The 144179-nt window shown below is 35.8% G+C and overlaps 1 protein-coding gene across 1 annotated transcript; it reads left to right on the top strand.

The window, feature by feature from the left end:
* The first annotated feature begins 31425 nt into the window (after nucleotides 1-31425).
* Nucleotides 31426-92217, top strand: LOC113551480 (protein tiptop-like). The gene is made up of 3 exons (XM_026953746.1): nucleotides 31426-31991; nucleotides 85242-85443; nucleotides 88088-92217. Exons 1-3 carry the CDS (start codon nucleotides 31952-31954, stop codon nucleotides 91170-91172), a joined length of 3327 nt encoding a protein of 1108 aa, XP_026809547.1. The 5' UTR covers nucleotides 31426-31951; the 3' UTR covers nucleotides 91173-92217.
* Nucleotides 92218-144179: the final 51962 nt, after the last annotated feature.

Raw genomic sequence — 144179 nt, 5'->3', positions numbered from 1 at the left:
TATTAGTAATATATTAGTTAATTTTTATGGTACTCGTCAAATCTTCATGATTATCTAACCTTTTTATAAATATTTCATCATAACTATAATATCTCCAAGCAATACATATTATATTATTATTACTTAATTTTTCGTTAATGTAGAGTATATAGTCTACGCAAAGACGAATTAATATTTTATTTGTCTTACACGTTCTATACTTTAACCTAACCATATTTACTACATTTATAGAGGTTTTTTTTTTGTTTCCTTAGAATTGTGGTGTTATATTACTTATGGCTTTTTAGCTTTTGCCGTAGTTAAACACGCATCGATCGAATGAAGAAACCCATCTCGGAACCGGAAGCCGTTGCTTAGTACATTTTATCAGGTTTTAGACGTTTTATTGTATTTATACTATATTCACAATTCACAATAGTCGAACTACATGGAGTATCAATATACTGCTATCATTCTAGACCGCCTTCTTGTATGGAGAAGTTTATCAACGCTTGTGCTACGAAAACAAGGTAAAAAAACTTTTAAATACGTATCATAGTTCAATAGTACATAATATAATTATTAATATACACGATATACCTATGTATTAAAAGTTAATTTTATTTATAGACTAATTTTTATAATTTAGTATAGATGGTACACTATATAATTTAGTGTAGACACTATAGTATAGATTCCATACTATTGTGCAGTGTAAAAAGATTAGGTTGTTTTTTTTAATTTGTTTTATTTACCGTCATAAATACTATCATTTAGATTGTTAACTAAATGTCTTATTTTCACCCAGAAATATTACATTATAATAGCTAATCTTAACGTGAACTGTATTAATCGCTCATTATTTTAAGATCTTTTAAATACATTATATATTATAAGTGCTATCTTTTTAGTTAGGATTATAGAAATATTTTTCTATTAATTCTATTTTTATTGTTTTAAAAAAACCTATAAAGTATAAGAAAAAATCTGGGTAATATTTATTATTATCGTGTATTAACTATATGGGCATTTGTTTTTGTGCACAACTGTTTACCAATCGGATATTCATATGAAAAACGTTGAACATTGTAGTTTATTGTAAATATTATAGATTGTTGCAGTAATAATTTTTTTTTTTGGTTATAATATTATGTTCGTAATTTGTCATGTGCACATGATTTCTCCATGTGTAAGCAAAACACAAATTACCAATTTCGAAAACTTCTCGCCCCTATAATATAATATGCAATATATCAAACGCACGGTTTTAATGAGGACGGAACGCGATTTATCGATATAGCTCTATAATATGTACTTACACTGCTGTAAAGTTTAAATATCGAAATAATTCCATACGAAAAAAAAAGAGATGGTGGACTGAAAAGAGCGCCACATAACAATACTTCACATTGGGTGTTCTGTGTATATTGCAAATATAAGGCTAACGATGATTTTTGCCCGGTAAAAAATGATAATTAAGATATAACATGTAACGTATATGCAGTTATGCGTATCGGCGTATCGCATATCATATAATATCCATGAGTTGATCCGAGTCTTGCGCACACCGTCAAAAATCTGTATCGTTCGGGTCCACTTGTCCACTTCGCTAAACAATATATACCTAATATATGTGGGCATCATATATAGATTTAAAAACTCACTGCGGCACGGTATAATAACATGTTATACTATTATAATAGGCGTATACATAAATAATAAACGATCGCAAGCTCTCCGCTCGCTGTAAATAACAACCGAGTATAGTGGCGGCAGTGGCTGCTTGGACCTACGTCGCGCCACACGTGTTCGGGTATCCCACGCGCGTGCCACCATTCGTCACTGTCCATCAGCCGCGGTATTAGATGTATCTAATAAACAAAGGGATGATGACACCGTCACCGCCGCCACCGCCCATCACTGAGACGTTTTTCCAATAACAACAACGGCGACGAAGATGACGGCCGTAACATGTGTGTGTGTGTGTGTATGTGTGTGTGTATACTGTATATATATAAATATATGGCGTGTACGATTATTATTACTATTATCATTATTATAAGAGACAAGAGTATATCATTTTTCAAAACGAAATATCCGCGTCGAAAACGTATTATTATTTATTATATATTACTCGCTATATGCGAGAAACACCGCGTGAAGTACCTACTACATATTATATACTATATACACATTACATATTATATCACATACGTATTACGTCACACGTTGCGAATGCGTCGTGGGAAACGATATAATAATAATTCGTGTTGACGCGAGATCGATATCCGGTGCGTCGTCGATCGGTACACGGAACGGCGAGGGAACATTATTGTCGTAGATGCGCGGTTTAATGATAAATATTTTGTTTGCGGTACGCGAGTTCTCGGGTGCAGTGATTCTAAAGCGGAACACTGTAGTATTATATTATTATAGTGATTCGAGTAACCATATAGGTATAATAATAACCACGACGACAGTAATAAAAATAATCCTCTCCTCGAAATCACTATCACAAACGTGCCGTATTTATGTATATAAACACGCGTAAACGTCGCTGCAACGCGCGTGTAATAATATAACAAAACTACAGATTTGGTAATAAAATTATTATTATTATAATATGTATAGGTACACACGTCGTCGGCGGCAGCGGCGACGGGTGCCTTTGCAGCCAGCGTGTGGTGTGTCGGATTTTTCGAACGGTATATAGAGAGCATTAACTCAACACGCCTATGGCGATTTATAATAATATTCGCTTATTGTATAATGTGTAGCGGCTGCTGCTGCTGTTTATACTTGGCCTCCTCTCGCTGTATCAAAACGCCCGTGTAAAATACGGCGAAAACGTCGTGTATACATATGTATGTAGTACGTGCATGTATGTAATATAATATTATACGCTCTGCAAAACGGCGGCCAATTAATCAATGTTTTTCGTCGTCGTCGTCGTCATCGTCGTCGTGTACACATAGTACATACCGATATACAATAAAGTATACATATATCATACATTATATACCTTCGATATGTGTACACTAGCGTAGGTATACTATTGGTTTTTTTTCAGCGTGTCGCAGTTTCAATCAAATACGAGCCCGGACCCTTTTCTCGTGTGTAATGCGAGTACCGTATGTCGGTATACAGAGTGCAACTGCAATAACTGCCAGATATAATTAATCGTCTATATTATGTTTTATATTCTCATAAATTATTTAAAATTTGTTTTTAAACAAATGATTAGATAATCACTATTTACTTTTTTAAATTAATATAACGCTTTATTGATAATAACAATTATTACATAGTAAGAGTTAATTACATTTATCAGCTATTTCTGTTACACTCTGTAGGTTATATAATCAGTGATTCACCAATAACTAATAAGCATGCTAACCTCTATTATTTCCTTTAATGCCTGGTGAATTTATTCAAATACTGATTTTTTAAACATTTAACTAGTATAGTTAAGGATCATATTTTCAGTTATTTAGATTTTTAAAGATTTTAGACTTTTTTCTGTAAATTATTACTCAGATACAAATATAATTTATATAATATGCGTAAAATTCTCAAGTTCCTACGAATAATGTTTTAAAATTGTAACGAAATAATTATCAACGTTGTTTATCGTTTAAATAAGTAGTTTGAATTTCAAATTTATATAAAAAAAATTGCGTCAAGATATTTTTTAGGTTTTATGATTTCAAAATCTTGTATTAAATTTTTTAAAAACTTAAAAATGTTTATGAATTTCTATCTACAAAATAATTTGTTTTTTTGCGATTTTGAAGGAATTCCAACTACAAATACATATATATAAAAAAAAATTAAAACTACTATGTATTTTTAATATTTTTATACAGATATAAGAAATATTATTTGAGTTCTTGTATTGTATAAAAACTAAAAATTCCTGTTTTTGAAAATCAAAACAATTTTATTGTTCTAAAAGGTGATGACAGACAGAAAAAATACATCATTGAAAAATATATGTATTAATAATGAATGCATTGCTCCGTTTAGAATCTAAATGATAAAAGTAAATATCACCATCGATATTATCCTTAAAATTTAAAACACCTAACGAGTATCCACTCTGCATGCAGATACATCGGTACATGTATATGTCTTATAGCTACTGATTAATTTACCACAAGGTTATCCGTATTTGGATGTTATTTTTTTTTTTTTTTGGGCGAAGAGTGGAGCCGATTTCATTCATAACGTCTTAGTAACGTTTTTCGTGTCTTAAAAATTCAAAAAATCCCCAAGTTTGAATAAATTCATTATCAAAGAAAAAATATGCGTGAAAATGGTGTCATACTGTAGTATACCTGCTTTAAGATATATATTATACAATAATATAGGCGCGAGCGATCTCGTCGTCTACTTTTTACCGATTTCACTGTACACATCAGTGTATGTGTGCGTCGGGTTGCAATAACCGATTGTTTTCCTCATCCCCTTCTCCTTAGGACCATTAATACGCATTTAAACAAACAACATGTATCGATGACAAATAACAAATGCGTCTGATAAGACGGAATACGTACAATAATATAAGTAATTTATTATAACACGAGTGCGTGCTAACGCCAAAAACCGTCCAGGCCCGCTGCGGTCTGTTTTATGGATTGCATACTTTATATTATATTATAAGGTACCTAAACGGATTTTTCAAGCGAATTTAAGATAGAATTTTAATGTCTTGAAGTTTGAAATTGAGTCAATATGGTTATTGTGGTATTAAGCGAAACCTTAATTTGAAGAATCCAGGTATATGAACCTTAACTTTTTATACTGACGAAACGAAACAAGATTGTACTAATTGGATTGATATTACTCTATATTATATTCATATAATATACGCGTAAGTACTACACAAAAATATAATATTACAATCTGGGGGCAATAAATCATATTTTGCGTGACTGTATACATCGAAAACACTCAGATTAAAACTTGGACGCATAGCGAGTTTATTAAATACGTCACCGTGCTGTCAGTTAGATATAAGTGGTGAGGCGGCGGAGTAGGATGTGGTGACTACCGCGACGGAAGGGGTAGACGTACGGATTACGCAAACGAGTGAACGTTAAAATAATATTATTAAATCAGGGTATGACGATGATGACGTAAACCAGGGAACTTTTAAGTATTACATTATTATTATTGTTGATGTTTTTGCTGTTGTTCTTCTTCTTATTATATTAATATTTATATATATATGAATGGTCGGTGCAGGTTGGCTGTAATTACATGAGTTTGTCTATACGCACTGCTGTACATAATATTATGTAATACGCACCATAGTAAATCGCAGTAATTGTTTTTGGATGTGTCAAAATGCAAAATCACTGTTCAACAAATCGCCCGCCATTTAACATATGATAATTCCCACATATATCCAAGTACAACGGTATACTTAAGATTTTACAGCTATTATAAGGGTTACTAAAAGTTGTTCCACCTGTTCCTCCCACTCACACAAAATAAAAATATTAATATTGATATTTTCCTATGTAATATTTTTTTCGATTATTTTTACTTCATGGGTTTAATGTGCTAAAATTGATATTTTTTTGACATAATGATGTGAGTCTAAAGTGGTGTTCACTGTAATAGAGTAGGATCCAAGATAAAAAAAATTGTTTGGACTTAAATCTTTTATCAATAATACTGAAAACTTATATAATCTGGACTTAGATTATTTTAAACTTAATAATCCTGTAAAAGAATAAAAATAATATTGGATCCAAATTAAAGCATTAATCATTTTTGAATATCATAATAACAATAATAATATATTTATGTAACATATACCTATGTGCAGCTAATTTAATGTTTTGGTAAAAATAAAATACAAAATAATATATTATTTAATTAAATAAATAGTTGATACTAAACTTATTGTAATACATACAAAAAACATAGAGATAATGCAATTAACATAAATAAAAATTATATGAAAACTAACTTGGACCCTTCTGTTTCTTGGGATAGTCCTACAATTATAATATATTTTTGTAATTATGATCATTTTTAAGTATCAATATTTTACATATTCATAACTCGCTTAAAAATTAAAATACTGTTAAAAGTCGACGTAAAATCCCAGATAATTTTTTTATACTTTTAAGTTTGATAAATGATAATAGGTCATTTCAATCTAATATTTTAAGATAAACACACGGCATAGAAACTATTGAGCTTGTATTTACTATTTTGGTATGGTATGCGTTAATAAGACGGAGACAAGACATACGGGTATGATGTCTTTTTAAGGGTAAAAGTTCCAGCTAATACCAGATAACTATCTTAAACATATTAAATAACGATATTATCTTTAGTCAATATGAGTTTAATTTAAATAATCAACACTCAAAAATGTAAGAAAAACTTTTAAATCAAAGAATATGAACATTTTTAATTTTTAATGTTTCACTTATTTAAAAATAAGGTAACTGATTCTTTACGGTTTAGTCCAGTGCTTGCGATTTGATTTTAAGCACACCTAATGTCAATGCGTGATACAATAGTTTATGAACTGGTAAACATCAGTTATTTAATGTTTACATATTGTGCAAAAGTAAATAATATAACTTATATTATTTCAATGTTTGAAATAAAGCGATTTATGTATTTTTATTAAATTGTAAGTCGTTTGTAGTAATGAAATGTATTATTGAAAACGATACACAAATCTTAACTGCTGAGTAGAAGATAGCGTGGTGATCAAATAAGAATCAACACGATTCATTTAAAAAAAATATACTTAAAATGTTTACCTCGTCCGGGCTATAAACCTATTATAACGTGCACACTGCAATGTGATACTCGTGTCTCATACTATAATACTTGTGTAGTCTTAAAGGAACGTATAATATACACTATGCAGGATCACAAAATAGTAAAATATTGTGTTTTAAAATCGAAAGGGATCTCGTTCAGCTTAAATTTTAATATTATCCCCGCCACTCATTTGTACACCTCGCATTCCATAAATACTAAATATTATTTACGTTCAGCACTAGTATGACATTTATACACCAGCGGTCAACGGCCACTCAGATGAATTGAAACAATAATAACAGCAGCCATATTATTATTGTCGTTATAATAATTATTATTAGTAGTAGTAGTGTGGTAGACGGTACTAGTAGTGGAGGAGTAGCTGCTGTCGGGTGGACGGGCGGACGGACGGGCGGATGGACGGTCCTTTTTCCTTCCGATTCGCGTCGAAAACGAGCGGGCTCGCGGATGTAAAGATTAGTTTTACCGAAGAATTATTGGATTATCGGCTGCGTGATTGAGCACAAGTGTTCCGGATTTTCGGTAATTAACGTACACCGAACTGACAAAACTGCAGCGACTGCCCTCACGTTATATAATATATATGACAGATAGACGGTAATAGATTTGTTCGGGGCCGTCTGTCAAATTGTTTCCGAAACTCTCCGCCGCGCGGGATTAAACACATCGATCGGCGGCGGCACTGCAACTATAATATACAATAACACAACTATTTACGCGGACTACTGTGTATAACATATTACATACATATATATATATATATTTATAAGCGACGACTTCAGCAGCTATGTATATATATATATATATAGCTGGTCCAAGCGCACACGTATGTATAGATGGACGGTGGCGCTTTGGCTTGGCGGTGAGTGGATGGTGGTTGGGAGAGGGCTATTTCGATGAAATATTATTTTTCTTGCCGCAACGATTGATCGGCCTTTGGAATTATAGCTAATCATTCTTTTCCTCCGGTTTTTATTACAAGGGGACGAAACAAATGTCATTCATCTCTCAACTTAATCCATTAGATATATATATATACACCATCATGAAGAGAGAATCTTTATGGGTCCCACGCGCGCGTTGAGAGAGAGATATAGACAGAGAGAGGCCATCCCGATTTTCTATTAGTTTATTGAATAACTCAAACTTGACGTTTTTATATCAACGCATCTTCCGTCCTCTACAGTCGCCGCCTCGTGCCCCATACATACGACCTAATGTGCGCACTAAAACACGCACACCGCGTATGTGTGTATGTGTGTATACAATATTATGTGTGCCATTGCTAGTTGGTATTATATAATGTATGTATACACTTTATATAATATACACACCACGGCTGTCCCGCGGGGCCAGCGTTTATGCAGTATATATACGCAGCGGTTGCGGCGGTGGCGGCTGCGGACCGAAGTGTTTTATACGAGGGCGTCGTCGAATTGTTCGTCGTAATTAATTTATATTCTATTATTTTATCGTCATTATTGCCGTAAAGTTCCTCCCGCGGCTATTCAATACACCATGCACAGTGTATGCTATACGTGCACTTATTAAAGTTCAAAAAATATAAAACTGACGCATAAGAGTTTAAGACGCTGCAGCACACATTAACCTTTAAACGTACAACGAGCACCTAGGTATATACATTATAATATATATATCGTTTATATAAATAATTCATTTCCATTGTTATTGTACATGCGTCTCTCTTAAGTAAACAAAATATTATGTACCTACCTATGTGGCTATATATCGTATACAAGTCCATACAGTTGCTTCTCAATTATAAACGTTCGAGAGTGTTATATACACGTATATAAAATTTACTTGTACGTGAACCAATTAATATTTTTTTAAATATTATATAATATCATATTCCTTATAAGTCGCGCGTTACTAGTTTGACTCATCTTCGCACAGAGGGATCTAAACATGATTGGTTTTATGGGAATGCGTGCAGGTGAGCCAGCGGAACACGTTACGGGGGCACTAATTTTAATAAATTATTAGGATGCACATTCCTCTACTCTTAAGTAGATAATATTTAATGTTCTCTTGACTATCCCTAATTGATTGCAGTACATTATGAATTGTGAAAATAAAAATTAATATTACATAAAATGTTATGATTATTAAAATAACATTTTTAAGTACATAAGTTATAACTTATAGTAACCTTAAATATCAATAATTAATGAACACTAATAAAAAAAACTGTAATAAAAAATAAAATTACATTTCTGTATAATATTATTATTATATGCAGTTTAATTATTTTTTTTTAGTTATGTTTATGTTTTTCAGTTAAATAGTTATAAAATTGTGATCAATGATCACTGATCAGTTTTGTATATATAGGTTCTTAGAGCCAAATAATTAAAAATCTGCCTTAGATACTTCTCAGAATCTAAAGTGTGATCACTGATTAATATTAAAAAAAATATGTTTTCGTGTCGTTAAAAACATTTTATTTTTTTATACTTTCCTCAGTTCGTTTTTATGTGATAAGAATTATTCTGTAAACTGATTAATATAATAATATATCTCTAACGTGTTGGTTTATTAAAAAAAAAATAAAAAATATTTTATAATTATGTAGACTTTGTTATATCTTTTCCCCCATGTAATATACTCATACATACATCGGCGTTGTAATGTTATACTTGCAGAATTTATTATAAATTACATTTCAATTTTTTTAACAACTCAAAAGTATCAGGCACCCAAAATAAAAAAAGCGTTATATTATTATTATTATATTATAACTCTCAATGGTGACCGTCTTATAACATACATTTGGGAAAGTAGTGATTGAATGAGAGTGATCCCTAAACTCGCCACAGCCGTATATCATATAAGTCAGCTGCCCACAATAGGTCAGAGGTCTTCTCTTTTGTCTGTTCAAAGGGTCTTATATATTCGCCAATCGCAATAAGCCCTGCACCCGTGGTATATTATGTTACACAGTAGTCATGTCTTTGGAATTTAGGTACGGTACTACAAACGGTGTGAAGTATACACGTCGTAAAAGAATCGAAATCCATACGGTCGTTAATCATCGTCCTTCAGACAACACCTCATGGCTTGATGTTCGATCGTTTCACAAGAACCATTAAACGTATTCACAGTGAGTGAATATAATGTATAATTTACTTATTATTATGTTATGCCTTATGCAGGTATTATCTACTAAATTATTTTAAATAAAGATTCCATATACTTGTACAAATTAATTAATTATATTCTATACAAATCATTGATATTAACCTAATACTATAATATCATATTAATAATAATAAAAATGTATTTAGGTATCTAATTTAGTTTTGGTAGATAAAAGCATTTATTAAAATTAATAATTTATCAATAGCTTATTTATTGGATATTGAAATTCATGTTGTAATAAATATACAGCAAAAGCTACTTTTTTGATTTTATTTTCATTGTGTTTAAATTAAAAAAATATGACTAGAAATTTTTTTAGGTTTATGATTTATACATTTTAAAAGAATATTATTTTTTTATTTTGGAATTCTAATTTTAAAAGAACTAACCTTAGCATTTTGTACAAATAAATAGTAATTGGATAGTATAGTAATTAAAAAAATCTTTTAAAATATTCGTCGTCCATGCATATCAATAGTATTTGAATAATATATATTTAATTGAATAAAAAATCCAAACGATAAAGGCATTACTGCAGTAACTTAAACAAATGTATTTTAAATACAACAATAATGTAGGAACATTTACAAGAATAACAAGGGTCAATAATGGAATAAAATATTCCAGAATATTATGATCTTATATAAACTAGCTCAACTTAACTTATATTCTATGCAATTTTTATATTTAATCTAATTTTTTAAGTTAAAATTTATTGATAATGTGATATTTTAATTTACAGTGAATACATAAAGTGAAAACTTATGAAATCCATAACGGTGCTTGTTCGATATAAATTTTGTGTTTTCAATAAGTTTTGTAAAATATTATAATATAGGAGCACTGTTAAACGAACTTTGTAGTAGCTGTAAAAGTGTATAACAAATATACAATACATCGTAAATTTGTATACATAATGTACACTGTACACACTATTTTCACGTATAGTTAAAAAAACGCATAACCGATCAATTTCAAATTATTACGATATGCGTATACGTACACATACATGATACAGCAGGTGTTCAAGAAAATTAGGAAAATCGATAATATTACAGCAATAATAATTTAAGTGCGTTATCGACTGTTGGCACGTTCGATGAAAACACCTGATTTAATCGATAGATGTGTCAAAACGGATGCCGTGTAGGTACACAATATTTAAATAAGAATGAAATAAAACGTGTCTGCGATAAACGTAGGTATTATACGGGTATATATACGTTATAAATCGCATAAAAATCAACGGCGTTTCAAAATTCAAGTACCATCAGATTAAAAAAATATATATAATATCCGCACGCGTTATGATATTATGCACAATAATATATGCGGGGTATAATATTATTATAATGTTATATGTATTATGTCGTCTGTGTGCGAGACGGAATAAAAAAAAATGTCGACTTACCGACAGTTTATATCCTACGCGCTGCTGCAAGAGCTTATATCGATCGAATAATATACGAGTTAACTTATAATATTACATATATATATTACACATACGTATACCGAACATCTTAATGAGATACTATATTATAAAATATGCATACCTACATCATACGTCTATACATCATATTTATGTTCGATGATACGACGTATATACGTTCACGGGAATACCCATTAGAAAATATTATATTTACCCTATGCGTGCATTGACGACCACTCCTTTCCGCCATACCTACGAAATCAGCATCAAATTTAACACACAATCATAATAATCGATTTTATATTCACCGAATGTCGAAAGATATTGTGCTTATTCATTAATCATTTAGCTTCCTAACTATGGTACATGAATATTAGTGCAAAAAACATAGAATAAAAAAATATTGCCGCGTTCAATCTGACGAATAATTACACGGGAATTGTATGCCCCGTCCTTCTATAAGTCACAATATTATATCATATATCCCTACCTTCAAATCACATTTTTCATCAATGGTTTGAAGTTTAAATTTTTCATTTTTTTAATAATTTTTTACATTTTATTAATAAGTAATTGATTTAAGTAAAAATACCTAGTATTATGTTTATATTGTTATTATTCACTGCAGGTTCGTTAAATGCCTCTACTGCTGATATTAATAATCTACTGTAATATTTACTATTTAGATATATAATTATTAATTTCACGTCTGCTGTGTGTATATAATATTATAAATAGGTTTGTAAAATTCAAATAAAAACTTGGTAAAATAGTCGTGTAAAAAAAATAACGTAATCTATCATTTTTTATAACATACTAGTTTTGTAGCAAATGATGTCGTGTTACTTATTAAACATTTAGATTATGCCAACGTAAAAGCCGTTCACGATAAAGACCTGGTGTGGTGTTATTTGTATTAAGTACTAACAACGCGCGCTTGACGCTAAAATTTCGACTACAATGATAGTGGTCACACAGACGTTATAACCACGGAATTTGAATGGGGAACAAGTAAATACGTATCTACCATATTAATATATTATGCTATTTATTACTGCCGATTTCTATTTTACGTCGGTTCGACAAGTTGCGTTTTACAATTAATATAGTATATTATATAATATTCAATTACTAAATAATATCTTGTATGATTATGGTTGTTACTATACTCTTAAGTTCTTATTATATCCCTTCTATATCAATGTCTAATTGTGAATTTTTTCTTTTTAAATTGTATTCTTTACTTTAAATTCACTTTCTAGTTTATTTATTATATATTTCTTCCTTATATTTAAAATAACATCTAGATATAGTATTCTTACTCTACGATAAGAAGTTTACCTCAGTGTAGAACAAAGCTTACTAACTTCGTATATTCATCCATTATACTTTGTACACATTTCTTCTATTAGCAATAAATAAATATTATATTATTATATTATATAGCAATTTTAATAATAATATTCATAATCGTTTAAATAATAATTAAGTATTAAATACTTCAATATCGAGGAGAGTGCAATAAACCCGAGTGTGTCGGATATTATATACGTTGATATGCGTACTACGTATTGTTCCGATGGTGAAAACGAAACGAAACGCTCTAGTCGCGTATATGCGTTACGAACAAACACACGCTCGCATTCGCGGCGGCGGATTTCGATCCCTTTTTACTCGCGCAGTGGCGGTGGCGGCGGCGGCGGGCTGCCGGCTATTAAGGTGCGTAATGGGCTCTCGACTGCGATCCGTGTGGCGCAAACACATTGATTCACCGGCAGCGGCGGCGGCGGACCTCGTGTTATTATACCGCCGCCACCGCCGCTGTTCCCCGTTCTGCCGGGTTTGCCACCGCAGTCTCTTTAGCTCTTTTCCTCATCCTCTCACCCCGCAGAGACCCTTTTATATAGAGATCCGCCACTCGTCGTATAGTCGTCTTTCGATCGGCCGACGAAAAAAAATAAAATAAAAACCCTCCAATTCGATGTACCGCGCCGGCATCATCACGCATCTACTGTACATTCGCGCGCGATCCTGTCGTACAGTATGCGCAATAATATATTTCGTCGTCGTTGGAAGGTAGATAGGTGCACGAGAGCACTTTTGTAAAACGGATATAATATGTCCGTGAAATCCGTTACAGTGGGCGCGCGCTACATGGATAAACTCGCGGGAGGGATATGATGCGAGGTAGACGACCGTTTGAAGTTAAAAGGCACTGCAAATAATATACATATACATTGTATCGTTCCGGACGACTATGTATCGGAACCGGTGGACCGTGTACCGCGAACCGATGCCAAAACGGCAATCGGAAGACGAGTTCGTTTCTGTATACACGCCGCTGCCACTGGTAGACGGACGGACAGGCTCGCGTAAAAGGGCGCGTCGTGGCGATTTAACAACGATCCACTACCGCGACGGGTGCCCGGAAACGGTGCAATCTCTATATTATTCTCTGTGGATCGCACCCAGTTTCCGCCTTCCGGTTCATGTCTACGTGCGTACCTATATAGTGTACACGATCAGCAAAAACGCACACACGCGATTCAGCGTTGAAACTTCCGTTATACGCACCCGCGATCAGCAGCAGTTGTTGTAGGTATATACAATTACGATATGGGCCGAGACAAAATTACGATGGCGTGATGTAGTTCGTACGGGAATATTAAATATTATTATATACGCGTAATGTTTGTTTTTAATTGTAGCCAAATCCTCCAAAATATACACCCTGTCTATAGCTATAAGTAAGTAGTATCAAACTACAATGATATATGTATTCCATGTATACCTATTATTCATTTTGTTTGTACATATTATTATAGGCGCAATTATAAGCCTTTACAATTTTGGGATTATTAACAATTAAAGACACTCTTACCAAAAGTAGTTTGTATTACACAAAGTCAGCAAACTATTGATACATTTATTATTTTAATAATACATCAGACGCAGTATATTTTTCAACTATCCATAAATAATGTGGTTGTTTTATGTAGTGATATTGATAAAATTGTGAATATAGTGATAAGGAGTAGTAGGAAATCATAAAAAATAACCCGTCGTATTAAACGCTATGAATTGGACCCTAATTAAATATTTTTTGACTCTATTCCTAACTCAACAAATGTTATACAACAATAAAATTATTATTTAAACTTAATAATTTCCCTATAACTAAATTAAAAATGTTAATTCAAGAATTTTAACGCTATGTTTATAGTTAATACAACAACAGATTCCAAAATTACATTTCAACCACCAAATTGTAACAATTCAGGTTTGAATTTTCGGGTGCCGGAAATCCTTAACACCTACCTAACACATCATTCAACACAGTATAATATGACGACAAATTTATGATATGTGCATATGTGATTCATTTTCTGCCATCTGGTATTGTATTTTTATTGGCTCTTACAACTTTAAAGACAAAGAGTTATGTACACATATATATTATTACATCGGTAGCGGCAACACGTATTTTTTAATAATATTGTATTGGACACAGATTTTAATTTATTTTTTTATTTTTTGTTAAATAAAAATATAATCAAGTTTGCTCCAATTACGCCGTGAAATCTAAACGAATGTTTATGTCAGTATACCGTCGATTTAAATTTGAAAAACAAGCAAAAATTATATATATTATACACTATACAAAATTATTTTCCTTTCTCGTTTATACTCGTTAGTCGTTAGTAATACATTGGCTTCCGTCCATATTTTTAAACCATTCGTTTCGTCTTTACTCTTTATTAAATGTAACGTCACTGCAGTTTATTTATTAACTATTACATATTATACGCGCGCATATACGTATATATTTATTATATTTGTTGTATATTTGACAGATCAAAGGGAATATTTCATGAAGTTTAGGTATTATAATACGTAACATTTCATTCTTCCCGGATAATGGAGTTTTTGTAAAGCAATGATTTGTGTATTACGTGACTTAAAATAATCACCGACGACAATAATAAAATATAATATTTTTTTTTTTAGAATATTTGTAGTAGTACACACACCGGACGATTCGGTAATGCAATCTAAACGCTGTCGGTTATATGTATAGCGTTATATCAAGCCCATGATTAATACTGTTTACGGGCCGACCGGTATTGTATAATAGTGAACAAATCAAATTCACGGGAACGTTTAGTTTACGATACGTGTGATTCAGTCTCTCGAATTTCTCTTGACATTATGCGCACATGACTGCCATTGTGTCAGAGAAGAGGCATTGTATGCCGTCCGTATAATAAACGGCGTTTAAATTCTGTCCGAAGTATTTATGTTAAATATGTTGGCACGAGCATCTCATATATATGTGTATTTCTTTTTCTTCTATTAGCTATTTAAAATCAACAACAACGAACAATTGTGTTTCTCGAGTTTTAGTCCAAGATCATAGGTTGCCACAATGTCGTGTAATTTATATACATGCATCATATATATATATATAGACGTTAAAATTTAAAATGAGCTTAGGAATGCGCTGTTCTGAAGGGAAAAAATCAAAATCTGTGCGCACGTGTGTGAGTTTGTACCATACGGTACGTATAATTTATGTATATTAACCCAATGGTCTTCAATCGGTAGGTCGTGACCTAATTTTAAATCATGTGATCTTTAGAACTGAATTACGATATACTTTTAATAATTAAAAATAAATAAATACAATTAAAATAAAAATCGCACTCAATTGCACGAAGCCAATCAAACTAACGTAATAATTATAATAGTAACTAATTTATTAAAAATTGGCCCATTTTTACAATCAGGATGAAGACCACTAAAATTTAACTGATATTATTTATATGCTGATTTAATTCAATCCAATACACTAATATTGACATAAACTTAACTACCTATATGGAGTCTCAAAACCATACATCTATAAGAATCTATATTTATTAAAATGTAATCTGGTCATAGGTACTTATAAAAATCTAAAATAGTATAAAATCTACAAAACTCAAACTTCATAAACTATAAGCAGGTAATTAACTCCTCCTTTCTAAAATTTCTATTCTTTTTTAAATCACCTATGACATTCAACTTTGGAGGTTTACCAAAACATCTAAATTAAAATTATTTCAATCAAAAAGTATAACCTAACCTGTAATATTGATTCCCAACTAGCAAGCTATTGCGTGTAGTACGTGGTTTATCATTATTATTGTAATTAATGTTAAAAATAATTATAAATTTATATTTTCGTGTTTATTAAGTCTACAATGTAAGACTTTGCATCCTCAAACCCTCCGAAAATCATAGTATCTATACATAATATCGTCGTTTACAAAGGTTGATGTAGAGAAGTATTATAATAATAATTGATGTAATATCAAATTTTAATATGTCTATATAGTGTACACACATCTTTGTTTCAAACGGTACTTATATTATTAATAGATATCAAAATGATCGACAACGGCAAACGCGTACAAATGGTAAAACTTCAGTGTTTTTGCGCCCCACTGTTATTATTATCAGGATGTATTCTAGTGCGCACCGTGTCCGATTTTAATCGCATTTATTTAGGAATGAGTATTTTTTTAATATAAGTTAATACCATAAAAAGTTATTATTATTAATTATTAATAAGTGATTTCGGTCACATCACGATATTACACAAATGGTATATACATACGTAAGTCACAAAAATTCTCGATCACTTAAGACATTTTTCTTGAATTATTTTTATTTTATTTTTTGGAAGACTCAACACTTAGGTACCATTTATTTATGATATCAGAATACGATTTGTTATGGTCTCGAATGCGTCTCGGGTGTGAATAATAATAATATTATAAACACTCGTCACTCGTGTATATAATAATGTACCTACACGAATACATATATATATGATACATAACGGATATATAGTGTAAAAAAGAAAACACTAACGTCTAGTGGTATGCATAACGACGAATAATCTGCGTAGTCGGTAAAGGATTAGACGTTCAAATGCGAATGGATGTGATTCTGCTGACAGGTTCGCTCATTATACTTTATTATTATTATAAAACGCGGACACGTCGAGCACATATAATATTATAATCTGTCCGCATAAGGCAACGTACGCAAAACGTCTTAAGCTAAATTATTATTATAATTACGAATAAATATATCAGTTGTGCAGTATGTATACATACTGTGTTTTTTATTGGATCATTACTTATGCCAACATGTAAAACTGAATTTAATGGACTTAAGACAACGAGTTATTTATTTCCTAAAGACGAAACCTCATCGATGGCTTATTTATATATATATGAAATCAAACACATTTTTTATAATGTAGTTTTATATTTATGTCGAATACATGTTTTATTATATATTTGTACCATAACAGAAGAGTATAGATATAACGTTTTAATCAATGTTATACAGATACTATATCTCTTGAATCCGCACACACACAAATAACGTACAACCACAATAATTGATTGCGTATAATTGAAAATCCTTGTTTTAAGGATTATCAAAGTAACTGCCATACGTTAATGTGTATAAAGATAGTATATTATACAATAAAAAATGTATTAGCAATAATATTTTTATCTCGATTTTATAAATTTTAATATAATTATTAGATAATATGATATATTGATATGTACCTGCAGCGAAAAAGTATATATTATAGGCACAATTAAAACAATATTTTAATGTATCGTACATAAACACACTCAAAAGTTGTGATTAAATACTGAAATTAATTTATAAATAACGTATTATACTTTTACATATAACTATCTTAAGTAAATTATTCCATAATTTATGTTCTGAAATCGTTGTATAGCAATTTTATTTTCAAATCACACGATAATTATACAAATATAATAAATGTCTATTTACTATATACTATAACGTTATTTAGTATACATGTTAAATAAGTGATGGAGAACTGAGGAACGATGAAATCCAAAGAATTGAAATTTATTGATCTTATGGTATAATGTACTAGTATAACGATACTTATAATATATATAATATATATTATAAAATATAATTATTATACTATGCGCATTGCGCGTGGGATGTGAAAGAAGACATTCCACATGGCGCATATTGATTAGTTCAAGAGACTTTTTAAAGGTAGAATATACAATAAACATGAAACTTAAAATATTTAAATATTACTATATTATAATATATCATTGGCATTAAGACTATTTATACTACTAACACTATAGATTAAACTGTTAGCTTCAAACATGACACATTAAAACATAAAAATGTACAATATGTCGAAGAGACTTGTTTTCAAAAATTTCACATTTATTATTTTTATGTACGTATTAACATAAAAATGAACTAACCATATAATTAAACTGACAATTCAGGCATTTAATTGCATTAGATGTTAGTGATTGGTGTGTTAAAATTTATTCTGCAGAAATTCCAAACTCGAGTGATGTCAGTCGACCTCGACGAGTATATGAAAAAAAAGAAGATCTACACATTTGTAATAGACCGGACATTGCAGGACAGTATTTAATAATAATATGTCATATTATAAATGATATTATACGACGGAAACGTTCGAATATTTTGTGGACTTCTTCACTCATAGTATTCAATAATGTTATGTATATATGTATATATATATATATATATATATATATGTGTGTGTGTGTGTGTGTTTACGATTATAGTTCATATGCACGCGTATTACGGTGCGCGCATATTATATAATATTATTATATATCGTTGGGTTGGCGCCACAGCCACTGTCCTGCGGGGAAGAACGAACGGCCATTACTATTGCGGTTAGTGCACTAACTGCATTTCATACACATGCACACAATAATAAGTCCCGTCCTTGGAACTGTATTATATATAATATTGTAATATTGCACCGACTGCAGCACCATCGTCTGCGACTGCTGCAGTAGTGGCTGTTGGGACATTACAATAATAATAATTTTTTTTCACATTATAATTCATACATTTTTCCATTCCGCCGACTATAGTCCGACAACAATATAGTATTGTTAGAAATCCGAACTATCGACGATTTTGAGATTTTTTTCATCAACAATCGATTGTGTTGTCCAATCGGTTCGTACATAAAAAACTAGCACTCTCTTTAGCGCTTCCAACATAACGCAGATATAGTATTTTTTAATTATAGCCGAACCTTGTCCGCGTGCGACCGATAAATCTTTGTTATTTATGAAAAATAATAAGCCTATACATATATTATTATTATATAACAACAACGACGACGTCGACGAAGATCGCGTGGGAGTATAAATTATAACGGGAGGAGAGATAGAGAGCGGGTGAAAGAGAATGAGAGAAAGATAGGGAGAGAGACAGTGAGTGAGAGAGAATGAGAGAGAGTGAGTGGCAAGTCGTCGCCGTATCGTCGTAGCAGCAGCAGCAAAAACGGGGATTCGTCGTGTTATATTCCTACTATGGAAGCGATACGGTGTTATGTTGGGCCCCGTTTGATTTATAATATTCGGCGAGTTTTTGACGATTCTCGACGGTCGGCTGGAGTGGTAGAGAAAGAGGCGGCGGTAGATCCCTCGCGCGCGCATAACAACGACCCGTGTAGATATTTTGAAAGAGACCCAAGGCCCGCGTAACTCAGTCAGTTTTTGACAGATTTATAACCGGACCCGGGGAGCCCATAAATGCGCGCATCGCGGGACGCTGTTAAACCGGCGGCGAGGTCGGCTGAGGGGGTGCAGTGGAGAAGAAAGTCATCGCCACCGCCGCTGCCTCCTCTGTATATACGTATAATAATAATATACGTGTCCGTGTATATATTTGTGTATGGGGAGAAGGACTGAGCAAATGCCGCCGCTACACGAGTGAGGGGTATACGGAATTGATTGTGAAATCAGCTTGGACCGGGCTGTGCATACGGTAAGAGAAAGGGCGGCGACGGGGTAATAAGGATTTCAGGACGAGATGTTACTGTTCGATATCACAATGTACATGTTTACGTGTATATGCATGTGTTTTTGTTACTTTTTTCCTCTCTTTTTTCTTAATCTTTCTCGTGTATCACTCATCAAGCATGTTCATTCCCCATTTCTCCGTTTAATAATGATGAGTAGTTTATTCTAATTTTGGTATTTGGTATTTTTAAGTATACTTATAGGGATTAATAGTAAGGTTTAAATTATTTCAATTTTTATTTAATTCAAAGAGTGTTATCTGGTGATATAAAATATTTTTAATATGTGAAACAATACCCTTTTTTACTACAAATTGTCAAACAGGTAATATTTTTGAAAATGTTGATGTATCTAAATTAACAAAATTCGAATGAATATAGTTCACGAGTTAATAAAATAAATATATTAAGTATAATACAATAAGTCCTTAATGATGGTGTTATGAATATATAAAATTTATTTAATATCGAATTTAGACGCTTAGTATTTAATATTAATTATACTACGAAAATGTTTACAAATTATGAGATATTGATAGATTAATATTAATTACTATAATTTTCAAATAACCATAACTTTCATATCTATACCAAATATATTATTATAGACTTATTCTTGGTACACAAATTTAAACAACTCAAAAAATTACTCTTTCGAATTTTAATTTATGTACATCAACATTTAAAAAAAAGTTATTTACAATTTAATAGAAAATGCATTTGTGTTTCTCATAAAAAAAAAAATTGGTTATAAAAATCTGAATAATTATAAATTATTAATGATCTATAAATACATTTAAAAATGTAAAAAGTTATAATATGAGTAAATGGGGGTGAACATGTTTTCCGTGAGTCTTTCCCTTTTCCAATTCCTTTGTATAATATGAAATAAAATAATAATATAACATACGTGTGAGATCCTTCCTATATTATTTTTTTTCTCCGTTATGCACGTCCGCCCACCCTAAATATCATCGTGTGCTATATGTACACCCAATTATTCTGGTATCGTATGTATGTTGCACAAGTAATAATATATACATGTATATATATATATATATATATATATATTGTTGTATTTAGCTCGGTAGCAGCTACCCCGCTACCTCCGCACCATACTCCATACATACTCTACAGGTAAAGGTACACTTGCACCTACACATACGCAATAATTGTGTAAGGTGTATTATAATATAATACGTGATATATATATGCGTGTACATTATATGCTTTTCACGGTTCGTTTAAACATAGATACTCGGACGGGTGCCTAAGAGTCGAAATCGTACTTACACGTATAATACCTTCACGGGTGTGTTGTCGTGGGTAGGTTAAAATCCTGCGTATAACAACTGCGGTGGTTGCCATGCAAGTATAACAATAAGACGCAACAATATAATAGTAATAATATTTACCGTATACATAGGTGCTGTGCGTTTTCAAAAATGTTATAATGAAGTAAGTAAAGTAAGTACAAACGTACAGCCGAATTCGAATTAGCGACACGTTTTTTTTTTTGGTTAAATTCATTATTTACGCTACCTATCAATAACATAATATATAATTTACGCGGAAAATTATACGAATTATAGATTATATTTTGCAATTTATGTACCTATATATAATATAAATAATATATTATATTACTAGCTTGTGATGCGTATCCGTTCCAACAAGTCACCCTAAAAGGTGTCAATTTTTTGTATTTCCGTGAAAATATTAACCAAAAAGAATAGCAAACAATTTTCGTTTTAACGTCAAGTTATAAAATATGTATATATAGTTGTAAAAAAAAAATAAAATTTGAAATATTGTAGAATCTTAAGTTTTAAGATTAGGTACATTAAGCCATAGAAAAAATACTAATGAGTAAATTTAAGTCTTATAGATATTAGCCTATATAAATTACGCAAATTAAAAGTTATAATACATAAGTAAAAACTGTAAAGTTAAAAACTATTTAAGCTCCTAAAACTCTCATTATGTAATGTGTATATTATGACTAAATGTTTTCTATATATTAGTTTAAAATGAGTGGGTTTGTTTTCAAAACATGTAATAAATTATTGATCATAACATGGTTAACTAGTCTGTTTAGGTTTTTTGTTAATTTTAGTAGTATTAAGCGATTTATCGAGATTTTTATAGTAATAATAGTAATATTAATTCAATCTTTTGATTTCGATTAGAAAAATAAATATAAAACGATCTTTATTATAAAATACCATTTTCTATGAGTCGTGATCGATTTTTAAATAATACTCTATAATAAACCAACCGACATAAGGTAAAAGGTAAACAAACACTTTTTAAGAGTAATTATTGATAATTATTTACCTACATTATATACCTGTCCCATATAATATTAATTATTAAATACGTGGATACGTATAAAAAAAAAATTGCGTCGTGTATTATTACGTATTTATGTTTATAATTAAAACGAAGAAATTAAATCATATACACATCGGTAACCATGCAACGTGGTGATAACTACTTTATTGATATTAATCTTATTTTCGTGAATAGGAAACATTATAGGGATAATAATATAATACGAGTATGTAATTATACATTTTATATTATAATAATTTATATACTTATTAAAATTATTATTATCGATTTAAATTTAAACTTCCGCAGCGCAGGACATTAGTTACATTATAATTTATAATATATACATTTTGTAAACTTACATGGTATTTTAATTTGTATGTATATTTTTTTACTATATATACTTGTCTGTTAGATTATTATTTTGTCTTTGAATTAAAACTTAAAGAATAAACTTATTATTTAAAAATAAGGTTATAAAAATTAGGTGAAAATTGATTAAGTCTAGGTTTTGTTGGTTATTAGGTCTAAGACCGACGTCAAGTTTGTGGGGTACCTGTATTCGATCTGATCTTGAGTGTATTTTAAACAGTCAGCAATGATGGGGAAAATCAATTCTATAGGTTGGGGAGAATCCTCGTTAGTTATCATAAATCCATGAACGATTTTGGTGTGTCATACGCGTAGCCTGTTTAGTATAGTTTATTCTTGAGTTAATTCCTTTTGTTTGAGGATTGGGTTTTCGCTATCGATAAGTATCTTAATAAATTTCATAAATTTCGGTACTTAAGTACTTTATATACTTTGAATGTTTTGCCATATTTTTAATGGTTTCTAGAGTTTATTTGTTTGGGCCATCATAAAACATTTGCTTAATTAAAGTAGTTTTAGTATAATTTGTGGCGATTGAGGTTTATTTGTCTACTATACTCGTATGATTTAATAATATACTTAGCCCGTAACATATATATTATATACGTATAGGTATCTGTAATAAATGTACTTAATTACGTCTCTTTGTATAATAATATAGTTGTTATATTTTCATAGCATGCTTATTACAAAGTAGTAGTTGGAATTTGTTGTATATACCTTTACGTGAATATTGCAGTGTAGATTAAATAGAAAAACATAGTTTATTTTTTTAAATGTTTTTTTGTGGAATCCATAAAATCATCATAAAAACTTTAATATCGTTGTAATAGGTGTATAATACAGCGTACGGAACGAATAGTTAGCTATAGGATACAGGTTAAATTTTGATATGCATTTTAAAGGATATATCACTATTAAAATAATGTGTTTACGCGTGTATATTATAATATATTATATTGCATATACATGTATAATATAATATCTAATGTACCTACATTTACATTTTTTCCACTGTACGTACATATTATACCTATTACATTAGTATATCTGATTTCAAATCAAGTTTCGAAAAACCAGGTGGTCATTTATACTGTTTAGGAAGATTTCAATTTGGAATTTTGATATGCAGTGTAATACCCATAATATAATAAGTATACGTAAATGGTTTGAACCGCGACGCATATTAGCAGTAGATGTATATCACAATATACATAGGTACACTAAGTATACTACTTTTACACTAAATCGAATCGTTTTAGGCTAGTTAGTTGGAAAACAGAGCTGTGTGTGCATCTAATTTCTATTCGGATGGTATAGAGTTAAAGTTATTTTATAATATTTATGCCGTACGTTATAAGTACCTAATATTACACGTTGGACGATCATAATAATTTAACGCTACACGACAACAGTGGTAAACGGTATTAAGTATATTTATAATATTTAGATTAAAGGCGTATAGCTGTAATAATATTATATAATATAATAAGTATTGCACAGGCCCCTCTAAAAAAATACCACCTGTGTAATTTCTGCAGGTCACCGCGTGTGTTAATTTCTACACATTTCTATATAAATACTTGGATAAATAGGTACTTATAATATACTATATTACTGTAGTTTTGATATAGATTTACAATTTAATTTGAAATATTATTATAAGTAGGGAATATTATTTGTATGCAAATTTTAATTTTACAATAAAAACGTAAATTAAATCTGATGATGGTATACAGGATATCTATTATTCATCTTCAAACAACTCATGTTATTGATGAAAAATAATTTTAGATGATCAAGTTCTTGATGTGTTAAATACGTTACATGCGCATTAGAATACAACAGTCCACAATGAACCGTATATATTTTATAACTGTATATAATTCACCTATGTAAATAGGTTGCTCGTCAAATCAAATTGCAGTAAGTCCGGTAAGGTAATAAAAATAAAATATTTAAAGCAAACGTGTACATGAATATTGGCGAACCAGACAGGATGTTTATGTGTAGACAATGTATACCTACTTCATATCAAAATACTTAATATATATCTATATATTTATAAATATACCAATATTGTTATTGTCCGACTTGTAATATAAAATATCAATGTACTATAGTGTTTTATTGAGTGTAACAGAAAGAACAGACAAATATAATAAATTATATAATGATTCGTTTTTATTAATTTTTCTAAGAAAATTGTTTTAAAATTTTAAAATTTTAATATTTATACCGATTTTAAATCAAAATATTGCATAATAGCTGAACAATAAGTTATTAGTAAAGCTGTAGGACGAATCTTATTAACGTAAGCACAACTTTGACGAAAAACAATAATTTATTATTCGAGTTTACAAATTAAATTTACAATAAAAGTGTACAGCTGCTATATAGTACCCATAAGCTAGTACCACAATGATATGACAGAATATAGACTATTATTGCTATTTGGCCGCGATACAGATTATACTAAATAAAATTATCGTTGCCGGTTATAATATATTTCAAAGAAATTTCCATTTTTCACAATTAAAATATTCAAAATTAAAATTTGATAAATATCCAAGAAATGTTGGGGTTGAAAGTGTTTAAATCTCATAGGGGGTATCCTCTGAAATATGTAGAACGTGCGATAGCTACAAATTACGCGCTATATAGTCAATATTCAACCACTATAATAATATTATATTATAAATTATAGATTTGTATAAAAAGTATACTTTTTTAAATTTTCGTATTGTATACATTATTCATAGGCTATATAGATTATAATATAGGTATCAATATATTTCAAAATTGTGTACAATATGCACGTTTTTAAACACGTTTTCGACGTTGAAAATTGAGAAAAACCAGACCGCATCATAAATTAATTGAACTGTCTATTGATATTAAATAATAATATAGTTGATAGACATACAATATATACAAAAATTAATTTAAGATAATATGATTATATAAATAAGAAGATTGAAGTACATTTAACGGATCGCCCAGAACGCGTACGCCATCACGTTATTTATAAAATACTATACAGGTATATAATGCTAATCTATACAGTATACACTATACACAATACAGTGATGTGTTACTTAAAATATTCGTTGGTGAATTGTTCACATAGGTATGTAATTATTAGTCTAAACCAAATTTCCTTACCATAAGTCAAACAAAAATTGTTCTCACTTGGCTCGAAATAATTATTTTCTTGCATTTTTTTTTAAGATTGTCGACTATAAACGGCAATTAATACATTAAGTATATATAATACGTTTGATGATAATCTTTTGTGATTATTTATTGTAATATGTACCTTATTTTTAAACAAACTACAAACATTATAAAAAAAAGGAGCCACACATTAATGTCACTTTCTATTTTTGAAACTTGAATTCAGAAAAAGTACATAATATTTATTATAAATATAAACGATTTAAAAGGTAGATACAAGGACATTGGTTCTCAAAATATTTTTTTTAATCACCATCTGCCATCTGAGAATTTAAAATTACAAATAACCGTAAAATACTTTGTTTTCGTCATTTAAAAATTTAAAAGGGAACCGGCGAGTGATTATGCCGCGGTCCATGAAGTGCAGCACCCTGCCATAGTGATCGCGGATTCACGATCGTATACTATGTGTCACACGGGGATGCGCAGAATTAACACGTTGAACTCTCGTTGTAATAGGTATAGAGAGTATACTCTAAAAAAATTAGAAAAGTGAATATACGCCATTTAGGTACCCTTAAGTATTAAGTTGTTTAGCACCAATATATATACCACTATACCTTAATAACTGGTTATTAAATAATTTTTACAGGGTCCAATGCTCGATGTTAAGAACACAAGAAACCGACACCATATTGATAGATATAAACAGTTTGGTACCTATATACCTATATATACCTATATAGATACCTATTGCCGGGCCAGCAGATCGCAGTGCACCGCGCAATAATATAGTTGATGTGTCACGCGCGTCACGCGTGCCAAGTCCCACAAGAATTATATTATTATTACGGTGCACCGATTTATTTACTATTTTAGTGGCTATTTTTATCACGCACATACGTCATATTATCGGTACATAAAATAACAGTAATATAATATTGCTCTACCTGCAAGTCGACGCGATAAGAAACGCGTGTAAATACCTAGCTATTTCAAACGCGAATAGACTCATACAAAAGCGCGGTGATATTATTTATACAAATAATACGATATGATAATATTGTACAGTCGAGCTACTCAGCAGCAAGTATATTGTTATATAATAATATATAATAACACAATAATTTGAACATACGGACGTAACAATAATATTATAATAATATACCCAAAATGGTATTCGGAAATCGTGTTACGACACACGAGGTTTTTGTACTACGGGTACGTAGGATTTTATTTGGCTCGTTTTCGGTTACGTTTAGGCTGTGCGGGTCTGTCGTAATTTACCTGCGCTTTTCGTATTGTTATATACGATTTACAACTGTAGTTTTACGGATTATATAGGGTATTTGGGTATACGAAGAACAAAGTGAAAAGAGACGACGATGAAGGTCATTCGACGGGGCGTCACACTCGTCATATAGCGTCGTGCCATCGTCAATGCTTTCGAATTGACATCAAATACTGTTTTATTTTTTAGATTCCTCGACGACCGTATGTCACTTACTAAAACATTACACACACACACACACACACAGTGCATCAATGTCCGTCTATTTTGAAACGCCGTAGTTTTTACGGCGTATTCGATTTCTGAGAAATCTGACCGAATAGGACCTATTGATACAGTTCATTTATAGTAGGTGCATTATATTCTTTTGGGTATACACATTAAATGAGCACATAATATTACCTATTATTTAATATTATTTGTACATTATTTCCATACAATACCTTATGAATTCAGTCAATTATTTTCACACAAACACGATGTACCTACACATAAATGTTTTATACATTTATTTATTTATACTTAACGTTTGTATACACATTATATAATGTAAGTAAATTGAATGTTCTATCAGTAAACTATAAATTTGCTTAATAACTAAAAACACTCTACATTTTGAATATAAATAGCTAGGACATGAGTATAATATAATATTATTATTTCCGCCATAGAAATGGTTAATTAAATTTTTAAAAGCCGTAAGCCGTGTACTGTGTAAGTAGCATACAGTATACTGGCATTTACCTACAGTGTAATGTTTTTTTACCGATATATTATGTTTGTTTAAATGTTGGACTTAACAGTAAAATAACTTATAAGTTATAATACGTTTTATCTGAAAATGTACCTGTATATTACATTCTACATAGCAACAGATAATATAAATGTGACATTTATTTAAATTTAAACCAAAGTGTGTGTTTATCTTATTTTGTGTTGTCTGTCGAATGTCGATGACGTTGTGCCCGGAATGCAAGGACGTGCAGGACGTTGTAACGGACAGAATCGTTTTTGTTTAATTAAGAGTTACCTACGTAAATCAGGACCATTATTTTTAATGTATTATTTTAAACATATACTCCTCGTCATCCACATCATTAACCGTCTAATTCTGACTTAGAGAACAATTTAACGAACAACTTAACTATTATTAGAGTATTACACAAACTTTAAACACATTTTGTAAATAAATATAAATATGTATTATTATATAGTTTTGATCTGTACATCAAATATCAGATAATACTTCATAATAGATTCATATGCATGTCAAATTTTATATTTTTTTTTTTTTGAAATCACCTCGATTTTAAGTGATTAACACAATTATTATGTTGTTTGAAAAATATTTGTTAAAATATTAAAGTATCTATATACCTAGAACAACTTTAATTTAGTTTTTGTAGACTGTACTATATATAATATATTATCTCAATAATCATATGACATATAAAATCATAATTACACTTTAAAACTATAAGATTTGAACTTCCATCATTATTATTTTATATGACTTCATGGTGTATAATTATATAATTTCAATAAAAACATAACTACAATTGTGTCTTTAATACCGGTATAATATTGAATTGAATTGAATTATTAAAATAATTAAAATATTTTAAAATAAACCTTATCATAAAGGTACGTTCTATATTTATTATTGTATATACATTATACATATACGTATATGTTGTTATATTGATTTATAATAGATTAATTTACACATATATACTTTATATAGTGACACTCGAATTGCCTCTTAAATTTATTTAGACCTTATATATCTTAATATGATGAATATGAAATTAATAAATTGAGTAAACATTTATAAGCCATAATAAGGAATTCTTTTTTTGGATCATAGCTTTTAAACATTATTCAAGTATACCTAATGACCGGCACCCTTAATTAATCAAAAAATCCCTCATCCTCCATAAACGCAATTTGTGGGGGCTTGGACGGGCTACGCCCCTCCAAAATCAATCGTAGCCCCCCAAAATGGTTTGTATACATCTCCTTCCACAGTTCCACCTTTATATATATCAGGGAGCATACACACATGCAAATTATAATAGCCCCCCAATTTTAAAACTCAAATTGCGTCTATGCATACCTCGCTTAAATTGCTGTGTGATTTTTTCTGAATAAAAGTTGTAAGCCATTATAGATTTAAAACTTGGTTGACTGGCACAGTTTGAAAATTGCAGGGGCAGCCCAGGCACCTAGGAACGCCTATAGTAGGTATATTATAAATATTTATCAACAATTTAACCTGGAAAAATCAGTCTTTAAAACTAAGTATGCGACGTAAAATATAATATATAGGTGCTTATACCTACATTTTTATAAATAAATATGTATTTTTTACTCGTTTTATATACTTAATATATTATATTAAGTATATTAATGTGCATAATAAAAAATAACTACTTGTTTAATATAATTAATATTAAGATTATTATAAATTTAAATCGAGACATTTTTGTTATAACTATATATTTATCATTTATATATATATCTATGTATAAAACATTTTGTAAAATTATGATTAGATATATTATATATTGCAAGTTATAACTTTTTATGTATTCAGTTGTCAATATTTTTTGACAAAATATTTTAAAATAAGTTTAATCAGATTTAATGATTTGCTATAAACTATTTGTTGAATACTATAATATGACCTTTACATGTTCGTGTACAAAAAAAAGACACCGTTTGAAAATAAAATTACACTCCCCGCAAGACTAGTCGCATAAAAATAATATCTCTGGCGTATATCTCGTGTGCGACTAGAATATTTGCGATTACAATCGATTTAAAACAGATTTTTTTTTATCGACACACATTTTCGCAGTTGTTTTGTCAACGTTTGCAATGTATATATTTCAATTGGCCCCCAAACAATGTCGTTCACGTTAATCGCACGCACGAACACACGTTTAATATAATATATATATATAAAATGTATACGCATATTATATACGCTGCTGCAGCACAGCTAACGTCCGCGCGCGCGTTATTCTATTTATTGCCGCCGATGGGAGCGCGCGCGCACACGCTTGTGAGAAAGACAGAGAACTGGACAAAATTTACGAGTTTGAGTTTTCTCGAGGCCCTTTAATTCACACACACTCACACACATGCTGCACGGCGCGAGCTATAAATCGTTTTGGCGCATTTCTGTGTATGTATATAATATATATATATATATAATTCTTTACTCTGCGATATATACTGCCGCTTCTACTGCACAGTGCATAGGCATCATAGTGCTCGAAGCCGTCAGCGGGTTAACGTTTGTTTGAGCGTCTCGCAGACAACCAGCGTGTTCAGCTAGTGTTGTATACATAGACGGTAGGTATGTACAATACATAATAAGAGAGGCCGAAAACACTGTTTTTAAGAGCTAAAAGACAAAAAGTTTAATGCCTAAATAGTATAACATGCATTAATATTATACAGTATATTATGCGGCCCGTGGGGTGGCGACTATAATGTTGAGACATCATAAACGAAACAGCTAAAAATCAAAAAAAAAAAAATCGTTAATTGAATTTTAATAATATTATAATATCAATAATCATACCTATTATAATAATTATTGTCTCGTGCAGCGTGCGGCAGCAACGACTCGCGTCCGAAAGATTTCCGCGTGATACAGCGGCGTCATTTGCCGCCGACTCGGAGGAAAATCGGCGGCCGCCGGCCGAAAAAGTGATCCGGAGCGGTACTGGCTCCGGCCGGTGGCGGGCGGGGATGAGTTATGTGCCCGTACCCCGGGGTGGGCGTCACCGAATGCCGCCCAGACCACGCCCGGGCCGCCCGTGACGTCACAATCGGGCCCGATCGGCAACCATCGGACCGTGCGCGCCGACCGGCGTTATCGTCGTCGTCGTCGGCCCGCGTTGTTGACACCCGTCAGTCAGTGATGGCCGTGTCCGCGTCCGTGGTCTTTGTGCTTTTCAAGGGTTCCGTCGCCACTAACGCCGCCGCCGCCGACGCCGCCTCCGACATACACTGCGTCGCTGTTGTTGTCGGTTGACGATTTTTATTGTTTTGTCAGTCGTCTACTCGTCTATATAAAATATATTATACGCGATCGCAATTTTTATAATATCGTACCCGCAGCCATTACTGTTTTTTGTTGTAATTTTTTTTATCATTATTCTTGTCGTTTCGTGTAATAAATAGTGTTTATTTTTCGAGACTGTTTACGCGCCCGTCTAATTATAATATTGTTACTAGTACGTTGTTACGAATTTATTATATTTAGTAAGTTTCTGATACCCGCGAAACGAGTTATGTCTAACGAAGATCAGTGTTGTTCGTGATTGTTACACGCGAATTTCTGTCATCCACGCGCACTCGGAAGTCGCGTACTTCGCGCTCCATCGTGTCTTGCTCGGAGGAAGTATTCCGTACGTCGCACAAGTTGCCGCACCGAAGTAACGTCACCACGATCATGACCAGAAGGAAGCAACACTGCCCCAAAAGAATGAAATGTATGTACTTGAAAAATTATTATTTTTTACATAGTTGATTTATTTTTAAGTATATAAACATTTTCATTATCTCCCCGTAACTGCGTAAAAGCTCATAAATTATATAGTCACCTGGGCCAAAAATAGCTTTTTTCATATTTAACAGACAACAGAGGACGCTCTGTAATACTACTCCTCAACCAAAAATAGCTTAGATAGGTACGACATGTATTTTAGTATATTATTTTAATGTTTTTATCGTTCAAATCAAATATTAGAAAATCTGTCCTGTGTATAGGAGTATTGTAGAGGTAGGTATAAACAGAATTTTTTTATTTTTATAAATAATCAATTTACGATAGGGAGTTTATGATTTTTGTTATAAAATCACAGTTTTTGTTAACGTCTTTCCCAGAAAAAACTCAAGTCTTTCATATCACGTGTATGATCGTAAAACATATATAGGTAGATCCCTGCAGCTATTGTTCGCAATATTGTTCGTATAATATTATACCCACATAATTTATGATTACGAGATTGGGGATTATTCGTCAAAGGCCGCCGCTACAATATAAGGACACCCACTGTTCGTCTAAATATAGGTGTATTTAGATAAAGCCGCGATTTTTTTTCGTGTGATTCGTGGTGTTTGAATATTATGTTTAGTTGTTCGTCATTGTTTATGATTTCTGGGCACTATAACATCTAGGTATTTTTTTTTCTTCAGACGATGACGCGAGTTCGGTTCTTATTCCAATTCCACCTGGTGCACTATTTATATAGATATTTTCGCGGCTTCGTTGGGTTCTAAGGGTGATACTATATGTACAGTGTAATATATAATATTATAGGAAAACTATATAATAGTATAAAAAGGCGTCGTAAATTTTGGGCACAGGTTGCTGTACATACACACACATACATATAAATATTATATATATTAATAAAGGTATTGATACACGCAATGACTTGCAGGGATCGTTGCGGCGGCGTCATGTTATTAATGATGACCGCGACCACGTTTAACACTTTTCCCCCGTAAACACGCACGTTTTTCGGCGCCTTCTTTTGATCTCTTATTTTTGTCCCCTCCCCAGGGTGACAAATATAAAACGCGTTCTTCTTCGTGACTACAATCATAATAGTCGTTATACAACAACACATATTTGCCGGTGTAGCTATACGATACGACCACGACTTATTATAATATTTTATTGTATATATATTCCAATGTTCGTACGTATAATACGTGTAGTATATTATGGTGTATGTATTATATATTTTCATGTATGAGATTTCGTTGTGGGACCTGTTGATGGGTGAGCCGGTGTTTTGCAGCCGGCAGCGTGTTTCGGCGGGTCGGCCGTCAGATATACCGTGGGGGAAGACTGCCGTGCAGGCGGCAGCAACAGAGCGGCGTCGCGGGAAGAGCAGGGGGCGAAACGCCGCCACCGCTGCCGCTTTCGACGCCGCGTGTGCGGCTAGCCGGGGGTAAAGCGCATCTCTCTCCTTGTCACTGATAAATGAAACGGGCACGCCACCATACATACATATATATATATAGAGAAAATACGTGTATACACCACTCTCGTACACACACACACACATATATATATATATATATATATATATATATATATATATGTATATATTTAATATATAATGCACGTATATAAACACGATGAAGCTTGATTATTGCTCCTTTCCGGGTGCCTAAATCAACAAGTGCGCGTGTAACTTGTATATAACATATATTTGTATCGCTTTTTTGGTAAAATTCATATTTTTATATACGTAGGAAAACGTGGTTGTTTTACTGTTGTGTGTTTTAAGCATTTTTTGACGCTTGAAGATGAGATTAGGTACGGCGTGAATGTGACACGAAATTCCATTGAAGACCAAAAGTTGACAAAAATAGGTAATAACACGTTCAAAAAAATTGAATGCGAAAAAGGTTTGTGTTCAGATAGTGTTAAGAGTTCAGAATTGGACATCAAATACTTGTTTCAAATAATAATGAATTGCTATAGTGAATATAAAATTAGAAAATTCGTTATGAAATATCACAGTCCGGTGTTGGTAGTTAACCATGTGTGTTATCTGATAGTTTTTAATTGTTGTATTTCGTTTCGAGTACGATTTTGTTGTTTTTGTTCCATAATACGTCCCGATAAAATATTAGTGTCCACCGCTGTGACGACTTGCCACGGAAATTACATCATTTCACGTTACATTTATATTTAATCTCGAGCGTGTAGATAGGTTATTGGACGTATCCCAAAATTGTTTTAATCGTCCGAAATAAAGAAAATGTTGCATACAGAAATGCGTAAAAATATGTATGGTTTGCGCATAGACCAAGATTGTAATTACTCTAATAGAACAATTTATAGGTTATTATGGGCTTAGAAATCGTTTCGTAAATCGTCAATGTTTCCTTTCAACCATAATATAATATGCCATGGTATAGTAAGTTTAAAAATATTGTAATATTAAAATAACAACCCTAGTATAAATGGTGATTATCTTTAAATGTAAAAATTATTTGATTATTAATTAAATTTTGAATTTATGTTAGTAGGTACATTTTAATGTACAAGTATTAATCGTTATTAACAAATGTAAACAATCGTGGTTCGGTGTTTGGACATTATCGTCTCTATACAGTGTCGACTCAATGTAATATGATTTCTATATTCAAATTGTTTTTGGTTCACAATTTCTCTTATTATTACCTGTACCCTTGGCTTGGTTTGTTGCACCTGTCTGTCGTTTATTATCAATTCTATGTTTACAGTTAACATTATCGTCACTGTATAGAAAATAGTAACGTGACTTGGTATTGTATTACATTGGAAATTTATTTTGGTTTCATTATTATATCAACAATTTATAATCATTATAAATTATTTAATTAAGCCTTCATACACTGAAAATATTTTATATTTATATTCTATATATATTATTAACAATATTAAATTAATTATAAATTGCCGTCCATATCATGAAATATCACAATAAAGCAAACTTCACAAAAACACACACACATATATTATATTCAATTCTCACAATGACCGTACTTATGTCCAATTATAATATTTTTGGACAATGTCAAATACTTAAATAACATGATAGGTAATTATATTATTTATTATGCTTGAATTCGTTCTTCCATAATGAATGGTTATCTATACTTTATATTTTTCCTAATAATGGCATTGATATTAAGACAATGCATTATTTTTTTTGAAATAAATTTAACTGATAAAAAGTTGATATTGTGTGTGACAAGGTGAACAGAATACGACATTGGCTAAAAGTGTTAATCATTATACGACATTTTTGGACGTAAGTTGAATATTTTTATAAGACAGTGGTCTAGATATATGTATAATATGTATGTGAATAATAATAATAACTCGTAATAAATTGTGATTTATTTAATAACACGTCATATATATAGAGCGTGTACATTTTAATAACATCGGATATACGACGCAATAAATAACAATATTTTTACACACACGATAGAAACGTATGCGAAATCGCCGATGCATATAAATAGTTAATACTACCTATATTCAGTACAAAAGTCAGTGTGTGGATTTTTTTTTTTTTGTTTGTAGACGATTTTGTTTGATAATTGATTTCCAACTAGTAGTCACTGCGATACGGTATATCCGTCGAGATGTATCAACAATATAAAACATAATTGTAAAAAATAAATTATAAGTATATGAAATGGTAGTGTTAATTAACGAACGCTTTGATTCATATATATATTAATATAGCGTGTATATTATATTTTTAACGACTATATTATTATGAGATGGCGTAGTGACGGGAAGAGAGGACGCGCTTACCTGTGTATTATTATATTATTATACATAATATAATGGGTATGGATTAAGCATTATAATAAAATAATAGACCGCAGCGTGTAGGTATTTATAGCGGGGACTCGGTGATAAGGACATACGTTTATACTATATTATATTGTTTGTCGTCTGTGTGACTGTGTAGTGTTCACTGCTGTCACGGCCAAGGGTTGTAACTGCGAGTGTATAATATATATATATATATATATATATATATTTATTAAATACGTGTGCCATGCCTGGAGACGATGTTTTCCCGTATGACAGTTTAGACAAAAAAGGAACGCGACGTTGATTGACAGCGATTTATATATAATACGAAAGCGCCGTCAGAGACACACACTCATACCTACATGTTTGTCTCTCTCCAATACACGTCCTAACCTGCGGTATCGTCTCGTCTCACCTTTAGTGCGTGCGAGTGCGCGTGCGCCAGTCTCACTGCGTTTGATTGATGCGTTACCTTACATTGTACGCATATACACACACGCACACAGATTAGATAGGAGAGACCGCCGCCGAGCATTATTATTATTATATTATTATTATTGTGTGTGTCACACGGACGTCTCTTTTAGACGTAATGATTTTGACATGTCTACCGATGACGGAGGGGACACGTTTACTGCACACACACGTTATGCCAGCCTACCTATATTTACTGCACTTCATATTGTAACGGGAAGAGAGAGCGCTCAGGCGGTCGATCAAAACTCGATTACACTCGCGACAGTGCGTATAACTTAAATACGAGTATACCGATATATATATATATATATATTGCACACCGGGAGAACTGGAAATTAAACGGTTTTAGTTTTTATTTTTCCAGAATGGTTTGTTTTTTGTTTTTCGAAGAAATTGCATTTGCACTAGAATTCCATTTTACACCGGGCTGATATTAGAAAATATAAGTTTGCGCAGCACCGTCGTCAGGCGTGCGCAATCGACGTGCACCTATATAGTCTGTCAGTTTGTTTATGTAATATATTATTATGTATTACTATATTATATCATGTGTCATCTATAGATTACACCTTACGCACATGCGTCATCGTTGCAACAGTAATTTATATAAAATAAACATAATGTAATTTATTTAAAATCGAGGGATTATATGTTAATACATTTTTATATCTTTTGTTGCGTTCAATGCAGATGATTATAAATCAATTACCTGCGTAAGCAAAGCTGGGTTCTTAAACTTTTCTATGACTATCCATGGTTTTTTACTTTGACCTTCCTTTTCCCTCGCGAAACGGCGTATCCGATGAGGTATATCATACTGGGTAAAGCGTATAGGAACGGAACTATGCATATTTATTACTATACTATATAGTATAGTATAATATATTGCGAAAGGAGAAATGGATCTCAACTTACATACAATAGTCCTACGATAACGATAAATATACATCACTTATAAGGAATATTGAACTTTGTTAAATTAATTATATTACGATATAGGTAAATGATATAACAATATTATGTGTTTTGTGTATTTTAAGTAAGTACGTGTCTAGGGACAAACTACGCCATGAAATGTATAGTATAATAGTATTGTGCCGGACACACATCGTGAGGTGACACACGGACCGTCGGTTAGTTAATGTAGACATTTTATGCTTCATTATTGTAATCATATCTCTTCGTGTTTTACGCATCAATCAATTCGGACTTGTGTATCTGGCGCGCGCTGCAGTAGTATAATGTATATTTCGTATGCGTCTACTATATAACGCGATATATTATTATTGCGATGCCGCCGTGGCCGCACATGACTACATCTGTTGAATATTTACTCTTTTGACACACATATTTTTTTGTCACGTAATCGAAAATCGAAACGTAAAATTATAATAACATAAATAATTATTATAACGTAGGTGCGCGAAATTTGTTCGGTTTCGTGTCTGACAAATGGCCTATACGATCTATAATTCTGATATAATATTATTATATACCTATATATACAGTGCGACGACAATATTCTTAAGATAGTGTATTTAATCACAACAGTGAGAATTATATGAAAAGGGATGATGGGGGTGGGGTGCATTTGTAGATTTCTCTGGGATTTTTGGTCAGGCTCCTCCGGCGTTCCGCCAGCGTTCTATTCACACAATTACGGTCCTCGTACACCTACGACTATACTATACAGTGTACACGTATTTTACACACACACACACACACACACACACACACACACACACACACACACACACACACACACGCTGGTTTGTGTAACACAATCTTCCACCGGTGCCACAACCACCCTACACGCGGTGGCATTTACATTCACGTGGCCGCGTGTTCTATTCAAAATTTTCTCCTCCCTCGGCGGTCATGCAACAAGCGCGCGAAACTCGGTCAAGAGTTGTTTGGATAAAAAAAAAATAGTAATAACAATGATATAACATTAATAATCATCTTACTTTGATGATATGAAAACAAATAATAATAAATAGGTAATTATAGCATATTTATAAGTCCCTAACATACCTAATCATAACGATAAATTGCTGATGTTATTACTACTACCATGTTTATTTTAATATACTCTTTTCAGTCCTTCCTTTTAACTCACGTAAATTTATTAGTCACTAACATAATATGATAACACTGTACCAAATAATATTTTCTACTTATTATTAACACATTTATATAGGTATCTTTCCGAAAACGTGACGATATTATAGTCATAACCATAAGATAATATGCATAACCGTTGGCCTAATTTTTCGGGGACCGGTTTTGAAAGAAAAAAACCAAATAATAATGAACTCATAACATCGTTACGACGGGAGTAATAAACAAATATAAAAGTATCGGTACGGGAAGACGCGCTTATAATATTATATAGGTACGCGTATGTTTTACCGATTATATACTTTATTACGAATTTTCGGGTGGCTGCACTACAGTCATTTCGTGTCAATCACGTTTTCTCTTTGTTTCTTAAAAAGTAAATAACAGCCTCGGGATTCAAGTTTTTACGTATTACACACATTTTAATATACCGCATATAATATATTCGTATTATTTCGGTGAGCCGATGTGTTATATTATACCTTCACATATGTGTATATTATTTATTATTATGGTATGCGTATACCTACCTATATGTACCTATATTATATGTTATATAATATACAGTCGGCCGAATGAAAACTATTATCACTGGCTTTCGGAAACCGTTCGGAAGATGCGTTTTTTTCTCCCTTTCTTCATTTCGTCGTCGCCTCCTCCTAGTGTTTGCTCACATCAATTCTCGGGTGACTTCTATAAATCATTCGTTGCACACATAAAAAGTGACTCGCGCGTCGCTGTAAAGGACGACGAAAAATATGGGCCTTTCGTGGTGCGTTTTTTTTCCTGTTCTTCCTGCACCGCTCGTCCACATTGCAGGCGTCGCTTTGTTTATTTTATCATCAACACAAATATTGCGAATACGTCCTCCGTACGTCTCTCCGTCCTCCATCATTTATACAGGTGTCAAAATAAAAAGTAGAATGTGAAGAAAAAGGAAATAATATATAACTTAGGTGTACAATGTCACGCGCACCGCACACACGCACGACAGTTATTTTTTCAGCTGAACGTGCGTGCACTGTCCCCTCGTCACCGCTCGCTGTACATAGTCAAACTGGCTGTGGTTTGATGATAGGTAGCGCATAGTGTCGTCGACGTTTTTACGTACCCGAAATAATCATTTTTAAACAATTAATATTTATAACAATTATTTAGGTACCTACCTAATAATAACGTTGCTATACCTAGGTATCACTTAAGTACTATTTTTGTTCATAGTGTTGATGTATAATGATATAATACCTATGTATAAATTTGTACCGACTACCGTCGTATAATATTATAATATATACACACACGCTACTTGTACATAGATATTTATATAAATATATTATAATATACGTGTGTACTGGTGGCCACGGTTCTTATCCGTTTGTGGTGTGTGGTGTGTGGGGAGGGGTCAGTTGTTGTAGTAAATGTAAATATAATACATTCAAATTAACAGTCGATTGAATTAATTAGAGAAACAAGTTTTCTCTTTTCGTTTCATATTATTATTATAAGTAGCATACAAGTTCGGTGCCGTAATTCAATGGGCCAGTAAGTAAACGTTTTAATTGAGCTCCCGTTATCGAGATAAAAAAACTGAGATTTTATGCGATTCTTTGAATAATTATTTCGAAAATCTTTAAAGTATTCGTTGTTATCTGTTATTATTGTTGGTGGTATTTGGTTGATCGAAAGACAACATATTTTCAAATTTTTTCAGTCATTATTATCGATACGACTACAGAAAACAAAATAATTGTTGTAATAACGAATATAATATTATTTTATTATCTATTCACATCTTAATTTCGAATATTAAACTACAAGCAGTTTCATGCCCGCATTCGGGCCGCTATTGGTTTTACCAATGTGCATATTATCCTCATGATGGATCATACAGACCTGCATTTTGTCTAGTCCGTACTTCCTTTCACGCGCAGGTGTCTCATCATCGCGCAATTATGATTGTGTAATAATAATTATTACATTCGTCCTGATCGCAGCCGTCTTTAGACTTGTTTGCTCAACGAAATAGTAATCATAAAAAAAGAAAAAAATGTTTCACGTGTACCCCTCACTGTAACATAATAATACATATCTTATATATACATATGACATAATATACCTACCTACCGAGAAACGGGACTTTGTAGGAAAAAAACCGCTGTCAATCCGAAACTAATATAATATATTATGTATATAATATATGATAGTTATACCAGTAATGAAAAAGTCTTGTTGCGGGGTGCAGGGGTTGGTTTAGGCTTTTAAAATACGTGTCGTGAGCGCCGCATTGAACACAGTGTCTCCGATGGGAGACAGATGTTATCCAGACGGGTGGGCACACATAACATGGCTATTATATATATATTTATCATTTATGATATCCTAGTAGATCGCACCAGATCTCTATTTTCGTTGTCATTAGACAATGGGGTCCTACTCGTCAGTCGTTCCGAGGACCGTTTTTTTTTCATATGCTTTACACTTACACAGTATATGTAGTGTGTTTGTGTGTGTGTGTTTTTTTTGTACATTTCTTCAGGTCTCTATGTGCGGTCGAAGTTGTGTCATATGTATTATACATCGACGTTCGATTTTATCGATGCCCCTTCAAAATAACAGTTTAAAAAAAACGGTTCGTCGCAATTTTATGTATACATATCTACCAAATACCGGCAATACCATTTACTTCATAACACGTATAATATTTAATAATGAACATAATAGATGTGATTTAAGACATAATAATATGGCCGAATACGTATTATAATAATTAATATTATTATATTTTTGGCGCTTCTCTCTCCGGTTTTTCTTTGAAAACGTTTCCGATGCGTAATACATTTGCTTTTAAAATGTCCTACAAATAACTTGACTTATTATGTTGATATAACAACAGGGCTATAAATCATGTGTGCCGTGTATATCGACTGCTGCACGTTTGTTACTTGTTATCTAGCCTGATAAAACACACACACTTACATATTTATAATCTGAATTTCACACAATAGCCATTTATGAGATTTTCGAATAACCAGTGATGTTAGGTTTCAACTTAAGTATATAGTGAATGAAAATAATATAGTTTCCTGAAGATGGTTTTTACCACGATCGAACGATAGTGGAACGACTACGATATAATAGTAATAAGTAATAACGCTGAATATAATGGGATTTTAAGGAAATAACAATAATAAAATATTATTACTGTATAATTAAATGGCGACCCCTCGGCGTGGGGACGCTCTGTTTATCAGATACCTAGGGCGTGCGGCGGCAACAAGAATGGGATTTTCATTAATATTTTTACGAGACCTCGTTCTAGACGTGCGCAAGGCATTACTATTATTATTTCCTGGCTGCACCGTTGCCACCGTAACCTATATAATAATAATAATAATATATAATATAAAGATAATAATAATATACTATAGGCACACTGCATATATAGATGTTTAGAAGTTTACCCACGCAGAATGAGTGTACACGTATTATAACATAATATTTTCCGATCGTTTTCCGAATACGACGTTGATGATACATTAGTTCGATATAATATAATAGGTATACTTACACCCAAACATATAATGTATAATACATGTAGTCGGGGACGTCGTTATTATTTCGGAGGTGTGTGCTGTATAGTTTATTGTCTCCGGCCAGTTTTTGCCGCTAGAAGAAAACAGAAAAAAACGAATTTCAACCCGATGTTTACTGGCCTGATTTTTATTGCTTTAAATAATAGACCATGGCGCCCGCGCGAGACTGGCACCGCCGTAATAATTGTAATTTTGTCTATACGAGCATCTACCTCTATAATACTATATATGGTAGTATACTACGTCTTGTTGGTAGATATTATATTTACCTACCTATATAATAATAATACGATGATGATGATGACGACTTTGACGACGATAATAATATGAATCTTTTTGTCGCGAGACTATTTTCTCGATATGATGAAGCGTTTATAATAATTAAAAATAGTTTAATCGCCGCCTAGTTTGTTTTATTACTTTGTGAGGATTACGGATCAGTATTGTTATTAGAATTTTGTAGGATTCAAGTTATTTTTTCGAATAATTTACACAATAATTTATTATTTTTGACGGCAATGGACCACGGCGTCGTCATAGCATAATCTTTAAGGAGTGCGCCTACACGACACACACACACACACACACACACACACACAAATCTGGTTTCGATTTGTAATTTTTTTTAAACATTATTTATTTACATGTATATGTCGAGTGGTAAATGGTAAGTAATACACAGGGCGTGTCGCCAATAACGTTTGGAAATTGTACGTTGAAATCCCATTTCAATATAGGTGTATGTCATGTGCGTACACTCTGTATAAACGTGTTACAGGTGCTTTACGTTTTTTTAGTTGTCGCTTAGTGCGTTGTGTAATGCATACGCGCTGTATATTGTATATATGTATAGAATTATAATATCGTACATTATATTATAGCTGCTCTGTTAGTATGAAATATTATAAATCATTTTAATATATTGTGTAAATAGTGGTTTGACGTCGCAGACATTTCCAATAAAACGCGATTTCAGTGCCCGTCGAATATTTAATATTATCCGTGATGTTACGTGTGGAATAGGAACAGGTACACTACTCGGACCTACATAATTTTATTTATCGGCTCAATCGTTTGCACAATTATTTTTATACTACCCGCGTGTAGGTTACATGGTACGTATAAACGCGTACACCTGTCATAATCGTGGTACGTTGCCTCTCTTGTCTCTTGCTTCTCTTGTCACCGCGTTTATAATATTATTATTATTATTTCGGTGAGCCGTCGGAGTGGTTGGTTTTTATTATCATTATTATATTATTGTGTTTGTACGTGGACTTAAAAACAATAATATGTAGGTAATAATAATAATAATGTTATGTCGTGCTATGGTTTAATTTATGTACGCTTTCAACGACTCCTGGGCTCCTGAGGTTGATGTGTTTGTTTTATATACGCACGCGCGTTATTATTATTTTTATGGAATTGGACTTACTGCAGGTTTTTTTCGTATGCGCAGACTGTCACGTCGTCTCTATGCATGTTTGTTTTCGTCCGTTTCGTCATTTAAATAAAAAATATTATTGTTTCGTGTCCGAAGAGAGTCGCGCGCACCGATGGAACACGATATCCGCCGCCGCCGGCTCTGTCTAGAAGGGGATTGACGTACAGAACAATGGAGACCGATAAGACACAAGCGCAATGTTTACCTATACGTGTTTGAGTGTTTACGTCGTCGTAGTTGTTTCCCCGGCATAGATTTCGAGAATCTGTCAAAAAAATCTCGACCGAAGCACCAAAACTGGTTTCGTTTTTCGCCTCAGTCGAATGTTCCTCGATGAATATGTTAATTTTTTTCGAGAAGCAGGTCCTTTTTCGTGATGACGATGCATGCGTTTTCCTTTTCTATATCCTTATTTCTTGCATACAATCATCACAATATTATCAAAACGTTTTCGTACGCGGAGTTTGAAACCAATGGACTCAAAAGTCTTTATTATAGGTGTCCATTTCTGTCTAGCGACAGTTGCATTGTATGGTTAGATATTCCCATAAGTAGATAATACAATAGATGATAATAATATAGTATAACATGTGACTGTGTAATTTATTTTACCTGTCAGCGTCGTTTTCGTTTAGTCTTTATCGTCATCAGACGTGTGCCCTATACACCGTTTTCTGTTTCGCTGATATTATTCGAGCACTTGCGTCGCCGAACAATCAGGATATAGAACGTCGGACATTCAAAAATCAATAATAAAATGAGTTATTCTAAACATACATCGGTGGTCCCCAAAAGCGTTGTAAAGAGGTATACTGTAAACGGTCTATTATACTCAGTGTTAGAGTGGGTGGTGGAAACAAGGCGGTTCAGAGATGTATTTATTTTTTGCTCTGTTTTTTTATCAACTAATAAAGTATTGTGTATACATGAATTATCCTTTGTGAATATGATCGTCAGAGTGTGCGTAGTTCGTAACGTGTTTTTTACCACCACACTGATTTGAACACTTACGCCTGTACTATATTATGTTATGTAACATTATTACGCACCTTGTACTATATGGTCGAACAATCAGTAAACGAAAAAGAAACCTTATATATACCGCGGAAAGAGTTGTAAAAATAAATAAAAATACGAATCGTCTTAAAAAGTCGATGCGGAAATTCGTTGGAAATAATATGGTGGAAGAAGGTCGAAGAACGCGTCAGTCGCCACCGCCGTCTCACGTACTGGAAATATATATATATACCTTCTACACGAATATATAGATACATACCTATATATTTATATACAGTAATAAAAACGAACGTAACGCGTTTTTATATTTCTCCCAGCCTTTGCGGGGGTAAAGGATATATATTCACAGCCTCCGACCGTCGTTTTTGACTAGATGTTGGGGGGGGGGTTGAGGAAATGCCCAGAGGACCTGGAGCGCGGGGCCCACATAAACAGACATTTCGCACGGCTACTGCCAAGTGATAGACATGGATGGATGCCCCTCAAGAGAAATAAATAACAACGGGGCCGACACACTCACACTCACGCACGCGATTTTCAATCTAATTCCGTTCGATCGTACTTCGAGGTGGGGCACACCGCCCGGTCCTCCTCCGTCCGACGTCCCCCGGCACTGCTACCACCGTTCACTTTCATCCCTCTGACCTTTTTCCCGCGGCGCCCGACCGACCCTTGACCGATTGCCGTACCTACATAACGAAATCACCTGCAGCAGAAGCTAAAAAATTGTATACTCACCTATATATTTACTGGCTGCGCCGTGACCGTCGCTGTCGCTACCCCTAGAAAGTTTTTTCTGGCTTCAGTGCCAGGTTTCGTCGGTTTTGTTTTGTTTTTTTTTTTTTTTGGTCGCGTAGTTACCTACTCTGGTGACGGATATATGATTTTATCATGTTGGTTTCCTCTTTCCCCGCGGTGATGGATTGTATCGTAAGTCTGTGTGCGTGTGTATGTGTGTGTGTGTGGTGTAATTCTTATGGGTTTTTGTCGATTATACATATTATATTTATATACCTGTTGCGGTCAAGAGAGCGAAAACCTGTTTTTACGTGTTTGTGTGTATCGTCGTTGTTGTCCAGAGTGACGTGCTTCCTCAACCGAGTGACGAGACAGTGCTCGACAAGGCAAAGCTAATTTAATATTACATTATAGTATATACACCTACCTACTTTTTTATATATGCGTAATAATAATATGAATAATAATTTTTTTTCGGTTTTGAAATTAAATCCGTTACGAACATTTCATGTGGAAAGTCTGACGTCGCCTGTCACTCCTTGTCACGTCCGCCTATATACATTAAACGTACACATATATATACACGAGTCCTACGAAATTTTAATTCGGGATTGGGTTACTATATTATTGCCGCCGCACCACAGTTCGCTTGTCGCGTACGATTTTAGTGTCGGCCGAGTGATTTTCTATATACGTAGTTTTATATTTTGTTTGTTTGGGCGTTTTCGTTGTACGCTTACACGGGAACAGTTACAGGTATATAGCAGACACAATAATGTATTAAATATTGTACTTAGCTGTTACGTAAGGACATCCGATTAAAAAAAAAAAATGTGAAAAGACTAGATCGTGTCGATTGTTGTGCATTTTTTGACCGCGTCTAATCCAAACGATTTTCGGATCCTATTGATGCGCTTCGATTTACCTACAGCGTTGACGCGCCTGCAGGGTGTCGTCTGTATATGTGCTATGTATGACGGGTGGGTCGTTGCGTCATATCCCCAAAACGATTATAACATAAAATAATATTATATCGATACACCGTTCATCCTGTCCATACAATAGTATAATGTACACCAAAACGTAAATAATGATTTATGGTGCGGGGACAGTAGCAGGCCAAAATGTCGAAAACCCCGCGAAGAGGACCTTCGGATTCCAGTGAACTCTGCGGGAATTCTTGTTACGCGTTCGTGTGTCCGGAATGGTCGTCACGGATTACGCAATTATTCATCGTGACGAATTTTCTACAGTCCGTTGTTGTCCCCGACCGACGCCGTACGGCATAATATATCGCATACAGTACACATATATTATATAATTTATAGGGGACAATAATCTTATTCCTCTCTTTCACGAAACAGTTTTAAATTTAGACGCTTCGGACCGCCGCGACGCGTCGATCGGCCAAAACCACTGTATACCGCGCGTATACGCACGCGATATTATATTATTATTATTGCACTACAAAATTTGAGGTCTGTGGCGGACGCGTTGACGGACGCGATCCAATGGTTTGGTAAGAGACTACTGTCGCTGCAATCGTGGTCTTTAAAGTATGCGAAAAGAGATTGGCGCTCGTCGTTATCTTTGGAATGGTGGCCAAAAAAAGGGATCAGCGTGATTATGACATTATTATGTCAAAAACGTCATCGTGGGACGAGTGAAAAATCACATTAAATAATGATATTATAATAATTAAATTTAGGTATAATAATATTATATACGAGTATAATATCGTGGAGCCGACTTAGTGTGTATATTATAATTTATAACACCGCTCGAGCGGCGGTGACGAATTTGAATACCGCGCGAGTGACGTGGCGGTGAAGAAGTGGTGTAATACCATGGGTCGGGGATTTGTCAGTGGGTGGGGGGAAATGTGGAGGGACATGTGCAGCTCGAGACTTGACACATTGATGCATGGCGCTGCCGCCGCTCTTGAAGGAAAGGACGACGACGACGACGACGACGACGCTGAAGAGTTTATCTGTAGTACGAGCGACTGATGGATTTATTGGTCCGGCTCTGGCGCGTCTTTTTATACGACACACACACACACACACACATGCTAAAAGCGAACGGAGGCGCATCTACACCGGACGTGTTTCGAATGCACAACGATACGATATTACGGTCGCGGTCGCGTGTATGTATATAATACCTTCTAATAATATTATTATATTTGATACGATATAGCCGTCTGCAAAATATAATATCTCGTGCGTTTTCCATACGCATTTGTGTTATATTATGTTACACGTCGTCGTTGTCGTCAAGTGTCTCGACAGTCATGTAACGTTTGATTATTGATAGTTTTTCGTCTATATATACGTATGTGCCGCGTTTGAAGAAGTCGTCGACATAGCTGTTTTCGAATGACATTTTTTTTTATTATTGTCGGGATATCATCCGATACGGGGCCGTTACGATTTGCATTTTATTGCTGTTCCTATTGCTTTAATAACTGTTTCGTCATCGAAACTACGTCACCTCTATCCTGTATGAATACCTATGTGTGAAGGAGTAGAACGCGTCCCCCTTGGTATTCGCCGCCACATGAAGCAGCCGCGCGCGTTCGCGGAGGGCGTTTTCGAAACGGTTTCGATCGTTTTCACGGTTCATAAATCTCTATTAGGCCGAGGGCTGTCTGCGAGAACGAGTTGTTGTAGTCTAATTGTGCGAGTGCTGCATGAGAGAACCAGTTGTTAAATACTTCTAAACTGCTTTTTGACGTGAGCTTGACGAGCGCAGAACAGGTATTATAATATGTACACATTATCACGGCGGCGGTAGTAATACCTTTACATGCATATATAGTGCACGGGGCTACTAGTAGTCGTCATCGTCGTGACGGCGGGCACCGGTTGACAGATTGTCGACCATTGTGCGCGAGTTTTTCATTCTCCGCGCCGTACACACACGCTGCACAATATGTTTAATAATAATATAATGTACGACGATGACGATATTAATAATAATAATAAAAATAATAATGTATACGCGCTGAGACTAATTTTCTGCCTGGTGTAATTTGAATGAGTCTGAACGCGGGAACTTCCTCCTCGTGCGCAATCGTAATCAGCCCTTTTTATTATTTCGATTCACTTGGCTGTTTGTTTTCTACGGACAAATGTTAGTGCGAAATCATTTTTCCCGCTCTCGCCGGACCGTCTTTTTCTCGCCAAAACGTTTCGCAACTGCAAGATTACAATTATATATATATATATATATATATACATACATTATATTATAGGTGTGTGTATTATATTTTAGACGACAACATCGGTCGCATACGTTCGAGAGAGGAATCTTCGGTGAAGAGTCACCGCACATTGCGTGTGAGGCATTAATCCCGGTCCCATTTCTTTAATAACGCAATAAATCATCACCGCTCCACCGTCCGTCTTTCTCCCGCTGTCCGTCTATCGCTCGGTCTCTGCCTGCAGGTGGCTATGACGGCGGTGGTCCCTGGATTTAAATTTAATATTAACAAGAGCTGGACCGCATGTACGCGCTTTGTATTTTATTTTTGGAGTTTTTATTACCCGACGAGATAACATTATGTTGTAGTTTTTCCTCGCTGCTGCCATCGTACCGGTAACGCGGTATTATATACTCGCCCGAAAACCGCTAAACCACACCGATGAACGTCAGCCGATGGCGAAATTAAAATTACATTTTGGCCGTACGTCAAATCCGTCGCGTCGCTGGTTTTTTGATTTGCATAAATATTCGTTATATACACACGTTGCACGCACGCAAACTATTCGAACGACTCAAAACAATATAACCCGCGACAGCATCAGCATTATCGGTGGCGTTAATCAATCATTGTGTAAAAAAGAATCAAATCAAATAAAAAAACAAAAAAAACTTTGCACATCACGTTTCAAAGTTGTTTCGTCGGATTTTATGGTCCAGCGACTTGCGTCCCATGTATACACAACATCGTCAGATACTGCACGACCTGCTGTTCGCACGATTGCGTCGGATCACGATTGGCAGCACTCCGAATGCTCGATCGACAACTATACTATTACAATAATATAAAACGACGAAATGCTAAACCACAACGATGATATCGTATACGCGATATTTTTTATGTATATTATTATTCCACAGACAGTTGCGAACAATGAAATGACTACCGTCTCCAACAACTTAACGCGTGCGTCGATAATATTGGTGAACGGTTGCGATTCCGGTAAAATATATTATGAATAAACACTAAAATATTGTGTTTATATAAGAGAAAAAACCCAATTACGCGCATTTTGGATATCGTATTTCGATAATCAGTATACTACTATGTCGGGCCACACTATATACGTATTTATTTATGTTTATAGTATATAGAATATTGGTACGTCGTGCTGAGACGAGTGGTTTAGATCGTATTTCTTTTGAAAATGACTGCGCGTCTGTAGCACGACAACCGACCAACTATGTACGTCTTTAATAATAATATAATAATTCGTCGTCGTTGCGCAGCCTCCGGGTGACTATAGTAGGGAAGTGAAAAAAAAACCGTCGCCGCGGCGCATTAAACGTCATTAAAATTTGGCAGGAAGACAAATCCGAAGCCGCCGAAGAATGATACGAACGGTTTCTGACGTGTTCGGCGCGAAACGTGTTTGCAAATAAATTACCCCCCGGACATTTTATCATGCACTCACACACACACACATACTAGTCCATGTATACCTTCGTTTAATGTGTGCACTAGTCGAGTGTACCTCTTTGTCGTGTTTGTGTACTTGTATAGAACGCGGTCGGGCACGGTATTCTCTCGATAGGCCTCCGAGCGTATTCTTTGATCAACAACCCCCGAGTTCTCCGCGGCTGTGGGGGCGAAAACATCGTTACTGGATCTCGTTATGGGTCTGGGTAATTGATTTGAAGTCTTTGTGGAATCACAGTGGCGGGTGAGCCAGAGGGAGAGTGCAGCCTGCGGCCGAGGATTCGCCGCCACCGCTTTTCTACCGCCGCCGACCTCTTTTATGTCGCTGTTATTATTTTCGGTAAACGAAACAAAAGTTTAATAATTCTGGCGGCGCAACACGATAACGTTCCGGTATATATACATATATATAGAAAGTATCTCCTTCGCAAAGCAAAATGACGTCCCTCGCGACGTGCGCATACACGAAAATATATATAATATGTATAATCTTATTTACGAAAACGCGAGTGTTCGAATTTATAGCCACGTGTAATATGAGGTACCATAGTCATATCGTCTGTGTGCAGAAATCAGATTCCATATCTCTGTCCCGGGCTTCATATAATACGTAATATATCGTTTAACGTATATTATTGTTATAACACAACGTGTCTGTCGTCGGGTAATAGGTCAACGGATGTGTAAACTAAACGTTTCTCCTCCGCGTACGTGTCTGTTATGGTTGTTTAAACTATCTGGTGTTCGGAACCGTGAGACGAACGCTCTCGACGGGCGTAGTGAAACGGTTTAATAATCGTTAAGGTCCAAATTAATGCGAAAGACTGCAGCAGGAGAAATAAATAGCGATCGCATGTTCAGCCGGGTAAAAAGGATCACGATGCGAAGGTGTAACCCGAAAAGTTATTAATGGCGTACGATACAAGCGCGCGCTCGGACGGCAAGTATTTACAGAGTGATGGTGGTGGCGGTGGTAGTGGTCTACACTGGGAATCGATTACCGCGTGGTAACCGTGTATATACGCTGCAGGATGTGACGGTGGATCGGTGATGGGTCAGCGGTGGCGGGAGACATTGATGAGTCTGAGTCACTGGGTGATTGAAATACGGTCACGGTATGCATGTAACCGTGCTTGGAGAGGGGTGGGCGCGGAGGGGGAGTGATTGATGGGTGCCATTATCAGCTGACACGTTCCAGACATCATCGTGTCCGACAACTAATCCCGGGCCTGGTCCCTTTGTTGTGCGGACTCACAAGCGCTCAGGTTATACACTGACGCCCACGATTATTTATCATTGCTCTAGTTTTATATATATATATAACTTACACGTAATTAATGTCCGTAAACAGACGTAAACACACACGCCGGTAACCGATAAACCCCTTCGTCAACTTCTCCTGTCCGCCACCCCCATGTACGTCGTGATCCACTCGAACATGAGGCGAACGAAATAGGAAAATTTGTGTTAATTTTATACATACATAACATATATTATACCATTACTTATATATATATATATATATATTACAGTAGTATGTATTATACGAACACGAAAACACAATTTGTTTCCCTCTCTTCAACTCAGGATAACAACGTTTGTTAGGACGGGTAGTACCATCAGCGTGTTTGCGGTTACTCGAAAAAGTTACGTATAACTTTTGACGGTTCTTATATGGATATATAATAAAAAGTTTTGACGCCCAGCGGTCATCGTGTTATATGTTCAAATGTTTATGTTTTTTAATCGTATTTTTCATTTTCGATTGCGATGACGAATAATTGAAATGCGCGACCGCGATATTATAATATTCGATTGTAGCTTTTCGGCGTGCACGACACTCTTATGCGATTCAAAAGCGTGCACGGGTCGTAAATATTTAATAAATAAAACGTCTCGTCTGTCACGGCGCCCTTCTCCCCTTCTTCCTGTTTCCGAACCACTCTGGTCTTGCCCGCCGTAACCGGTTACACCTTCGCGGTCCGGTTTGGAAATACGATAGTGATTGATCCGTCGTATACGGATTTTTTTTCAAATCTTTCCACTCGTTGCAGTCGTTTGTCGTTTTACGTTTTAACTCGAGACGGAAACTGTCAATTTTTTTCTCATAATAATAATAATAATAAAAATAAAACACGGAAACCGGTTGTATTAACCCGCGAAAACACGTACCTTCTTATACCTCTATACAATACGGGTTAGACGGACAAAGATTTTTTTGCGGTTTTTAACGCACGTCCGGCTTATGTATACGTGACGGCGCGTGTGCACGGCCCCGAGATAATATTCATCCTGCGGCAGGACGCTTAGGAGAAGCTTTTCGCGCGGCAACGATAACGTTGACGTGCGGCTAACGCGTATAAATCATTTGGTCTGCCAAGGCACGTCCCGTGGCACTGGGTTCTCGTGTGCTCTGTGAATGCTTTGTTTTTCACCCGCGCTCGCTTTTTTCTTTACAGGGGTTTTTTTTTTCGCTCGTCCGGTCACTATGTAGAAGGTGACGGTGGTGGTGGCGGCGGTGGCCTACAGGGATTTGCGCAAAGGACCAAAGTTTTATACACACACCCACACACATATATTTATGTATATATATACACGGGCAGGAGAGGTGAGTCCGTCCGTCCGTCGTCCGGCCGTCGTCCGTCTTCTCCCTCTCACCCACTTGACGGGTTCCCGCACCGACATTGTGCAGTTCGTGTGTGACGGGCCCAATACATCACCGGTTGACACACGTCAACAATATATCACTCGGCCGACCGTACAAACCGTCCTCCCCGCCCCCGCCGCCACCACTTATCCACCACTCACTCGATTCCCATTTGCATGTAACTTCGGCTGTGTATATACCAAAGAACTTTGCCGCGCCCCTGCCTACAAGTCCGGCGGCGAGGCAGTCGACGAACCACCGCCTCGTTGCCAGATTTATGACTTCCGAGCTCTAACGGTAAAAATTAGCAGCGGCCACGCAACGCGTTCGCGATGGTTTATATATATAATAACAATAATAATACGTCATGTACTTGTACAGGGTCGTACAAATTTCGCGTCATAATAAATGACGAACGATCCCATATACGCGTACCTATATATAATATAATACGCCCTCGCATTATGTAAATATATGGACTTTTGCGCGGCACTCACCGATAAATCGCTGTCGACCGACGGTCAAAATATTTTCGATTTTTGATTCACGTCGACGAGCCATACAATATCCTATACTATATGCGCTCTTGAATCAATTATAATGTATACATGGGACGATTTCCCATGAGGCCACTGATGCCGGAGCTGTCGTGTAAATCACCGTCGTCAACGGACACGGAGGCGGTGTCTCGTTACTCAGCGGCCTCACATGTATATACAGTATACGTATATTATATTATATACGTACATACGATATTGAAATTTGATAGGCAGATTTATATATTATGTACCTATGTGAATGCGAAGAACACCGAAGATATTATTATAATAGTCGTTCGATTTCCGGTGTGTGAGCGTATAGTGTACATGCCTCGAGCTTTTGGTCGTAACGTGGAAGGGTGGGAAGTCGTGAACACGATGGGCCGTATGATACTATATATGTACATGTATATTATATATTCACAAATCAAATCCGGTCGCCGGTCGCCTCCGGTGAACTTTTGATAGATAACGCCTGGCCGGGGTCGCGCGTACATAATATGCCGCGGCGGAGTCTTTGATAACTTGTTCCGTTGCCAAAACGCCAAATTTGCTCGCACATCGTGTACCTCCTCCCCCGTTCATCACCCGGGCCGCCGAGATGAGAGAGCGCGGTAAACAACGCGTCCAAAATAAATATTAACGCCATAAATCTAGACGTGAGAGACGGACAGAGAGATACAGAGTTGGTGAGACACGGTGAGAGATATAGAGCGCACACACACACACACATATATATATATTATATATATGTATATACTTCACAGTATACGGAGCGAGTGAGATATGATGCTACGGCGTTCTGACGGGGGATGAAAAACTCTTACCGTCACTTGCCGCTCGCCCGTCCGTTCGCGTCCAGAGATATTATTATTTCTGGGTTTGGGGTACCTATACATATAGTGTACACATATATATATATACTCACACACTGCAAAACATTTACAAGGGTGCGCGTGCGCGAACATATACACACACTCTCGTATATATATTATGTACACATACAATCGACAGCCTGAGGTGATATAGGGTGGGTGGGTGAAGAGAGAGTAGAGCAAGAGACGATTGACTGATGCCGTCCCGTTCGCCCGTGACCCCGCACCACCCAACCGTCCAGACTGGGCCGAGAAGGGAGCCCTTTGACTTATGGCCGTAAAACGTGCGTTCCCTGGGAAATACTACTATACCGCCTCCGCCGATACTCTACAATACTACTACTACTACTACTACTACTACTACTACTACTACTGCTACTACCGCTATTACTATCGTTCCGTGATATTGGCTCAGTTTTCATTCCCACATGTTTCATAAAGTTCGCACTTTATCGACCGTGCATCGCGAAACAATACGAAAAAACATCAGTTCGTTTGTTATATATAAACATGTATGATATATAATACGTATTATGTGTATGTAAACGACCATATATGTATAAATATATATATACATAGGAAAATGTTGGTACAGACTACGGGTCGGTGGGTCCACAACCATAAATATTATATATATTATGATATGTGGTACGCATATTGGTAGGTAATAGGTATGTTGACCGCGTAATATTTTCTATTTCCAAATGTCGATTGATAACTTATTTTCGATTAAGACTTATCATCGAAAATTTACCATGAATATCGTAAGTCTTCTTATGATTAAAAATTGTTCTTCTATTTCGACCGGATACCTGTGGTATACTTTATTTAAATTCATTCAACCCTCAAATAGTTATTATATAGTAATATATATATAAAAGAAAAGTTTTAGTAGCAAAATGAACGTTGAAGCGCATGTAATACAATTTAAATTTACGCATAATCCGTTGATAATTTTGTATTTTTAAACTCACTGGATCTTAAATGTTATTTTGTAATCTATTCGCAATAAACAAGCACGTGTTAGTAAACCAACAGTAAACTAATAAAATGGTTGTCGTAATATAATAATTGTTAATATTACCAATGTATTTTGTTACTGGATATGAAATATTAATATTCAAAAGAACTGTATAACATCTAATTAAATTTAAATCAATCAATAAACATTTATTATGATGACCTCGACTTATCCTCGCAGCTGTGCGTACGAATTGGAAATCCATATTTAAACTTGATATAGTTACAGGAAAATAGAATGAAAACAATCTGTCTATACTTGATTCTATTGAAGAGATTAAATTATCGTACCATTTTTTCAATATCATCGTTTTAAAATTATTAATTGCGAAGTAGGATATAATTTATTTTTTCTTAGTTGACATGACTGATGCCTCGTATTATTCATACCGGTCACATTTTCCGACCTAACCTTCGTTACGAATCAATCCGCATATTATTATTTATACAGAGATAACAATAATCGTATTTATATTTTTAAACGCCGTTCGCGGTTAAAACAACATGCCGTCGTCGATCTGTCAAACGCGCGCAAACGTCACGCGGCGCATATAATACATATATGTGTCGCTTAAAAAAACTTTTTTTCGGTAACTGTAAAATAATTCCCGCTAAGGCAGATGTTGCCTGCCGTGTAGCGCCGGCCGTCGGTGGTGCGGCAGTGTGTATCGCAAGCAGCGGTCGTGACACACTCGTGTACTGGCGGGGTGGTGTGGCGGTGGCATGGGATATTTCGAGATCAATCAATTGGACATCACGCGGCGGCCACTACTCCATCAATGTGTCAATTAAATTTAATTTGTACCGACGACGCCGGGCTGGATATCCATCGATCAGAGACAATGCCCGCCGTGTGTCTCGTGTACACACGACTACCGCAGTATACTAATATACGGACGAGTTGCGTCACAATATTGAACAATCACACACCGCTAATAAAATGATGACTAACCCGGCGGCGGCGGCGGCGGCGGCCCTCTCGCAATGTAACGTAATAATTTTCCGTAAAGTCACACAGTGTCCAGACGGCGCCTGGGTCACGGGCTCATTAACGATTTCACAATAATTTAACGTACGCACACGTACACACACACACGCCTAAAACCAAACACTGACTCGCGCACGCGCAGACCGACGAAAACCAGTTCCCCGCGTTGCCGCCATCCATCAATCTCGAAACTCGTTTTCGTCTGTGTGTTTTCGACGGGAAATATTGTCACCTATCGTCGTCGTTGACGCGCCCACGTGCGTGTTAAGTGGATTTTGCTTTTATTTCCAACGTCTCTCCGGCAACACTAATGTGTCCGCACGCGCGCCTGTGTGTGTGTGTGTGTGTGTGTGTAATAATATATACTGTAACCGTGCGGACGGCCCCGATAATTATTTGACGTTTTACGTGTATTTTTGTCATGTGTCTGGATACCGGATTTCACCGGCGCGTAGGTACCCGTGTGGCGGCCAAGACGTGTAGGTACCTTACGATATTATACATATAATTATTATTACCGTGCACACGGTGTACGGTGCCAAAAGCCGATATCGATTTGGTGCGGTCGCGAGGTTTTCGATTGAACGGTTATCCCGTTTGGTCGGATCTCGGTGAACGACGTAATGCCGATTAAAACGGTCGTTTTCAGTGTCCACTGCCGATAGAGCCGTTTGATATACACAAATATTACGAGAAAATGTGATATGTACGCGTATATTATATTGTTATTACAAAATGAATCGTCAGCGCAAACTTTTGGTAAACTTTAAAACCTTTCGTCCCGTGCGCCGAAATGATAAACCATCGCTATGCCGTTAAACTAAAAATAATGTTAAGTCGAGGAATTATTAAGAAATAATCTAACTCCCCGTGGTTTAATCTACTCTGTATGGCGTGGCCTAAACGTGTATAATGTTTATAAAACGAGACGAACAGTTTTTAGTATTATTATTAATATATTATATGGGCGCTTGACGACGAACGCGTTAATAATCTGATTATTTCAGATAGAGAACTTATATATATATTACAATATTTTAATCTCGATTGATATGAAATAACGGCCTCATTAAAACAACATTAATGCAATAAATTGTGTATTTGTTTTTAATTTGAATACCGGTCGTGATGCTAGGTTAACCTAACCATGTGACATATATAATATATATAATATCGAAAACGGACAAAATGTATTTAATTGCTTATTTATCTGCGGGGCATTGAGAATTGACTTGTTTACTACTCTCTCGTTGTACGTGTTAAAATTATATTCTATATAAAGGTTATATTTGTTTGAAAAAAAAAAATAGAAACTTCCTATCTTGTCCAATACTTACAGACTGTTAACAAACCATAGCACTTATAATATTTATGTATTTTCAAAAATATAGAAAAAATAATGTATGTTATTATACTACGTATGTTTAAAATGATGCATTACCTACAGGTGTGCTTCAGCACCTGTTAACTTTACCCGATTGAATTGAATTTTTATTTTACATTTACGTCTTAACACCAGTCATATTTATAAATGATTGTATATTATATGGCTTAAGTTTTTGCGTTCCGTGTATCATGATTGACTGGAAGTAGGTTGGTGTAATCTAATATTATCCTCGATTACATTTTTAAATATCTTTAGATTTTATAGTTTATGCACAGCCAACGAAATCTTTGGTTATTCTATGAACGTAAATTGCACGGATAAACATATTGTCGCTTATTGATGGTCATAAATATGTTTTAATTATAAAAAATTTTCTATCGGCTTAGGCGTTTTTGCTAGAATAATATTCGAAAACAAATATGCCATTATTATATTATGATGAAATCCATCAAGACTTTCGCCACTTTGGCGCCTCCAATTTATCTTATCGATCAGAACTGATTTATATCTTTGACGAATTGTACGAATACGTGTTTTAAAGTGTTAGATGGGTAGTCGTGTGCTGCGGTCATTGTGTCTAGAGTGTGTCTTCTTGCTAATCAAATTTTCGCCGTTGCGACTAGTGATTATTCGACATTTTTCAGCTATTGGTCGAATAAATAAGGCTGTGAGGTTACATCCGGATCGTCTAAATAAGGGTTGGTTGGACGTTCGAAACGACCGTACACAGGAGTTTTACTGCGTATTCAATAATTCTGAATTAGACGCGTTTGCGGCCTCTTCTCCGCCTGTCACAGCTTCTACGCGTCCATCTGATGTATATGTACGTCGATGCTTTTACCGTGGCAGAAGAGTATCGTTGTCCACCGCCAGTTCTGGTCGTCGTTGTCGCCGTAGTCGTAAAAACGAGCGTCGGCAAAATGCAATATCAATAAAACGTAATGGAACACGGACGAGCGTTAATTCTACCAAGGGGTCCCGGCGGCGCATTAAACTAATTCAGCGCCCGATATAAGTTGGGCGAGGGGGTGATGCTAGTCCGCGCCCGACCGCCGTATAATATGTATACGATGTAACGGCGGCAGCAGGATATGTCCCGTCGACTCGAAAACGGTCTTTCGGTAATTGCCCTATGAAAACAACGGCCGCGTCCGATACGGAATCCAAATGGTCCAATTACACGCACACCTTAACCCTGGCTGGAGGCGAAGGGTTTTTCTTTTCTTTTCCTTTTTTTTTTTTTTGTTCTTTATTATTATTATTATTGTCATTATTATTGCTATTGCCATTATTTCGTAGTTTCTCCTCGTCGTCGTCGTTTTTAACGCCATCGCGCTACAGCAGTAGCAGCAACAGCCGTAGCAGCACACACGCGTACTTAATAAAATAAAATACGGATGAGAAGGAGAGGTAGGAGATGAGAAACAAAACGCAATGACGATACGGGGACGTGCTCGGGTATTAAAGTTACTCATTGGCTTGACTGGGCTTCTTATTCGGAGAGCCAACATATCTACGGTACTGTGTCATTTAAATTTCGGCACCTTTATTTTTCTGATCAGTGATTTAATGAAACTGATTCCTGAAACTCGTTGAAGGGGCAGTTAATAACCTGGTTCTTTTCATCAATGTATTTTTTTTTCATACATGGAAAATTAATATGGTTTAGTAAATTTAAAAGTTTTGGTTTTTATTTTTTTTTTTCCAATAATAACCGTCGTGTGTATTATTTGGTCAAGAACTATAATAGGTACCTATTAACGTGACGAATTAATATCAAAATAAGAATACGAAGACTAATAGCCTGAAACATACCCAATATTATAAATATGTTGGTATATGCCAGGCCTTTAAGCCTGTATATTAATTGGAATCTATTATAATTTATTTTTCTTGGCTGTCGCGGTGGATAAGTTTTCAAAACGGTCGAGTCAGCTTCTGCCCGCCACCGCTGTCACGCATATTTCATGTATAGAAGGTACTGCAGCAATATTATCGCATACACACTATATGAAGGTGTCAATATCACGGTACACACACACACACACACGCGCACACACACACACACGAGTGGGACAGAGTTCATTCGGACGCGGCCGAGCGGCGGAAAGTTTAAAAGACACTCGGTGTATATATGTATGCGCGTCGTGTATACGCGGGGGTGCAGGCTTGTCGCCGATATTGATTATATCGCGCTCGCGTTTACCCCGGAGTTGACTGACAACTGACAAATGACGTCACTCACGGGGCTATAAACGTAACAGAAAACGCGCCGCGCACTTGAAGTTTCCGTCTGTCGTTGTACATGTGTGAAACACGCCGCGGCACCCGTGTTATATATATATATATATATGTGTGTGTGTACGTTTTGTATGACGGTGTACGTGTGTGTATATATAAATATAATTTACACGCGCTCACAGACGATCGGAGCCGTGTGGTGTGCGTACGTGAAACTGGAAAGAAAGAAATCGATGGGAAACCCGACGCTTTGTATGCGTGTGTGGGGGTGAGCGCGCGAGAAAAGATGGCAATTGCTTTTGATATGAACTCGCAGTGAAGCTTTTAAGACGGCAAGAAATAATAATAATAAAAAAAAAAAACTTTTACTCATTTTTTGCGCTCCTTTCTGTCTCGGCATTTCCCCTTTATTTCTTTTCTATATTTCGTCTCTTGACGAATATGCTCGATATTTGACGTTATTTTTCATTCGCGTTTCATCGAGTCTCCCGCTCGAAACGATGGCGATTATATTATGCGACGAGCGGCTGTGGTCGCATCATCGTCGTCGATCTACTCGTAAAATATCATTGCGCATAGTCAGTCACCAGGTCGCCTTATACCGCACACGCATATTATCATAATTTTATGTACGCGTCGCGATCGGTTTTTACACTCGCTTTTTTTTTTTTTTTTTTTATATATATATACATTATTTTTTTTATGCCCGTGTGCGATAAGACTCCGAGACGCGTAAAGCGCCAAATCCCGATTTTCTCGTTCGACCCTCCGGCAACTTTGACAACGACAGCAATAGCACCGGCAGTGGCATCAGTAGCAGAAGTAGTAGTAGTTGTAACAGATTAACATTTTCCCCTCCACCACCGCAGCCGCGTGCTGTTTGCGTTTTTATAGGTTTCCCCTACTCCACCCTCTACGTCCTCGATGTCGACAAAATAACTCCCGTTTCCCGGCAAATCGACCATTTGGTGTGTGTGTGTATATATATATATATATATATATATATATATATGCATGTATACAGTTTGTGTGCGTGTGTATGTGTGCCAGGGCGGCGGGAGAGGCAATAATCGAAAAGCTACAGGCAACGACGGCGGAGTAGATCCGCGCGCGGCCCATAAATCTGATCCACGTCCCCTTGTCGCGCCCGCCTCGCCCGGGCTCGGTTTGACATAAATCAGTCAAAAGTCTTGGCCGGGGCGGGTTTATATGTATATGTATATATATATATATGTACGCGCCGGCACGAAAAGACCTTGAGTAGGCGGCGGCCGGGATTGTCCTGTGACGGCTATAACGGGTGAGATATGGTCCCTGAGGGTGGGCCGCTGCCATATAATTCACCCGGTTCTCTCTTTGTCACGCATCCCCCCTCCACCGCCTGATCCGTAGCATCGGTTACCCCGCACCCACGTTACGCCGACGGTTCTAAGTCCCCCGTCTTCATGATGGCCCATTGTCGGCGTCCAATCCACCGCCGCTTCGTTCTCTTACTTTTATTTCTCTCTGCCGTGACGACCATTATGCAGCACTCCACCACGGTATGCACCGCTGTGGTACATAATAATATTATGTGTACACATTGCTATCATATCTCGGTCGGTCTGCACCTGCACTGACAAATGCAAAAATTAAATATGTATCTAATAATATTTATCGTAAAAAGAACTTGAAATATTATTTACTGTAGAGTCGCATATTATGTATCATCGTAATATCGTATTATTGCGCGGTAGGGTCGGGCAGAGTTCGGTATTAGGTACTATACCTAGGTGACAGCATGCACGTCCGTTGTTGGGTTGACGTTTGACGCACATCGCTTTTGTACCACTCCGTAAGTGACATCTTGATAGACAGCGGCGGGGCTTCCGTCAACCCCCCTCCGACGTCCCTATCACATCCTCACACACGCCAGTAACCGTGTCGACTTCGTCCCGCGACCTCGTAACGAGCTTTTGTTGTTAAAAGATAACACGGGTGAGCGTGTCTCTGCCGTGTGACGTGACACCCGAGTAAACCTTTATTAATACACTACTGGCTGGCTGGTTGGCTGGCAATCAATAGTTGCGCATGTGCTAATGTTTTTTTTTTCTGTTTGTTGCAGGTAAGTTAGTTGTGTGACAATATTATTTTCGAGCAGAAAGACGAATTGGTGGCGGTCGAAAAACGACGGAGGGCCGACAATATTATACGGTAATCCCCAAGCGAGTCGTTCATTACAAGTCCGGAGCCGGACTGACCGACTGTACGGGCGGTACAGCGCGCGCGTTTATGTCAAAAGTCGCGTCGTCCGTCGAGAGCGCGAGAGAGACAGAGACTCGCGTGCGTGCATATTAGCCCCGTTGCAAACAAATCGTTGCCGCCGGTCGGACTTTGCGGGGGCACGCGGTCATTAGGACAATTCATCAGTTGCTTTCGCCTCTCTTATACCTTTCTCTCACCCTGGCACCTCGCTTCCACTCTCTCCTCTCTCGCACTCTTTCTCCCTCCCTTCTCTCACCCACTCTCTCTCTCTCTCTTTCTATCTATATATATATATATATATATCTTTTTGACCTGTTTCTATACGACTAACCCCTTCTTCTCTCTCTATATATAATGACGAACTTTCGGTTCGCTAATTGATGGGGTCTCGTTTGTTATTCGGCGCTGCCCCCGCCGCTACCACTATACTACTGCTACTACTACCACCGCGGATCTGAAACCCGCCGCCGCCTACCCGTCGGGCAGCTTTGTAGCCGGCATTTAGTCACATTCCGCCGTCGTCCTTTACACGTCACATTATAAAACGCAATTAATTCAAAACCGTCGTCCACCGGACCGGGTTGAACGACGTTGACAAAAGGCCGGGTGCCCCTAATTATGTTATACCCCTCCGTCTCTGCGTGTAGTACTGTTTGGCGTGTGTGTGAACGGTATATATAGTGTGTGGTCCCTACACTGAAATGTTGTTGTCACGCGACCCGTCAAACTTTCCAGAATTAACTACTTCCGACCATGAAATCGATTATTTTCTGTGTGCGTCGTCGTCGTCGCCGTTATTATATTATGTGCGGTACGACCGCCATCGGCGTTTGGCCGGCGACGAAAACGACCAAGATTTCTTCTTCTCGCATACACGATGCAGTATACTTACCGCGTTTATATATATATAATAAATAAATGGCTAGTTGGCGGGCTGGGGAAGGGGGCAATAATAATAATAAATTTTCGACTCTGCGTCCGTCGATAAGAGTCGCGCTTAATTGAAGCGAGTGGTTCGGAGAGCGGGGTGAGGGCCCCAGCGAAGAGTTATGGCGGAGTTTGTCATTCACGGCTGGCCAAACTGCGCAACGGCGACGGCGGGCAACGGTCGTATATCTCGGCCGGAATGGCCTCGGGTACCATTAGAGCTTCTATATACCTTCGACGGGCGAAAACTTTTGGACCTCCGTCCACCCACTCGCTCACTCCGTCGTCGGTCCGTCAGTCGCCCTCGCCCCTATGTACATCGCGCACATAAAACGGTAGCAGCGGCGGTGTAGAGGTATATACTTAAGAGCACGGGGTGGGGGGAGGCTCACAATGTGAACGATATATAGAGGGACATTATGTCAAGACGAACAGATGTATTAAATAAATATCCTGCTCCCCGCGTGTCCGCCGTGAATCAGGCCGTCCCGGGTTGATCGCAGGGGTCCTACATCTCCTACACTATACCACGACTATACTTTTACTTCTATACTTCTTCTTCTCCTACTTCTACGTCTTTTGGTCGTTCGTGTTACGACGACGTACGTACGGGTTCGTCCGGCATAAATCAGCCGGCTGAGATAAGAGAGTGTGGGGCGGCGGGAATTTTTACGATCGGCCGCGGCGTTTGTTCGGTATCCCGTCGTCGGAGGTATTGGTGTGGTGGGACAAGAGGAGTGAGCGGCAAGAAATTACAATGCTCGCGCGCGAGTAAATTACGATCCTAAAACTCTTAACCGTTATTGGCTCTGTCGGGCGTTTATTTTATATTTTGCTAGATCACCCGTTTTTACGCCTGGTCTAACCACTTATCGTATATATACGTTTTAACGTTGTCGGCCGTAAGTGTCATCTCACTGTGTAATTTTTTTGGCTAAAAGTTTACAAGTATAGTAGATACCTATTACGATTAGATGTTTACCAGGAAACAAAATTTCAATAACTAAACGTTTGTATAAATTTTAAGACTAGATAATAAATATAAATATGTATAATATATAGTTGTATGTATAGTCTGAATGATAAAGAAATAAAATCGATTTAAACTTAACATAAAAAAAAAAAACAGCGGTGTTTGATCGTATGGAAAATTGGTTTTTTATTTTTTCGTCCAACACCCATGTGTGTCGTCCCGGCATGGCCGTCATCTACAATACAATTATACTATCCGCGTACGCGTTTGTTTTACGAATTAAAAAACCCGCGATTAGGCACACAAGCTTCGTGCACACGCATACATGTTAAAATAAAAACACGCGCATATGCATACTAGCAAGCGCACACACATACACACAAAGAGCTCGTTGACATTTGAATTCAAGCGCAATAATTCTCTGACTGACAATACCGGTTGTCGCACATAAATCACTTAACGGCTCTCGGCCGCCGCCGTACGGTCGCCGGCCAGTTTTTTTTTATATTTTTTATTATGCATGTATAATATGCACATTGCATGACGAAACACTGTGTTGGCATTAAAACTATGTGTTAGTGTGTGCGCGCGCGCGACCAGTGGTACAGCTACATAAAATGCAAAACGACGAGAGGCGCCTACGAATATTATAATAATCAATTGCTGTCGTACCCCACGTATTGTTTTTATGCACACTCACACACACCACTCATGAAGACAACAATATTATAGTGTAGTGTTCATCTGTGTGTGTGTGTGTGTGTGTGTGTGTGTGTGTGTGTGTGTGTGTGTGTGTGTGTGTGTGTGTGTGTGTGTGTGTGTTATGTCAACTGAGTTGTTTTTTTGCGACTTTATTATCGTTAAACAGCGAGGAAAATATAACTCCCTCGAGAACCGACGGGCATATTATTGTATCAATTGTATATGATGACAATTTTTATTTTTTAATTCTTACAATCGTTTTCGCATCAAAAAAATTGACATCTCGCTGCAAATTTTTATTTCACTCGGAACATGCACATTTTAATTTTACCGGAACGCTCTTTGCAGCTAATAATTAAATATACCAGTAATAACTTTACAAATATTTTGAAAATGTTCACGTATACTTGATACTGTTTCGAATTATATTTATATACCTTTCATTTGCTTATATAATAAAATATAAGTGTACATCATTATATTTTCAATTTATAGTTTGAGATATTTTTTATCAAGAATTCAACAGTTGTAAAAACTAGTAATATGTACATAAAAACTATAATTTAATTTTTAAATTAAAAAATTATTATTTTTATTATTCATATAATGATGATGATTCAAATAGTTTTATGAAAATTTGGGTCTTGTTTTTAATTATAACATTAAAATGGAAATATCGGGCTTTACATTAATAACCTTCAGTCTCAAATCTTGGTACGTAAATTTATTCCATCTAATACAATTTTAATATTGATTTTAATTATTTTTTTAAACTTGTGTTTTATTTGCGGTCTACCTATATAAGTTTCAGATTACCAATGTTTGAAAACCGTTGCTTTAGACTATAGAGTATAAACCAAATTCATATCGCATTGTACGCACGGTTGTCTATAGATGGGCAGCAGCCACGTACATTATTATAATATCGTATGCGTGACGAACACCTGTCGTCGGTTACATTACTCGATATATATTCCGATACAGAACGCGTAGTACGAAATAACCGTATATATATTTCTTTATCTCCCTGCGGTATACACTGTGTATACATTACATATACCTATCTAACTCATGAATTTTCATGAAACAAAAAAAATAATAAATATTTGTGTATATTATATATACGTATATGTGAAAAAACTGGACATCGACGCGTTCCAAACGTCATTCGTGTTATAATGCACGTCATTCGGACGCACGGGGTTTATTTTTTATCTAGAGTTCTTTTATTTATTATTTTTTTCTTTTTGTCTACGTGGCTATATTTTTTCTCCACGACTGACAAATAGCACCTTGCTCCGGGGCCCCGTTCCGTCATTCATGACACTCGTGACTGACACTGATCCGCTACGCGTGTTATTATAACGCTGCTGCGGTGGCGGACGGCCGATAGACGGACGGATGGACGGATAGACAGACAGACAGACATACATAGATACAGACAGACGAACTATGTGTGTTGCCCGACAGCTATGGAAACCGATTATGTGCAGTGTGTTTGTGTGCGTGTATGTGTTTTTCTTATTTATTTTTTCATGTTCAAAGCGCCCCGCGAAAATACGAATAGAGGAAACGAATTCCGTTTTTGGCACATGTAATATTGCTCGTCGATTCCGTATATATATATACACTATACTAGATCCGTGTAAACCTCTGGTGTTTCAACTACCTCGCGACGTTTTTGCAAACGTCGAGAGACTAGATTTTTTCTTCGGTCACGTGCGGCGTCAATAACTTACTCTCCTCGGACGGACGATGCGATAACGGACGATGCATAAGATCTCACACACGTGTGTGTATGAGTGCGCGTGTGGTCTCCGGGGCGCCTGTCGTGAATACCAAAGAGTTCGAACGGTGGCGGCGTCGGCGGTGATGGTCGCACCGCGATTAGTCGGGTCAGTCGACGCCGCCACCACCGCCGCCACCGCCGGAAACAATAAGCCGATGCGGTTCTTCTCGTTAGCGCCGGCACGTCGGGGGCACCGGAAAATGAAAAAAATATATATATATTTATAATAATTTATTATAAACAATACGTGTCGGTACACGTTAAGGCCTTTTAGTGATTGTCAAACATATATGTATTATACGTAAGTATACGTGCTGGTCACGGTAATAACATCGATAACTCAACGCGTATACTCATTATAAACCGATTCGACTCGGAATACCTCGCACACCTCGTAGTAATTATAATATATTATTATTATAACGAGCGAGCATCTATGGGAATTATTTAGTGGTTCTTACGTGTAGGTATACAGCGCGTGTCATCACTCGCACGTATTGTTTGATTGTAAATTAATTTTCTCTGTAGTAAGGTATAATATAATATATACGATTATAATACGGCGGAAACCATTTACAGACACGAGTAAGAAATGCTTTCGGTCAGCACGCCGAAATTAACAAGTATACGCATTTAGTCTTATGGGCTTGTTGGGATTTGACCGAACGTTTATATATATATATACATACACAGTGTAGATGATCGGTTTCCGCCGAGATTTCCCCGTAGTACAATATCACGTCCATTTCCGATTTGTTCTCCTACCCACGCACTCTGACTGACGCGATTTGGTGTGTTCGTGTGTGTGTAAGTGTTTATATACGTATGTATTATATATAGTAGATCGAGCTAACTTACGCCCTTTGGCCAAGGGAAAGTCGACGCAGTGGTGACTGGAGGAAATAAAATAACTGCGTCGGATGATGACCGGCACACACGAATTGCGGCGGCAGTGGCAAAATAACAATAATACGGTTTTAACGGTGTAAGCCGATTTTTTTCCATGTATACAACTCACAATTTATTATTATAGTCGTCGAGCGAGAGCGTGAATATAATAGTTCGTATCAGCGAGAGAATACGCCGCGACGGCTGCTGCTGCAGTTTGATATATACGCGCGAGATCGATTTCGATGATAAACGAGGCAGAATATATGCGAAAACGTGGGCAGAAATAGTCTATATATGTGCTTATGTTACGGTGCGTGATGGACTTGGACGTTGCCGGTCGTAAATCTATCGACACGAGAAAATAATAGGTACCTACCACCTATATGGAGCCGCGATCGACGCGGTTATTTTTGTGCGAAGAAAATCGCTGCACTCGGAACGCAATAATTCGTAAAATCGACGGTAAACTCCGTACCCCATCTGCAGTGGATGTATTGTTATTTCCTCGGGCGGTTGTTGGCGAGATAAATCTGATTAGCTCTCCAAATATAAAACGTCGCGTAGGCATACACACGTAAGATATATATATATATTATATATTCTATACTACAGCGTTGCCGTCAAGTACGATATATATTATGTTATGTTATGTTTATGTGTGTGTTTGCGTGTAGACTGCGCACAGCAAAGGCGAAGCGGCACACCTTTTACGCCTAGGGCTCCATTTTTGTTTGTAACGTTACGTTATTATATTATTATTATTATATATAATAATAATAATATAATATGTGTTGTACGTATATATATATGTGTGTACGATGGCGGCAATAATTGAAACGGGATGTAAAAGGCGCGCTTTAGGTACCTGTTCTACTGTTGCTGCAGTAGCAGCGGAGGAGCGAGTGAAGGAAATTCGCTGGATTTGACAACAAAGGCGGCCGCCCTTCCGGCAAACGCCTCTGCCGCCGTACCACAGCCGTCGTCAACCCTTTACGCCGTGTACGTCAACCGCTGCCACCCCAAACACAATCCGCTACTACCACCTCCACCACCGCGATAGCCAAATTGGAATATCAATCAACCGAGATCACTCCCTCACACCCTGTCATAGGACCACACGTCGCCGTCCGTCAATCATCTGGCTTACATGGTCGCGCCGCCAACGTTGGCCATGCAGCGTACATATATGTATAGTCGTAGTTTCTGGTCGAACCACCGCAACCGGCAATAGGAGAGCGTGGCGTGCGCCGGCGACCACAAACAAAGCCGAATCTTAATTAATCTGGTGTGGACGTGGCTCTCAAACGTCAAAACGCGCTCGGCGGCGGCATGTCACTTGCATCCATCGGACGCGGTATCCCCAAGAAAACCCAAATCCGTCAACCCGGTGGAAACTTTTGATGAATCGCCCCGTCGGTCCAATTAAGTTTTCACGACCAACTCTCGGCGGCGTGGTCAAGCTGGATGTTCAAAAAAACTTACTTTCCTCTACGAGTGAGTATGAGAGAGAGAGAGAGAGAGAGCGAGCGAGCGAGCTAGAAAGGAGTCGTGACACCGTCATAACTCGTTCGATCCCTTTACCACCGCTATTGCGTAGATATAATATAATATTATATATATAATACTTATATGCGATCGAAACCCACCACTGGTGTAATATTATATGTACACAATAATAATAACAATACTATCGTCGTCGTAGCGCGATAAGAAGGGAGCAGTAAATTTTGGGTATATAAAGAAGGAAAAAAACCAATTTTCGAGACGGCGTCCGGTTATGCAAAACGACTGCGGATTGGACGTTTGGGAAGCGGCCGCCGCCAAAGAAGTTTTCTTATTATTTTCCTACGATGTGGTGGGCGGGCGGGCGGGTGGGTGGTGGACGGTTAGCCGGAGGGATGCCATTCGAAGACGATGGTGGCGACGACGACGACCGTCGTAAACGTTAAGGGCGAAAATATCATTGCGAACCCTGTCCAGGGTCATAACTTGCTTAGTCCCCGGTGCGATGCGGCGCTCACAATGAGGTGTTTAAATGCAATACTTGTTCTGGTGGAGGAACGGGGGAGGAGACCTTTTGCTGATGCTGCAGCAATATATATACGCCTGGCGCAGTGCTCATGCATAACAAGTAGTGAGCGTATTATAAAGCGGCGTTTGCTAGTAAATATTAACCCCCTGTTTTTACGGACGAAGGTAATAAAACGCCAGAAAACTACTGCCGCAGCTGTGGTAGTCGTGGGGTGTGGTGATCGGTAAAGCGCGTGGTGTGACATTTCGTTAGGTCCGTACCGTATACAGATAATACGATATATATATACATGTAGACGTGCACACCGCAATAACGATAAAGTGTTGACAAAAAGAGATTTGACTACGACTATACAATATATATTTTTTACATAATACATATGTGTGTGTGTTGTATTTATATATAAAAGTATAAATCGTGTCCGGCCGATTTCTTGTAGTAATTTTCGTGTTGTCGTCTTCCGGCTAGTGGGTAGTTGTGCGGCTAAGTTGAGAGATGATAGTGGGTGGAGCGGCAGTCAGAATTTCCATCGCTCTCCTGGTCGCTAGGGTAAGCGGCGGTGCGGTCGACCGCGGAAGAAAATCCTTGTCAATTTGAGTCGGTCCACCGGGCAAAACGTCACGGACACGATCGGATAAGTCAACAGCGCCATAGAGAGATCGGGTGAAAGAGACACGTGCAGAGAGAGAGAACTGGCCGTGCAGCTATATATGTCAGCGGTGGAGGGTGTATGCAGCTCGGCACTGTCACTCGTCCGACGGTCGTGTCATTCCAAAGGGTTTTTCCCGCCGCCGTCCGTTGCATATTCAATGAGCGCTCACGTCTATCGTGCCCGTCGATTTTCAAAAACGCCTCCACCAAAACCCAATAATGCGAGCAGCGGACTGACGTCTGCCCGAAGACTCTTGCGAGCGGAGCGGACGGATCACCGCCACCCCTCTACCAGAGAGGGGAAAAACAATAGTATCCGCGTCTAACCACCGAGGTGACAGCGGTTCGAGATTATGTACATATATATATATGTATAAATGGAAAGAGGAAAAACATTCGGTAGCAACGAGCTCGTTAAAACAAATAGGAAAAAATATCCTTTTTATTTTCTCTCTTGCATTTGCGTGTATATATACACTCGCGGTAGCTACTGTATAAAATAGATATGTATATATAATACTATATTATGTTCTACCTCTCTCGCCGTTATTTTATTATATACTTCAGCACTGCTATATCTATATATCTACACTTGTGATGGGGTTATTCACATACGCAGGCGGGCGTCGAAAAAAGCCGCCGTCGAGCACGTCACGATTTGATGGGGTGCCATAAGTCTCCCGGCCGGCCGGTGTGCAAAGATATTATATGACTGCGGACGTTGATCGAAGGCCGCGCATCGCGGTAAATAAACGCGCGGCGGACGTCGTCGGTAGTCCATCCGTAACGCTCATTGCCTGTCGTACATCAACCAGACGGCCGACCCTGTTACTATATATATATATAAGTCCGCTACCCTCTAAGTTCTCACCCGCTACCACAGCCACTCCCGCCGTTTCAATCATATCGCTTTACTCGAATTATTACGTTCGTTTTGTCGCCCGCGCTGCTTTGCGTCGTACACACACACACACACACAAATATATATATATAATATATTATAGTCCATACGAGTGTGTTGTTATCATTATTATTATTTTTCGTCATCGATCAACGAGACAGACGCCACGACCCGTTTCAATCGATTTCCACATGTCCTCGACGTATATACGCGCAGCGCGTTGTTTTCTTTTTATATTTTTTTTCATTCGTCGTCGTAACGAATTTTCTCGTCCGCACGCCGGATATTCTTTTGTTGTTTCTCTGCCGTCGCCGTTGGAAAACGGCGGACAGCTGTCTCTCTGCCCGTATATAACATATACTTAAATGTGTGTGTGCGCGCGTATAGGAATATAGAACCGCCACCGTCACACGGTGGAGTAGCGGGTAAAAAGAAAAACGGGGAGGACGCGCCAGTGATGGTGTAGCGTGCAGTATAGTAGTATTATATAGCAGTAGCGGGTTGCAAGGGTTGGAACGCGACGAAAAAAACGAGGAAAAGGAAAAGAATATATACTCGGTCGGTGGTGAACGGAACGACGAGGAGGAAGAGGTATAGAAAGAAAGAAAGCCGCATGACAAGACTGTCACTCATTGCCGTCGGCCGGGCAATCCGCGTTTTCCAATTTTCCGGGGGACGACGTCCACAAGCAATTTCCTCGACTACACTACCGCCACCACGCCGCGTATATATATATATATATATATATATATATATATATATATACACGTCTGCCGCCGGTGATCTGTGGGTGACGTGAACAGGTCGCGCCGGGCTTCAACGTCACTTGCAACGGAGCAAAATAAAAAAAAAAAAACAAAAAAAAAACAACCCTGTCAACCGTTGTGTAACGTCGACGGCGAAGACGACCGGACACACACGCACGCACGCACGTACACGCGCACGGATCGCCGCCAGTCACCGAACCTTTTTCGCGAAATGAAAATGTTTATATTCGGACGTATATATAATATTATTATACGCACCACGCGCCGTCGCAAAGAGAAAGACGTAAAATCCCCCCAAACGAATTTCACTCGAGTGGCTTCTACTGCAGACGCAGTCTCCTACCCTTTGGCTGGAGACGGTCGGGACGTTTTCACGTCCGTCTCGAGCTTGTACTGAATTTCGTGTATTGCGATCAACCGTCATCTGAATCATCTATAGTGGGAAAAAAAAATTATTCGATTAACCGCGGTATAGGTTTTTTTATTCGAATAGCGTACTGAAATTTACGACAAAAACACATCAAAACCGACGTAAATTATGTGACATCGGGTGTGTGTGTGCTTTTTTTTTCATCGTTAATGATCGTGCATCGGAGCCGAGGATTAGAGTCGTGCGTGGTGTTAACAATGATGTGCGCGATGGTGAAATCATATATTTATATAATATATATGAATATTTTTTATGACCGCTATATGGCAATAATAACAACAATAATGAAAGATGGAAAGAGTAGGTTTATGATGATCCGGGGCTGACGGACAAAACCTTGATTTATTGCCATCCGTGTGTGCATATCTCATAGCAATAATAATAATAATAATAACGATGATGATGATGATGATAATAATAGTAATATATTATATCTATATATATATATATATAGAATTTGTGCGCGTCAGTTATTCGTTCCACGCTTATAGTCAGTTAGCTGGAGCGTGTGTTCTGCAAAAGGTTTCTCTCTATATTTCCCTAAGCCATACTATTCAAAAATATAAAAAAAAAATAATACTAAAATTCGGCGTGACGCCCGACGGAAGATTTATCGCGTTCGAAATTGGTTAACTCTGGCTCCAAAGAGTACTTAATATATTAACGGGAATGTGTAAAACGTTGTTCGTGGTGGTCATCCATAGGAAATAAATATGATTTTAAACATATAGGTACTACTATATAATACGAGTACACTAACTCGCAAAAAAACCTTGAACACGTCCCGGTAACTCTCTCGCACGCGCGCGCACACTCACTAATCGTGTGTATTATATGACATGTGCCAAAAAAGAAACGCCGGATAATGGCCAAACGAATAGTTATAATAATGATGATTGGTTGGCTCGTAAACGCGTTCCGAGGTAATAATAATTCGCCTTTTATATATTAGCACGAATGCGGTAGGTCCTGCAGCGGCGTTCGTACCTATATATATAACGTAATGTACTACAGAATATTAATACATTACGCCCTGTGTATACAATAACTGTTGTCTGTTGTAAACGAGACTTCGTTATTATTGTTATAACAATATATTTAATTTTCAAAAACAAGCGAACAACCGACGCAGACAGTGTGCAAAACATTAACGAGATGTAAACCAAAAAATACGCGTTCTCAGAATGACTAGATTTGAATACATACACACGAAGGTGGTCAAACCAATAATTATTGCTGTAATACATTGTTTATTGAATAATAATACTTATTATTTCTATATAGTTTTAGAATTATAATACGTTAAAAATATAGATAGATAGGCATAACTTAGTATTTGTGCATTCAATCAAAAAAGGTTTTCTCTCATTTTGAAAAAAATAAGTTCGGTATGATTAAAATGTAACATAAAAATCTAATTATTTGTAAATATGATCCTTAAAAGTATAGGTACTTCAAAACTCTAAAAATTGCAAAATTAAAATAAAATACTATATTGTGTGATAACATTGGGAGTGAAAATGTATGGGCGATTTGTATATCAAGGAGTATGGAAGAGAAAAGTATTTAGTGCGTATTTAATTATATTCTATGACCGTCCGCAGTAGGGGTTTGCGTTGTTGAATGTTTTTTTTTTATATTAAATATACAGTATTACTCTCTTGTCGAGCTGTGTCCCCGCGGCGGTCGTTGATCGACAGCGTCCATCAAAACTAAAAAGCAAAGGCTGTAAAAGAAAACTGAGATGGAAACAGAGTGGAAGGGCATAAAAAAAAAAAAACGCGACGCTGGACGCGCACGTCCCGCGGCGGTGACAGCTTTCGTATTTTTTCCACGAAAAATGAAACGATTCGTGGGCATCGTGTCCTTCGCCGTGGGTGGTCCGTGAGTAAAGTGCGCGTAATCTAAAATAAAGAGGGAAATACGAAAGGAAAAAAAAATAATAACAACAACGGGAGAATAATCGACGGGGTGATGGTGGAAAACAAAAACAATGCGATGCTGCGACGTAAATCTCGCGATTTATATTATATACATCATAATATACCGAGTACGTAAACACGACCACCACTCGTCGTATAACATCGTATAACCGCACACGATTTTGGGACCTCGGCGGTAGTTTGTTTTCCGGCGGCGGTGGCGTTTAGGGGTTTCTTGACAAATTAGCCGCCGACAACCGACTGCGCCGTGGCGTCGGGGTCGCGGCGGGGTCGGGTTAAACGCGCCGAGAGGTATATTATTATATGCGTATATACACAACAACACAACTCACGCACACACACACACACACACACTCACATACATACATAAACACTTCTTTTACACACTGTGAGCATGTGTGCGCGGTCCGTGTAGTATATTATAAGAGTGCATTACGCTTGTGAAGGACGACATAGAATCGGTGGTGGAGGGATGAAGGAGGCATGTGACGTCTGCAGCTCGGGGGGTTGTTTTCACGACTGATATGTATCCTCGCGAGTTTATATCGCACTAGAAATACGCGATCTGCGACGGAATTTTTTTCCTCCCGTTACATCGAAAATGGCCGATTCCGATTTATTTGAAAATCGAATTTTGATGTACATCATTCGTCGCCGTCTTTATAGATTTCCGTTGTACGCGATTGTATACGTTATATAATATCATTATATTATACGTAAGCGCGCGCGCGCATACACGTTTTTATTCGATATTTTTCGCGTCGAACATCTGCCGAGCGGCGGCGCTCGGTGATAAATGTTGACAGCCATTATTGTGCGCCTCCGTATAATATATGTGTAATTCGACAAACACATGTCCATCGCGCGCTGTGCACACACACTGCGGCGGCGGTGGCGGTTATTAATTGCGCGTGTGTGTGACGTTTTTTGATTCCTCCGCGTCGCCGCCATCGCCGACCGAAAAGTGACTATTATTATATAATATACGTACACACTTTTGTCACTCTTCTCAGCCCGTCAGACGTATAACATAATAATAATATACGCTTTTACGCCGCTCTCGTGTCTTAGGCGGACCGCTGCACTTCGTCAACACAAACAGACACACAAACACTTTTATAAATCTTATAAGTATATATTCGCCACACGCAAGTACATCTTTCCTGATGGAAATGTCTATTTTGCGTCTACGTATGTCGTATATGTATATATGAATCATAAATCTAATAACTAAAAACGTAATTCACCGCGTGTAATAAAAATAATAATAAATGCATACTATGTGCATGTGCGGCGCTGCGGGTATGTATATTATAATAATGTTCGAGGAGGAGTCGCAGTCGTCACATTTTATATATTGCAGTATATTGTCGTCATTCCCCGCTTCAACTCGCGTGTATAGGCGAGAGCCCGGGAGAGTGCATTACGTTCGTATACATTTGTGTGCCTGTGTGTGTGTGTGTGTGTGTGTGTGTGTGTGTGTGTGTGAGCGCGCACACGTAACCTCTTGATTTATAGACACGACGATGTCGATGGTAATTAAAGTGGAAAAAAGAGGGGCAGATGTCCCTAGTGTGCGGCGACAGCGGAGGTCGTGTGTATCATCATCGTCATCGTCAATATCATCGCCACATTATACTAGCGTGTGTATACGCACTGTGCTTCGGCGATGATGTTTAAGCACTTTTATATTATATTACATGCCAAAGTACTCTGCAGCAGTATATTAGCTATAATATGTTGCGTCGGTCAAACAGATAATATTGTGTGACTAAAGTATCGAAATATTCGAAATATAATATTTAAAGAAGTTGTAGGTATTAGTATCGTTATCTTTCAATCGCGTAATTTATATATATATATATACAAACTAAGAAATAGTCCGTTCAACCAAATAGTCCTACCGACTCGCGTTAACACCAGTTATTTTATAAGAGCTTTTCTTAGAAATCAAAGACATTTTGGGAAATCCTTAGACTGAAAACAAAAATCCAATTCAAAAATTGATATTCGTGCAATATGATATTTCTGTCTGTGACATTTAGACTTTTCATATTTTTTTTTTGAATATCTATTTACAGTATTTTCGTATCGATATTGGCTGATATTTTTATGAATCAACAGTTTTTATTTTTTCATACTCACAATGGTTACGAGAAATATTAACATTATAGGTAGCACACGTAGACGTAAGTTACTATTTTTCGTAAACATTCAAACTTCCATATATTTTACAATAGCTATTTTATGTCAAGCCAACATAACTTGTGCGATGTCTATGTTATGTTGAATATAGTTGTATTCAACTATATTACGTAGGTTAGGTATATAACGTAGGATATTAGAAATTTGGCATTTTTTCCTAGGTTATTTTTTTGTATATTAATTGTATGATTGCTTAAGTTAGTTTTTTATGTTATTTAATTTGCTTTGTCATAAATTTGGGATTCTTATTAGTTTTTAAATACGATTTTTTACGAGTAAGTCGATTAGGCCCTATAAGCACTATATATATTTTTTAATGTATGTGTGTATACGTGTTGACGATCTGTTTACATCGGCCAGGAAGCGATTTCCGACTGTAGGCCCGGATTAGACATGGAAAAGGACGTATAGATTTATTGTCGTGCAGCCTCCGGGTGTATGTGTCTAAGTCCAGAGATCTAACGATTTTTTTCCCGCCATGTGCATTGACGACGACGACGACGACGACGACTACGATGTCGAACCCTATGTATGATATATAATGTAATATAACAAACGTGCGTGTACACGCGGATTTTGCACGGGCCTCGCTTCTGAGGGGGTGGTCGGGGGGGTTGACAGCTGATCTTTTATTGCAGCAGCTTTCTGCGGCGGCGGCGGGAGGACGGGGAAGCCGTTTATTTATGATATCATATACGTGTGTGCGCGCGTGTAATATATATATTTTTTCTCGCCCCGTTGTTGCGGCAAAAGACATAAATCAGTCAGAGGATATTTTCGACAGGGCCGCCGCCGCCGCCGCCGCCACGGCCGATCAGCGACGTGCGAGCAGCAGCAGTTCGTCAGTACCCCGACGGACGGATGGCCATTAAAATTATTAATTACATAAATAACGCGCGCTCTCACCCCAACTGTATCACACACACACGCACAATCTTTTGATGTCAAACCGATAGGACATAAATTACACAATTTTTTTCCGTCCCCTCTTCCCGCTACACCCCCCTCGTAACGATATTTTCAAATACACTACTGTATGTTATAACGCGCGCGCCGGCCGCTTTTGTCTCGACCGCGTGTGCCCACGTAATATATATTATCAAACAAATATATATATATATATTAAGTCGACGTCACCGTTTTATCGGGGTGTCGTGTGATTCTATTGAATTTCGAGGAAAAAAATCACTTTTTTTCCTACCGAAATCCTCAAACGCATAAAACACAATCATATAATAATATATAATATCATATTTTTATATAGATCATAATTAGGCGACCCATTCAAATCCCCGATAACGGCCGGTTATATCTACCCGCGTTTGTCATGTCTACCCGTATATAATACATACGTATTATTCATCGCTACCGGGTTCACACATATTCAGCGTCAGTGACTACATATATTTTTCAAGAATTTAAAAAAAAAACCGTTTTGGGAGATACCAAATAAACGTTATAACCGTTGAGTATATGGTTTTGTTGGTTAGGTATTAATACTAATTAATTTTTGGTTTAAATAAATGATATTTTAGTCAAACGTGTAGGGTGTAAATATAAATTATGTAAATCGTGCACTGCTACAATAGTACACATATTATTATATATATTTTTTTCTTAATATATCTTACTTTAGTTGGCTTTCTTCTACCAACATATTATATTAATGGAAAAAACTAAATGAGTTCGGATCTACTCTATAGATTATACGCGTACATCGCGCATTTGAATATCAAGTTTAACGTGCTCAGTGATCACAGTTCGGTTTTAGACGAGAGCTAGCCGTGCAGTAGTAGTGTATACATTGAAACATGTACTAAAACTACGTGTCCATCGTAAAAATAATCGTTTCTGCCACCGCCACTGCCGATGACACTGTAGAAAACCATGTGCTTGTATTATATGACATGTTTCGTTTTATTACATCACTTGTGTGTTTTCGGTCGCGTCGCAGGTGCTCTCGTCGGCCGGACGTTATAATATTTAATAATGCGTTTTGAAGACGATAAAGGAGAGATAGAGTGAGTGAGTAAGCAAGAAAGAGATAAAAAAAGAGAGAGAGAAACGATTTCGAAGCCCTCCTGACGTATACACACTAACCCGATGTGTTATGTACACCGTAGTATTATAATAAATATATATGTATACTATGTTCTCGGCGGTGGCCAATAAAATCGTAAAAAAAAAAAATAACACGAAAAAACGCCGCACAATGATGATAATTTACGGACGATTTATTTATTTTTTGCTTTACCGCGAGTTACGAGTGGCAGTTGGGCGTACTATTGAGTGGAGTACAATATGCACACGTATACGTCTACGCGTTTGCTAGTGTGCAGTTCGTGCGCGTGTGTTTATTTTTCGTATTTTTTGAGAACGTACCAAGAAGTTTGTAGACTAGGTGAATTGGGTCGGTAAAATTAACTGGCGCGCACGTGTGCGACAGGCCGCGCCCGGCGGTGGCGGAAAATCAAAATAAATCAACCTGCCGACGAACACAAATATAATAATATGACTCGTTTCACGCACGAAGATTTATGCCACGACAGCAAAGTGCTGTCGACTCAGTTGCGAAACTTCAAAATCAAAATAATAATAATAATATTCTCGATTTACTATAGGTATGATACCTACAGTTTTGGACGCGCGCATTATGATATATTATATTTGGAACGATTAACGATATCCAAAGCCAGCCGGCTGGGATACTCGGGCCAACGATTTGCGGTTTCATTATAAATTCCTATGTCGAATAATATATATAATATATAATAATATGACCGCGACACGAAAGAAAGCACGACCTACCTACCGCGCACGCGCATACCTATGTACACACAATATATAATACTGCATAATATTGAGTACACTTATATGTGTACTGGCTCGTGTTCATTAGCCGAGTTATGTCGTCGTCTGGCCTGCCTCTCCTCCACTCGTTCGCCGCCCGGGATAAGGATAACTACCTAACCGTTGATTTAAGAACATTGATTACCGCTCACGTATATACGTTGTCGTCTCGTGTATAATCATATATTTTTATATATTATATACGTATAGAGGTTACGTTTCCCAGCAGATAATCGTATTTGTATACGGTCTGCAGAGTGATACTTCGCTGAACCGGCGGAAAATTCGCATTCGCCGAATGGGACCAAGTCGTACACGTTTAATAATTGTCCGTAATTTCCCGCATCGACAACAATTTCGGTGGGATCGAGTTAAGTCCAGACGTCTTCGTTATGATGCCGCCTGCAACGGTACGTGTATAAAAATTCGATTACCCGCAGACGACCAGTGACGGTGCATTAGGTATGCGGCGCGTACATTACAGGTATATATAAAATTCCGCCACGCAGTAATAACGCATTTATTTATGTATATATATATATATATAATATATTTGCCCCATAACGCATGTCATATGTAATAATAATATGTGCAATGTGCATCTGTATATACGTTGCGGCCGCAGCACCAGTGCGTATCACACGACCCGATTGTCGGGAAAACAAACGCACACACACACACACACGCACATTACATACAAACATACATAACAAACACACTTGCGTTATATTTACATGCTGCCTGTGCCGATTGGCCGACCGGGGCCCGTCCATTTGGGGCGGGGGGCCGGCCGTGCGTTGCGCGTATAATACCTGACGACGGACCGCCGGACGGACGGACAGACGCGTACGCATTCACTCGCCACCACGTCCCCCCGGCCCGGTGGCGGCGGCGTTTGCATCGGTAATGAGGTGGTGCTGCGCCGAGAGTTACGCGTCGTTTGCGTATACACACACAAACAACACACACAACACACACATGTACAATAATATTATTATACCTGCGGCGCGTCGTACAGGTATTATACATATCAATATATTATTATGTGCACACATGGAGTCCACGGGCAGTGTGTCGTGCGCAGACTTACGCTATTGTGTTGTTGGTGCATCGGCGCGTCGCTTTTGTTTAATCGATTTATCACCGCCCGATAGCCCCCGCCCCCCCCCCCGTTACCCGCCCGTGGGTCATCCGACAAGACGACACCGTACGGAGGTATACGTTCAATGCGTACATGTTCACGTCTCGCAGCCACGGCCAATGATGGTTTTCGTACCCATACGGTTTTTTTCAACCCGCGCGCGGACCGGTTTGTTGCGCGCCCGGGAATCCGCGACTCCGGCCGGTTGCCTCTCCGCCACCGCTGCCCGAAATTTTCGACCGTCCGATTTCTCCTCTCCCGACCGGGTCGCGGTTTTTTTTTCTCGTTTTCGCGCAAACCTCGCGGCCAGGCGACGACACGGTCATCGCTCATTTTGACAATTCAATGGGACCAAAAACGCTAGCCGGTAATAAACTCGCGACCATATATATATATGTATAAATATATATACTTACTCGTATCTATATATATATATATATACATATATATGTCACGTGTACGCAGCTAGGTTATAAATTTCGAGCCATCGTGCGCGTGCAGGAGATTTATGGCTGTGACGATCGTCGATATAATATACGTACGAAGGTATATTATATCTGCTTGCAAGTCTGTCGAGAGCTCGCGTCTTTTTTTTTTTCTACAACGAACGGATGCGTCGCGGTTTAGCTGTGGTGGTGTCGGTTTCCGCGGACAACATGGCTAGGCGGCGATGAGCGTGTGAGGACGATCGAAAGTGGTCAGAAAAAACTTACAGTTTGCCGGTGGTGATCGGACGCTTTTTAAATATATATATATATATATATATATTTAAAAAGAAAAAAGCCATTGACGAGAACTGAGGTTACCGAGGAGTTGCTGATTGACAAAAGGTGTAGGAATTTCCGACCAACACCGTGTCGCCGTCGCATAAGACGTCAAATATCGCGTTTATTCGTTTATTCTTTTGTCGTCAACCAGTTTGACCGGGCCCGTCGTCCCCCGCCATAAATCACGCGTCGCCGCCGCTCTCGAACAACGCTCGCGCACAATGGCCGCGTCTCGGGATTGCACAATATGTGCGCTCGTATTATTATTATTATTATTATTATTATACCGAAGGCAATAATATAATATAATGTATGGTATTATATTCGCGTACGTGTGTGTGCCCCTGTTGATTTTCCGCCGCATCATTTATAATACCTTTTGCCGGACGTTTTTCTTATTATTTTCGCCAACACGCGTGTCGTGTATAATATATATCCATAACTCACCTACCTGGCCGTTTTATATTATTATTTTATACCGGGGTATGTGAACTGTACACATGTATGTAGGGTGTGCGGTTCGTCGTCGTCGTAGTATTAATCAATCGACAGTGACGCCAGTCACCAGGCAATAATTTGACGCGGCCGAGATACTCCGAGGAATGCTAATGGTCCAGCCATCGGACCGGTGTCGAACGCGTTTCCCTAATCTGTTTTTCGCTCCTTCCAGTGAATAAAGAAAGTTTTATTTCACTATATACGTCGAAGTATTGAACGTCCTTGCAGAACTATAAAGGTTTGGTTAGTCTTGAGATATTCGAATGAAAATGAACCGTTATTGTCGTTTTATCTAGTTACGTAGCTATCCCTCCCCCACTCGTCGAAGAACATACATTAGGACGTATTTATGCAAAAACATATTTGTCATAATATGCTACAGATTTTTATAAAATATGTTGTCATAAAGTTTTATCTCACATTAATTGATATATTTATATGAAAATTGATGACTGGAATTTAGTGTATATGAAGCCCCCGTAAGTTATATTTAAGCATAATAATTAAAACACAAAACATCCCATAAAAAAAACCTGATTATGTTTGTTTATCTTTATGATGTTTAAAACAATAAATGTCGACCAAACAACATGACATATTTAAATTTGATATATCAGTTAATCTACTCTAATATATTTTATACCAACAAAACGAAATGGTCTATCTAACGAATGTTTTTTGCATTTGTTCAGACGAATACGACCGTAACATGCAAATAATATGCATATATATATATAATAAAACGTCCTTTACTCGTGAAGATCGTTCTCTTATTGTAAATAGTATGAAACGCACTGTACTCGACCTCGCGCGTTCATTGCAGTCGTCGGACACTAACCTATCTGCCATGCTGAAGACACACACACACACGCGCGCGCGCGCGCTTTAATAATAATATACGCGTACCTACGATTTATATTACGTAGAATGCTGCCTGCAGCACAAGAGTTAAGCCATTGTTTCGGATAGTCCGTCGCAAAAATTGAAAAGCGTTTAACGACGGCGACGACGATGAGACAATACCGCTACACGAGCGCGTACATATGCAAATGTGCTACGGAATTTGCATACAAACGCCGCTTTCGGTGTACGGTATGGCGATCGAAAGGAAAAAAAAGGGGACGGCCGATATGTTATTATAATATGCCTATACATCTGCAGCGGCGTGCGGAATGAAAAAAATTGTTTTATTGTGTGCTCGATCCGACTCGAGGACAACGCGCCGCCTCCGTTCATTCGTTTATATATTCTTATTATTATGGAATATAGGCACGTCGTGAAGTCTGTTGTCGCGAGGGAATAACACACGTTGTGCGTAAGTTTGTGCGATCTCTCGATTTTCGTCGTGTTACTAATCGGTATAATATAGGTACCTCTGCAGTATACGTATTATAACATAGTCGCGTGTGCGTGTTGGGTTGACTGATGGACTGACGTCGAGCGGCTGCTGCTGTATCCGCTAGACAGAAGAATATATTATCGTTATTATTATATTATTATGATTATTATTGTGTTTATATTGTGTTGTACAACCGTGTGTATGTACACGGCGTGCGGTGAGGAACGTGCGCGGGACGACTGAAAAAGGGGTTTGAGGTGACAAATGAGAATTAAACAGACAGACGGCTCGCGCGAGCGCTTCACCCCGAGTAAAAGGGCGCGGGAGTCTTGGTATGGGTTAGCGCGGAGGGTAGAAAACGCAACGACGTTATGCAGGCACCGCCGCCGGTAACTTAATGTTTAACGACATCACGTTAATTGGTGCGGTTACCAGAGTTGACAATTAATTTACGAGTCTGTTTGTTTTGGCGGTCCTGTCGTCGTCGACGTCACCGCCTAATTTAGACCTTTCGAAAACGAATTGCCGCCGCACCGGCTGATTACGTTCCATGTGCTATAACAGTAATATAATAATTATATTATATTATTATACTTATTAGTTATTACGTACGTTATTTACTCTTGTCAGTGGACGTTTTTCGCTATTTTCGTATTAGTATTAGGTACGTAATGTATTTAATATTGGGTATCACCACCACCAGGGTAATATGTGACTTACCGTTTCCATATATATAGTAATTGCGCTGATTTTTGCGTAGATTACCGCCTGCGAGTGCGCCACTATAGAAAGACGATCGGACCGGGGATAACAACCGCGCACCCATACAATAATTATAGTACATATAACCGACAAGCCGGTCGTGAGCTTGTGCCTTTGGATAGGTTTGGCGATAATAAGATGCGGTGGCAACGGCGGGTAACGACCACTGTGGCCCGTGAGGAGTGGCGCTGACCGGTGGCGCTGAAACATAAATATAATAATAATAATAATAATAATAATAAAAAAAAAAAATCGGACCATCACGACCGTGCTGGTGAACAATAGACGATAAATCAGACCAATTAAACGATATTTTCTTTTTCTCCGCATTCCGCGCACACATACTATATTAATATATATTAGCCACCGTCGCCGCTTCGACGGATTTAAAAACAAATAATAAATAAAATAACCCGTAGACGGCGCGGTAAGAATATAATAATATATAAGAAGAGAAAAAAACATGCCGCGCGCGCGAGCCTAATGATCGAGGAAAGCGTGTGGTGTGGTTTATTGGAAGCGTCGTCTCTGAATGTTCATTTCATCGCATTATATTAATACTTGTACACCATTATAATGCTGAACATACACATTTTTCCTCGACTTCTCTTCGCGGCGGCCGTGTACGAGAACTTTTCGCAGCGCTGCACAATGGGCGCGGGCATCATTCCGGCGGGGCGAACGGGTACGACGGTGATGTCGACGGTTTTAAGTTTTCTTAAATAACCCATTCGTTTTTATCGGGCCATCTGCAAGGCGTTAAGACAATAGGCTTTGGGTCGTGACGACTTTGGACAGGTTCGAGAGAGATCCGCCCCAGGTTTTATTGTTTTTATATCGTTATCTAGCGCATTCGATCTTGAGGGTTTGTCGGCCCGGAAAATTCGCGACCCCCATTGTCCTCTTCTTTAACTACACAGCAGAGTCCGCACACAAAAATAATGAATTCCTCTGCACCGAGACCTCGTCTCGTCTGTGCACGCTAAAGTTTTTTTCCTCATACCATGCCATTATATTATTATTATTATTATTTTCTCTATCTCTCTCTCTCTCTCTCTCACTTTATTCTTTTTTTCCGGGACGTCTAAGAATAAAATGCGTTGATCAAAAAGGCGAACGTCTGCGGAGATAATAAACTCTTCTGGGTCTTTTTTTTTTTAGTAAATTTTTAGTTTTTACACTGCTTGTGCGCCCGTTTTGTTCTGCGCTCATTTCGCGACAACGCTCTGTTACGGTAGATTAATAGGGCGGTGTATAATACAATAATATAAATATATATTAGTGGTGATGGCCGGCTCGTTAAGGGAGGAGAGCGATCGCAACTCGCGAGTATACAATCTGCACTGTACGCGGAATGACTTCGGTGTGTATCGTTTTTTTTCTAGAAAAAAAGATCATTGACAGCCAACGCCGTACAAATAAGTACAAACGATCCGTCGTTGGGCGGGTGTTTGACGACGACGACGTCGCCGACGCGTACAGTTAATCTAAACGTCGGTTCGACAGCAGCCCATTATTTCAAATTAGACTCTCATCTCAAACCGTGCGGGCCGATAGGATAAACGATCCTATTGCGTGCATCGTACTCGCGCAAGCACTGTAGTAACACACATACACATATTATACACTTGCAATTATAATGTATAACGAGACCGCTGCCGACCGTCTCAATCCCTGCAATTACACGTTGTTATAGATCTATATAAGTTTATTACCATTATTATGTCGACATTTTTCTCACTTTATCTCTGCCCTCCCTAAATATTACCTTTACTTTACCGTCGGTGCTTTAACTTAACATTCGTTTTGATTTTTCCAGGGGAAGGTGGTGAAGGTGAAGAGCCACCAGCGGGATATCAAGAAGACGACGGTGGCTGTCCGGAAGACGACGAGGACGAAGAGGAAGAAGAGGAGGAAGGCGTGTCTGGTGGATCGTCCGGCTCGCCACCGAGGTCTCCGATACCGTCGAGCACGGACGTCGAACAAGACGTCGCAGTGGCTAACGAGCGTTTGCCTCTGAGGTCAGTATCCTACCATAAAATATACCCAATAACATAATAATATTATACAGTTACGATTTATCGTTTTAGCACGATATATGTATGATATATATTATATTTATATATATATTATATTAATATTGTATATTTAAATTGATACGTGATGTAGGTACGAATCCCCCTCCCCCTTCGCACTTACCTAATGAACACGAAAACGCGTTCCGATCCGTCGGCGGTAATTTTCGTATTTAGGATTTATGTCTCTTGAATCGTGTGAGCGTTCCATATTATCCGATTCGTAATAATTAATGACTGTGTTATAATAATTCTTCGCGCCAGAAATATTATAATAGTATTATTGCGATTTACAGTCGTTCGGAGTCGACGAAGTCTATATAATTTATAAAACGACCAACAGATTATTAATTTTCGAATAGTCGTGAATTATTATTGTTATTATTATTATAATTATAATACAGACGATCGTTTTCTGATCCCGGTCGTCGTATATAATACAATCTTAATTAAAACGTATAATTTAATCACGCACGAATAATATCGCTGTGTTCTATAAATATAATATATAAGACTGTGATAATAATAATTATTACCATCGATACGGTTCGTTTAATTGGGCCTTGACATTATACTCTCGGTAGGAATGCCATTAAATTTATTCTGGTAAAATGGCCGATTTTACGCAATGTCACACACGTCTCGTCGATTAAACAAAAACGCCTCGGCCATAAATCTGGTTTGATGAATATGTGAACGTGTCTATGTACTTCAACGTCTTTGAATGTCAATTAATGCGCATATTATTTTTTTCGTCATATTATTATTTATTCGTAAATATATCATAAAAATATCAATATTTTTAATATTCTGATGTATTTTCGATAGCTAAACGGTTTCATGGTTTCGTGTCCGCATAAAATTATTATTTTCAAACCATCACGTCGCACACATAAAATAATATGACATTATACCGTTACTGCGCATTCAAACATTTTTTAACGAAAATAAATCTAAATCGAGTAGAAAAAATAGATAAATAAATAAACGTTGAAATTCGGCAATGCAATTTCGACCGAGGACGACAATATATATTAATAATAATTCGTCCGAAAAACTCTTTAAAATATGTATATATATATATATACATATTATAAGAAATGCTATCGGCGGCCCCCATCGTACCATTAAAAAAAAAAAAATAAAATAATAAAAAAAACGTTCCGAATGTCGACTATGGCGAACGGTGAACAGTGTCGTCGTCATCGAGCGCCTCGTAATGTGCTCAGGGTGTGTTGGTTTTGCCCGTTCATTTGAATTTTCATTTAGTCTTGGTTCGCGGCGGAGAGATGGCGGGACTCTTCGACTGATTTACGATAATGGCTCGGGTGCCGCCTCTCCTGCAGCGGCGGATAATTTCTTTTTTTTTCGCCTACGCTCCGCGAAAGGAAGTTCCGGGCGCGGAGTAGAAACCGACAGTGTGTAGAGCGGTGCTATATAATATAGGGGCGGTGGTGACGAGAGCGGGAAAAAACTGTTATGACCTCCCCGCTGGGAACGTCAACTTTGTACTTTGGATTCGATAATTTTTAAAATATATCGCCCGTTGCTGCTCACGTCGACTATATATACCGCCGCCACCGGGGCACCATGATAACGTCGTCGTTCCACTCACCCGCCGACGCTGTCGAAAGATACACCTTGTCAACTTGAATTCGTGACGGCATTATATTACAATTATTCCGGTTGCGCCGGAGACGACACTGCAAACTCCATAAATTGGTTTTAATGCGGCACTCGACTGAGTTTGTTTTTGCGAGAAAAGTCTTGCCAATATGAAATATTGTTCATTAATCTGTCTTGTTAGCCGGAAATTATTGCCGACGGAGGATCGAGTTCCGGGCGTGCAAATCTATTCCTCTCTTTTTCCTCTCACTCTCTCTTTATACCCTGTTTTACGCTCCGTCCCAACGTCCCGACCCACACCAGAAAAAAGGGTCCTTATATCAAATTCTGAATAATATATATGCGCGTGTGTGAGAACAAGAGTATATGTGTGTGTATATTATGCTCCGAAGTCACCAGGCACCGAGCCAAAATGGCCGCGTGCTAATCATTCGGATTGAAATCTTGTCGCCAACTCAATGTCGGGTTATGCTAATTGTTTCCATTAATTAAACCGACAAAAAAAAAATAATAATAAATAAATAATAATAATGCAGTCGGTTGACTGAAATGTGTAGTTGGCAGATGGTAATAATAAAAAAACACGTCGTAATTAATGGAGAGGAGAAAAAAATATCAAGTAATTTTGATAAACGCCTTCATTAAATCAAGGACTTAGTCAATCTATTCGTGTCAATTTTTATAGTGCGTCTCGATTTCAGACGACATTATATGTCAACCCGGTCATTTGTCTCGTGTATGTTATTTCAGGATTCCAAAAAAAAATTTTGAAGATTGCATGTAAAATGATCCAATGTCTCACTGGAAGCGCGTGTACACTTTAATATAATTCACGTTATATAAATTTAATATCGGCTTTGAATTCGTTTTTTTATTAAATGCATTTTATATATTTACAGTTTAAATTGGAATATAATGTCGAGTAATTTTTAAAACGTGAATGTGCTCTTTTTTATGTTCACAGAGAATCAAACAGTCCATCAAAAATGAGTAGAGGATCACCGAGAAGTGAATCAAGTCTTCCGCCTTACGAAGTACCGTTACTGGCAACTGTGTCTCCGGGACGATCGCCACCATCGTTGGACGTGCTAGATTTCAGTACGAAAAGGCCAGCCAGCCCACCGGCTTCTTCCCAGCCTGCAGCCATGAACCTTAGTAACAACAACGAAGACTCACCGATCGATCTGACTATTAGAAGCAAAAAAATAAAACTCGACCCATCGCCCGTGTCACCGTCCACCGACGCGTACAATCGGATGAGCAGGCCCTGGGCACAATACACTACCCCGGTGATAAGGCCCATATCCAGAGGCGAGATGATGACGCCACCAAGCGATCCGGTGCACATGTGGAACGGTAAGCACGGCAAACTGACGTACGGATCGTTTCCGTCAGCGGCGAGTGACGCTACTAAGGCGCTGGAAAAGATGTGTGAACTGAGTAAGCTTCAAGACGAACCGAGATCGGTACTAGCACCTAGCTCGGGACGTCACAGTGCATGGCAATCACACTGGCTGAACAAGGGAGCTGACCAGACCAAAGACGTGCTCAAGTGCGTCTGGTGCAAGATGAGTTTCCCCACACTGCAGGCTATGTCAACGCACATGGCCGAGACCAAACACGGAACAGCCGCCGCTCAAAGCCTCCAGCCACCCCCGCCACCGCCCCCACCACCTGTGTCTACATCTTCTGGCCACAAAAATGATCTCAACATGTTGATTAAGGAGACAATGCCGTTGCCCAGGAAGTTGGTGCGCGGCCAGGACGTCTGGCTTGGAAAAGGCGCGGAACAGACTAGACAGATACTCAAGTGCATGTGGTGCGGCCAGAGCTTCAGGTCTCTGCAAGAGATGACTACTCACATGCAGCAAACACAACACTACACCAACATAATTTCGCAGGAGCAGATCATATCGTGGAAGTCTGCGGACGAGAACAAATCGTCTAGCGGTGGCAATAACGTGAGCGCCGCGTCCACCAGTTCGCCGGCTAGCTCGGTAAACACGTCTGCCAACCACGTGAGCGCTGTGCTCACGTGCAAAGTGTGCGATCAGGCGTTCAACTCACTCAAAGAGCTGAGTGTACACATGGTGAAGAATGCACATTATAAGGAGCACATGATGCGATCGATTACGGAGGGTAGCAATAGGCGCCGGCAGACGCGGGAGAAGCGGAAGAAATCGCTGCCGGTGCGTAAGCTATTAGAGCTGGAACGGGCTCAGCACGATGTGAAGAATGGTGACGGAGGATATCCGACGTCTGGTGGTGGTTTCAAGGCGGTTAATGACACCAATCACCGTTTGGGCAGGATAATTTGTGAAAAGTGTGGTGAAAAGGTGGATGTTGCCAGCTTCATGGAACACTTGCGGGTGTGTGTTACGATGACTGCTGACCAGAAGAACCTTCTGAAAACCGCATTGATGTCGCAAAATTCGATGTCAGGTGCAACGGCAGAACCGGGCCGAGAGAAGAGACCCAAGAAAGAGCAAGACAGATCTCAAGCGGCAGCTGACCTGTCGATGAATAAACCGACCGTGGCTGCAGCCACCACAGGTTCATCGTCGCCGTCCGTGCTCAATGCCATCGAGAAGCTGATTGAGAAGAGCTTCGACTCGCGGCTCCGTTACGGTACGTCGGCTACAGGCGCTTCAATCGGTGAGAGCATACTTAAGCGTTTGGGAATTGACGAGAGCGTGGACGCCACAAAGCCCATAATGGACGTGCAGGCGATGAGCTTATTGCGAAGCTATCAGTCACTCGGCCGGCACGAGCGGAGTGGCAGCGAGTCAAGCTCCATGTCGCCCGAGTTGGCAGCCATGCGTAGCGATTCGACCACTCCAGACCGTAAGTACGAACCGTCTGAATATCAACGCATGCGGTCTGTGACGCCCAAATCAACGCCCGAGCGGCACAGTTCGCCCAAATCGTCGTCGTCGTCGTCCGGAAAAGGAGGTCACGGTGGCCAGGAGGTCTCCGGTGGCGTAGAAGTCAAGAGTGAGCCGTCCGGCGGGCCAGACGAAGGATGCGTCACAGGGGACTTTGAAGTGAAGAAGGAGTATGTAGATGAAGACGACGCGGTAGTTAAGAGCCCCGCCGAGCGGCGGGCTAGGAGCCGGGAGTCAGCGGAGGGTTCGGTTGCGGACGAGACGAATGGATCGAGTCGAGGTCCGACGCCCACCAATGTCAAAAGTCCGCTGAGTCCAGCTGGCAGTGACAAATCCATGGATAACGGAAAGAAGACCCCGGTCACTTCCAGTAGTCTGGGTGCCCTGTCGTCGATGTTTGAGAGTTTGACTTCGGCTGCCAGCAGTGCAGGCAGCGGATTGTCGTCTTCCGCAAACGGCGATGGCGGTGGTGGAAAAAGTGGTGGAGGCGCCAGCAGCCACCCCCTGGCTGCCCTACAGAAGCTCTGTGATAAGACGGAGAACCACCACCACCCGCACAACCATCATCACCACCACCGGCCCAGCAGCCGTTCGTCGTCTAACGCATCTGCTACCAACGGAGGACCCGCGCAATCCATGTCGCCGCCCACATCCATCACGGGCAGCACCGCTCCTGGTGCTATCTTGGCGTTCAGCTGGGCGTGTAACGACGCTGTCGTAACGGCCGACTCGATCATGAAGTGCGCTTTTTGCGACACACCGTTCATATCTAAGGGTGCGTACCGGCATCACCTTTCCAAAGTGCATTTCGTCAAGGAAGGCATCACGCCCGAACCGATCATGTTGAAACCGGCCTCGTCGTCGTCGTCGTCGGCTGCTGCCGCCGCGTCTGGTCACCAACAGTCTTCTTCGTCGTCCGCAGCCCATTCGCCTTCGCCTTCGCCCTCGTCATCGTCACAACACAAATCGTCTCCAAATCACAACAATAACAACAGCAGTAGCAACAACAACAATAACAACAACAACGGGTCGCCGTCTACTTCGGCCGGTGCTGGTGTCAAGAGTCCCGAAACTAAAAACGGTGGCGGTTACGACGAGAGTCCGCATTCGAAATTCCTCAAGTACACAGAATTGGCCAAACAGCTGTCCAGTAAATACGTCTAGTCAACGCGACAACGCACACAACGCGCGTCCGTTATATTATAAACACGGTGTATACGATGATAACGTTATCATCGTAGTGCCTATGTTATAATATTCTGTATTATACACACATTGTTGATTTCACTTTAATATATAACCGATGTTTGTCCGTTGGTTTTAAATTGTTCATGTGCGAAATCCTCCTCTGTACATACGACATATTATATTCCGTAACGTTTTATGTATGCACATGCCGTACATAATATACAATTTCATTATACGTTTAAAACCTTTATTACGACTTACTACCGTTACTATATTACTACTATTAATACAAGATATAGACGCATAGCGTGATGACGAAAAAAAAAAAAATCATATTTTTTAATATTATGTACCTAATCTCTTCCATGTACGGTGTATGCGAACAGTGGCGTCGAACCCATTAATTAAAAATACAAATGTATACGCGTTAGATAATTAACGAAACAATTGATTGTTTTTAATTTTTATTTTGTTAAACAATTTTTAAGAGAAAACTGATTCGCGGAAACTGATTTTTATCATTTATATATATATATATATATATATATATATATATGTATATTACACATTATAACAACACGCGAACGAATGTCCTTTATATATCTATACGCGTTTATTCGATAATATTATTATTGTGCGCGTCGTTAGGCTAGCGACATTTTATTAAATATGATATATAAAGATGTTAAATTATTTAGTACGATATTTGTAATACAATTACGTTTACGATACGTTTCTGCTCATACGCTATACAAGTGTCCTGTGTTAAAACGGATGTAACTTTAAGGATAAAACATTTTAAAAGGCTGTCACGTCAACTATGTATAACGATTAATGCTTAAGTGTAGAGTTAATTATTTTAATCGACGATAGGTTAAGGATATTCATTTTCCGATTAGACGTTCCGTCTCGCGGAAACCATTCCACTTTGAACTAAACAATATTTATATTTTATAACATTAAAAAAAAACCCACAAAAAAAAAAAAAAAACAAATATGTATACTAAAAATGTTGTTCTTCGAAAACACTGCGTCGCGTTCCTAATCCGACTCGTTTTGTTTACGTCGTTTAACTACAGACATATAAAATAATAATAATTCTAAACAGCGGTACCCTTGATCGGTTTTGCACACTCAAATTTTAATATTCTTTTCATTAGTTCCCCGAAGCACTTAATTATTATTTTTTTTTTTTTTTTATTATAGTTATTACCTAATTATTAATCAGCCAGTAAGCAAAATAGTTACCATTTAAATAATTTTATTAGTTTTGTTGGTTATTATTTAATTTAAGGGGAATGTTTTTTTTTCGTGTAAAGTATTTGTGTCGTAGGTACTTAATTTTTTTTTTACTATAATGTTTTTTTAGGGGAACACTATGATATTAATTTAATTATATTATCAGTTGTTGATGTCAACTACAAAATAATATTTTATCTTTAGGTGTCACAACCAATTGGGAGCCGTGTGAATAGTTTACGACAAATTTCCGTAGGTCATACCGTTTTACAAATTTTTATTTCCATTAAATTCGTTCTTTTAGTTGCGTTATCCATCGTATTAAAATGCAATTATGTTATTATTACTAAATAATATGTAGTCGGTACTCAATATTAATAGTGGCTGATGCTTTTTTTTAATGATAAAAAAAATATTTTAAATTTTCCATATGAATAATATTATTAATCATGTTAAGTAATTTATTATCGAAAACAATTTGTCCTATATAAATAACATATACATGTATACGATTATAAAACATTATTCTATCGGGAAAAAAATACTAATTTTGCCATGTTTTACGTTCGTGTTTTGATTCTATCATATTATTATTATATTGTAGAATTTACTATTTTGTTTACAAGGTTACTATTACGATAAATTATTATTATTATTATTATTATTATTATTATTTTGTTTTTATTTTAAGTTTTTATCAGACTATGAAATACCTTTTGTACATAATTTAAATATATAGTATTAGACGTCAAATACGATTGTAATATAAATTGTACTTATTTATTTATTTATATAAAGAAGTAGGCAATATTTGTTTTAATTTTTAACAAATAATAAAAGACATTTCAATTTGACGTGAGTGATTTGCTTTTTTGTATCCTTTTCAGATTTTCCATTTCTCTAGTGACATCAATAGGTCCTTCCAAATATTGTTACACATATATTATACAGCATAATTGTACTGCCTCAATTCCCGTTGTATTGTTGCTGCAGGTGAGTATCGCGTCCACAAGACATAAAGACAATTTGTTACATGAAATTTCAATAAACTAATTGATGTGTTAATTACTTTTATGAAATTTAAATTTAAATAATATAAAATTCAGACATCTAACAATTTAAAATATATTATTCTTTTATATTAATTATTGTTTATCGATAAATATTTTGTTTTTCACCTAACCTAAAACCAATCGCAGTTGAAATTTTCTGAATATTCCAATCCTAAAAAAAAAAAAATAAGAGGTAAGTGTCAGTAGTTGGTTCAGACATAAACATCAAATCCAGTATTGTTATACCTGCAGTTTTAATTATCGCTTGTGTTTTCCGAAACACTAGAAAAACTAGTTGCGCGTTTACTATTTGCGTGTTTGTAAACGCGCAACTAGTTTTTTTTTGCCCGGATGAGTGGACGTTTATAAGCCCTCGTATACAATACATCACCAAGTGCTGACAAGAGGTTTTGTCTTTTCAGTTGGAACTACTAATATGTCTATCGTCCTGTGAACAAAAACCACGCTCGTTATTTGTATAAATATCGCCCGGCAAGCGATCTACAGATTGTACACAGTTTTTAGTGGTCGCGGATCGATACCTTAGGGGGCCTAGAGATTGGGACTCGTGAGTTGTCATCCGCTACGCTAAAAAAAAAAATAACGATGGATTTGTTTTATGATGTCTTATTTTCCATACTATACATGTCATCACTTGTAATGATTGTCTGCGCACAGTTGCACTCGTTAACCGTCAAACAACTCAATAGTCCCATTCCGTTATTATATATTTTGGTACAAACACGAATCAGTTAAAAGCTAACGGTACGTAATATTTTATTATTCTATTTTCGATTAACTATCCTTAATATTTTGATGAAGGTGTCTACGACAACAACAACAACAACAAAAAAAAGAAGTTTTTTTTTAAAATATAAGATAATATCGGGTAATTATTTTAATGGTAGTGCTGAAAATACATTTTCAAACATAATATACAAGTATAAATTGTGAATAGTAAGCTTGATAATATACCGACAACATCCGTTTTTTTTAAAATTATTATTGTAAAATATAAATTGAAAAATGTACTATAGTATTGTTGCGTTTAAAATTTAAATGTTAAATTTAATCTCATTTGTTTTCTTAGATTTTCTCTGAAGTCGGTATTGATTTGTTTGATGTACCTTTATGTAAAAAGGTTTAATAATTCGTATATTAAAATTAAGTGTATTCCATTTTACAAAATAATGAATTTTTATCAAGTGAATTCATTTTAATTCATTCAGTTTCTTTCATCATTATTCATAAAAAACATTTATTATAACTAAATATATGTTTTAAATTGCGTAACCAATATCAATATTATTTTAATCAAATACATTAGAACACACTGTCATTTAAAAAGTTTAACTTCAAAAATGTCGACGGGACTACAAAGTGCAAATCGTATATATGCTCGGTATACTTTATCGTTGTAGAGTTGTTTCTAATAATGAATTTATAATATTTTTCCTTTTATTCAAGGTAAAATATGATAAAAATTTCTATTGTCGATTCGAGAATTTTTTTTTGTCATTAAAATTGGACATCCTTCCGAAAAATCATCGAAATACGCCATTGTTCGTGTCATTATTTCATCGGGGAATTCGTATTTTTTTTACGATAATATTTCGATATATTATCATCGTGTTGTACGAGTGAAGTGGTTTCATCTGTTGTGAATAATTGAGTTCTAAGTTTTAAACGTCAACTTTGACGTTTTGTTCCGTGTCGGCGGTTTCTATTTTTTTCCTACGTGCAAGTACTTACAGGTCTGTACGATTTGGTGTTTTCGTGTTTTTATGACTTCTTCGTTTTAGTGAAGAGTTGTTTTCACACGTGCTCATATTATTATTACCGCCATAGTTTTGTAGTAGGTACATATATAAATATTAGTTTAGTTATATACTGTAATTTTTTATTCTATGACAGTTTATTTATACAGGGAATCCCGCTAGGATTTGCTAATTTAAAGTAGTCGGCGTAGTGCGAATTCCATTATCCGACCACATTAAATTATTAAATCTTTATGGAGTGTTCGGTACCCAAACGGATTCTACACGGGAAACGATGTACCCGCGTACACTCAAACAACTTATAACGCTATGGACACGAAAAAAGCGAGAAAGGTTATTTTTTAATTACATACGTACTGTGCTTAGATGTCGAATGCGTATTGTATCACAGTCTGCAATCGGTTCGTCAAGTTAAGATTATTCTAATTTACGCGTATAGTAATCTTCTACATTATAATATACAAAATGCGATATTTCGTGTATACAAGTAATTACTCAACGTCAAAAATAAAACCAACCAAAAGTCAAATGTACTCAGTGAATTGTACCATACGCACGTAGCTAGGTGCTTTTATTAGCAGATTTGACTATTTTTTTTGTTTACTAAGTAAAATGTGTATTACGATGTACCCGATGTACACCTTAGTCAAAAGTAAACTAAAATAAACACGTTCACGTACTAACACGCACGGCATAATAACATGTTACTCGCTGTAGATCATAATATATGACATCATATTTAAATAATGATTTATAGTTCAACTCGTTATGTACGTGTAGTATATGTGTAACACGATTTGATCGGTACAGTCTAAATAGGTTAAGCGACAGTTTTACTAATTTTTGGGAGAGCAAAATCATAATTTTCGTATTATGTTTTATAGTTGGACATTGGGAGTAAGATTTTAGTAAATAGGAATAGTATTAGATTATGTTACATTAATAGTTTGAGTACTCGAACAGTATTTATTAAAAAGAAAAAACTTCCTTTTATATTGTTATTATAATTACTATGCGTACCTATAACCTATAATACAGTTTTAAAAACTCCAAATGGAGTATTTTATTGTGAATAATATTTAAAATTAGAAGTGACAAATGAGCACCAACAAAAACGGCGCTTAGTCCTTAATTTTTAGTAGTTCTATTAGTAAATGTCACTTGTCAATTAAAAATTAAATAACTTTTATTAGATGGTCAGAAAGACACTGGCGCTTGTGCGTTTGAAAGTCTAAACTATCGGTTATTTCGTAGTATAATACACAATTGAAAAGTCCACTCAACGAATTTTGCCGTATGGTTTATACCATTCAATGTATTTCGGTTAAAGTGCGAATACAAGAAAATTATATCGGAAAATTCCAAATTTCAGGCTTTTATATAAACCGATACATTTTAGAAATATTTTAAAATAACCGGAGATTAGCCGTTTTTTTTTTTTTAAATTTATCCTCGGGTATCACTAAGAACGCGAAAACCGTCAAAACATAGGTGTCATTATTTTCGCGACTAATGACTAATAATTAACGACTAACGGTTTCCGGTCGGCTGGATAATTCTTTTTCCGCCGCACAGGCTCGGCATAATATACGTACTAATGTACTATTTTAGTTGGTGTATACCTTTTTATGTCGTTTTCGCTACCCAACGTTACAATGTGAGGCACAACGACGCGACAAAACGTCTATATATATATGAAATCGTGTGGGTACTATTTCCACAACAATTTCCGGGTACGAACGACATAATAACAATATTTTGTCCGTATAAGCGCGCAGCATACGTTTAACGCCCGCTATGATGTACTCGTATCATTATTGTCGTTATTGATTATCGAACGTCTTTGATCCCGCTCCGGTACAATACGGCATAACGATGCGTGTTGTGGCGATCATCAAAGTACCGGACGGTGTTTATTGCGATCATTAAAAACGACACTGTGCGGAGAGCTCGGCGGCGGCCCGTACAAATGTGCGAGCGAAACGGGCACTGAAGAAAAGAAAATATAATAATAATAATAATAATAATATAGAAATCCATTAAATTGACGGTGACTGATGGTCGTGAGCGCACACATGCGCGTATATATATATATATATATACATAGCGATGATAGTAATAATAACGCGTTGGCCGACCGCATATTATATTATTGTCGTAGTGCGTGTTCGTATAAGGGAACAGTGCTCGTCATTTTTCGCGTAACGATATAAAACGATTTCGAAAAGAGAAAAAAAAAATCGCAATCCGCCGCCGACTAATGTGTACGCGAATTCCGTGCGCGCGATACACAGGTATATAGAGATGATGTGTGTGTGTGTGTGTGTGTGTGTGTGTACAACGTGATATGAGTACCTTCTAACCTAACCCGCTATTATATACGTTTATAGTCTTTACACGCACACACACACACACACACACATACACACATTATTATTACGTAAAGAGTGTATAATAATATCATATGCAGTCAATCGATAAAAAATATTTGTAGTTCGCTCGGTGGCGGGCACGTCGTGTGTAATGATGACGGTAATATGTGCACATCGAGCGTCTTACGAACGGACGCGCAAAATATATTATTTTTTAACATTGGATTATAATCGATCGATATTTTTTGTGGTTAACCTGTTGTAAGTACTCGTTACCAAATGATCCGCTAAATTTCAATAAATGTTTACGATGATTTATTATGAGTATCAAATATTTAATATTGTAATAAATACTTTGTATAATAATATCATGTACACAAATAAATAATGTGTGATTAACACCCAAAAATGTAACTAGTCCGAGAGATCAAATTAGGTTTGATTGGCTGTTTTTAGTACAGTCTTGATCATATCAAATTTCATAATAATATGGTCGATTCTTAGTTTATACTAATATTTTTTGTGAAAACTATTTAAAACTTTATTTTAAAATATTATTGTTCTGTATTCATATTATACTCGTTATCGATATTGTCCACTCGACGGCCTAGGTACCATACTACATTTACTGCAGTGATTATGATTTTTTCAGTAGTTCCGTTTTAGGTTTTGTAATTTTAGATATTATATGAGGCAAAAGTGAGTATTTGGAAAAAATTAAAAAGCAAATTTATTGTGAGCATCGGTCTTACTTTATACTTATCTAATTAACTTAATGATTATTGTTTAATTTACCATTGTTATAAGTTTATAACTTAGCTATTTTGCAGTTAATTTGAAAAGTAATGTTAAGTTAAAATTAAAATTAAATTTTTTTTTTTTTTTTAAACACCTTGATGTATATTCAGTTTTAAAATAACAATAAAGACGAACTAATAATTAACTTGGGTCGTCTGCACTGTATACTTATACATTTTAACCGTGGGCATTCGGCTACTATCAATGGTGGAGTGAACTTTTTATCAGTGGGACGTGAATTGCCATAAACCAAATATTTTATTTGCACAGACCCTTGGGGAGAGAGAAATTGTCCCACACCACCTATAATAGTTTCATGGAAAATGTATTCTACTGCAAATTCTTATTATACTTCAATACAAATAGCTTGTTTATAATTGTATAAATACGATTTTTTTTTTAAGTCTTAAATAAGTATTTTACTAACAAATAAGAACAAGTAATGGATATTTATACAGGTACTTCTGACTATTAACATTCATAATATATTTATATACATTATATTTTTTAACTTTTTAATGTTAAAAGCTTATGGCTACTTTGATAAAGTTGCCTTGGAGACTATTATATCAACCTTTATTTCCATCCAAACAAATGCAAATTATAGTAAGGGTTATGCCAATTTTTAATATTTTTTCAAAATCTGTTAATGTTTGAAAATACTATCACTTTTTACATTGAAAGTTATTCCAATAAAACTAAAAAAGTGGATTATTTCAAAAATTTTAGTTAGCCTCAATAAAGATTTCCAAATCTATATTTTATTTGACAAGTTTAATAAGTATAAGTAAGTTAAAAAAAAAGCAATACTGAGAAGGTATAACGCATTTCTGTAAGCACGTGATTACTGATTACATTTTCGGGAATTAATTTCCTTCATGGCCATTAGACATATCAATCCATTAAGTAATAATAAAAGTTTAGACTCTAGAAGTTGGATAATATGTCAGATCGTCAAAATTGAAACTATTAGTTCATACACGAATACACGTGGTACATTTCACAATTTCACTATAAGTCAATGTATATCATTCTTGTGTGTTTCTAATATATAATTTAAATAAAAAACTTGAATATTATAATTAATGACTTTCGTTTATATAAACACCAATGTACATTTAATTACACAAAATAAATTAGCATAATTAAAGACAAGATATCTAAAATCACTGAATAAGTTGCTTTATAAAAGCGATTATTTAAACTATATCATAGTGTTTGGGGTATCGTTTAACAAGCCAATCAATTATAATTTTACAGTCGTTATTTTATAATTAATAATTTTTTTTAAGTATTCATTTCATCGATGATGACAAATAAAAATATTTACGTCGATCGTGTTTTATTTATCATTTTATGTACAAAAACAAATAAATATAAGCAATTTTTACATATTTGCTCATTATTTTATCATTATCACACTTTGGTAACCTTTGTAATGACTTATTTCTATTAACTGTTGTTTATTATATTTTGACATCATATCGCGTATTGGTAGTTAACGTCTAAGTTTTTGTCATTTTATCGTGTATTTTCAATTTATAGTATATCGTTCATACACGCTTACATTTCAATAAATAGCAATCTTTTAATATGCACGATACATAAACACATTGGGTTAGGACCTTCTAAAATAAACACTCCGCGCTTTATCGTACAATCTACGGATATGGTTTCTTCATTCAAGATCCCGGGTATACGATTCATTGTTTGCGTTAACTTGTAAAATATACAATTTATATATTATAAATTATTCATATTTAATTTTGGTTAATATTAATCGGAATTTGAATGAGTGGTTTCTGAGGTGCTAAACTGAACATACCTATTAAAATAATTCACGATTATAGATGTGAAACCACTCCAAAAGATTATTATTTTTATTGCTGCACGATGTTCAACAATTTAGGAACAACTAAATTAACAACTTATTAACATTTTCGTTTAGGTAGGTACCTACACCAAAATTCAATTGTCTATTGAACAATTTTTTTTTTTTTGGATAAGGACAATTTGCGTTTGAAAGAGTTTGAAAAAGTTTCTATAAAAATATGGACTTAAAGTAGTTATTCAACTGTTTAAAAATAATAAATTGGACAAAAACGCGTTGTCCATTGCCATCTGTCTTGCAGTGTACTACTCAGAAGGCCGCCAAAGCAGACAATGGTGCCGAATCGATGACGGTTAGTGTCAAAATCACTAGCGTTTCGTACGCTGTTCCGGATCGTATTATTTTTTTTTTTTTGTTGTTTCTAAAATTACGTGTTGAAATATTTTATACTAATGGTCGCTCGCCGCAACGTAAATGCATCATTTGAGACTTTTAGCATCACAGACCTCGCGGTTCACGGCTGACCGACCGCACCATCGTTCATTTTCGTCGTACAGGTACCTACTACCCGCCGTTATCAATAGTCATGTATTTTATGCCACGCGACGTATATGCATTTGCTAATCCGAACGTGGTAAGCCGAACAGACGACGGAAATCATAGCGGTTACACGCTCACCAGTGTTATGTGTATCATATTGGTGTAATACATGTAATACCGTGGACCGTGGTTACCGAATATATACTGCGGTCGAGGCGATCGCCGCCGTCCATATTATATGGTTTGTTTACGAGATCGAATAACCGTGATTGTAGTTAATCAGTGGGTCGAGTGATAATATATATATGTAATAATAACAATCTATAGTAATAAAAGGAAATGTTTGTGTGGATTTGTAACCGATCTACAGCCAACAAAGTTTTGAAATTTGGTACACAAGTAATCATACATGTCCAAGGATGTGCATTCGAAGTAAATTTTTTGAATAAATTGTGCACATAAAAGAAAGGCTTACGTCGTAATTGATTGGCTCGCGAAATACGAATAACTTTTTGTTACAAAAAATAAAATAGTTATGGTAATTGGATATTTGATCGAAATAATCCAAACAGCTGTGTTAAAAATACGTGTAGTTAAGATAGGTTAAACCGTCTGGAATTGTTTAATATGTCACGGGAACCCGCCGTTCAGAATCAGTTCAAATAAATATCTGCCATATCGTCCATATCAAATCATAGTCCTATACGGACGGCTTCAATCCGACCAATCCCCCCCGTATTCATAGTTTGCGTTAGATGTTCATAATATTTTCGTCAATAGATTCTGCGAGATCCACGTATTGTCATAGGCTAATTTTTCTTACTTAATTTTTACTCGTCAACATTTTAATGTTGAAATATATAGTTGACTAAACATAATCAATTTTCTTTTATTTGTCGTTGTCGTTTGTTGCAGAAAGTATCTTGAACAGAAAGTTAATTGGATATCATTTGATTTGTATTTTATATTTTGTCGAAATAACTCAAATAACTGTCTTAAAAATCCGTGTAGCTTATTACTCTTAATGGAGTTAAAGAAAGGTTAAACGCACGGGCATCTAATTTGTCGCTGGCAACGTCGTGCAAGTTCGGCTAGTAACAATAATAATGATGATGATAATAACGATAATACTAAATTAATTATGTTAAAATGTTTTAAAATTATTTCACCAATCAGCTTTTCTTTGTTTGTTTGTTTGTTTAAAATAAAATACGCATCGTATAACACAGAATAATATAACTAAAATCGATCGAGAATCCAATCAAGACTTTTAAAGTCCACAGGTATACCGTGTACAGAATTTTATTTTTATACTCACAATTAAATAAAATAGACTGTATTGTTTTTATCCGATTACTGCGTACACCTGCAATCATATTTTGCTAGGTATATTAATGGTATATCATTAAGAACAAATTTTTTTTTATTTGCACAATATTATATTTAAATATTTTTCTTAAAAAAAAATGTGTACAATAAAATCCAAGTCATTTGGTTTTTAATTTGATGTTCATGTGTTATGAAATTCTTCATTGCGTTTCTCGATAAGACAACAATTATTTTAAATAATTTTCGTCTTTGCAGTTAAGAACGTAATAATATTAATTCTTACGACTTGAATGTATACGTAGTACATTATTGTTGACTATTAAATTTCAGTTAATTATCATCGTATTTATTCATATTTTATATACTTTTTGTAAAACTGAAAGTCAAGCAAACATCGAATAGTAAATATATATAATTAATTATAGTAGGTACAACATCGAAGTTTTATTCGTAAATGTACAATAGAGCGTGGGTTTTTAAACTATTATGTTGAAAACAATTTTGAGCATAATACGTAATAAACATACAGCTGTTATTGTAATATGCTTATTGTTTAATAATTTTCAAATATTTCTGAATTAAAAATAGAGAGTACTACACAAAAAACAAATACTAATTTGATTATTACTACACAATTTAGTGAAATTAACTTTCCCTCTCTCTGAACATATATATTTTATTACATAATATTAGGTATGTATTTTTTTTTTAAACTTTTATCAGGTTTTTAAAGGCGGCGGAATAAAATGTGTTGGTAATTTGAGTGCCCGTGATAAACTTCTAGTAATCCTGATTAATCGCTGATCCTGTCTATGGATATAATATAGGTTCTACTGTATATGTGGATAATATTTTAATAATAGTTTTTAAATTTCGGCTGTTCATTAATCATGGTTTTTTTTTCAATTTAAAGTTATGTCGAACGGTAAAGCAATGAATGCCGTTTTGTAATGTAATCAGGTAACGTAGAAATAATAATTTGAAAAAAATGTCAATATTTTTGAAATGCATCACCCTGTGTAATACACGCCTAATCGCTTATCTGTTTTGCAGCTATCATCATCGCTATTATTATAATATCGGTCGTTCGTTAATTGTTAATTTATACACGATGACGATGATAGTGTCGCTTGTTGTGCAATAACAGTGTACACTAACACACCCACACACACGCATACGAGTATTTACTTATATATATATAAGTATAGTTTCGCGAGCGGATGGAAAAGTTTCGGCTTCAGACCTCGTGCACGTTCGAAACTTAATTTTTCATAGACGAACTTCCTATTGCATACGCACATAATATTATTATAGATAAGGCACACGGCGTGAGTGCGAAAAGGAAAGCGATCGAAGAAAACTTAACGGCGGGTTATCGTCAATACATATATTTGTACGCATATATGTATACACACACACACACACACACACACACATACACACATGCGCGCGCGCGCGTATGTATATATTCTAATATTTGGGCACAGCACCGACGCCTAATTTATGCGTTTAAGTTTCGTGGTGTTCGAGATAGATATGACTACGATATCCGCTGTGACGCGAAAAGCGCTTCTATTCTCGATATAGGTAGGCACTTATACGTAGCTTATCGTCGAACGATATATTTTAATCTGCGCGCGCATGACATACGTGTGCATATTATATAATATCATGACGTATAGTACTGTGTTTATAAATCGTATAAATAAATCGTATAAATAAGTAGACATTTTTCGGTGAAATTTCCGTGTCGTGGGATCGCCAGTAGTTGTTATTATTTTCCGATATAATAATATACCGTACCGTTCTCGTGCACAATGAACATTATAATAACACGGAAATCGTACGCGAAATGTTTTTTTCCGGTCGTACTTAGAATTTATTTTTTTTTTGAAATTTCGCTACGACGATATCGTTGTTGCACTGCACCGCGATTCTAATGTAATATCCATTGATTCTTGCGGTTTTAGCGTAGTTTTATATTTTCACTACTGATAATATTACAGTCATATATTAATATTATAATACTAAGAATTCGATAGAAGAATACCTAAAACTTGTCTGTCTTCGTTCCCGAAACTCGTCCTAAGGTTCTAAGAAAGGAAATTTTTCATAATTTTATTTTCTTTTAAAACAATTTATCTGGTAGAGGAGAGTTTGCAAAGCACTTTTGAATAGTTCAAAGGTAGGGCATTCATAGTCGAAAGGCGTTTCGAGGAAGCCGTTTTTTGATTTTCTTTCGTTGTTTCTCTATAGGCTCGTGAGGAAAAACTTTACTATCGACGATCGTAAAGAAGTCGAATGGTGGTTATTTTTCTTATCGTTTTCCGATCAGAGTTTTTCTCATTTTCAAACTTTAATGAATTCATGATAAATACTGACCAAATTTTTACGTCAAATGAATATTTTATAAATATAGACTTGTTTAGTATGTTTTTGTACATGAAAATTGCTCACATTAATAGTCTCACTTTGAATGATAAATAATATGCTTAAAAATGTATAACTACGTTGATTAATATTTAAAAATAGATTGATCTACTTTATTATAGTAATAATAACATAAAGTCTACACTCTATATTGTATTATTATTAATTTGATTATCTCCCATCACTCACGTGGACGATGTAAAAATGTATACACAAGCTAGTGTTATTAGTTCCTACGTGTTATCGTTAACTATACTATAAATTCCGATAAAAATAATAATTAAATTTAATATTTTTTTTAATATTGGTATTATTGGGCGTAAGAAAAATTTTACAAGACAAAGGTGAGTTGGATATATGATATTAAGAGGGGAGGACTCAGAATTATATTTAATATTCAATATACAAATATATATATATATATATATATATATATACATACACATAATATCTATAATCTATAATCTTTATTTGTTATGGGTAGGCTGTCCTTAAAAGGATACAGACTTCAGAGTCCTGTATGGCGTAAATAGGCGCCCACTGATACTATTAACCTTCAAGCTATACGTTATCTTGTTCCGTACACGCGGCATGAAGTATACAATACATGTATTTATAATATATTTATTGTATTACTCTAAAACCACGTAGGAAATAATTTGTATGTAATTATCGTTAAAATCCGAACATCCTTCGCGTTTATAATTTATTGGGTACCTATAGATGTATAGACTAGTGTCACACGAATACTCGATTATATAAATTAATATTTGAAGGCAATTGACACATTGTAGATATTATTCCCAGCAGTAGAGTTGTTCTGTTAGTTTTGTTAAATTGTTTTTTTCGTTGTAATGGACACCCGCATAATAGAATAGTCCAAGTTTGAGTTTTCAATGTTCAGAATATATTATTTTTTTTTTTTGGTGTTTAAACTAAGGAGGGGGGTGCCGATTGAACAAAATCCCTTTTCTTTAAAATAAACTGTATATGTATTTATGCATACCCCTTACAGTTATATTATGTCTCGATATAAATAAAACATTTAAATATTCATAAATGCACGTTTTTTTCTACACTTTTGTATTCCGCTCCTAATTTGTTCCCAATCCAAACACTATTATACAAATAAATTGACAATAAGACTCTCAGCTAAATAACCTTTGGACGAGTGCTATAATTTAATTGTACTCGAGTCTTACAAGCTAAAAATTGTCTTTTGTTTCTGCAACAGCTGTGTTTGAAATGTGTAACCGTATTTTCGGTATAGAATACATAAAAATAAATCTATATTATATTGAATGTATCTAAATTTTACGAACAAGAATACCAGATAAACGCATTGTCAGTTGTTCTTTTCTGTTTGATAAATGTTATATGGCTTTTAAAATAATATTATTGATTTATTAACGTTATCATAGTATAGTATTATATATATTACATAAATATCGTCTAATGTAATATACATACCTATATGAGCTTTATATGGACGCGCAGTGTAAAATAAACATTGACAGCAGCTGCGAACAACAATTTTGTAAAACACAATTTTTAATATTAGACTTAAACACCCATCTTTTGCTCATTATGTTAGTAAGTGAAACAGGTGATTCAATAAACAGGTTATTTTACTCTTCAAAGCAACACACATTTATTGAATTTAATTTGAGTATATATATTTTTTTATATTTAGGTGATGTTCAAAAATTCAAAAATTGTTTATTACACATAAATTTGTTTTACATTTCAGGCATGTTTTTTTCTGCGTATGTAAATTAATAATACGAAAAACTGTATATATTTTATGAATATAATACAAAAATTGTATTTTTTTTTACACCGCTCGAGGATATTGGATAATTTTTTTTTGGATTTCACTGCACAATCACATATTAATAAACATACCAGCCGGTATAAGGTCCATATAATATACTTTATTTTATATTATAAATAATGTGACAGTAAGTCCGTCGGATTGACGTAGGAAACGAATACGGTTTAGGTATATGTTTTCTGACAAAAATGATTGACCGATTAAAATGATCAGGTTTTAATGAAACGTGTTTTGGAGAATTCTCATAAAATTGTTTTATTTATTATTAAGTTAAAAATAAGAAGGAAGATATTATTGAAAGATTAAAAAGTGTGTCTGGTCGCAGCGGTAAAACAGAACCGTAATTGAATCGTTACGTATTATTTTTTACACGTACATAAATAAATATGAAAGGAAATACCTCTCCGCTAAATACGTCCGTCGCGGTCGTCCCCGTGCAGTGCGAGTTGGTTTATTAAACTCGAACTGTTATTATATATTGTATAAATAGGCTATCGCTAATTACAATAATATTATATTTGGTATATTATGCGTACGGCGGACAGGTACACGCCCGGGCTCTATATTATAATCTAATCGGCCGACCGCCGCCACCGACGGCGAGGCAACACTTTGATCGGACGAATAATAAAAATCGTAAACGAAATGAAAGCTATTAATTTTCGGTCGTAAAAACCGAGCGTAATTTTTTTTTCCCATCGATTTGCTGCCGATAAGGGAATTATTTTGGGGCGCGGAAGGTTTGGTCTCGTTCGGAACGTATCATTATGAGTACATTATAGCGTGGTTTTCGGTGTGCACCCTATACGACCGGACTATAATACGATCTACTGCGCGCTGACGCGACGAAAACAACGCCTCTCGAATATTGCGGGAAGGGGTTTCTTATACACGGCATTGTGTTTAAAAACACCATATTCTGTAATTTAGTTACCTGCGAACGTTTCGTGAATTGGCCAGCGCACACGGTTGTCGCGTCACATAACTAATTATTCCACATCATAATATGCCTCTACCTATCGTTAGACTTATAATTCACTAAACGTCGACGCACGGATCAGGTGTGCGGGTGTGTGTGTGATGTACGAGTAGGTATAAATGGATAAAAGGTCAAAGAGAAAATAATGTTTTTCAATTTTCTGAAAAAGTTAACGTTACGAACAAGCATGAATTATGAGGTGTACCTCCATTTCGTTCAAATGTTTTCATACCAAAGATTCATAACGAAACAATATAATATTGATTTCATCAAAGATAAATGTCATTTATTTATGTATATGAAAAATAAATAATCATGATTTACATAATTTACAATGAGTTCAGTTAGATTAATATTGTTATTGATAGATTAATTTTAGCACCGTAACATGCCCTGCCACATGGATTTGTATTCTTTAAATTTATTTTATTGTTTTATTCTTATTAAGAAAATCAAAGAAGAAGTATTATTCCAAATTTTAGACTTCAAATATTTAAAAATTATAGTCGACTTGGTCAGCTTCTAAAAATTGTCATTTTGGGTGTACCGACCGATGACAATAAATTAGCACAGAATTAAAAAAATGTATGAACTTAGAAATGAGTTTGGTTATCCACAATGCAATTAGCCCAATAATTTTGTTCCACAGTTTAAGATGCACTACAATAATGCAATATAAATTTAAATTATAAATATAAAAACTAAAAAATTAAAGGTGCAAACTAAATTCCGAAAGAATTTAATTCTTTATTTTTGTATTGTGATAATTAAACATTTTCTGTACTATATAACCGATAGCATATTTTATAATTATTTAATTTAATTGATTAGTACGTCAGCATCAATGATAATGTACACTCGTTCTACTCTCCTAAAAAATGTGTATAACTAGAAGGAGGTACGAGTGTTGTTCACGCGCACGCGTCATTATGCATAGTGTCCAGCGGGTTTTTCTTCGTTCACATTTTAAACAAGTCGGTCCACCACGACCTGATTTCTATTTCAGTGTACGAATGTATATATCACGTATAACACGAAAACAAACGTATTAACTGGCAGTTAAAAATACACTCAATAGGTCATTTCAATAAGAACAACGATAACCGTGGATCTCCGTGTATACCGTGGTCATGGTTTTCGGGATACACCTAATCTCATTTCCAAGCACGGGACGCGCACTCGCAGGTGATTTATATCCGTATCCGGGGATGGTGGCCGGCCGCGAACGAATTACGTCTGTCGGGTACGTCGGAGTGTTTTTTCCTCCTATGGGTCGTCGCCAATAACTCTGCACCTCACCCGATCACTGTCACACCCCTTCGGGTGGTCGCGCAACGTGTACGAAATACAATCGTTTTTGATTACACGCACACGCACGTCCACAAACACGACTAAAACTGTATATACTCTGACGGTGTAGGATCGCGATGGACGTCGTTAAGGAGGTTTAACGACGGACGACCAGAGGGTTTTGTACAGCCGTCTTTGCAACAGCAATAAAGGAAGAGTGCGTGCGTGTACAGAGAAAACCCGTTCCGCGCCCATCCCCTCCCGGTCGGATTCCGGCAAGACCGTTTTCTTCGACACCGAATCGTTGTGGCGCGCGAACGACAGTGACAACGCAGCCAGCCGAAGTCCACGCCAAATCGCACATCAGCCAAATTCCCGACGACCATCCGCTGCCGCAGCTGTGCAGTGGTTTTTATATATATATATATATAGCGTCACATCTCTCCTATAGTCCGTCGGTGGGCGTCCAATCGTATAATATATCTATGTATAAACGAGTAGAAGACGACAGAGCGACACTGGAAAATCGTCGGAAAAAAAAATATATATACATATATACATGTCGTATATGTACTCAAAACCACTCTCTCGGCCGTCCTATACTCACTCGACGTATATATAATATAAGCTCGCCGTCGTCGTTGTTGTTGTCGTCGTCGTCGTCGTCGTCGTCGTCGTCCGCTGTTTATTCTTCGACAAATCTTCTACGTGTACTTACACGCACACATACACACATATGCGTTGTCACCGTCGTCGTTCCGCCCTCGGCGTGGTATACTTCGATCCTTATATAAGACGATCGCTGCCGTCGAGGGGGCGCAGATTTTGCGGATCGTATATATTTGTACTTTGAGAAGGGAGGAGGGGTAGTTGAATTTATACCGGACGTGCCAAATTTCCCGCCCTCCTCTATATACTATATGGATGTGCGTATGTATGTATTGTGTATACGTGTGCCGTCGATGTGCACATATATTGTCTATATCTTCTCCGTAAAACGTGTCTCGTCCGCATCGGTCCGACCGCGGTTAATTTATTTGATTTTCCCTCTCCGGCGGCATCGGACCCGCCCCGTCCGCCAAAACGTCTTCGAAATTCGTTACGACGATACGTTGTACAGTATCCGCGACCACTGCTGCAGCTGTGGAAAACATTGTCATGCTATATTTATGCTTTGTTCCGCGATCCGTATATCCAAAGCTGTGGTCTCGTACGTTCAGCTTTCCTGTAAAATATAAAAATATTTAATGTAGAAAAGAAGACTGGCCGAGCAAAAAAACAGCATCGTTCCTACAAACCTATAAAATATATTATTATTTCTATTATAAACATTAATATTATTAAATTAAATATAAATTGCATTGAGTATATTAATAATTACAATCTTACAATGAGTTAACTTAAGTATATAAAAAAAACTATTGGCAAAATCAGGTTTACATGGTTTTATTAATGACATGCGTGTCTTACGTGTTAGCAGTTGTTGCGTTTAAGACGTTTGCATTCGATTTGTCCGGAAAAGGTTTGGAAGCTAATTGTGAGATGGAGGGCGTGAGTGGAAATTTTGGTATTTGTTTTAAGTTTGCAATGAATCGATGGATTTAATTTTGAGTTTATCATTAAGTAGTTTATTTGTTTCGTGTCCATGTGTTTCGTGATACGTAGACAAATCGATCGAAAAACCTTGAATTCTTTGATGTTGGCTTTGTTGTCTGAACCCCATAGAATATATAGAATATATTTAGCGTATATTAAGATGTAGGCTTTTACACGCGAGAAGTCTGTTTGAGACGTTGATATTAGACCGCATAGTTATACTATACGCCAAAAGCGTATTTAGTTTTTTCGGTAGGGTAAGATGGAACTACTAGTTCTTTCGCATTAACACTATCTAAAATATAATTAAATAATATTAGAAATCAGAAAACGAACCATAATAGAAACGCACATTTTATGCTTCACGAAATGGTTGGTTTATTGTATTCTCTATGAAATAACGATAAACAGATAAATCATACTTTTCTTGTCTATCGTCTCGTTGCTTTGAGATAATATCATTCGAAATATAAAGATCCGGTGGCCCAAACGAGCTTATCATTTCGGTCTAAGTTACGCCGCTGTTGTAAACGTATTACACTCTTGCATGATATACACTGAACCCGATGACAGGTCGTTGTTGTTACATCGGAATGCATATAATTTTCCACCGTAACGTCAAGCCCGCGGTGTTCGACCCGCATATTGCAATAATATTGCCGTGATATCGTGAGCATAATATGACCACTTCAGACTCACATTGCGACATCAAACCGCGAGCACGCCGTACACGATATCGTATTTTAAAACTGGCGCCGACGCGACGATAACCACCGCTATAGTGTTATAATATAAATGCTACTTGTCGTGTATATCAGGAGAATACTGACGGCTAGGACTGGGGCTGAAAAGGGGTGGTTGTGTGTGGAAATATAACACGCGTTGGTTGCTAATAACGTCTAGATCCGTCGGCGGTGAAAGAGAGGCGGTGGGGGTGTGTATATTAGGGGTGGTTGGGGTGTGTGGTGGGACAGTCGATTGGTCGCATTCGACGGAGAGCGAACAACAATAAGACGTCAGCGGGATCGCGTAAACTGTATACTCGCGCGAACAGTTTTACCGCCGTCACCCGGTGCTCACTTTTGCAAAAGTTACGTAAATGACGTCATCGCCGGCTGCTCTTTATGGGACGCTGTGGCCCTCGACCTACCCCCCACCCACGGGTTATCAGCATGCGACTGGGAAAGAGTGAGAGTGAGTGAAGTAGACAGGGAAGAGCTGGTTTTCTACCGTCGATATTAAAATATAAACGCGCGTGGTAGTGTACAGCAAAGATAACTGTAGAAAAAGCTGACGGATGTAACTAGTAACTACAAACATAACTAATTATGTAAGAACTTTTATTTTTATCAGTTTGTAAGACAATTTTTTCTTAGTTTGAATATTAAACGGCGGTAGTTAATTATACATTTTAAAAAATTCAATTTTGATTAGAACAAAAGTTAATACAAAGTTAGTTAATTGCATTTATGAGCTGACTAGCTATTTTTCTTTAACTTGGCAAGTTGACAGGACGTTGTTGTGATGCGTATAGCATATTTGACATAGTCTGATTTGACATCAGCTGCTTCAATTTTCAATTATTTTAAAACGCTAATTTAACCGATAGTAAATGGTGGAAATACTGAAATTAGTTTAGCTTTAACCACATTAGCTTACAATAGTTTTACAATTTTTACATGAATACATCGCTTCACTAATCGACTAGTCATAGATGCGGCTTACAAAACGAATTATTTAATATCGCCAATATTTTTAATCGCCAGCACAATTAATTGAAATTATTCATTATTATGGATATATTATTAAAATGTGGGTAAAAATCGGATTCAATAAAAAAATCAAACTATTGAGCGATGAAAATATTGATTTTGTGTATGTTTTTATTTATTGATAAGTAAAATTTGTTTTGGTAAAGATGAATGCCAAGACGGCATTAGAGTTATTAATAATTCAAGACCAAAATTAAGTCTGAAAAACCAACAAACAAAGACGAGATTAACAGTGCAAAACCTAATTTGATTTTGTTAATTTTTTTAATTTGGTGAACATTTTCAATGGTTGTTTAAGGACAATACGAATATTGAAAACAATATTTTCAAAAATAGTTTTTCATGAGTACATGCGGAAATTAATAACTTTAGAATAATTAGATTATTTCTCCGAAATCTACACAGACGCTTAAAGTTGCTTATACAATTATATTTATGTCCATAAATAAATATTTACTGCAAATATTAAATAAATATTTTGGTTAAAAATTAAATATAGTTGTACTTTACGTCGCTAAGAGAAGAAATTTCTCAGAATTTTCCAAAACAAAAAAAAATCACATAAAATTAGTTTGCGACCTAACCTAACTTCGATTTAAATATTATATAATTAAATTTTTTGTTTGAATCAGTTATCTAACTAAAATTAAAAATCTAGTCATATTTTTTTTTTGATATTAGGTAGTTATTGAGGTTCCGCTCAGAATTGTTTTTAATCGATTACATACAATAATTAATCATGAAATTTAAATTTAAAAAATCTATTACAGTGGCCTACTTAATGGCATCTACCAATCTACCATACACCACAATGTTTACCTACTTGTCCCCTTTTATAAAATGTAATACTGATTTTACCCTGAAAAATATGCCGTGTAACGCAGTGCGTTATCGACTGCGAATAATATCCTTATTGTGAGTACATACGTAGGTCTCGATTGTTCCTAACTTTCAGAACTGGGTGATATCGGAACGTAGTTTTTTATGCTCTGTATTACGCCTTTTACGCGTTACCTACAGTGACGCCTGAATTTAACGGTTCTCGTTTTACGAATTATATTGTTCCAAATAATGTTTATTCATTTTTTGTTTAAAAATCACAAAAGGTTAAAATCTATAAAAGATCTCCCGTAATAAAGTGTAAAAATAAAAAACAAAACATAATCGGTTTATTTTACGGAATAACTTTAAAAAAGTGACTTTGAGGCACTGTTTTTTTCTGGTCTGCCATCGATTGTTAATAGTAAAATCAACATCGCAATAAGTACTTGATAATAATATACAATTTTTATTATAAAATGCTGAAATAAATAATTTATAAAAAAATGAAATAGAAATGTAATAAAATTAAAAATATATACCATATATAATATTTTTAAATAATATAAATAAACCACTTGTCACAGAAGTTACATATACACTAAATCCCAATATCTCACTATTAAATTCGAATTGCTATTATAACTTAATATTATAATATTTATTTATGGCACCTATACGTTAAGTGACCGACCGACATAAGATTTACCATTTTTTTTAGTTTTATTAACTTGACATACTTATAGTAAACATATATATATATATATATATATATTATACTTAAAAAATAACCATGATATTCTATACAAAATAAGTATAATTTGTTTATACAATTGTGTTTTGAAAATATTGTACTACAATAAGTATTTTAGTAAATTGTCAGACCATTTAATAGTATTTGAATAACTTTTTAGAAGTTAAACTATATGATCTGCTTATGATCTCAGTGTCAATACATTTTATTATCATAATATAGAACGTTAATCACTTAGGATATAATAATATTATTTAAAACTTATACTTTATAACAATTTCCACTGATTTATGTTTAGATTATATTAAATCATAGGTGCAGGATCCAATGTGGATAGAACTAGAAATTTGGGCGATCGATTTCTTTGTTTTACTTACTTCTAGTATTTTTTAATTTTGTTAATGTAAATATACGAATATATTTTTTACAATTATAATTAATAATATTATAGACAGCTAGTATATGTATATTGTATATGACGTAAAGTACTGCAAAAAAAAAAAAAAAATAAACGATATAAGACTTACGATGCAGTTATATAAATCAACTGTACATCTATGATCTATAGATAAATTCTATACATATACATAATATATAAATATATATATAATATTAGGTACCCAATTTATTTTATTTTCAATAAGTTGATTATTAGGTATTCGTCTTAACGATGAATTATTATTATCGTGAGTCCACTGTGAGGATTATCTAGACTGGCAATAATAATAAAAAAAAAAAGACGATGAACGGACAACTGTGAGAGATTAAATCCAATGACCCGGAGTATTAAATAGATTAATTTATTATATCACTTATTTTATGAAATATAATATAACATAATTTGATAAGTGAAATGAAAGACATTATTACTGGTAAGTTTCTACTAAACATCATTGTCGGTTGGTGTTACGGTGTTCGGTAAACCGCTTTATGTAATATAACAGTGTGACCGTGAACCGGCAGACGACAGTTGGTAAAAGACCTCCGCTAGAAAACATCTCTCAGTCTTGGAAGATAACAATATGCTTAATTTTTACTTAACAGTTACATAAAAATTAAGAAGTCTCGTTATAATCAGCTTTTTGATTATCTGAAACTAATATTTCTATGTTTCGGTTTATTTATACCAAAATTAAAAAAAAAATTATTAATAATTTCACGCAGAAACGTTAAGGAGGTCTCCAAGTTTTTGCTGAATTACAGTACAGAAAATGAGTGGTTCGCATAAAATGGCATAAATAATGGAGGAATCTGATAATACGGTCTTAAAATATAATTAAAAATTCTAAAAATCAGAATTCGAATTAATTCAATATTAATTGAAAGACAATGGGGGCGAATATGCTTGCTGAATCATTTCAAATACATATATACGCGCATTCGATTTTCTGCGAATTGTAGGGTCGAGCTTGGATTTGGATGGGATGTCATTTTCATAAACGTCAACAATTTCAGTAGATTTCCGGCTGTCAACGATATGATATTATGTATTTTATTATTATTACCACGGTCAGATTCCGGGATTTTATGTCCTCGAAGAGCTTTTTAATATGACGTGGTTGCACGTAGAGAAGTCGGGTTGTCGCGATATAATATTTCACTTAAGACAATGTTCTTAAGTTTGTTGTAAAAAAATCAACATGTTTGCAAGCAATACCCATATATGTATTTATACTGTAGGTGAGGACGGTAATCGATGTTTTCGTTATTCTCACTTCAGTAGGTATAGTCGTGTGCAATTTTTTTTTTAAATAGCTATTTCACGTTTTGATTATCCTATATTAATGACGATGGAACAGAAAACCGACATAATTATAGATATTTTGCTTTATAAAAGAGAGGGTCATTGCGCTACAGGTACTCTGAATCTATATTATACATAATATTGTAAACGCATAAAAAACTGTAAAAAAATATAATTTAATAAATTATTACGCTTTTGTTTTTCTTGTAAAATGACGGACATCAATACGATAATAGCGTGTAAGACTTTATAGTGTTTTGAGTCTTACACGCTATTATTAGACAGAAATCAAAAATTAAAATTTTGTTGCGATGTTAGTTCAAAAGTAAATTTAAAATTGTTTTTGCCCTATTAAGAAATAGTGGTAAATAACCTAATAACTTAATTAGATGAATATTGTCCACTGTTATGACTTATATATATTATATATAAGTCATTTTAATATTAATTAAAATAGGCACGTCAAGTCAAAATCATGGAAATCTATAAAAATCCATGTAGTTAAAATTAAAAATTAAATTAGATTTAATTTATTATGATTTATCTTGATTCCTGATGTACCTATAAACAACGGGTTTGGTTAAACCCAATTAACAAATATAATATGATGTAAATAATATGCATATATTCTTTAATTTAACGATTAGGTACACACATAACATATAATTGCTTAAAAAACAACAGTGGTTAATTAAAATAAATAGTAGGATTAATAACTGTTGGCTACGTGGTAATTAAAAAGTTGAATCAATTTTTCTTAACCGAGTTAAGTTGATGTTTATTAAACTTTTGTCTTTTTTTTTCTACAAATAATTTGATAACTATAAACTCATAACTTAATGTCTCGAACGTTGACTAAACTTAACAAAGTCCATTAATTTTTTTTTAATCAATTCGTCTTTCACTTTTGCCGTTGTGTCATTGCATGCCGCAGACATCGTTCTCGGGCAAAAAACGATTATCGATCATCGCGCACGACGTTTCACGATATTAATTTAGATCTAACGCCGGATCGTTGTAAGCCGTAACCCATAATTTTGTAAATCATTGTTCCCTCGGTGGTCGGGTGGCGTTTCCGTGTCGTCTTGGACTCGAGTTACACTCGGAACGCACAAATTCACTCTGTATACACAGGACCGTGGAGACCGCGTGCACGGTAAGCTGCGCAAATATATTATAAAATATATATTATGCTCAATGTGTGTGTGTGTGTACTAAGCGCGCGGTTGTGTGCGAACAACAATATCTACGTGGGTCATTGTTGTTGGTTTTTATTATCCTTTCTATATTTTAAAATTATTCCTTGAAAAAAGCGCGGCGAAAAACGTTCTTTTTTATGGGGAGCTTAAAGTTCTTTCGCTCGTGCGTATTTTATTTTCGTACACTTATATACATATGCCGGGGCCTTTTGTATCGTATGTATGCCCGTTGTTGTGTTATTTCTCTATTTTCCCCTGTACAATTCATATAATGCGCGCTGTACGATATTTAACTTATTGCATCTCCCAAACTTGGGTACCTATATATATATATATTTATATAATAAGTTGTAATAAACGCGTGTGCACGTTTTCGTTCGTGAATGCATTTCGAATAATAGTAAAAAAGTAAAACATTATTAACTACAATAATTTAAAAACAAAATGAACTCCCTGCATAACATCACTTATGAAATACACTTATTGTAAACCGTCTATAATAAAGATATATAGCAGTGTTTATAACTGTAATACTATTGTAGTTATTTTTAATGATCCGTATAAAAACAATGTCCAAGTGAAGATTTTGGTTGGATTAGAATAAATACCTGTATCAGATGTCTGTACACAATGATAAATGAAACAAAATAACATTTTAATCACGTTTAATAATAATTACTTTTTATTGGCTTAATAAATAGTTACTGCTCATAGATATGCTTATAATAATTGTCATATTATATTAGCTATACGTCATTTATACGAGTACGAAAAACAAAAAGGTAACACCTTTTACGTGATTTTTTCTTTCATATTTAATATAAGTATAAAATAATGAAAACATATTACTAGATAAATGCAATAAAAATAAACGCGTGCATATCAATAAAAAGATCTTGATTAATTACATTCTTGAGGCAAGTGTTAAAATAAAATACCTTGCGGTTGCGACTTTGAATTTAGTAATGTAAAAAAAAATATACATGCACGCGTATACTCTATATTTATTTTAAGCTTTAAAGCATAATATAAAAAATGTTATGTACTTTACCTATAGAAAATTATGAAATTTAAATGTCAAGAGTCCATTTTATATATAATGCATACGCCACTTTATTTAAGTTTAAATAAGGTAAAAAATTACTGGGAAAATGTACATAATGAATTCATGATAAATTTAAATTCAATTTGGATTTTATGCATTTGGAAAACACCATTTTAACATCATCGCGAACAAGTATAAAAACATCGGATGAACATTCAAGTTAAATAGAAAACTATAAATTATCATCATGTGACTATCGATATTGCGATAGAGGCACATATACATATAGGTTTAATTTTTAAGAGTACAACAAACATATTACGAAGTTTAATAGTATTAACTGAATTTGTATACGATTTGTATCGTATTTTTCATTGTAAATACTAAATTTTTAAAGCTCGAATGAAATTTAAAAATTTGCATACGCCATACAGCGAAAACGTCTCACGCAAGACATTAAGTATAAATATATTTTTATTTTTTATTTAGATAATTAACAACTTGTGCGTAATACTATAATAGTACACGCATAAGGGAATAACGATTTATAAAGAGTGGCTTGCAGACACACGGAGGAACCATACAGGTCTTGTGTTTATTTAAATTTAATTAACTTATATCGGCGTGGACTTCCGGGGATGAAGACGGACAATATATTTTGAACATGGGGTTAAGAATTGATTATTATGATAATTTAAAAGAGGTTTAGAAATTGTATTAGTATAGCTTGCCGCTTGGGGTCGTTTATGTGACCGTAGGAATATGGACGTCATCTAAGTGAATATTGTTATTCAAGATGGATCGCTATTAGTTACGAGTGTGGGCGATGGGGGCGAGGGGTTATAATATATTATATTTACACGTTTTTCCATGAATATCAGTTGATTTATATATATTTTTGAAAATAACCACAATCGTCTAGTTATCCCTATATCGCCAATATTATTGAATGTGTATATTGGCGTCATAGTATGGTGTGTATTTAGAGCATTTTGAACAATATCATAGTGAAATCACATTTAAACATTACGTGTCTTCTACATGCACTCTGTTTATGCCCATCGCTAGATTTTCATTGTAAACCTGCAGTAGATCCTGACGTGGCGCACAACATGTCAAACACAAGGTTCTATTCGTTTGAACTCATTAATTATTCTGTCGAATTTAATTTTATTGAATTTAAATTCCATACGATGTTTTGTCAGTTTACAGAAAATCGTCAAAAATATCATCCGATATTGAAATTAATTGGTCCAAATTTTGTTTCCATTACACATCGTTTCAACAGATAATTGCATATAATACATTTTTTATATAATATATTGTATATGTTATACTGCCAACACAACGTTCAAAGCCTGAAATTGGTAAAAAAAAAAAAAAAACTATTTTTCGGTATTACGTATCAATATAATGCATTTTGTGTTTTCGTGTTGTAAAATTAATTCTTTTTAAAACGTCCAACGTAAAACGTAAAACGGTTCGCCGATGCATTCGACTCAGTCGCGGTTCTTCGAATTATGCACGCCCGCCGTACGCACAATATTATATCATATATTATTATATTATTATAGCATCGTGCAATAGGTATTATGAATTACGGACGCGTATGAATAAGCGGGACCGATGTGGGGTCGAAACTTTGTCAGTAACGAACGTTATAAAATTTGAATATTAAACGCGAAGTTATAGGATAATGTTCAGAAGCTATTCGGCGAATGATTTACCGGAAATAATATAGTAATAATATTATTATTTCGTTCGGCGCGTCATGACGTGTCCGCGCGCGCATTGGCAAATTAAACGCACCCGTGTACAACGATAATAACAAACACATGACGGAAACGCGAAAAACATAAATCACGCCTAACTACGCATGTACACTGTACAGCATAAACATTATTATTATTATTGCTTTTATCCGATTCGTTACGCTGCTTTTCCTGAAAACTAATCATTATAATAATGTGGTGGTGGTTGGCAAAGGAGCTTATACCCTTTAAAAAAACGTCTTAGCGATCGAAAAAAATATTAAATCAACAACAAATTGCACAATGTCTGGTTTTATATTATTTTGAATATTACGGTATCGTTTTTTTTTTCCGTAACACACGTTCAGATTCACATTAAATACTGATAATCGAGCGCTGTAATATTATAACTATACCGTAGTGTTATTTGGTATGTCGGGCGGCTTCTCGTATTTTGCTTCCTTTCCGTGTTCAGCTTAATAAATCCACCTCCGCGCGTACAGCACGAATGACATATTGGTATCGTATACATTACAGTCATCTATGTAACAATACAGTTGTGCACTCTAATAGCATTTAGTATATCGTAAAAGTTGATGAGTACTTTTTTTAATCTGGTTACAATAATTATGATTTGTATTAAGTACATGTAGTTCGTTCTTTGTTATCGAATTATTGTGTTCCTTAAATCGATACAATGATACACATTATTATGATATGCATACTTTAAAGCAACATTGTAAGTAATAATTATACACGATCGTTATGAATTATACTTATTGATGATGACTACATTTGCATTTGCGTTTGTATATGAAAAATACTCCGCTTAAAAGGATTCTACAATTTATTTTTTAATATCAAGTATATAGTAGTATTATGAAATATTCGTAATACAACATTAATAATTAGGTACCTCATTTTTATTTTAATGATTGGTTTTATTATATTTATTTAAAATATAATATATGATTCGTGGTATTATATAATATGCAGCATTTCTAGTTTTTAATTTCTATTTGTCTATTTACTCGTTCATGTCGATACCGTTTCGTAGTGAGTTGGACCAAATCGGTCCGGCGATATCTCGACGGATACTTAATCCGTTCGCCAATTCGCCTTACCAAAATTTTAGACCCAAAACAATATACATGATATATAGCGTTTATCGAACTGATTGCAATATTGCTAACGCTACTTTAATTTACTTCTAAGACTATCGTACCATTTTTTCAGTGTTCGAGGGCACGAGCAGTTTGGATGATCACGAACGGAGACAAATGCACTGTGAATTTAAAATCATAAAGTCGCGTCTTTTTTGTCACGGTCTGGCCGGAATAAGTCATAAGGCATATCATACGGGGGTGGGCGGTGCGCATTATTCACACAAAAGAGAACACAAACGGATTGTGTTCACGTCAAAGGAAAAACGTTTAATTCCTTTTACTGTTCGTGGGGCGGAGGGGACAAGATTGAGGGGCTGGTGGACGTGTATATATATATATATATACGTTATATGAAGTGTACGAGGACTGCGAAAGGGATGGAGAATATAATATGTTTGTTACGCCGAAAGAAGCGGTCGAGGAGACGAAGACGACGACGACGACGTTGTTGACGTTGTTTTTGCGACCTGTCAAAAACTGCTGCCGGCTGATGCGCGCCTAATTCTTGCGAGACCTATAACGGCGGTAGAAAGAAAAAAACCAACAGTCGGGCCTCGAATGGGAGGGGGTGGCGAGGGCAGAAAGCCACGACGGGGTTGGCAGGAGGAGGGGGAAAAATAATAGTAAAAATAAAATAAAATTAAGTGTACGCGGCGAAAAACAAACTCATTCCGTTTTCCGGACGGCAAACACACACAATTTCCGGAATACAAAGCGCAAACTTATTCATTATAGCCGCTGCGTGCACTTCGTATACGCGTTTTATGTATATACAGAGCGCACGCGCGCGCGCGTATAAACGCTCCACGTTGTGAGTACGTCACTTACAAGATTAAAACATAATTTACTGTGTAATGACGGGTTTTACGGGCAGTAATGCGTTTTCGTTTATTAAATTAAGTGTTTTGTTTTCCAAATAATATATATATAATATACACGCAGACGTTTTTCGGCTCTCTCTCTCTCTCACACCTTCATTGTACGTCTATCTTTTTCGGTTTCTACCAAAGTCTTGCCGAAATATACGCATTTTTATCCCTCCCCCATCATACCACCAAGCCATTCGTTTTGTTTCTCCCGCTGCATCGGCCGTGCCGTCGTTTCCAGTCTTTATTTATTTACTATTATTATTATTATTATTTTTTTTTTTTTATCAAGAACTGGTTTAAAGAGTGGACGTTGAGTGATTTAAAACTTGCTCGCGTCTGACACGGCCACTGATTAACATCTCCTCTGCATCTGCTTTACGAGTCATGTCCTTAATTAAAGTAAAAGTTTAGACACATAAAATATATACAATATATAAATGCACTGCAGTAGTAGGTATATACATACGAAACGGAGGAAAAAATCCGATAGGAAAAAAAAATTAATGAGTACTAAATTTCAATGTCTCTCGTGTTTTATAACTGAAAAACGTATATAGGAAGTTTAAACTCGCGCGCGGAGATTACAATCGTAGGCTATTGCTGACAAACGCGTATATAATGTATATATACATATATATATATTTATTTATTTATACATGATACAGTTCATATACGTATTATATTAACTAGAGGATCTCGCCCGGAGCGTATATATATATATATATTCGGTTTGAGCGAATAATCCGTCGTATTTTCTAGAGCAGACGAGTAATTTGAAATCATAAAATAATATCATATACCTAATCACTATATAGGTAGATCGCATATGAATAATCCGATCGACCAACCCGAAGCGGAAATGTTTCAGGTGCTCGGAATCTGACGCTCAGAGGGTGCATTTAGGCCTAAATATATATAATAGTATACGTATACGAAACTGAATTAATTATATTCGCATAACACATGCGCGAAAAGTAAAGTTCGTTGGGCGATGGCAAAAAAATGTCCTATGATCAAATCTTATAACATATCTATATCAATCTATATTATATATATATATATATACATATTTGGTGTAATAAAACTGACACGCCATATAGCTAAATAAAATGAACCAGCAGACGGTGCAGTATTTTTTAACTATGACTGAGTATGATTAATATTTCACTGATTAGATTTTTCATGGTCGAATGTAACATATATTTTAACAGTTTAACATCAATAATAATGTTAATTTTTTGATATTCGATAAAAAAATTTCTATTTGATCAAAATGTATATTTATTGAAATGTATATCGTTTTCAATTTAAATATTTATTAACGGTATTCTAACGCTCGTCATACAGAAATGTTTGTTTAATATAATATGGTTATGATTTGCATGAAAATATTATAATTATAATTCATTAGAAAATCTATAATTTTTCGGTCAATCGGCTATTGTAACTATTATTTTTTAGAATTACGTTTCATTTATTAATATTTAAAGCGACAGTTTAAATGATATCATACATTATTGTTAACTAACATTATACAGTCTAAACTCTATGTACACGAACGTCTGAGAACGTTGGTAGTCAAGTGACGTGTAACAAAAACGAAACTACGAAACCGTTAAAAATTAAAATTTGAAGTACATCTACAACGATCGCGTTGTTTGTTCAACCGTCGTAGCTGTAGGGCACGTTTAACAATTAATTAACAGCTGGTGATACATTATCATAGTGCTGGTAAAGATTGAAAAATATCATCACTGATAATAATTGTACTACCCACCGTTCGTCTTATTATTATTATTATTATTATTTTGAATATACTCTCGTCCATATACTTCTGGTACTTTATAAATATTATTGTATATTTTCATAAAATGTGTAGGTTTTCAAATTGATGTTACACTAATAACGTATGAGAGCGGACGAATAATAATAGTATACACTATTTCGAACGATCTTGTTTTTCTTGCGCCAAACGATTCGCACATCACGTCAAATTGTACTGTATTGAATAACTTTATTTAATTTGGTTGCTGTGAAATAATTAAAACTTGGACAATGTCGACGTGGTGGAGACAAATGACGACGAGCGACACACGCGGAGTGAATAATATTGTTGTTGTCGTCGTTTGACATTCTACATGTAGGTCAATCGACCGTAGGAATAAAAACACATTATTTTACTTCTCTTTCGCGTTATTAATATTGTAGTAGATACGTACTATATTATATCGTCACACGACGGCGGCGGCATAGGTCGGTTTTGATTTTTTTTTACCGGACTGTTCACATTCTCTGGCTTGAATAATCGTACCATTAAAACGTTTATAAATTTACAATACCCGATAATATTTATTGCCGTCGTGTCCATCGGTTTTTCGGCACCGACGTCCGTTTCGTTTTTTTATATTATAATAATAACGAAGTCTCAAATTAAAAACGATAATTTTTAGAAAGAAGACGACGGATCTGTCGACCAGCGATGGTACGCGCGAGCATAGTGCATACGAGTAGGTACGTTAAAATATATTAAGTCGAACGAAAAAACCTGTCGTTCTCGTGGTATGATGTATGGACATGACGCGTGCATGGTGGGCGATAGGCTTGTCGCATTACTGTTTTCATAATACAACAATTCGGATTTCGATCGAAAGACTCAAATCGTGGTTTAGCGTTAAAACTCGTAACGTCGACGGCGATTATGATATTATTATTATTAATATTGTTGTTATTATGACGGCGGCGAGCGCACGATTATACGAACGTCAAACGAACCCCGAACGCTGTTACGGTACCTATAATATAATATTATGTTTACGTCGGTCGTGGCGGATATTATAACGACGGTGTAATAATAATAAATATTATCATTAATATACGACGATTCGCGCGTATATCGTAACAATTATGTTACACAATAATATTAATTCCAGTTGCATCGTGCGCACGCGTTAATTTATTGTTAAAATGATTATTGGCTATTGTCATCGCACACAAGTGGACCGTCGACAAGACCTACTCGGATCGTAGTTGCACTTGCAAGCAACTAGGTGTGGACATTGACTAGGTGAAAAGTTATTTTTGTCATAATTTTGAACTTGACCAGTTACTTGGGTATCCGTCTTAATAGATTTTTACAGATAATTTGAATAATAATATGTCAAGTCGAAATCTTGTTTATACGCGTAAGGTTATACACAACTGTAGGTATAGGAACGTCCAATTAATTTTTATTTAATCATATTTTTTTATTATTATTTATTACGTTACATAATATTATAGTGATTTTAAATACAAATCGATATTTTTTGATTTATTAATTATGTCGACAAAAATGCATAATTATCTAAACCACGATGTATCTATAGTAAGGGACATTATACATAATACAATTGTACACTATGTATTTTTTACAGAATGTTTAGAACGTTTAGACATCAATTGTGAAATAAAATCCAAGTTGTACGATCGCCGTATATGGCCACAAATTAATTTATTTTTTAACTGATTCAAGCTAATATTTTTCTTCGTTGTGACTTAGTGATTTTGTAGTGATATATTATACCGTAAGTATAAATATTGATTTAAAAATAACATTCTTAGCGTTGATGATTTAACTAACTCTTGTTATTTATTTTTTCAGTTTTATTCACCGATCTTTGGATCCAGTAGGGTGTGTAGAAGGTTTGTGTATCGCTGAATTTACTCACAAATACACAACACAGTATAATCCTACGTATTACAAACAAATCGACAGGTCTGATGAGAATATTAACCTGCCGATATTATTTCGTGCATAATTTCTCGGTGTCTATAAGATCCATTGATTATAGTTGTCATTGATGTACAGATATGTTCTTCTTCTTATCATTATTTTTTACTAACACTTATAAGGCTTCTACTACTATAAATCATTATTCTACATTTAAATGTCATTATATATATATATATATATATATATATATAATTAACTAATTTATGCCAATATGTGGTGTAACACCGAGCATACAAGTATACATGTTTTATAGTTATTTACACAATATATTATTATCTTATTCTTGTATCAATACAAATGACTGACAAAGTCGTGAATAATTTCGGTGTTTGTTACTCGAGTGCTTTTACCCTCGTTGGAGGGTGGTTTATAATGTTTCTCGCAGTGATGAATTTCGGGCAATGTAGGACCATGCATCTCATTGTGAGGGTTTCGTCACATCGACTGTAGTAGGGTTGTTTTTGCATTTTATTGCGTACAACACATGCGTGAGATTTATGTGACCGATTCTTACTCTCGTGGTATAATTATGTTTGAACGGCGAGAAGTGTTGGATTGGGGGGGGGTATGTCTTTAATTTATATATTCGTTTTAATTGTATGCGATACATTCCGAACAGGCTTGCTACAATTTACCAGTTTATATGTTTATTGTTATTTTTTTTACTGTCATGGTGCGGAAGTGTATAGTTATGGTTGTGAATGTAGGAGAGATAACTGCCTCGCTCGCTATAACGTGTCGAATCTTTGGACGTGTTATTATAACGTACAATAATAATATAGTCTACTCGTCTGCAGGACGGACAGTAATCGGATTCGACATTCGCCCACCACACCATTTGACGGAGTTGATGTTTTCGTCGTCTATAGAGTATACACCGATCGACCCGATTCGTGTATCGATGGAAATTTTATCGTCGTCGTTCGTATAGGTTATCTATTCCACAGCCGCGGGTAGGTCAAATTAATAGGTATAATCGTATCATTATATATACACGCCATACACCCACCCGCAAAACGAATTATTTATATATATATATATCAACTGCACATTATTGCGAGCGCTCCGGGTAGACGATGACGTATAGTTTCGGAGTGCGTATCGGACACGACGAGAACCGGGACTGACCGACGCCGTGAAATCGGAAAGGAAAAAAACGGCGTCGCCGTGGGATAACTATAAGTCTATAATAGTATTTTATACGTAATAATATGCATCAGGTCGTTCGGCGGAATCGTAACCGCGTATGTGCAGTACGAGTCCGACGAGTCGCATTGATATACGGACGATGACCACGTCTATCGTGTGTAGGCTAACGTTTATTATAATATTATTTTGATGGGTGCGCGTATATAATATGTTATTATTATACAGGCACCTACATGAGCGCGCGTGTGTGTAATGATAATATTTTACGATTATTAACGCAAACGGTTTTATTTTCCTTATTCGAGACGTATTCGAGTCGTATACGATATATCACATTATTATTATATTATATTATATATTATGTATGTATTTACATATATACATAGATACTTCGGACCGGCCGGCGATGATAATAATAATAATGAAAAAAAGGAAATAAAAATTATGAGTTATCGGTGATGGACGCGGATATTACACGCGCGCACATGTAGAGTTACAATACTATAATATGTGCGCGGTCAAAGCTGAATATAAATGTATATATGTTTTTATATATAGGTAAAACGAGTGCGCGTGAGTGCGCGTGCGTGTGTTTGTGATGGCTGCGGGAGACGGACCTTGTCAGCCACGTCATTAAATCATCGGCCGGGGGGGCAAAAAATAAATATAAAATAAAAAAAAAACAGAAAAACAGAAAAGGAGACAGATAAAATACACAATAAATTACGGACAGATAAAAAGACTGCGCGTACGGTATGTGTATATTATATATATATATATAAATATATGTGTGTGTGTGTGTGTGTGTTTGTGTATATGTATTTGTGCTCGAGCGGCCGTCTATACATTTATTTTATACACACGCGCACACTCACACACGGAAAAGTTCATTAAACGGACGGTGACCATATTATAATAACGTCAAAAATCAAAGAATATAGAGTGAGTGGGATAGAGAGAAGGGGGAGTGTGTATATATGTGTGTGTGTATGTGCGCGTGTGCGTGAGAGAGAAGGAGAGAGAGAGGGAGAAGGACGAAATACCGAACCTAACGATTTTCTAATGTAAATTTTTTTTTGTCACACGGGCCGACACGGGAGTCTAATAATTTACCGGAGAGCGACGAGGCCCGGTCGTCTTTTTACGTGACAAACGGAAGTTTTACGATCGGTTTTTTTTTTTCGTACGTTTATTATATACACACATAACGCGTGTGTACTGTGTAAATCGTACGGTATACAAAACGTATTAAAAATACCGACCGGATTATTGTCCGGGCGGCCGGCGTCGTATTCTTTCCACCGCCGTCTGCGCACTTTTATAATGATATGTCTATAATACGACAGTGTGTGTGATACCTACACGGTCATGTGAGGTGTACGCTGTTCAAGTTTTGGGCGTTTTCTTTCGATTTACTCGCATAGCTTTACGGCTTGCTGTTTACATAGGTATCTGCAGTTAGGTACCGTTTCTACCGTGTTGAGATCGATGTCGACGGTTATCGCGCGTATGCCAAAACACGATATTTTAATCATTATGAGTTATGACGTTAACTAACGAGAATCATAAATCCGCGATATTGCACATAATATAGGCACGGCGTGCATCAGTGCGGTGCGGTAGCGAGAATAAGCAGTGATCGAATATACGAATCAAACACACGGGTTCTTGGACGGTCGTCGAGCTCACTGATAGAACGTTCTGAGCTATTAATTAATCATGACGTCTTTGAACATTTGCGCGTATCAAAAATAAAACGGTTTCAAACAAGACCTGTAAATTAACCTGACATTATTATTAAATATTTTAAGAGAACCATCATATTATTATATTATTACATGCACGTATAGTATTAATTTATTACCTAAATTAATTGGAAAGTCAGTGACTATGGGTACGATGATGTAGCGTGGATATTTCAGTGAAGTTTTATTTAAATATAATGTATAATATGATATGTATATCGCGATAATAAGCCTGGTAAATGGCGATACATCCTGATCTGGGGTTACTGACTTTCCGATTAATTAACACATTATATAATACACAATATATGTTGAATACGAATTTTTAATAGGAAACCCGTCTTTCACGCTAGATACGTACCACGTCTTGTTCAAGACAGTTGCTTAAAACAGTGTTGACACGGTTTTAATTTGTATATTGAACAGAAACATGCAGATACACTCATTATTACGGCATGTAGTCTCTGCATAAAAATTGAAAATTTCAAACGACGCATAGACGTCATAGCCGCCAGTACGGTATTATTTATTAATATATATATATATATAATACATATATAACATAAAAAGTCTGGAAGGTAAACAATTCCTGATTCGGTGTCGAACATTGAAATGTGATTGAAATTGTATAAATAATTGCATTTTACATCTCTCACTATATTTTTTTAAAAATTGTGTTACGTTTGATGTTGAACTTATCTTTCTCTTACTATTAATGGGTATAAACGGATTAAGTTTTATACTATATTTTTCTAACAATGTTACCCTCAGATTTCTGTATTTAAGCTCGTAGTCCACATAGTTATACGTGTTTGGCACCAAACATCCATTTCAAACGATGTGTTGCTTCAAACGCGACCTTTGGATTGTACGTCTCCTATATAATACACCGGTGGTTTCCAATTAGTGGTCCGCGGACCCCCAGGGGTGTGCGCGTGCTGATGTTAGGGGGTCCGTGGTTATGTAGTACTGAAGTAATATTTTTATTTTATTTTAGTGTTTTGAATTTCCAGGTATTATTAATAAATAGATAGATAGATAAACTCGATTATCGCGAAAAAGGTCGACAATTAATGATAAAATTAAATACAATTGAAAAGTAAATAATCACAAATAAGAGGAGTCCCCCGTCCGATTTAAGTTTTAGCTAGGGTCCGTGGCTCAATGCTAATTGAGAGTCACTGTAATATACTATAGCAGTACAGCAATATATAGTTTCTTGTCCTCGTGCGTACTTTTTGTTCAGTCAAATCAGTAAATTCAGTTTCCGCAATTCATCACGCATTATATAATTTTTTTTAATTTCATAAGTGATAGCTTAATCGACGGTAATTAATATAATAATTATATATATATAATATATGTAATAATCGTAATCATATAAAAATAATTATTGATAAGATTTTCCATTGATTGGTTGTCACACGGCGCGGCGGACCCGCAAAAATAATGAACAGTGACTACCGCTTTCCTTTGAGATTGACAGACGGAAAGTTATACCGTAGTTACCTGGTCGTCACATAACTATACTGTCCATGTGATGCAGGAGCACGGCTGATTTTTTAAATTTATAAGTCTAAAGCGTTATCGTCGACATTCATTTAATTAATTTATATATTATAAAGTTGTATGTATTATGTATATATTATGTTTGTAACATATAATATAAGTTAAATTTTTATTAAAATAGTCTATTAGTATAAGGTCTATGTAGTATATATATATATTTATGATTAAAAAAAATAGAGTACGATCCGAAAATATAAAAATAACTTATCTTTATATCATGGGAAATCTATAACTTTAATCCTTATTTTAGTGAAGAATAAAATATTAATGAATGAATTAATTTACATAAAAGAGTAAAATTATAATATAATTCACCGTTTTTATTTATTTGTATAAGTATACAAACAGAACTTTTACAGAACCATTCATGCTAATATTTTTGTAATTGTTTTGTAATAGTTAAAATTGTATATGGTAATAATTCAATTTAAGTGATTATAATGATAATGTTCTTAATTATTATACTATATTATACTTGCAGCATAATTCTCAAGATATTTCTTTTCTTTTCATTTATAGCGTGTTTATGCTTATATATGTTTTATATGATCCGAATAATAAATAATATTAATAATCATAAATAACGAGATTAAACTTTAATAAATTGGCCGTTCATAATAATTAGTAATTACACATAATATATATAATATATCCTAGTAAAAATCCATTAAATCAAAACAGTGAGTACAATGAGCTTAATATTACACAGTTAGGGACTTTCACCCTTTTGACGCAACCCTTACGTTTTGGTGAAGGGTTGAGTTCTATAACGAATACGTGCCCAAGCTATAATAACATTTCAGATACTGAAAAAACACATTAGCTTCGTTTTACGAGGACGTAAGTAATTTGATTTTACCAAATTATTTTTGTCTATTCTGATTAACGTATATAGTTAATCTTATACATATAGGTATCTAAAATACAAAATAGCATTGAATTAATGTTAAACGAAAAATTCCACTCGCATATGATTGTGTAAACTTGTTAATTATGTGAATGTATAATTTGAAGGGAGTATTTTATAACGGTGTGGTGTAAAGGTGTGTATAACTTACATCTCGCAAAAAGAAATTCCGTTATGCGATTTCAGTGAGAACGAGTTATAATTAATTATTGTTAATTGTTCAAATTAAAATCGCCAACAATACTTGTTGACGGATTATGAGTAGTACAATTTATAAGGTTGTGTTATGATTTGAAAACAAATTATTACAAATTAATAATTTTATATAAATAACACGAAGCGAATTGCTAAATAACAATGCTTAAACCGTATAGTGTTTACCATTTTTTTCGTACGTACTATATAATTATATACATTTAAGATAGACAATTTTTTTTAAACGAGTATTACAATAATATTATAATTTTATACTACACGTTGATTTTTAAGGAATATAATTATTGTCTTATTTATGAATATAACACTAGATAATTGTTTAATGTTAAACAAAATAAACTGTGAATATTTTCACAGGTGATTTGGATTTATTATTATTTATATAGAAAGCTTAGATTGGAGTTTGTTTGCATCCATCTTTATTCCAAATAAAATGACTTACCTATTAAAACTTGTATGAAATAGCCTCACTTTATAAGTAGTTATCATATCATATATAAATACTGGACAAAGTTGGACGAAATAATAATTATAATAATTTAAGTTATGCATTTACGAATAAAAATAAAAAATGTATCATTGTACATATTTATTAATCCATTAATAACATTTTAATGTCAGTTCTAATAATTCTTTTCACGAATAAATCAGTTAGTCAATGAAAAAATAAACATAATAATATATAATAAAATAAAAATAAACACGTACCTACCTAAGTGTATAATAAAATCGTATACTATATAAAGCTCATTACATTACCGGTCGAAAGCTGTCTGTAGGGTCGCACGCTACGGGGAACGATCTGATTCAGGTCCAGCTCGAACGCCGTCGTCGGGAAATCAACTCTAAGTCCGGCTCGTTGTCGTCGGCCGTAACGTCGCGACAAATGGATGGCTACGCAATTTCGTTAGCCATATACGTGGGTAATAAAAATAGTCTTTAATGGTGTATAACCTGTACACACGTTGGAGTATATATATATATATATATAGTTTTGTTAGATAATAAAAGTCTACTTCAATCTGATTTCGCAGTGTTATTTTCGCTTCTCTCTGTCGCTCTCTGTCTCTTTCTCTCTTGAACCGTCTCTTGAACTGTTTATCTACAGACGAATAATTGCACCGTGACCGTATACACACATATAGCTAGTTAATACAAATATTTATGTAGTACGAGCGCCGCCGCTGTCGCATGAAAGGACGAGACGACTCTTGTGACCACGTCCTATCATGCGATTATATTATACACGCAAATGCCCACATAATTGATAATATATATATATATAAACACGCACACATAATAAATAGGTGTACGTAGTGCAGGTATAAGAGGCGCGCGCGTACATATATAATACGATATACTCTCGAGCCTTTGGAGTGTCTGCTGCTGCTGCTGCTGCTGCTGCTAAAAGGTCACCCACCACCGCGGTCGAGGCGATCGAGGGTCTCAAACGTTAAGGACAAATCTGTCGCAGTCACACTGTCCCTATCCGTATAGTGTCCATCGCTTTTACACTTTATATGCGCAAGCACATAAACCGCTTTGTCTCTCAGTTTTACGCTCACGTCGCGACCGCACTCTTGGAGACAAAAGTGTCCCGAGGAACGTGCGCACGCGCACGTGTGTGCATCAGCCCGTCAGTCGTGCGTGTGCGAATGCTTTCAGTCCGAACGCGCGCGGTCTGAAGTGACCTGTCTCATTGTTTTGCCTATCTGTTTCATCTACCGCGCACATTGTCAGTAGTGACGGCGGCGGCGGTGGCGGTGTCAAGTCCCATGCCACGTCTTGTGTAATAATATAAGTTATAACGTGTTCATTCGGTGACGGACACACTGCACTCACACGCGCACACAGACACGAACCTTTACACGGCCGGATGACGACGACGCAGACACGGATACATACTCGACGAGCAAATTTCTCTCTTCCTCTCTCCGTTTAACCGCCACCGCCGCCGCTGCCGCCGACACTAAGTGGATTGCACACTGTCTAGCGCGTATAAACGAAAATACTGTCGTTTCGAAAAACGTCAAGTTCATCGTACCGTATCCGTTAACAAAATATTATCATCATTTTCAGATTTCGATGGTGCAACAATACACATGACGTACTACCATTAACGTCGTTTAGCACACGTCTCAAGGCATCGTCTCAGTTTTCGCGACAGCAGACAACGACGACGGCTGTATGTCATAATATTGCAATATTGCTAGACGGTTTCGTATATAACATTGTACACAAACGCTATAAAGGCGTTGTGAGTTATCGGCGTTTGAAAACCGAAAAATCGGAGTTATTATTATACTGGAACTGTACGAAGGATGTATTTAATAACGAAAAAAATCGAACGACTTCGAAATCAGATTTTTTATTCGAGAGAAATTGGGCCGCTGTAGTTGGATGCGTCAAGAGTTGGCGACCAACATATTGGCGTACCGAAGATAAACAACACTATATTGTGGTTGTTAGATATTTCACGTTTTAGACCATAATTTACAATTTAAAGTAGTTCTATTTTACATAAACATATAATATCATAACGGACCACAGAACTATAGGTCATTAATTAAACACATATATTGCGATGTGTGTGTGTGTGTGTGCGTTGGTAAACTATATCTATATCTATCTATCTATATATAATGTACACATTACTATTTAACATGGTCATCCGCGATGGACCGCGTATATTTTAATATAATGTAGGTACGTACGCGCACGCGCGCACATGCAAATGATTCATCGTTCCGAAATCCAGTCAAAAATCGTAAAATTAAAATACTTATCTACTGCCAAATTTAATGATATATAGACGGATGCCTACCTACGACGTGGTAAAGAAGTTTTATGGACATTATTATAATATCGTATATAAATATATTCTGTTAGGGCGCGAGGGGTACGGTGCGGTATCCTTGAGAGCGCGCGCGAGCGAGAGACGACGCGTTCGTTGATTTTTATTTAACGTCTATACGCGGACCGGTGAATCGCGTCCAAACGTCATAATTTATTAAGTAATATATATTATATACGTACGACGACAAAGACGACGGTGAATACTAGAAGCGCGACGGTTTGTCGTATTTTATGCGTTTTGAACAATTTTTTAATTTTTTTTAATAAATAATAATATACGGCGGTTTTGTCCGCCGGCTGGCTCTTGCGGATTATCTGCAACCGAGGGCTATTATACGCACGCTGTACGCAGGCGGCCTGCCACACTGATCGAGATTTATGAGATTTATCATGTGATCCCGAGATGGAGAAAAAAAATGACCGAATCAACGTTCTCTGCGATACTTATTATAACGGTACGTCTTCGAGAGTGTGCACTATTTGCGTATAATATGATTTATAAAATAAAGTAGTATACAGATTAATTGAGACGACGCCACACATGTCTATATCTCAGAAACGGCCAACATTGCACATTTTTTATTTTAAGCTACTAAGTTTTGTATACTACTGCGGTATGTTTCAATATTATTTCGTATCAACGTATTATTATTGACCAAATTCAAAGGTAGAAACATTATCCATGTTTTCTCGTATATTTTCTTACGATATTTTATTTTTAGATTACTCATGAGAAATTTTAAGTTTTAATAATTTACATACTCATAAATATGCATGTGTACACTTGTAGAGGAACAAATATATGAACGTTGAGTGTAATTAGTAATTACCTAAACATATTGCATAATATGTATCAAAAATTAATATTGGTATTTTTTTTTTTTCAAGGTTTGTGATGATACATTGCTCTATTTTTGTCTTGAAATACATTTCAGAAACTCATTAATTTTAAATGATACCATAATATTTTAAAAACGTATCTCGTCAGTACTGACGAGAATTTATTTTTAAAATTGATTATGTAAATGTTTAATTCCAAGAGTTATTATAATTTCTTCTCATTGTTTGTTGAATCCAATCATAATATTATCACCATGACGGGTTTCATAAAATTTAATATTATAACAACTCTCAATATTATTTTATATTAACTGATCCTGAACGACGTTATTCGTAACGTTAATAGTGCAAGTGAATTAATATTTTCTTTAATTCCATTCAATTTAGATTACACTGATTTTTAACTGTCGTTACAGTGGTTTTTACCAAATAAAAGTCTAAAATTATACATAATTATATAATAATAATAATTTTTTTTTTTTTTTTGTAGCCAATAATGGAATCCTTATAGCGTCTATAATATAAACAAACTATGTATGTGACATCCGATGTGCACATTTTCGGATTTTACATCTTTTACATAGATTTTTTCTATTTTTTCTCATAAAATGCAAATAATTAGTTTTGTAAAATACGTATTATTCGAGTACCTTTATAAAGTGTTTGTAAAAGGCAAAATAGCCGCCAGTACATTATTTTCGTTAACTCTCGAGGTCTGTAAAACATCACATACGCGTCAGAACCGTGATACGTATGTTTTATATATATATATATATACAATTTACGATATATATTGATGTGTGGATGTGTATATAACGGCGCGTAACAATATGATGGATGATGAAAGTTGACATGTGTATCACATTATTTTCCTTAGTCACTGCAGCAGTGTGTAGGTATTTACACGCGCTACACTCCGGCAACTATAAACCGCATGTAGTAAGAATGACGGATTTCTCGAAAACTTTTGTGAGCAGAAGACGATTTTAACGTTTTTTGTTTGTTGTTTTCGTCATGTTGTGGGTGTTTCAGTTGTCCCTCGGAGATGTCGTTCATGCTGCCGTACCAAAAATTCTCCCAAACCCCTTCACCCCGTCCTCTACGTATAAAACTTAAAATTTTTAACATTACATTTACGTTTCCATTTATCCCCAATAATGTTGGTAGAGATTCTTTTAAATTTCTTAGACATCATTTCAATTCAACTGTATAGGTACTAAGACTAACTAAGATAGTATATCGAACTATTGTTGTTATAACACTTATAGTTTATTAAAACAAAAACAAAGTTTGATTATTTCGCAGATACTTAATGCTTTGTACGTTGAGTTCTCCTTTTCCCCAAAATGGTTTTTTTCTTAGGTATACTATTTTAATGATATAATAATTGTACATCCAATAAACTAATTTAAAAATATTGAGACGTTTATTGAATGAGTTAACTAATATTTGAGGACTAACATCTCAGACATATCAGATAATGAAAAAAAAAAAAACGTTATAAAGTTTTATCTTATAACTTATAAAAAAAATAAAAACAAAAATACAATAAATGGTCTTGCGATTTTAAATATAATATAATACATATTTTCTGAGGCGATGTGAATTCGATGATAATGTCAAGAAAAAAAATCTAAACTAAATAAAACCCACGATATCGGCGAAGACGTGTGACGACTCGCTTGTACTGTACGCGCTGTACGTTGGCAGTCGTCGGAAAATAATATAGTAATGTGCAATTAATAAATTATTAATAAAATATGCAAATACCGTTGGCCTCGTAACAAATGACACATACACACACACGATTGTAATGTCACGTGAATGTGTGTTTTTGAGCTTATGTTTTATTATAGGTTGTTTTGTCAACACTTATTAATATAGTACGCACTACGTCAAAACGAGAGTTGTAAACGTCCTTCTTAGATATCGAATTAATGAAATAAATAAATAAAATAAAAACCGAAAATCAATTTTTTTACATTTGGACGAAATATCGGCAGGAGTTTAGTATATAAGTACTATTGCGAATACCGGTTTGGTGAGATGTATTTTTTTTTTTTTTAAAAACCATATAACGATAATATTATATGTGCAAGTATAATACCGGTCCCCATATGTGTGCTTGAACATCGTTTCGATCGTAAGTAACCGCGAACATACACGCATATTACATTATTATACACTATTCGTGAAGTATTTCGTTTTTGTTAGTCATTATTGATATTTGTAGCTCGCGAATACCTATATCGCTAATATAATTATTCGATTATATATTATTATATTCTACTATGGCCGCGCGGTCTAAATTATGTACAAATGTGCGTCGTATGCGCCGCAGTGACAATGTACACGTACCGACAATGCAACGGAGAATACTTTGAATGTTGCCGATTTACATACATACCTACACCTTTATTGTATATATTATTGTTGTGTGTGTGTGTGTGTGTGTTATAGCTGCGTATAGTGTACGGAATAGAAACGTTTTATACGTTAAACTGATTAATCCAGTTTAAAAGCTTAGAGTGATATAAACACTGTCAAACGATTATTCTTCCGACAAATTAAACACAGTTTGTTCATCTATTATGCACACAATATAATATATACCTATATATTATGTGTAGTGTTAGCTATATGCGTATGTATGCTGTATTCACATTAACTATACATACCATTATATATGTATATATGGTACAGCGCCGCTTTTATTTCTCCATAAAAGGTGCTTATATATTTTAAATAAAAATATATATTTATTTGTTATCTGAATTTTCAATTTTCATTTTAGAAATATCATTGTACGTATGAGCCAGCGAAATGTACTATCCGACGTTGACACTGCGGCCGTATTTCCTGAACGATCAATTAGTATTTGTTGTAAACAATATTATGTCGCACGAGTCAATGCAATTAATTATTGAGATTTCGTAACGCTGTGGCTGCAGTATATGCTGGAAAAATTGCAAATATATTATATTATGTATGAATGTGTGTGTGTATTTAAAACTATCAAACGGGAATTATTGTTTACGAACTAAATTAATTACACACTCATCGAAGACGGTGTTCCCGATCGCGTATTACGAAATATTGAAGAACACAACTATACATAGCAAGTTGGTCGTGAAAGAATTATAATATTATCGCCGTCGTTAATCTGCTCGGGAAGAAAATTAATCACGTTTAGAATGTATGTATAACCACGCTGTAGTTGGACGATTGCTGCCGCGGTACCACGACCGACGTTTTAATCAGTTTCCGGGCATTAAAAAAAGAAATACCGATAAATAAAATATAGGTAGGTACATTCCGAGCTGCAAAAAAAAAAAAAAAACGTCAATAATGTGCATAATAATTTTGATGTATGTACACCGCCATTAAGTAAATGTGTTTTTATAGAAACGTAATTTATGAACGCGCGTGGATACATTATTATTATTATTATTGTGATTACGTATATTTCGACCTTCTGCGGATTTGATCGGAGTCGGCTGAAGAAATGCGCGTGACCTTAAAACACAAGCAAATATCAAATGAGCGAACGCGATCCAAATTTTTATTATACGAACTGTCAAATAATGTACGTTTCAACTATTGATTGTTGGTACGCACGGTTTAACGAAATATTACGGTAAGGTCAAATTATGTATCCTACGCAATCGTTACGATTTAAAAATAATTAATACGCTTTCGTCACAATCATCGCATAATCACCGGCGATCGTCAGTGTCAAATAAAAATACTGTTTTCATTTCGATTATAGTATATTCTATGTATAACTGATGCTGCGTATTAGTCGAAACGATTATTAATACAAATCGATCGACTACTATGACCGCGAAACAACAACGAAACGCGAAGTTTTGCCATTTTCCGTGAAGGAACACGAGTTTTGGATGGAATGAAAAACATCGTTTTAAACGCCAGGACCTCTGATCCTGGTGTATAGTGTATACACTAGTTTATACGGATATAGCCACGTATAATAGTGATGCGGGCGAAAGTCGACGACGACAATGACGACGTAGTTGATTAAATGACTGATGAGAGGAAAAACGATGCGGTGGACGTTAATAGCGAGCGGAGGAGACATGTCGTTAGTCGGCGACCGCACGCCACTGTACCGCGTAACTCATGACGGTCCACAGGGGTGGTAATAGGGGTGGGAGAACGATCGGAGGGCGTTGGACGCAAAATCGCAGTCGTTAATAATCCCGAAGACGAGCGGCAAAGGTTCGTACACGAGTATATAAATATATTTATAGTACTGCAATATGTGTATAGCGTACACATTGTCGAAAACGACTTAAACAATGAGTACATACCCATATATATGTATATGAGCGGGTTATACGTATGAGCCACTCGAACTCGAAATTGTATTTGCTGCCATCGTCCTTTTTGCGGTCAAAGAACTCGAGCGATTTTTTTCATTACCTTTCGCAGAACATTAGCAGTTGTTTTCGGATATGTTCTATTTACATTCGATAGAACAAACATAATTTTTTTCTGTATTTGTGTTAATTGTTTTCAAATAAGAGGGTAGTATAATATAGGTATACATAGCTTGTCAGAATTTGTTATTGCATTAGGTGCATGCATTAAAATCGGCAGTGATCAATTGGGAGAAATTTATATTTTACTTTGTAGATCGTTCGATTTTTTAACGATGTTCTTTATTATTTATAATTTTACTTGAGAAATTCAAACATTTTACCAAACAACCGGCTCTGAAAAATAATGAAAAAATTAATGTGACCGACACCATCGTTTTTTTCTATTACAATACCATAAATATGTTTAAACGACTAAATTGAAATGGAATTATTTTAATTCAATATACAGTTCAATATATCAATACAACTCTAACATGAAATTATTGATCAATGTAAAATATAATGCACGGTAAACAAAGTGAATTATATAATATTATTATTGCTAAAATTATAATTTTATCGTACGCATGACCAAATGGCGAGCAATCAAAACAACGCACGACGGCGTATTTAAAATAAATAAATCATAACGCACAATATTAACTGTAAAAATATATTTTAGTTGATTTTTTGGGTTTTCAACGAATGCCTATTGGCCATTTTACAATTTAAATTATAATTACAACGGATCCAATTACGTATAACTGAATAATTTAAATTATTTTAGTCATTTAATCTACTGCAATCACGTTTTAAATAATAAATTTTATTTAGAATTTAGGGCTACGTTTACAATTATTATTCATATGAAATTTTACTTTTTTGTTTCCGTTACATATGCAGTGATAGGTTTTTACGACGACCAACGTTTGTTCTAATAGAAATCTCATAAGCGACTGTTATGAGAAAATTCAATGGCTAGTGATTTCTTACGCATTCCGGTTTCGAATCGTACGAACAGGTCGAATGGACGAACCAATAACAACATGTTTTTCAAGTATAGTCGATTACTAGTAGTGTTTGTTGACCATTCATCGATCGCGTAGGCCAATAGAATAACGTTAAAAAGTGACTGCGCATAGGAAAGACTACTGATTGGTCGAATTAGGTATATCCACGTCCTAAACCGTAAAAAACAACATTGATTATACTATTTTAAGAATTGTTTTTCATATTTTTCTCTTACAATAACAAACAAAAGATAACAATAATTATAAAATTGTTTTTCACATATTTCGTATAAATCAACATAAAATCTGTTTACTGATATTATCAAAACAAATAATTAAATGTTCTCATTTGTTTACAGTTACATCGATTTCTCGATGTCTAATGCAACCGAATTTTCAAATATACTCGTAACGTGCAAACTCCTAAACCGCGTGACTACATATTATTAGTTAGTAAAATACGTACGTGTTTCGCTGTACTCTATTTGTACGACACTGACCACAGTCGCGGTAAACTATCGACATGCCCTCCGCCGTGATCAACTACATCGTGCACAAATATAATACTGCGTTACGTATATGCATTGAAAAATAAAAAACGACCCCGTTCAAACCTTCCCGATCGAATCGTTGCGCACTGCAGTCGTCGAAGTACACGATTAATGACTGTTGGGCCCTTACTATTTTCACTCGACGTAATAATCTATTAATAATAATACTATAATATTTATTTCCCGCGTTTACGACAAACAACGCGTGTCTTAACGCTACACAGACACCGTCGCAACAATACACTAATATAATACGAATAGTGCGATTTCAGTGTGACGTATACGTCTTTATATTCTTGTAGTAATAATAGTTGTTATTAGGAAATTAGAGTCGTGTAATAATAATATGTAACAATGTATCATACTGAGATTTGAGAATTTTGAAAAACATAGGTGCTCAGCGGTAAGCAGTGTGTGATTTATCGTCGTTCACGATCAAAGGTGTTACGTAGTACAATCAACGTATACCATTATTATTATTATAATCATTTTTATGTTGTATTCCGATTAAAATTCACACGGTACTCCGACCAAAGACGATAACAATATGTCGTATGGTTTATCACATTTTCATATTTTCATCTTTGCATTATTGTCGTGGGTACATATGTACCGTCTTCAATCGGAACATGACGTTAATATTATAGTATAATGCGTTCCCTTTGCAGATAATATATTTTTGTTATGTGTTCTATACAAGTATAATATTACCTATATTATGTTATGTTTATAATACATGGGTGTGCGTTTATTTCACCCGAAAAAAAGGACACAACATCGATTGCAGACAACGAGACAAACACGATCGCAGAAGCTCGAAAGTTATTTTATTTTATTATTTTATTGTATAGTGAACGACCATTTTCCTACAGTCCCCGATGCTAGTGAAATTTGAATGTAAAAACGAGTCTGAATGTCTATAAAAGGCGGAGGTTGTTTATGCGTGTTCGGATCGTTGTATTAACGAGCTTATGATAAACAGCAGTCTTCTAATTGCGGATACGCGTGTTAAGGCGAAATTCCGCTACTCCATAAAACATAATCTATCGGTGTGCGTGGAAACTTGTGCGATTATGAGATTACTTTTCACTCGAGTACAGTGGACGAATTATGTTACTTGTTGTGACGCATTTCAAAAATATAATATAATCATATACAATGTTAATGTTATCATACGGCGCGGCGTTTAAGAATAGGCAATTCAGCTACATCAATGCCTTGGTTACATTTTCATGGTATCACAACACGTTACTAAACATAATAATAAATACTAGTTAAATTATTATTGTTATTCATTTTTATCTTATATGATCGTCGCACAAGGACTATGAAGTGCAGATATCATAAACTATTCGAGTACAATCTAAAGGTCTGATTTCTCGGTTATTTTTCTACGCACCACTGCGTCAGAGTGGATATTATTATAGGAACCGTGTCGTTTTAAGTCCCAATGAAATTTTATAGACAATTTAGAACGAAATAATTATAAATAATGGTCAAAATTCGTGCTAACGACGATGTTGTAGTCGTCTTACACATTATCCGATCGAATACGCGTGGTTATAATCGGTCCCGCGAATTTCAGATATTCCTCGGGGACTTCTTCGGGTAAAACGTTTGCTCAGTCTACGGGCTGAAAATTGACTTCAAACCAAAGTAGGTGCGTATTGCTATTACACGCTTGCGTTGTAATGACAGGCGCGACACGAACGGCAACGTCTGCGAAAACAAAATCGTACGCCCCTCAAACTGCCGATCGGAATAAACCGTTTTCGTTCGAGTTGTACGTATAATGACGCGCGTGCCCGTTTGTTAAATTATGTATGTGTATACTATATGCGTAGTGGTGTACGTGAAAGCGTGAACAGTTCTATTTAGTGGTAGAAAAACGACATCGAGCGGCGTTTCGTATACGATTTTCGTACGCACGGGGGTACATAAACAGACGACTTTTTCCCGACGATCGCGAGAACGGGAAATTCGGAATTACCGCTTCGCCCGCAATGTCGAGTTGAAACGTACGTGCATTTCCCGAATACCTTTGCGCCGCGCACTGATGTATGAGATATTATGTGTTATATTATGTGCGTTCGGATTGATTGAACCATTTACGCGAAAACGACAACTTCAAAGTCATTGCTGCCGCCGCCGCCGCCACCGTCGTCGTCGTCGTTATCCGGTTAGGTTATGCCCATACTGCGGTATACGATTCTTCGTAATGCGCGACTGCAGTGAAAAAAAAAAAAAACCGTCGAGAAACTTCACGTTTTGAATGTGGGTCACAAATCACAATAGTCATGAATACCACGAAGTATCGGATGGATCAGAATATATTTTATATAACCTATAGTGTACACCATCCTCGCGTAAGTGACGATACAAATACAATTGTTTGTGATGCGATTAACCGTCGAGTCTAACATACAGTTCGTGAAATGTCTGAACACAGATTATAATAGTTATCACAAAGGTATGTTATCACACGAGGTCGGTATTTTTTTTTTTTCTTTATTAAAAATCGCCTATAACGGCATCGGCGAGTGCGCTTTCGTTTCTCTGAGACCTGCGGACACTTTTTAGTAGTCGCGAAGAATAACAACTATACCTTATGCAAATACTGCAATAACATATAATATTATTATATATACACCCGATGAATAATTTTACATATTTCTCGTCAACTTTTATAATTCCATAAACTTTGTTTTCGCGCACACGTCGTTGCAGTCTGCAGCGATCGGTCGCGGAGTTCGTTTCGCGCATAATATATAATATTTTGTTTTATCGCATTAATGTAAATGTCTATGGTACGCATGACGTGCCTATATTTAATAATAATAATAATATATGTACGACATGGTTGCCGCAACCAGCAGCGGCGTCGTATCGATTCTGCGATATCGTTATTCCGGGACAATAATACGCCATTAATATTCAGACCGATTGTCAATCATATTATTATAATTCACGCCAAGAACGCATCGCGTAAAATTCGAAATTTTAATGATTTATGTAAGTTGTTTTTTTACTCAAGTTTATTTATGGACGAGTCGCCGTGCTCCGCGCTTTATCGGCTGACACATCCACCAACGGCACGTCCCGCTCACTGTTTTCTGTTAGCGTTTTCCGGATGTATTTTCGGAAGTTCTGGTGGAGTATCCGCGAGCGGTGGCGGCGGTGGTGGCGGCGGCGGGCTCCTTCCATCTCCCGCTGCAGCGTCAGGGTTCACTGTTGCAAGATATGGCAATCATAAATCTTGGGTTTTCCGACACGTTACTGTTCGCCATACATACACACACACACACACACACACACACACACACACACACACACACATATCGGAGAGCGTATACGTATATTGTATGTATATTATAAGGGTGACGCGGAGAAAAAAAATATAGTAAGTTTTTATTGCTCTCCCTTTTGGCCTTTTATTTAATTTTTTTTCGCTCGCACGACCCTATAACGCGCGCCCACGACGGCAGTTAAAAATAAAAACGAAAATGAAATACAAGTAGGTATATCACCTATATACATACTATACGTGCAGTGCACTCGGAGCACTATACGGCCGGCACGGTCTAATTAAATCCAATGTCATATAAAACACAAGATAATGGGTGACCAGTGGGATAAACGATAAACGGCTTACACAGGTTAAAATATATATGTATACACATATAACACGTAGTATGTGTATATACATACATGCGCACACATACGAAACGAATACATTCGGAACGTGCACACATATATCAGAGAATAATAAGGGGCGAGCGGCGGCAGGCGGGCGGGCGCG

This window comes from Rhopalosiphum maidis, chromosome 2 (genome assembly GCF_003676215.2).
Source record: "Rhopalosiphum maidis isolate BTI-1 chromosome 2, ASM367621v3, whole genome shotgun sequence".
In the NCBI taxonomy this organism is placed as follows: domain Eukaryota; kingdom Metazoa; phylum Arthropoda; class Insecta; order Hemiptera; family Aphididae; genus Rhopalosiphum; species Rhopalosiphum maidis.
This window is presented reverse-complemented; position numbering and strand designations above follow the sequence as displayed.

Excerpts from the sequence above, each read along its gene's own strand:
- LOC113551480 (XM_026953746.1), top strand. The coding sequence starts at position 31,952 with ATGACCAGAAGGAAGCAACACTGCCCCAAAAGAATGAAAT. Across the intron at positions 31,992-85,241 it reads CTGCCCCAAAAGAATGAAAT|GGGAAGGTGGTGAAGGTGAA; the intron begins GTATGTACTTGA and ends TGATTTTTCCAG. Across the intron at positions 85,444-88,087 it reads AACGAGCGTTTGCCTCTGAG|AGAATCAAACAGTCCATCAA; the intron begins GTCAGTATCCTA and ends TTATGTTCACAG.